Source organism: Coregonus clupeaformis, chromosome 25 (assembly GCF_020615455.1).
Source record: "Coregonus clupeaformis isolate EN_2021a chromosome 25, ASM2061545v1, whole genome shotgun sequence".
In the NCBI taxonomy this organism is placed as follows: domain Eukaryota; kingdom Metazoa; phylum Chordata; class Actinopteri; order Salmoniformes; family Salmonidae; genus Coregonus; species Coregonus clupeaformis.
In genome coordinates this window covers 9,432,620-9,576,798 of record NC_059216.1, presented here as the reverse complement: position 1 = coordinate 9,576,798, position 144,179 = coordinate 9,432,620, and the positions used below count along the sequence as shown (strand labels likewise).

General features: G+C 44.1%; 1 protein-coding gene and 1 long non-coding RNA gene across 3 annotated transcripts; one reads left to right on the top strand and one right to left on the bottom strand.

Annotated features, from left to right (window-relative positions):
• The first annotated feature begins 60,038 nt into the window (after nt 1–60,038).
• LOC121539254 (thrombospondin-1) lies at nt 60,039–69,522 on the top strand. Its single transcript, XM_041847606.2, has 22 exons — nt 60,039–60,213; nt 60,362–60,442; nt 60,601–61,160; nt 61,429–61,504; nt 61,725–61,817; nt 61,929–62,038; nt 62,360–62,485; nt 63,104–63,200; nt 63,495–63,668; nt 63,774–63,950; nt 64,044–64,217; nt 64,320–64,600; nt 64,722–64,940; nt 65,043–65,150; nt 65,321–65,480; nt 65,594–65,712; nt 66,204–66,438; nt 66,610–66,837; nt 66,957–67,228; nt 67,340–67,437; nt 67,552–67,691; nt 67,813–69,522. Exons 2-22 carry the CDS (start codon nt 60,379–60,381, stop codon nt 67,818–67,820), a joined length of 3,519 nt encoding a protein of 1,172 aa, XP_041703540.1. The 5' UTR covers nt 60,039–60,213; nt 60,362–60,378; the 3' UTR covers nt 67,821–69,522.
• Nucleotides 69,523–73,307: 3,785 nt separating this feature from the next.
• Nucleotides 73,308–110,242, bottom strand: LOC121539255. Of its 2 annotated transcripts, XR_005995335.1 has the most exons (4): nt 110,058–110,242; nt 109,908–109,977; nt 105,232–105,318; nt 73,308–74,092 (listed from the first exon to the last, which is right to left on the bottom strand). It is a non-coding gene; the product is annotated as an uncharacterized LOC121539255 (long non-coding RNA). The 2 variants fall into 2 exon arrangements; XR_005995334.1 differs by lacking the exon at nt 109,908–109,977.
• Between the last annotated feature and the right edge of the window lie 33,937 nt (nt 110,243–144,179).

Sequence of the window (144,179 nt, the reverse complement as noted above, 5' to 3'; positions counted from 1 at the left end):
TGGCAAATCTTTTCAGCCTCCGGAGGGGGAAGATACGTTTTTGTGCCCTCTTCACAGCTGTGTTGGTGTGTGTGGACCTTGATAGATCCTTAGTGATGTGAATAACTTGAAGCTCTCAACCCGCTCCACAACAGCACCGTCGATGTGAATGGGAGCATGCTCGGCCCTCCGTTTCCTGTAGTCCATGATCAGCTCCTTTGTCTTGCTGACGTTGAGGGAGAGGTTGTTGTTCTGGCACCATCCTGCCAGGTCTCTGACCTCCTCCCTATAGGCTGTCTCATTGTCGTCGGTGATCAGGCATACCACCGTTGTGTCGTCGGCAAACATAATGATGGTGTTGGAGTCGTGCGCGGCCAAGCAGTTGTGGGTGAACAGGGAGTACAGGAGGGGACTAAGCATGCACCCCTGAGGGGCCCCGTGTTGAGGGTCAGCATGGTGGAAATGTTGTTGCCTACCCTCACCACCTGGGGGCGGCCCATCAGGAAGTCCAGGATCCAGTTGCAAAGGGAGGTGTTCAGTCCCAGGGTCCTTAGCTTAGTGGTAAGCTTGGAGGGCACTATGGTGTTGAACGCTGAGCTGTAGTCAATGAACAGCATTCTCATGTAGGTGTTCCTTTTGTCCAGGTGGGAAAGGGCAGTGTGGACTGCAATAGAGATTTCATCATCTGTGGATCTGTTGGGGCGTTATGCAAATTAGAGTGGGTCTAGCGTTTCTGGGATGATGCTGTTTGTGTGAGCCATGACCAGCCTTTCAAAGTATTTCACGGCTACAGGTGTGAGTGTTACGGGGCGATAGTCATTTAGACAGGTTACCTTGGCGTTCTTGGGCACAGGGACTATGATGGTCTGCTTGAAACATGTAGGTATTACAGACTGGGTCAGGGAGAGGTTGAAAATGTCAGTGAAGACACTTGCCAACTGATCAGCGCATGCTCTGAGTGTGCGTCCTGGTAATCCGCCTGGCCCTGCGGCCTTGTGAATGTTAATCTGTTTAAAGGTCTTACTCACATCAGGTTTCCCTTTGTAATCCATGATAGTTTGCAAGCCCTGCCACATCCGACGAGCTTCAGAGCCAGTGTAGTATGATTCGATCTTAGTCCTGTAATGACGCTTTGCCTGTTTGATGGTTCGTCGGAGGGCGTAGTGGGATTTCTTATAAGCATCTGGATTAGTGGCCCGCTCCTTGAAAATGGCAGCTCTAGCCTTTAGCTCAGTATGGATGTTTCCTGTCAATCCATAGATGCACTTATTAATGAAGCCAGTGACTGATGTGGTAAACTCCTTAATGCTAAATATAGTAAATATAGTAAACAGTATAGTTTTATCATGAGGTATTCTAACTCAGGCGAGCAGAACCTTGATACTTCCTTAATATTAGAGATCGCGCACCAGCTGTTGTTAACAAAGAGACACACACCTCCCCCCTTAGCTTACCCAATGCTGCCGTTCTGACCTGCCAATGCATAGAAAAACCAGATAGATGTACTGTATATTATCCATGTCCTTGTTCAGCCACCACTCCTTGAAACATAGGATAATACAGTTGTTCAAGTTCCATTGATAGGATAGTCTCGAACGGAGATCGTCCAGTTTGTTCTCCAGTGATTGTATGTTTGCCAATAGAAAGGAGGGTAAAGGCGGTTTATGTACTCGCCGACGTGGTTTTGACAGGGTGCCTGTACGTCGGCTTCTCTTATGCCGCCCTTTTTCTTTTCCGACTCTTGGGGACTAGGGCCTGGTCCAGGGAGAGCAGTATGTCTTGCGCCTCTGACTCGTTGAATTAGAAATGCCAAGAGTGTGCAAAGCTGTCATCAAGACAAAGGGTGGCTATTTGAAGAATCTCAAATGTAAAATATATTTTGATTTGTTTAACACTTTTTTTGGTTACTACATGATTCCATATGTGTTATTTCATAGTTTTGATGTCTTCACTATTATTCTACCATGTAGAAAATAGTTAAAATAAAGAAAAACCCTGGAATGAGTAGGTGTGTCCAACCTTTTGATTGGTACTGTATGTATATTTATTTAATTAACCATGTTAAATTATAATTGTAATTGCGCACACATTGATGTCAGACATCCACCTACCCCAGTGTTCTGTTGCTGATGACTGGGATGAATGCAGGAGCAGATTTCAGGAGCAGGACAAGACATCCTCTTTTTGACTGATGACTGATATAAGGGCATGTACGTGATAGGCCTATCTGGCTTATATGATTATGATGGTTATAATGCTTCTTGACAGTGTCATAAAGTGTATTTTCTTAGTCCAAGTAAAGTGACACAGTATGGTCATAATACTTCATGACAGTGTCATAAAGTGTATTTTCTACAAGTTATTTAAAATATGATGAAAAAAACATGACTAAAGAATTCATTACAACAAAAACAAAGGATTTAAGAGAAACTTTTAAACAAAAGAAAACTTATTTGCAGGGATTAAACTGATTTTAATAAATGTGTATTTTTACTCTCTTATGTAGGTGTCATAACCAGCCATAAAATAACGCAATATATGTCACAACAGGTGTAAATATATGGGTCATGACAGTGTTATGACCATGTTATGACACTGGGTGTCAAGTACAGTGTTACCTTAATATACTGTACCTAGAAAAAGTATTTGACCAAATCTCTGGTGTCCCAGGTGATTAAGAAATTAAGTTAAACAGCTGGCAAGTAAATATGGGTCTCTACCCATTGTAATGACTTCACTACTCTTGCATTTGATTTGTATTTCTCATTCTCAAGATTACAGGCGATGTCTTGACAGGGAACAAGACTGGATGACACAGTTCTCACAATCTATTTACTCATCCCTTTTAAATCTGTAATGGTTCTGCCCACTAATGGCAGGCTGATGGTAAAAATTGGGGAATTTACCGCGAACACCAATAGAATCAAGTGTTTGAAAAATGGGGACCACATTTCTGTTTTACGGACACCAAATTTAGTTAGCCATCTTGTTTGGATAAACGGGACATCCTCTGTCTATTCATCTTCTCTACTTGACATCCGAGGGTAGTAGATTGTAAGCAGACCACCACTTCCATTAATGGAGTCCACTAGGTTTGTATGTCAAATCATTGAGTCTGCTATACAGAGGATACCATACTCTTGAAGAAAAACTTCTGAGACTCATCATGTACAATAATAGATAACTTGAGTTGAAACATCATCAGTGAACTGTGTAATGACATATTTCAGATAAACCTCTGAACATCTGGAAATGAGCTTGGAAGATTTTATAGCCATGCCGTGCCATCAATTCTAATGAGAGGTCGCTGAGCTAATGAGAACCCTGTCTGGAAGGTGAAAATGAATGTCACTTGAACTAATATTTTGTTGCTGATTTAGGAACACACTGCATACTGAAACCAACTTAACCCTCCCGTTGTCCTAGGGTCAAAATGACCCGCCACTGTGTTGAACCAACTTTATTTAATTTTTTAATTTTTTGGATCATTTGTGAGAAGGAGGCAGTGATACTTTCTTTAAAGTCTCACTGCCTCCTTCTCACAAATGATCCAAAAAAGATAAAAATTAAATAAAGTTGGTTCAACACAGTGGCGGGTCATTTTGACCCTAGGACAACGGAAGGGTTAACATGGACAAAATAACTCATCCATCATTTCTATCTCCTTATACACATGCATTTCACAGACTGTTGCTCATCTGTCGGGATAGACCAGATTCCTTTGAGATTAGTAAAACATGAAAATGTTCCGTAATGAACAGAACATTAACTATTTCTTTAGATGTTTTTATACCACTTTCATTGAAACAATGTGTGTTAATGTTAATAGTCCCCATACACGACTCAGTGGTCTGTACTTATGTCCAATTTCCTGCAGGTCCCCTTAACCCTTTTCACAGGTTCTCTTGGCTATCCATGTCTCTGGGCTCTGGTAGAGTCTGGATAATAGATATCCCAGCGAGGGGTTCCAGTAGATGTTGTTGTTCATTGCTGTGGCTCAGCAGGTTACACACCCCTGTATTATGCCTCCCAATGGGATCACCACCGGAAAGTGTCAGTCACGAGACTCAGCCATCAGCAGCAACCTAGAAGACCAAAACAATCTGTGTCTGTTTCTCCACTTTCGCTGACACAGCACATCTCAGAGGGCACATATCCACTGCATGGGACCTCCAGTGTAGATGCAGTACATTCTGTGAGTGTGCATGAAGCAGTAGCTAACCCTGTGGGACGAGGAAACTAATGGTAGGTCATTATGTGACTGGGTCTCTCAGTGGAAATGTTGTGTTGTCATGTCATATTGAACGGCTCATCCATCAGTAAAGCTGGCGTTCAACACTTCCCCTTTCAGCAGATGACAAAATAGCCTTCCAAGGACAAGACTTACAGGTCCAGCTATCTGTAAACAAACCATGAGCACCAGTCACTGTACAACACTGTCAGTTACATCGCCTTTCTGATCACAGGGTTGGTTAAATCCCCACACTGGAGCCTGTAACGTTGAACCTCACGTAACCTCCTGAGCAGTGTAATGGGAAATGCATTGTGTTATCAGTTTTGGGGAAATCTCATGAATAACTTATTTGGCCGTTTCAGATATTCCATGGCACATTCTGAGTGCAATCATTGTATACATGCAGAATGTTGTCTGCATAAATTACTATGGAAAAAAGAGAAGGAGAGTAACCGTGCACAGAGACACAGTATCATTGACTGATTCACCAGTTTGTCTTCATCAGGAATGTTCATGAAACTTCATGAAAGAGGTTTCAAACTTGCACACAGCTGATTTCAAACATTAGTCATCCTGATTTCTCTACAGCCACGAATCATCCCATCTAAGACCCTTTGTGATATATTGGTCCAAGAGGATGTACCACTGACCTGAATTACAGAATCAAGCTTCCTGAATAAATTAATCCCCATCGAAAGACAGTTAGTGGCCACATCACTGAGTAGGAAAATGTAATGTTGGCCCATCTGATGATCGCATGATCTAGGTCATGTAACTAAAAGAAACTGGATGGAAGTTGTTAACAGAAATGTTCTTTACGTAGTTCTTTCTTCAGCGTACGGTTGAAATACTTTTGTTGAAAGAGCAAGAGGTGTGTATTGTAGCACTATGAGCAAGTTGGCCTATAAGAGCAAGTTAAGTTGTAGAAACACTACAGTTGAGGATTACAACCAGTCATTATGCCCAACATGAAAACACGAGGCAGATGCAACTGATCTAAAAACCCTAACAGATGTTTGTGTTTCTCCGCACTGTGACATTTTACTTTGTTTTTGGACGAATGAAAAGAGACTAGGATCAAATGAATTCATTACCACCCCATGGTCCTGATTTAATGTTTAAAAAACTTCAAAGCAGATTTGAAGTAAATAAATAATCATGACCGAAGTCTCTAATGAGTGATACATGTAGTGTTTGAGTTTGAGTACACATGATTCATGTCCATATTGTACACAGCTGCCCCAGCTACCAACTGGAAAAATTGCATGAATCTGTCTGGTGACTGACTGTGTGCCATAAAAGTCACAGACATCGATTGGACTGTTATCATTTTGCTCTTGGCTCGTTATCGAGCAACACAATGGAGCATTGCCTCCCATTTGAATGTTTAGCAATATATCTATTTTTCTTGGATATATTGCTAATCTACTTTGGTAAACATGTACAACTTTAGTACAAACTCACGTGTCTCTGTAAGTACCCCCAAACAGCAGTATGAAGATACAGGAAATCTCCCTGAGCAACGTATGATGTACTATCGCTACGGAACTGACTACCCAAAATCTACTTTTACACCATATTCGCAAAGTCTAGGGTCTCTAGGCTTGCCTAGTTGTCCGGTAACCTGACTACGTGTGTGCATTGACGTGAAAGTATGAATGTGAGGTCAGTGTTGGATGTGGGTGTACCTGGGGACAGCGAGTTCGCTTACCGGGGATTCAGGTGGACAGCTCCGGCGTGACTCCGTGGTCGGGCCAGCGCAAGGTAGTCGTTGATGTTAAGTTGGTGACAAACAATAAATAATCATATGAAAAACTCCAAAAAGATACAAACTCTAAATCCCAGCAGGTCGGGAGATCACACTGATTAGCTCGGTAATCCCACCCAGCTGTGCACACCACCGACTTCTTATGCAGACCGGAGCTTCCTTACCTGGCCCCCCAGCTGCCACTGGCCCCTAGGGGTAGGATGTGTATCATGATAGTGTATTGAATAACTGTAGCCTACCCTTTTTACCTACCTACTACATAACACTATGCAAACACTGTGTGTGATAGGGCACTGCGGTAGCACTATGGAGAGACCCCCCTGTTCTCTCCCCCTCATCTGGGTTATGGTTAGACCGCCCAGACTGCCTCCCACCACCGCTCTCCCTCCAAAACATCTGGAGAAAGACACAGTGAGTCAAAACACTGGGGTGCTCAGATGGTCCCATGAGAGCCAGCTGTTGCATACTTCAGCTTTACCGTAAATGCGGTGACATGGAAACATGAGTTATACAGTTTCAGATGGAGGGAGCTGCTCTCTGTGGGGACAGACAGGGGCAGGCCTCAGACAGGAACAAGAAAAGGATTCCCGGTAATCAGGGTGACAAAGTCGACCAATATTTCACTCAATTTTCGGAGAAAGACCATTTTTTGTCAGGTATGAAGAGAGGCGCCAAATGGAGCATTCCTTCGACTCCTGCTTGTTCCAGTAAATCTAGTGGGTAAGCATATGTCATCGACTGCAGGTTTGAGTTTCATCTGTTATCCTTAGGGATCCTCGTTGGGATGCTGCTTACTTTTTACAACATGCTGGAACCTTCTCTGTTTGTTTCCTTCACAATCTGTGCGGCAAAATCTGCTGAAATGATTGATTAAAATAGTGGCCATAAAATATATAATACTTGTAACATGTGCGGAACACATGATTTGTGTCTTGTTTCCAGCCCTAGCTTATGAGTCTTTAGACTTAGTCACTGCTAAATACACTGTGTACAAAACATTAAGAACACCTTACTGATATTGAGTTGTGCACCGCTCTTTTGCCCTCAAAACATCCTCAATTCGTCAGAGCATGGACTATACAAGGTGTCTAAAGCATTCCACAGGGATGCTGGCCCAAGTTGACTCCAATGCTTCCCACAGTTGTCAAGTTGGCTGGATGTGCTTTGGGTGGTGGACCATTCTTGATGCACACAGGAAACTGTTGAGCATGAAAAACCCAGCAGGGTTGCAGTTTTTGACACAAACCGGTGCACCTGGCACTTTTCTTTCTTTTTTTTTCTTCTTACCAGGTAAGTTGACTGAGAACACATTCTCATTTACAGCAACAACCTGGGGAATAGTTACAGGGAGAGGATTGAGACAACTGGAAGCTGGGGGTGATTAAGTGGCCATGATGGTATGAGGGCCAGATTGGGAACTTAACCAGGACACCGGGGTTAACACCCCTACTCTTACAATAAGTGCAATGCGATCTTTAGTGGCCACAGAGCGTCAGGACACCCATTTTAACATCCCAGCGAAAGACAGCATCGTACACAGGGCAATGTCCCCAATCACTGCACTGGGGCATTGGGATATGTTTTGGGGGACCAGAGGAAAGAGTGCCTCCTACTTGCCCTCCAACACTACTTCCAGCAGCATCTGGTCTCCCATCCAAGGACAAACCAGGACCAACTCTGCTTAGCTTCAGAGGCAAGCCAGCAGTGGTATGCTGCTGGCACCTACAACCATACCCAGTTCAAAGGCACATAAATATTTTGTCTTCACCCTCTGAATGGCACACATACACAATCCATGTCTCAATTGTCTCAAGGCTTAAAAATCTTAATTCAAGTGGATTGTCACGATCGTCTAATGAGGAGGACCAAGGCGCAGCGTTGAAAGTGAACATAGTATTTATTAGACTGATCACACGATCAAAATAACTGACGAAAACGTGATGTCTCTGGTTACATACACAAACCAAAATGAGAACAAGAAACCACAAATAATGAATGCCAAAAGGCTACCTAAGTATGACTCCCAATCAGAGACAACGAGCTACAGCCGTCTCCGATTGGGAGCCACCCTGGCCAACATAGAATTACAACAACTAGAACATAAACAAATGAAAACTCACACCCTGGCTCAACATACTAGAGTCCCCAGAGCCAGGGCGTGACAGTACCCCCCCTCTAAAGGCGCGGACTCCGACCGCGCCAACCAAATCCAACAGGGGAGGGACCGGGTGGGCACTCCGCCTCGGCGGCGGATCCGGCTCCGGACATGACCCAGGCACGGGTTGTGCTGGACTGACGACACGCACCCCTGGCTTGGTGCGTGGAGGAGGAACGGGCCTTACCAGGCTGACGACGCACACCGTAGGCTTGGTGCGTGGAGCAGGGACAGGCCGGACTGGGCTGACGAAGCACACCACTGACTTGGTGCCGGGAGCAGGAATGGGCCGGACCGGGCTGACGACGCGCACCACTGACTTGGTGCGGGGAGCAGGAATGGGCCGGACCGGGCTGAAGACGCGCACCACTGACTTGGTGCGGGGAGCAGGAATGGGCCGGACCGGGCTGACGACGCGCACCACTGACTTGGTGCGGGGAGCAGGAATGGGCAGGACCGGGCTGACGACGCGCACCACTGACTTGGTGCGGGAGCAGGAATGGGCCGGACCGGGCTGACGACGCGCACCACTGACTTGGTGCGGGGAGCAGGAATGGGCCGGACTGGGCTGACGACGCGCACCACTGACTTGGTGCGGGGAGCAGGAACGGGCCGCGCCGGGCTGGGACGAAACGCACCACTGACTTGGTGGGAGTAGCAGGAACAGGCCGGACCGTACTGGGAACACACACCACTGGCCCTACGTGGGGATCAGGAACAGGCCGGACCGGACTGGCAACACACGCCAGTACCTCTCGCCGTGCCTCTACATCCTCCTTCCCCCTGGTGACCAGTGACTCCCGTAACCTGGCAGCCTCCTGCTGCCCCGTCGTCCACGGCGTTAGCCCCCCCCTAAAAAATGTATGGGCTTCACGCCTACCCGTGCCCAATGCCTCCATCCCTCTCGCCAGACTCTCACCCCACTGCTCCAAAGTCCAACCTCTCTCCTCTTCGCTTGGCTTGGCCCAGTCGAGACTCCTACTCCACTGCTCCCAAGTCCATCCTCTCTCTTCTTCACGCTGCTTGGTCCTGTTATGGTGGTTTCTTCTGTCACGATCGTCTAATGAGGAGGACCAAGGCGCAGCGTTGAAAGTGAACATAGTATTTATTAGACTGATCACACGATCAAAATAACTGACGAAAACGTGATGTCTCTGGTTACATACACAAACCAAAATGAGAACAAGAAACCACAAATAATGAATGCCAAAAGGCTACCTAAGTATGACTCCCAATCAGAGACAACGAGCTACAGCCGTCTCCGATTGGGAGCCACCCTGGCCAACATAGAATTACAACAACTAGAACATAAACAAATGAAAACTCACACCCTGGCTCAACATACTAGAGTCCCCAGAGCCAGGGCGTGACATGGATTTAACAATTGACAACAGTAAGGGATCATAGCTTTCACATGGATTCACCTGGTCAGTCTATGTCATGGAAAGAGCAGGTGTTCATAATGTGTTGAACACTCAATGTATGTACAAATACCTAATACCTAGACAGATTATTTACCCAGACCAAATATGTATTTAATCGCACACAAAAAAGTGTATAATAGTTGTGATTCTTTTTTAATGGTGACTAACAACACATACTGTAATCTAACAGCCAAATTGGGAGAGACAAGGGAGTTTGCACAGACATGAACACATAGCAGGCACATGTGTCACTATATCTTGTAGATAACCTTCTCTGTTAACTGTCTCTTAATTAGTCTCGAAGGGGGGAAATATGTAGTATCTAAACAGTTTATGACTTTGCTGACGTTTGCAAATGGTGTGTTAGAGGACGTTGTGTCACGATCGTCGTAGAGAGTAGACCAATGCGCAGCGTTGGTTGTGAACATACTTAACTTTATTATCTTAAGTGATAATATAACAACAAAACAATAAACGAAACGTGCAGTCCTACGGTTAACACAGAAACTAACCAAACGGAAACAAGATCCCACAAACACTAAGGGAAACAGACTGTTTAAATATGGCTCCTAATCAGAGACAACCAGCAACAGATGACACTCGTTGCCTCTGATTGGGAGCCACTCTGGCCAACATAGAAAATCAACAACTAGAACTCCCACACAGAACATAAACACATAGAATCTACACACCCTGGCTCAACATATAGAGTCCCCAGAGCCAGGGTGTGACACGTTGACTCAGCATGCGGAAGCATCTGGAAAGCATTACTATAGGGGCCCCCTAAAACAGAGGAAGTCTGTTAGGTGAAGGCCAGGGATTGGTCTGTAGGAGAACCACCCATCTTATGTTACATATTATAAATACCATGGTTGAAACAAAGGACGGGGAGAATATAACATATTAGAGATTGGGTCAGTTGTTCTCCAGATGTCTGCAGGAGTCTGTAAATTGATGCTGAAATCTTTGATGTAATAAACCATTATAATCAAGGACAGTGTCAGCGGATTTCTTGTCATCACAGCATAATTAGCATCGTTATTTCGATACCACAGAATGGTGACGAGGACCTTTGGGACGTGTTGCGTCTCTCCAGCGTTCCATTCATGAGCTACGAAGTGACTCCCGCTCAAGACGCCAGCACATAAGGTGAGATTTCTCACAATTTTGGGCACTGGGCGGTTCGTGTGCTTGTGTGGGTGTGTGCGCTGAGGAGATGTACCGTTTAAAGACTTATGTGTGCACTTTGCTGTTATTTGCTGTGGGATAAGAATCCGTTCTAAATTTCTAAATTTGTTTGCGTTGAAAACAACGCAAACAGGGGGGAGTGTCTATAGAAATTGATAACACTGGGCACAGGGATATTTGGCTTGAATAAAATTGAAAAATAATAGAATGAAGGAATAAGGCCAGGAACTAAGGAAAAAGTTATACTAATTAGGACGTCGTTGATCTACGGAAGCCCTCAAACGAGGCGATCATTAGGATGGGCCGAAAATCCTGAAAACTCACTAGGTTGATTTTTAAGGTCAGTTCTGGGAACTGGAGTTTGTGGTAGATACATTCATTTGCATGTTACCCCTCGACATATAGTTGACGAGGTATATGTTCGAAGTAACCTCTCATTGAATATCTGCAAACTCAAGGTAGCAGAAATTTAGGAAGGAACTATGAGAAATAAGGAACGACGGTAGCATGCTTTAGAGGACCGTAGGAATGGATGCATTCCTCTTGAAAATTGTGTGTGTGCGAAAAATAAAAAATAAAAATAAAGACGTCTCTGTTGTGTTTAAGCTGTGTGTCGACTCATGTTATGATAAGATTTATGTTAGAGATATATACATATATATGTTTTGGTTGAGAACAGGGGTTTTAGTTTTTTGTAAGGAAATATGTTAGTTAAGGTTAAAATCTTATGAGTCTCCATTAGCGAGAACGTTAATAATTGTTAAAAAACTATGAGCCCCCTGGGAGGAAGTTAAGGTTAAAATCTTATGCGTCTCTATAAAAAGAGAACATTTAATAACTGTTAAAAGACTATGAGCCTACAGGGAGGATTTTAAGAGTGTATAGAGATGTTTTGTAATGGATAAGAAAATAACTATACATCTGCAGATTAGGATAAGTGAAGTTAAGAAACTTCAAAGTAGGATTTGTGTTCTATGTTCTGTGTTGGATTGGAAGTTTTGTTAAGTGTTACTGTTTGTCTGTGTTGGAAATAACGGAGGGACAGCTGGTCTGTCTACTTTCTGTTGTTTAGCTTGAAGAGAGCTGCTTGGGAGCTCTTCTCACTCTGAAATCGCACTGGTGAATGAACTGCGCATGCGTGGGGTTTTATGAGTTTAGAGTTACGTAGAGCAAATATGCCACTCCCCTGCCTGCACTGAGCTGCTGTGACATGCAGAAAGAGAAGGAGGGGGAGACTTACACACAAATAAAGTATTCTGTTTGTTAAATCGGCTGTTGCTTAACGATGAAACTATTTGATTGAGATCTATTGAATTTATAAATGAGAGATATGTTGACGGATTAAAAATAAAAATAAATAAATAAATAAAATAAAATGTTATTGCGCTATTTATAATATTCCTGAGTTAAGCTGTTTGCTTATTTCTTAGCGCGAGTGTGAACATAGGTATGTCTAAAAGGGTATTGTATGGTTGAAATAACCCAGTGAGTGCATAAAAGATTAAATTATTGTCTGTTCCTTTGTTCTTCTGTCATGTGAGAGACGAGAAGGAGGAGACAGAGAGAGAGAGAAGGTGCTGACCAGTGCGTCACGCGACAGTGTGTGCTGTCCCGAATCCAGTTCAATCAAGGCCAGTACTGTTCTGTTCACAAAACTTACCTTCCCATACAGGATATTGTGTGTGCCTAGCATATTTCATGTTGTGACAATTTGACAGGGACTTGGCAACAGACTGATCAATTGATGTAATTAAGAATTGCACATTGGAGTTTTTTGTGCATGACTTGGTTTGATTAGAGTTGTGTTGGAAATCCAGCACTGACATTATTCTGTAAAATTAAGGTAATTGTATTAGGCTTGGTGGGGGACTCAGGTGCAGAGACGGACACACGGACAACAGAGGGTGAATTAGGATGTCGTTTATTCAGCGTGAATTGGCAGAGAGAAACAGTTCAGGGTGGAATAGCTTCAGACCGGGGTAGGAGCTGAGTGGGGGGGAGAGCCAGTAGTCCGGAGAGCTGGATGACGAGGATATCAGACAACAGATGAGCAGGTTGCGGCGTGGGAATGGCAGGTAGGCAGGCAGCAGGAACAGACGGGATCTGGTCGAAGGAGAGACAGGTTACAAAACGTGGCAGAAACAACTATAATGCTGAGATAGTAACAACTAGACTGAGATTGCTGTACGGGGCCAAGTTACCACAGGTAGTGTAGGAACGAACTGGCGCTGGAGAGGTGTCCAGCCCGGGTAGATAACTGCTGGTTGATTGATGACAATGAGCCGCAGCTGGAAGTAACGGAGCATAGAGAGAGAATGGCCACGCCCCTGACCTAGATCCTCTGACTGGGCTGCACAGCAGGGGGAGACAGACACAGACAACACACACACACAGGGGAAAAAGGAAAAGGGAAACAAGCGGGAACCGGACCAACAGTGCCGAACCGTAACAGTACCCCCCTCAACGGGCGCCACCCGGCGACCCACCCGGCTTGTCAGGGTGGTCCCTATGGAAGTCAGCCACCAGCTGCGGATCCAGTATAAATCGTCGGGGAATCCAGGACCTCTCCTCGGGACCGTATCCCTCCCAGTCCACCAGGTACTGAAGCCCTCTACCACGCCTCCGGACGTCCAGCAGTCTCCGCACCGTGTAGGCTGGATGGTCGTCACAATACGCGGTGGCGGAGGGGGATCCACAGGCGGACACAAAGGGCTGGAGGAGACCAGCTTCAGCTGGGACACGTGAAATGTAGGATGGACTCTCATGGCCTGGGGAAGCTTCAACCGAACAGCCGAAGGGTTGATGATGGAGTCGATCTCGAAAGGACCCAAATACCGGGGCGACAGCTTACGGGAGTCAGTGCGCAGGGGGATGTTGCTGGAGGAGAGCCAGACTCGCTGACCAGGCTGGAACTGGGGAGCGACTACCCTGTGCCTGTCCGCCACCCTCTTGTTACGCTCTGCTGTCCGTAGAAGGGCCTCACGGGTGTCCACCCACACCTTGCGGCAGCGACGAAGGTTATCCTGAACTGACGGGGACGGCTAACTCCTTTTCTTGAGACGGGAACAATGGCGGTTTGTACCCCAAAGCCGCCTCAAAAGGTGAGAGGCCGGTGGCAGATGAGGTGAGGGAATTGTGGGCATATTCGACCCACGGGAGATGTTTGGCCCAGGTGGACGGGTTCTGGGATGTCACACAGCGTAGAGCAGCCTCCAGGTCCTGATTGGTCCTCTCAGTCTGGCCATTGGACTGGGGATGGAAACCTGATGAGAGACTGACAGAGGCACCCAGAGCCGAACAAAACTCCTTCCATACCCGAGAAATGAACTGTGGACCTCTATCGGACACTATGTCCACAGGTATTCCATGGGGGACGGAATACATGTAGGACAAAGAGGTCGGCTGTCTCACTGGCAGACGGTAATTTTGGTAATGCAACAAAATGGGCAGATTTAGAGAATCTGTCCACGATGGTGAGTATGGTGTCATTACCCTCAGACATAGGAAGTCCAGTGACGAAGTCCAAGGCCACGTGAGACCAAGGGACGACTCGGGACTGGGAGAGGCCGCAGCAGGCCCGAAGGAGCCCTGTGGGAAGCCTTATTTTGGGCACAGATGGAACAGGCCGCCACGTACTCCCGGACGTCAGCCTCGGCGGATGGCCACCAAAAGTGCCTCTTAGCAGCGACAGTGTACGGTTCATACCAGGGTGGCAGGAGAATCGTGAGGTGTGGATCCAGTTGAGCACTTGCGGCCGCACGGCTGCGGGAACATAGAGAAGGTCGGGGGGCCATCGGCCGGTCCAGGTTCCAACTCTTGTGCCGATCGGACGAGGGACTCGATTTCCCAGTGAACAGCCGCCACCAAACAGGAAGCGGGCAGAACAGGTTCAGGATTGCTGAAGTCTTCATTGTCTGTAAACTGGCGAGAGAGAGCATCAGGCTTGACATTACGTGTGCCAGGACGATATGTTAAAATAAACTTGAACCTGCTGAAGAACAGAGCCCATCTGGCCTGACGGGAGTTCAGCCTCTTGGATGACTGGATGTAAGCCAGGTTCTTGTGGTCTGTCCAGACTATGAAGGGTTGCTCTGCTCCGTCTAGCCAGTGCCTCCACTCCTCCAACGCCAACTTGACAGCAAGCAACTCCCGGTTACCCACGTCGTAGTTCTTCTCAGCAGGGGTCAATCTCCTGGAGAAAAAGGCCACAGGATGGAGCTTCTGGTCCGTGGGGGAACGTTGTGACAGGACTGCCCCCACCCCGAATCAGAGGCGTCCACTTCCACAATAAACTGCAAACTAGTGTCTGGATGAATAAGAACAGGTGAGGTGGTGAACAGTTCCTTCAATGTACTCACAGCTGACTCGGCCTCAGGCGTCCACAGGAATGGCACCTTAGGGGAGGTGAGCTTGGTCAGGGGGCAACCACTCGGCTGAAACCCCTGATGAAGCGGCGGCAGAAGTTGGCGAAGCCCAGGAAGCGTTGTAGCTGCTTCCGAGACGTGGGTGTGGGCCACTCCACAACCGCTCTGATCTTGTCAGGGTCTGGTGACACTTGTCCCCGCTCGATAATAAAGCCCAAAAAGGGGACGGACTGCCGGTGGAACTCACATTTTTCTGCTTTCACATACAGTTTATTTTCCATGAGGCGTTGGAGAACCAGACGGACGTGGGAGACGTGTTCATCCTGTGACTTAGAGAATATTAGAATGTCATCCAAATAGACAAACACAAAACGGTGTAGAAAATCCCTCAACACATCGTTAACCATGGCCTGAAACACTGCTGGGGGCGTTAGTGAGACCGAATGGCATGACTAGGTATTCAAAGTGTCCGAGAGGGGGTATTGAACCCAGTCTTCCATTCGTCTCCCGGCCTGATCCTAACGAGGTGGTAAAGGCGTTACGTAGGTCGAGTTTGGTAAACACGGTGGCACCATGAAGGGGTTCAAATGCTGAGTTGATGAGAGGCAGGGGTACGTATTTCTGACTGTGATGTTATTAAGTCCTCTGTAGTCAATGCAGGGGCGTAATGTTTTGTCCTTCTTCTCTACAAAAAAGAACCCAGCACCAACAGCGGAAGATGAGGGACGAATGATGCCAGAGGCTAGGGAGTCGCCTATGTAGGTTTCCATAGCTTCTCTCTCAGGACGGGACAGATTGAAAAGCCGACTGGACGGCAAAGGGGCTCCAGGCAGTAACTCAATAGCGCAATCGTATGGCCTATGAGGTGGTAATGAAAGTGCCTTGGACTTACTGAATACCTCGGCCAGGTCCAGGTACTCCTCAGGGACTGAAGAGAGGTCTGGGGTTTTGACAGGGGAAGCAGGGGGAACCTACCGAGGGCGGAATAGCCGACACAAGGCAAACAGAATGGCAGTGAGTGCTCCAACTGTGTATTTTGTGGTTTTGCCAGTCAATATGGGGGGTTGTGAATGCTAAGCCAAGGGAAACCGAGGATAAGGGGGGAGGCCGAGGAGGAGACTACTTTAAACTGGATGGTTTCTTTGTGATTGCCGGACAGCATGAGAGAAACGGGGACAGTTTGATGGGTGATGTTGGCAAACTGATGGCCGTCAATAGCGGTTACTGTTATAGGCTTAGGCAGGGGGCTTAACAGGGATCTCAGCCTGAGTGACCAGGTTAACGTCAAGGAAACTATCCTCAGCACCAGAGTCGATGAGAGCAGCTAGTGGGAGAGATAGATTCCTGAACTGGACTGTAGCTGGGATAACTAGACGGGGTGCTGTGGGCATTGAGTCAGGTGTAGCACTCGCAAGTATGCCCACTTTTACCTGCGAGCTTGGTCTTTTGGGCGAACCGGACAGTTAACCAGGAAATGAGTGCGGTCCCCACAGTACATGCACTCACCAGCCCGCATGCGCCGTTCCTTTCGGCAGGGGACAGACGAGCACGGCCCAGCTGCATGGGCTCGTCTAGTTCCGTGGAGGGATCCGCTGCGGTGTGTGGGCGGTGTCCGAGTGGTGGTGTAGCTCGGGCTGCAGAAAGCGAGGGGGCCCCGCCTGCGGTGTGGACCCGACCGCCCCTCTCCTGTCTCCTCTCCCGTAGCCTGTTGTCTATTCGTGTAGCAAGGGAAACGAGAACATGAAGGTTAGCAGGCTCATCACGAACAGCTAGTTCATTCTTAATCGTGTCACTTAGACCGTTAACAAACGCTCCCTGAAGAGCTTCGTCATTCCACTTGGAATCGGCTGCCAAGGTCCAAAAATCAATGGCGTATTCAGCCACGCTACCCGTGCCCTGTCGTAGCTTCAATAGTCTCTTTGTGGCGGTCCCGGCATGGTCCGGGTGATCAAACACAACTTTCAATTGAGAGGAAAAATCGTCAAACGACAGGCTGGCAATCTGCTGAGTAGAACAAGCCGCTTCTGCCCAAATCAAAGCTTTGCCCCTCATTAACCCCAGTGCGTAATGTACCTTTGAGGATTCCGTGGAGAAAGACAGGGGCTTCTGTTGGAACACCAAGCGGCACTGAAGCAGGAAACCACGGCATTTGTTCAGGTCCCCGGTGAAAGGTTCGGGTGAGGTTGTAGGGGGTTCCCGAAGGGCAGGAGCGGAAGCCGAGCCTGGAGCCACTGTAGGAGGAACAGGCGGAGGAGAAGCAGAGGGAGGAAGGGTAGTGAGTGTTACCAGGTTAGCTACCTGAGAGGTGAGATGAGATACTTGATCCAACAACTGCTGGTTGTTATCCACAAGAGTCCGGATGAGTTGGTCGTGTTGTCCCAATAACATTCCCTGTGAATGGAGGGCGCGTTAGTACGCCATCACCCGTTGTTTCATGTGGCATCTCTGCTGAGTCCATGTTTGGCCAGTTCGTTCTATTAGGCTTGGTGGGGGACTCAGGTGCAGAGACGGACACACGGACAACAGAGGGTGAATTAGGATGTCGTTTATTCAGCGTGAATTGGCAGAGAGAAACAGTTCAGGGTGGAATAGCTTCAGACCGGGGTAGGAGCTGAGTGGGGGGAGAGCCAGTAGTCCGGAGAGCTGGATGACGAGGATATCAGACAACAGATGAGCAGGTTGCGGCGTGGGAATGGCAGGTAGGCAGGCAGCAGGAACAGACGGGATCTAGTCGAAGGAGAGACAGGTTACAAAAACGTGGCAGAAACAACTATAATGCTGAGATAGTAACAACTAGACTGAGATTGCTGTACGGGGCCAAGTTACCACAGGTAGTGTAGGAACGAACTGGCGCTGGAGAGGTGTCCAGCCCGGGTAGATAACTGCTGGTTGATTGATGACAATGAGCCGCAGCTGGAAGTAACGGAGCATGAGAGAGAGAATGGCCACGCCCCCTGACCTAGATCCTCTGACTGGGCTGCACAGCAGGGGGAGACAGACACAGACAACACACACACACAGGGGAAAAAGGAAAAGGGAAACAAGCGGGAACCGGACCAACAGTGCCGAACCGTAACAAATTGGGTGCTTATTAAGCAATTGGTTTGTGAGTGCTGTAGTGTCTTTCTTTTTTGGATTGCTCTGAAGTTGACTACTTTCCTTTACTTTTCCTGATCGGATGTGGTAAGATTGCCACTAATCAATAATTTGGTAAAATAAAATGAAATAAAAATACATTAATAAATTAATAAATTTAAAAAAAATTAAAAAAAATTAAAAGGGAGAGAAACATAAGCTACATAGTCTAAAGTATTTTTTGGTTTACAAATTAATTTGTTTAAAATAATAATAATAATAAAATAATTCACAATAAAGGAATATAAAAGAGTTGTTACAATGGGGAAAAAGGACATCAAAACTATGAAAGTAATTACTCCTGTTGATGTAGTAGAAAATAGTAATCCTCTAGTTAATGGTATTGCAAGGTTATCTGGAAAATGGAATAAACGTTGGCCTGACATTGAACAACCATGGCCAGTGGAAGGGACTCTTAACCCTGACATCATCAACATAATGAAAGTGCTTGTGTCGATTTATAAGGCAGATCAAAAGAAGGGAAAAAAAGGGAACAACGTAAAGAAAAGAGACAAAGAGAGCTGGGTGTTCTTAAGCTGTTTGAAAATGAAGGACAAAAACTGATAAAAGATACCAAAGATAAAAGAAACAGAGGTATAGAGAAAATGGCAAAAGAGATGAAGGTGACAGAAAAACTAATAGCAGAAGTCAATACAACTTTCTCACATACGGATTCAGCAAAAAGACCCCCACCTTACGAGGAAGAAGTAGAGTTTAAGGACGTCTATCCTCAGCTTCCAGTGATCATTCAGGAGGGTGATTATTGCATCAGAGATGAAGATGAATGAACAATAGAGAGAGGACAAGCAGAAACGACCATAAAGATGAATCCAAACTCCAAAAGTAAGAAGAAAACGAGATGTCTGGAAACTAAGCGTGGAGTGAGGTTCAGGAGGATGGAACTTGAAGATGATGATGATGATGATCAGAGTGATTCAGAAGAGATCATGGGTGGATATGACCCTGTGATCAGACGGAGGTTGGCCAGAGCGGAAAGAAGGGGTGATGGAAGTTGAAAGAAGAAGGATACAAGAGATCTGATCTCTGATGAAAGTGAAGATGGAGACAGCGATGAAGATTTGAAGATTAAAGGTGCTTCATATTCAAGAGGATTTTATCCTACAATGATTAGCACAGAAGAAATAGAAAGAGATATAGACCGATGCGTATCATGCCTGGATAAGGCGAATAATTTAGAAGAAGTAAGAGAACTGGAAGAACAACTCAAGAAGCTGAAGATACAGAAGAAAAAACTGCTGAGAAAAGGATCCCAAGAATTGGAGAAGAGGTATACATTGAGGCCAAGGAAAGAGAGCACAAGTAAGAAGATGATGCCAGTGTTAATTCGAGGACAGAACCTGGAGTATAAGCCTTTGCAGAATACCGATATGTCAGATATACTTGAGAAGCTGCCTACTCTTCAAGATGGAGCATATCCTTGGATTTCAAAATTGGAAGAAATTACGGTGGGAACACAGTCTGCCATAGGAGACATTAAGAGACTTTTGGCTAATCTCCTTGGGATTCCAGATATGGAAGACATTTTTCAGAGAGCTGGACTTCATCGCTATGTGGGGACTGCGGTGAATTATCCTGAATTGTTGGCTGCAAGTAGAAATCGGCTGTGGAGAGCACTGAAAGATAAGTTTCCAACAAATGTGCATCCTGACAACATTCTGATTGACCCACTAGGACAACAAGAAAATCCGAGAGCCTATGAGTCAAGAGTTCATCAAGTGTGGAGAAATATTACTGGAAATGATCCAGATGTGAGTCAAATTGAGCAGTCAATTGTGAGAGCTAAACTGCAGATGGGACTGCCCTCACCAGTAAGGAGCAAACTGGCAGAGGTGGTTGGACTTGGAAGCATGACAAAAGGTGTCTATACAGATCATATAGCCCATCAAGTGGATCTGTACAGGAAAAAGGAACACAACCAGAAAGAACAGGACCAAGAAACTCTCAGAAAACTCAATCAAATACAACTGGTGGAGAATAAGAAGGAGAAGAAACAAGCTTTGGTTATGCAGAATCAGTGTGCATCAAGTCAACAATCACTGCCACAGCTTCAACCGGACCAGTTCCAACCGCAATTTTACCAGCCACCAATAGCGGTACCAGTTGTTCATCATTCATTGGAGAGGAAGAGAACGAGAAGGCTTATGAAGAGGAAGAGGAGGAAGATTTAAGCCATACGTCCAGCAATCTTCAGAAGTGTGTTATAATTGTGGACAGGTTGGTCACTTTGCCCGTGAGTGTAATGGGCCAGGAAGAAACACCAGAGGGAATTTCAGAGGAAGATACAGGGGCCAGTCAAGATCATCTGGAGGACCGGTGAACCCTTATAGGGGCCCGGAGCAAGGATTCTAGGGGTGCCCAGAAGATCCGAAAGTGGGGTGTCAGCTGGTAGCATCAGGACCGGAAAAAGATCCAACAATTGAGGGGAAAGTAAACAACCGACCATTGGAAGTGATGGCGGATAGCGGAGCTGCTTTTACCTGTGTTCGGCCTGAAGATGCTACACATCTCCCTATGTCCAATCAACTAATTAGGACAATCGGATTTGAGGGAGTGAAACAGCTGATTCCTCTTACGGAACCAATTGAGCTCTGCTATAAAAATCAGAAAATTACAATACCCATACTGGTATCAGAACATACACCTATTGCATTGTTGGGAAGAGATGCATTGTGTAAGTTGAACTGTACAATAAAATGTACACCAGACGGCTGTCTGGTAGAAGTGCCAAAGGAAAAGGTTTACCAATTGTTGATGATGACAGAGATGGATTCTTCTTCAGTATTCTGGATTGGAAATCTCAGTGAAGATTTTTTGAAGCAGGCTAAGATATGGGAGAAATTCATTGGGAAAAATATGCCAGATGCGAGGCTTCCGGAATATCCATTTCATTGTAAGCTCAAGTATTTCAAGAATGCTGCCCAATCGAACTCAGAGGAATGGTTGAGTCATCAACTAAAGAAAGTTCAACTCAGCTCATGTTGCATAATTTTAGGACCACAAGGAGCAGCTATGAAGATAAACGCAGACGATTATTTGGATGAAGAATTTTAGATTGAGAAGAGTGTGCCACATGTGACCTTGTTGGTTTCTGAAGGCTATGAGCAGAAGCAAATAGGAGAAATTATGACAGAAGCAGAGAAAGCTGTTTTTGTACCGATGAAAGAGAATCTGGGGATTTGGAGGATTGAAGATCAACAATTTCTCAAAATCATGATTTCGGCTCAAGGACAAGGAGCTGTACGGATGACACATGAATCTATTTGCAGTGTGAAGATGGATTCAGACCCTATGAAAGAGGAGATGTTGCAACAAGTTCCAGAATGTTTGTGGTCTCAACACAGTACCGATATTAGACTTGTGAAATCAGCCCAATTAAGGTGAAAGTTGAACTTCGACCAGGAGCCAGACCTCCTTGGAAGAATCAGTATCCATTGAAAGATGAAGCAATCCAAGGGATTGAACCACAAATTGAGTAACAATCCTTTGTTGTCTTTGGAGAAACTATGAGGGGTTGATAGTAGCGCCTCTAGACCTATTAGGTCTGATGATTCAGGAAGCACATGGGTTAGCTCATGTTGCTAGGGGGGAGGTTGACTATGTCATAGGCAGGTGCACAAGCTGTCTGAAAAATAATGTTCACAGGGGTGTGACTGTTTTTCTTGGTTACATTCCTACACCAAGAGGTCATAATATGTCCAACTAAGCGAAAATATGCTCAATCGGTTGCCAAGTTCTTGTGTAAAGAAGTCATAAGCAGGTGGGGACTTCCCGATCTAAATATCCTCAAATTAGTGGGAAAGAGTTTTGTGGATAAATCAGTGAAATGGTTTTTGAAAAAATTGGGGTAAAAAGTCAGACAAAAAAGTTATGGAAACTAGGGTTGAAATAACTCTAGGAAATGTTGAATATCTGATTGAGAGATTATTTTTCACGTCTTTACATATTATTGTGATATTTTTGTCTTTTCTTATGAATCAAAGGGGGAAATGGAATGTGATTCATTTTATATATCATTTTTATATTATTGTTGATATTAATGTTTTAATTTGCATGTGTTGTTTTGCAAAAGATACTGGTTGGTGTTTTCTTTTCTTCCAGAAGCACATGGGTGTCACGCCCTGGCTCTGGGGACTCTTATATGTTGAGCCAGGGTGTGGATTTTCTATGTTTTGTTTTCTATGTTTTTGTTTCTAGATCGTGTTGATCTATGTTGGCCAGGGTGGTTCCCAATCAGACACAGCTGTAGCTCGTTGTCTCTGATTGGGGACCATACTTAGGCAGCCTGTTGGCACCAGTTTATTTGTGGGATCTTGTTCTGTTTGGTTTGTTGTGTATAACCTAGGACTTCACGTATCGTTTGTTTGTTGTTTTGTTCGTGTAAGTACAATTAAAGTATGTACGCTTATCACGCTGCGCCTTGGTCCGTGTCTTCAGTCGACGATCGTGACAATGGGGGAATGTGTAGAGGGGATTCAAATACTCAAACATGGACAATATGAATGGACTGGAGGAAGTGGAACAAGGAAGGTGTGGAAATGTTCAGATTCCATCATCGACGTTGCATTGAAAGTCGACACTGCTGAGGAGATGCAGTGTAGTGGGCTACATTCCAGTGTCTGCAATGATATATAGACATATTTGCATGTGTAATACATAATTTGTGTCATATTCTTTCTGTATTAATTTTTGAAGAATTATGTTTTCTGTTGTTGGGTACATGTGGGGACCTCAGATGTTTTTGTTTTTTCATGGATGCTTAGGGATATTGGGTCTAGGCAGGGACAGAGAGAATCCACAGGAGGGTCCGATGGGTCGACCAGCCTGAATGTGGACATTTTTGATTGTATTTTGTTTTCTGAGGCTTTCATGTGTATTCAATTGCATCATAGTTTAAAATGCATTGATAAAGATTTATGAATTGATCTGGAGTACTTAGGTGGTCGCCTGGGGCAGAGGGGTTGTGAGAGAATTTTACTGTCTTGATTGATTGATGGATATTTGGAAAGAAAGTTGCCAGACAGGTTTTTCGCTCTCACACTCCATAAAGATTTGTTCATATTTCATAGAAATGTATTTACACTCCATAGAAAAATGTGTTTACTCTCCATAAGTTTTGGTTTATTGCTAAAGTTACTCAATAAGAAAAAAATGTATTTGTCATAATCCTATTCTTTTTGTTTTCCAGACTTAATTAGTCTCGAAGGGGGGAAATATGTAGTATCTAAACAGTTTATGACTTTGCTGACGTTTGCAAATGGTGTGTTAGAGGAAGTTGACTCAGCTTGCGGAAGCATCTGGAAAGCATTACTATAGGGGCCCCCTAAAACAGAGGAAGTCTGTTATGTGAAGGCCAGGGATTGGTCTGTAGGAGAACCACCCATCTTATGTTACATATTATAAATACCATGGTTGAAACAAAGGACGGGGAGAATATAACATATTAGAGATTGGGTCAGTTGTTCTCCAGATGTCTGCAGGAGTCTGTAAATTGACGCTGAAATCTTTGATGTAATAAACCATTATAATCAAGGACAGTGTCAGCGGATTTCTTGTCATCACAGCAAAATTAGCATCGTTATTTCGATACCACACTACCATTTTAAATACCTGTGTATTTACTGTAAATGGTAGGTTAGAGAGAAAATGGCTTACCTTGACCTTGTTAGTCTGTGTCTGTGGATAGTTTTCTGCTCCCGATCATCCAACCTGGTCTCAGAGCATTTCATATTATTCTGTACATAAATCACTTATTTAGTGTGATATGTTAGGTTTCATATGGTATGTATTCATTTGTGGATGTACATCACCCATTTCGTATGATATGTTACAATTTACAATTAATATTCTATGTCCCAAATTTGCTAATACGTATGATAAGTTACGAATTCTAGCTAGGTGGCTAGCTGGCTAATGTTAGCTAGGCTAGGGGTTAGGGTTAGGGGTTAGGGTTATGGTTAAGTTTAGGAGTTAGGTTAAAGGGTTAAGTTAGGGGCAGTGTTAGCAAAAAGGGGAAGGGGAAGGCTTAGTTAAAAGGGTTAAGGTTAGGGTTAGGGTTAGCTAACATGCTAAGTAGTTGCAAAGTAGCTAAAAAGTAGTAAGTAGTTGAAAACTTGCTAAAATGCTAAAGTTGTCCATGATGAGACTTGAACTTGCAACCTTTGGGATGCTAGACATTTGTATTATCCAACCCAACCAACCATCCTACTTTCATTTTTGCCTTAAGTAACCATCTCTCTTATGTTGCCATACCAACATAGGATATCATACTACACTGAAAGAATATATAAAAACAACATGTAAAGTGTTTGTCCCATGTTTCATGAGATGAAATAAAAGATCCCAGACATTTTCCACACACACAAAAAGCTTACAGTGGCTTGCGAAAGCATTCACCCCCCCTTGGCATTTTTCCTATTTTGTTGCCTTACAACCTGGAATTAAAATGAATTTTTGGGGGGTTGGTATCATTTGATTTACACAACATGCCTACCACTTTGTAGATGCAAAATATTTTGTATTGTGCAACAAACAGGAAATAATACAATAAAACAGAAAACTAAAGCGTGCATAACTATTCACCCCACCCAAAGTCAGTACTTTGTAGAGCCACTTTCATTCAATTCAGCCGCAAGTCTCTTGGGGTATGTCTCTATAAGCTTGGCACATCTAGCCACTGGGATTTTTGCCCATTCTTCAAGGCAAAACTGCTCCAGCTCCTTCAAGTTGGATGGGTTCCGCTGGTGTACAGCAATCTTTAAGTCATACCACAGATTCTCAATTGGATTGAGGTCTGGGCTTTGACTAGGCCATTCCAATACATTTAAATGTTTCCCCTTAAACCACTCGAGTGTTGTTTTAGCAGTATGCTTAGGGTCATTGTCCTGCTGGAAGGTGAACCTCCGTCCCAGTCTCAAATCTCTGGAAGACTGAAATAGGTTTCCATCAAGAATTTCCCTGTATTTAGCGCCATCCATCATTCCTTCAATTCTGACCAGTTTCCCAGTCCCTGCCGATGAAAAACATCCCCACAGCATGATGCTGCCACCACCATGCTGGACGGTGTTCTCGGGGTGATGAGAGGTGTTGGGTTTGCGCCAGACATAGCGTTTTCCTTGATGGCCAAAAAGCTCAATTTTGACCAGAGTACCTTCTTCCATATGTTTGGGGAGTCTCCCACATGCCTTTTGGCGAACACCAAACGTGTTTGCTTATTTTTTTCTTTAAGCAATGGCTTTTTTCTGGCCACTCCATAAAGCCCAGCTCTGTGGAGTGTACAGCTTAAAGTGGTCCTATGGACAGATACTCCAATCTCCACTGTGGAGCTTTGCAGCTCCTTCAGGGTTATCCTTGGTGTCAATGTTGCCTCTCTGATTAATGCCCTCCTTGCCTCGTCTTTGAGTTTTGGTGGGCGGCCCTCTCTTGGCAGGTTTGTTGCGGTGCCATATTCTTTCCAATTTTTAATAATGGATTTAATGGTGCTTTGTGGGATATTTTTTTATAACCCAACCCTGATCTGTACTTCTCCACAACTTTATCCCTGACCTGTTTGGAGAGCTCCTTTGTCTTCAGGGTGTCGCTTGCTTGGTGGTGCCCCTTGCTTAGTGGTGTTGCAGACTCTGTGGCCTTTCAGAACAGGTGTATACATACTGAGATCATGTGATAGATCATGTGACACTTAGATTGCACACAGGTGCCAAGATAATCCATCCACCTGACAGGTGTGGCATATCAAGAAGCTGACTAAATAGCATGGTCATTACAAAGGTGCACCTTGTGCTGGGAACAATAAAAGGCCACTCTAAAATGTGCAGTTTTGTCACACAACACAATGCCGCAGATGTCTAAAGTTTTGAGGGAGCATGCAATTGGCATGCTGACTGCAAGAATGTTCATCAAAGCTGTTGCCAGAGAACTGAATGTTAATTTCTCTACCATAATCCGTCTCCAACGTTGTTTTAGAGAATTTTGCAGTACGTCCAACCGGCCTTACAACTGCAGACCACGTATATGGCGTTGTGTGTGCAAGTGGTTTGCTGATGTCAACTTTATGAACAGAGTGCCCCATGGTGGAGGTGGGGTTATGGTATGGGCAGGCATAAGCTACAGACAACAAACACAATTTCATTTTATCGATGGCAAGTTGAATGCTCAGAGATACCGTGATGAGATCCTGAGGCCCCATTGTCATACCATTCATCCGCCGCTATCGCCTCATGTTTCAGTATAATAATGCACGGCCCCATGTCGCAAGGATCTGGAAATCCTGGAAGCTGAAAATGTCCCAGTTCTTCCATGGCCTGCATACTCACCAGACATATCACCCATTGATGTTTAGGATGCTCTGGATCAACATTTACGACAGCGTGTTCCAGTTCCCGCCAATATCCAGCAACTTTGCACAGCCATTGAAGAGGAGTGGGACAACATTCCACAGGCCACAATCAACAGCCTGATCAACTCTATGTGAAGGAGATGTGTCGCGCTGCATGAGGCAAATGGTGGTCACACCAGATACTGACTGGTTTTCAGATCAACGATCCCTACCTTTTTTTTAAAGGTATTTGTGACCAACAGATGCATATTTGTATTCCCAGTCATGTGAAATCCATAGATTAGGGCCCAATTTCAACTGACTGATTTCCTTATATGAACTGTAACTCAGTAAAATCTTTGCAATTGTTGCATGTTGCGTTTATATCTTTGTTCAGTATAATTTTGAGCATCCCGGATATACATTTACTATGTTAGTCTATGAGACCAGGCTGGATTTTTACGAAAGGATGAAGTTCATTCATCTGCTAATGTGTTCAAACATACAGCAAAAACAAATCACTGCTGGAAGTTTTTCCTCATTAGACCAGAGTTTACAATGTATCCAATTTTGGTTGTGTGGTTGTTGGTTTAGCTTTGTAGCAAGTACAGTCTGCATGTCCCGATATCTTTTCCAACTGTCCCGTAATCTTGTTTTAATACCCATTCTTCTAGAATGCCCTTCTAGCCAATTACAAACGAGTATTCAACAATGCTGTGGTATAATAGCAACATAATATTCAGTGCTGTCTAATTTTTGTATAATGAAGCCTTTCTCTGTGATGTTTTCTGTCCTCAGATGGAAAGCCGTGAAAGCCTGTTTGCAGATGAAGAGAGGTCCCAATGAATTTCCTAAGAGACTAAGGGTATATCCAATATGTCATGGGTGTAGGCCTACAGTTGAAGTCGGAAGTTTACATACACTTAGGTTGGAGTCATTAAAACTTGTTTTACAACCACTCCACAAATTTCTTGAAACAGACTATCGTTTTGGCAAGTCGGTTAGGACACCTACTTAGTGCATGACACAAGTAATTTTTCCAACAATTGTTTACACACAGATTATTTCACTTATAATTCACTGTATCACAATTCCAGTGGGTCAGAAGTTTACATAAAATAAGTTTACTGTGCCTTAAACAGCTTGGAAAATTCCAGAAAATAATGTTATGGCTTTAGAAGCTTCTGATAGGCAAATTGACAATATTTGAGTCAATTCGATGTGTACCTGTGGATGTATTTCAAGGCCTACCTTCAAACTCAGTGCCTCTTTGCTTGACATCATGGGAAAAACAAAAGAAATCAGCCAAGATCTCAGAAAACAAATGTTAGAGCTCCACAAGTCTAGTTCATCCTTGGGAGCAATTTCCAAATGCCTGAAAGTACCACGTTCATCTATACAAACAATAGTACGCAAGTATAAACACTATGGGACCACACAGCCGTCATTCCGCTCAGGAAGGAGACGCGTTCTGTCTCCTAGAGATGAACGTACCTTGGTGCGAAAAGTGCAAATCAATCCCAGAACAACAGCAAAGGACCTTGTGAAGATGCTGGAGGAAACAGGTACAAAAGTATCTATATCCACAGTAAAACTAGTCCTATACCGACATAACCTGAAAGGCCGCTCAGCAAGGAAGAAGCCACTGCTCCAAAACCGCCATAAAAAAGCCAGACTACGGTTTGCAACTGAACATGGAGACAAAGATTGTACTTTTTGGAGAAATGTCCTCTGGTCTGATTAAACAAAAATATAACTGTTTGGCCATAATGTTTGGAGGAAAAAGGGGGGTGCTTGAAAGCTGAAGAACACCATCCCAACCGTGAAGCACGGAGGTGGCAGAATCATGCTGTGGGGGTGGTGCACTTCACAAAATAGAAGGCATTATGAGGAAGGAATATTATATGGATGTATTGAAGCAACATCTCAAGACCTCAGTCAGGAAGTTAAAGCTTGGTCGCAAATGGGTCTTCCAAATGGACAATGACCCCAAGCATACTTCCAAAGTTGTGGCAAAATGGCTTAAGGACAACAAAGTCAAGGTATTGGAGTGTCCATCACAAAGCCCTGACCTCAATCCTATAGAAAAGTTGTGGGCAGAACTGAAAAAGCGTGTGTGAGCAAGGAGGCCTACAAACCTGACTCAGTTACACCAGCTCTGTCAGGAGGAATGGGCCAAAATTCACCCAACTTATTGTGGGAAGCTTGTGGAAGGCTACCCGAAACGTTTGACCCAAGTTAAACAATTTAAAGGCAATGCGATGAAATACTAATTGAGTGTATGTAAACTTCTGACCCACTGGGAATGTGATGAAAGAAATAAAAGCTGAAAGAAATAATTCTCTCTACTATTATTCTGACATTTCACATTCCTAAAATAAAGTGGTGATCCTAACTGACCTAAAACAGGGAATTTTCACTATGATTAAATGTCAGGAATTGTGAAAAAACAGAGTTTAAATGTATTTGGCTAAGGTGGCTTGAGAAAGTATTCACCCCCATGGCATTTTTCCTATTTTGTTGCCTTACAACCTGGAATTAAAATGGATTTTGGGGGGGTTTGTTTCATTTGATTTACACAACATGCCTACCACTTTCAAGATACAAAACATTTTTTATAAGAACTTGAGCGTGCATAACTATTCATCCCCCCAAAGTCAATACTTTGTAGAGCCACCTTTTGCAGCAATTACAGCTGCAAATCTCTTGGGGTATGTCTCTATAAGCTTGGCACATCTAGCCACTGGGATTTTTGCACATTCTTAAAGGCAAAACTGCTTCAGCTCCTTCAAGTTGGATGGGTTCCGCTGGTGTACAGCAATCTTTAAGTCATACCACATATTCTTAATTGGATTGAGGTCTGAGCTTTGACTAGGCCATTTCAAGACATTTAAATGTTTCCCCTTAAACCACTTGAGTGTTGCTTTAGCAATGTGCTTAGGGTCATTGTCCTGCTGGAAGGTGAACCTCCATCTCAGTCTCAAATCTCTGGAAGACTGAAACTTGTTTCCCTCAAGAATTTTCCTGTATTTAGCGCCATCCATCATTCCTTCAATTCTGACCAGTTTCCCAGTCCCTGCCGATGGAAAAACATCCCCACAGCTGCCACCACCATGCTTCACTGTGGGGATGGTGTTCTCGGGGTGATGAGAGGTGTTGAGTTTTCGCCAGACAGAGCGTTTCCTTGATAGCCAAAAAGCTCAATTTTAGTCCCATCTGACCAGAGTACCTTCTTCCATATGTTTGGGGAGTCTCCCACATGCCATACGTGTTTGCTTATTTTTTTCTTGAAGCAATGGCTTTTTTTCTGGCCAATCTTCCGTAAAGCCCAGCTTTGTGGAGTGTACGGCCTAAAGTGGTCCTATGGACAGGTACTCCAATCTCCGCTGTGGAGCTTTGCAGCTCCTTCAGGGTTATCTTTGGTCTCTTTTTTGCCTCTGATTAATGCCCTCCTTGCTTGGTCCATGAGTTTTGGTGGGCGGCCCTCTCTTGGCAGGTTTGTTGTGGTGCCATTTTCTTTCAATTTTTCTATAATGGATTTAATGCTGCTCCATGGGATGTTCAAAGTTTCAGATATTTTTTATAACCCAACCCTGATCTGTACTTCCCTGACCTGTTTGGAGAGTTCCTTGGTCTTCATGGTGCCGCTTGCTTGGTGGTGCCCCTTGCTTAGTGGTGTTGCAGACTCTGGGGCCTTTCAGAAGAGGTGTATATATACTTATTTAGGGGCTTCATAGCAAAGGGGGTGAATACATATGCACGCACCACTTTTCCGTTATTTATTCTTTAGAATTTTTTTAAACAAGTTATTTTTTTCATTTCACTTCACCAATTTGGACTATTTTGTGTATGTCCATTACATGAAATAAAAATAAAAATCCATTTAAATTACAGGTTGTAATGCAACAAAATAGGAAAAACGCCAAGGGGGATGAATACTTTTGCAAGGCACTGTATGTAAACTTCTGACTGTTCCTATGTTAGCAAATGTTATATACAATAATACAGTAAAACATCACACACAATGTATAAACCTATTACAGGTAAGGCCAACCCTACTGGAGGTCTTCTGGGTGTGCAGGGTTCTGTGTCAGCCCAGCAATAATACACCTGGTTCAACTTAGAAGTCGTTGATAATCAAGTGTGCTATTGCTGGGCTGGAATAGAAGCCTGCTCACCCAGTAGATCAGGGATCAGTGGAGCGAAGTTGTTTTAGTAATAATAGCCTACTTGTTACTACTCAATTATCTATTGTTGTTTAGACTAAGATGTCTAATCTTTACATACGAGTTAGCTTATTTGTACATTTTGAAGTGATTAAGTGTTTATTCTTTGAAGTTAAGTGTTTAAACGTGTTGTAATTGTTAAACTATTATTCAAAATGAACTAGTGTCAATGTGGATTAATCACATATCACAATCCTGCAATAAAGAGGTGTTCTGTCTGTAATGTCTGTTTCTGTGTTGCATTCTCAAATGAACATTTCCTTTTTGTCTAGTTCTCCAATCTGTTTTATTTGATTGCTACTCTCTCTCCGTATATCAGCTATTTGAATCCATTTTGCAGCTTATCACATGGCATGCATCGCCAATGCATCCATAGGCCAACAGTATGATGGCATTACTGGCCTTATGGGCATCTGTCATCTGAAGCAGAGAATAGCTAAACTCACACATTGTATACATGTTGAGATGTATGTTCTCAATTTAAAATGATACCAGTAGGCAATGTACAGTGGGGGAAAAAAGTATTTAGTCAGCCACCAATTGTGCAAGTTCTCCCACTTAAAAAGATGAGAGAGGCTTGTAATTTTCATCATAAGTACACATCAACCATGACAGACAAATTGAGAAGAAAAAAATCCAGAAAATCACATTGTAGGATTTTTATGAATTTATTTGCTAATTATGGTGGAAAATAAGTATTTGGTCACCTACAAACTTCTTTAAGAGGCTCCTCTGTCCTCCACTCGTTACCTGTCTTAATGGCACCTGTTTGAACTTGTTATCAGTATAAAAGACACCTGTCCACAACATCAAACAGTCACACTCCAAACTCCACTATGGCCAAGACCGAAGAGCTGTCAAAGGACACCAGAAACAAAACTGTAGACCTGCACCAGGCTGGGAAGACTGAATCTGCAATAGGTAAGCAGCTTGGTTTGAAGAAATCAACTGTGGGAGCAATTATTAGGAAATGGAAGACATACAAGACCACTGATAATCTCCCTCGATCTGGGGCTCCACGCAAGATCTCACCCTGTGGGGTCAAAATGATCACAAGAACGGTGAGCAAAAATCCCAGAACCACACGGGGGGACCTAGTGAATGACCTGCAGAGAGCTGGGACCAATGTAACAAAGCCTACCATCAGTAACACACTACGCCGCCGGGGACTCAAATCCTGCAGTGCGAGACGTGTCCCCCTGCTTAAGCCAGTACATGTCCAGGCCCGTCTGAAGTTTGCTAGAGTGCATTTGGATGATCCAGAAGAGGATTGGGAGAATGTGATATGGTCAGATGAAACCAAAATAGAACTTTTTGGTAAAAACTCAACTCGTCGTGTTGGGAGGACAAAGAATGCTGAGTTGCATCCAAAGAACACCATACCTACTGTGAAGCATGGGGGTGGAAACATCATGCTTTGGGGCTGTTTTTCTGTAAAGGGACCAGGACGACTGATCCGTGTAAAGGATGTAAAGGGCCATGTATCGTGAGATTTTGAGTGAAAACCTCCTTCCATCAGCAAGGGCATTGAAGATGAAACGTGGCTGAGTCTTTCAGCATGACAATGATCCCAAACACAACGCCTGGGCAACGAAGGAGTGGCTTCGTAAGAAGCATTTCAAGGTCCTGGAGTGGCCTAGCCAGTCTCCAGATCTCAACCCCATAGAAAATCTTTGGAGGGAGTTGAAAGTCTGTGTTGCCCAGCGACAGCCCCAAAACATCACTGCTCTAGAGGAGATCTGCATGGAGGAATGGGCCAAAATACCAGCAACAGTGTGTGAAAATCTTGTGAAGACTTACAGAAAACGTTTGACCAGTGTCATTGCCAACAAAGGGTATTTAACAAAGTATTGAGAAACTTTTGTTATTGACCAAATACTTATTTTCCACCATAATTTGCAAATAAATTCATAAAAGATCCAACAATGTGATTTTCTGGATTTTTTTTTCTCATTTTGTCTGTCATAGTTGACGTGTACCTATGATGAAAATTACAGGCCTCTCTCATATTTTTAAGTGGGAGAACTTGCACAATTGGTGGCTGACTAAATACTTTTTTCCCCCACTGTATATGTGGCAAACCATAAACCAGATTCTGTACATGCCTTTTAAGTGCTGACATAATTTTTTTTTGTCAAATCCAACCCTTGTAATTTAGGTACAGTATAAAAATAAGGAGATGAGCATTAGGCTACAGGAGATGAGCACTACAGGTAACATTTTATGAGGTTTACTATTTGATGTAATTCATTTTAGAAAGTTGCTTGCAAAATGATTGCAGTTGATCCTATAGATAGACAGTACATGATTGCTCTATGTATCACTGACCCTGGATAAGCTAGGGACTGGGCTAAAACAGCTAACCTTTTAGGTCAATAATAAGCTGTTTTTATTAATATTTTGTTTATAATTGTGAGATACATTTAACTAGCCAGTAGCTCGCTAGTTAGTTACACCGAAGTACACTCTTTAAAAAGAAAGGTGCTATCTAGAATCTAAAAGGGTTCTTCGGCTGTCCCCATAGGAGAACCCTTTGAATAACCCTTTTTGGTTCCATGTAAAACCCTTTCCACAGAGGGTTCTACCTGGAACCCATAAGGGTTGTACCTGGAACCAAAAAGAGTTCTCCTATGGGGACAGCCAAAGGATCCTTTTGGAACCCTTTTTTCTAAGAGTGTAGCTTATAAGGTTAGCTGACTTTTCTCAAAACGAACCTCATGGTGGCTAACTACTTCTTGTCCCTCATGCTAGCCTTTACAGACAAATATCACTTCAGAAACATCAAAATAAAAAAATATTGATACGGCCAGCATTGTAGACCATTTCTCCCCTCTTGCTGCAGCTTTAGCTCATCTCGAAATAACATAGAAATGCTGTGAAAACAAGCGTGCTGCGAACGATCTAAAATGTTTTGTCACCAGCGCAAGTTTTGTTTAAATTTTTTGTCCTCACGCACTGTTGCTCCTACAGCACTAATCCGGTGAGCACCTTTGGAGCCCCACCCAAGCAAGGCATTTAATTGGTTTGATGTGTTGCAAGGCGTCACTGATTTACACTGGGTTCCAACCCCTCTTTAGCTGATTTCTGCCATGGAACTTCCCCAAGCTTCCCATTTTAGGGAAGCCTGGTTCGCAACGAGGCTAAGACCCATCCAGTGAACATCTGCTTCTACTTGGCTTTTCCCTGTAACAAATGACTGGAAATGATGCACAGTCAGTCTGGGAGAGTTCCATGCCGACCTCTGAGCTTTGGCATTAATCACTGTGGAGAGCCTGCATGTCCTCCAGTCTGATGCCAGGTCTCACTGAACTGTTAACTGGTGCATATTGGATGACGATGTTTCACACTAGTAATGGGCTTATTCTAGAACTTATGGTAGAATCCATCTATGTCAAGGTATGCCTGACCAGGACATTATTGTAGGTGAATCAACAACATGTTGTTGGTTATAGATAACAACCCCTGTTGTTTGTCCTCTCGAGTCCGGTGAAAACGAGAAGCTAAAAATAAATTTAGACAGCATCATTGTGGAAATTAAACAAGAATAGGTAATACATACATGATCCAACATCAGAAGGCAATTTAATTCATTCATCCCCTTCTTTGTGGTGCAGGGTTTCAATGAAAGCAACAGCGGCTGTGGTGCTAACATCTAAAAGTTATAATTTAGTTGTGTAATTCTTTGTATTTCTTAAGAAAACAATGCATTATTTCATGGCTACACCAGGCGTCTGTGCTTAGTATGGTGTTATTTTTAATGTGAGCGCTTGAGGACAGGTTTTGCTTCATTGATCATGAGTTTAAGGTAAATTTACTGTGACGACACCAAAAGGAAAATATTCAAATCTGAGCCTGTCTTCATTGTCCTCTTGGGTAACCATGTCAATAAGAGATGGACCCAAGTGTGCGCCCCAGACTGAAACAGTTGTACCTGTACGGCCTCCTGTAGCTCAGTTGGTAGAGCATGGTGCTTGCAACGCCAGGGTTGTGGGTTCGTTTCCCATGGGGGGCCAGTATGAAAAATGTATGCACTCACTAACTGTAAGTCGCTCTGGATAAGAGAGTCTGCTAAATGACTAAACATTTAAAATGTAAACAAAACAGAAGCCCTTTTTGGATGGGTGGTTACTTGCTGTTGATGACATCCAGTCAACTCAATCATGAATCAAGGATAATCAAACCTTTTTCCTACATTTCAAGCCTTATCCAAACAGACCATAGTATCATAGTACCTCATGGAATTCCATAATGTATTTCCCAGAAAAAGTTAAAAGAATGTATGATTATCAACAACCATTTCCATGCAAGACTGTTACTAGTACCCCAACTGCCAATCAAAACCATAGTACCAACTTTGCTTGTTTTCACAAGGCAATGTAATGGCAGACTATTTTTACTCTGCCTCCATTTTCACTGATATTTCCATCCATACAGATCCAGTATGTTTATTGAAGGATGGTTCAGCTTCACTTAATTTTCCGCATTTCCTCCACCACCTCCTGCAGCTTTACCAGAGGATGAGAAAAATAGAGAGCTAAGGTAAAAGCTCTAATAGATTTTCAAGATGGTAGAGCCATGAACAGTAGTCAGCACTTCCATTTAAGTACTCTCCAAGCCAGGGCCAGGACCAATCTTAGGCAAAGTTCCCAGGCACCAACAATGGCTTCCATGATTCCTCAATAGTGCAACAATGGCTTCCATGATTGTGGTTTGTCACAGCCACAGAACTAGAAACAGGGCAGAGAGAGAGCGAGATAGCTATAGTACACTCTTAGAAAAAAGGTTTCCAAAAGGGTTCTTCGACTGTCCCCATAGGAGAACCCTTTTTGGTTCCAAGTAGAAACCTTTTTGGTTCCATGTAGAACCCTCTGTGGAAAGGGTTCTACATGGAACTCAAAAGGGTTCTTCAAAGGATTCTCCTATGGGGACAGCCGAAGAACCCTTTTAGGTTCTAGATTGCACCTTTTTTTCCAAGAGTGTAGATGGGAATAAAGTGAGGATAAGTATGCACCATGAAATTCAGCTTGAAAGTGGGCTTGTTACGTAAGCTCTGTACATTCAAAGCTGGGGGTTTGCAGGTTTTAAAAGGCCATGTCTCAAAAACTCTAATCATGTCGAAGAGGTGGGCATACAAACCCCAAAGTAAATGTTTGGAAGCTTAACATAATCAAAGAATCCAGAACCAGATCTCAAATGCTTGCTGGCCAGCATCATGAAACTATTCGAATCAGTGACTTTTCTATACAAACAATATTATCTGACGCGTGACACACAGAACAAGGGGTATTTTTCTACTATAGTCTTTTAACAGTTGGTCAGTCATGTGCCACAAATCATGGTAGGAAAGCATGTACAGCAGATCTAACTTCCCAGAACACATAGGCTCTGCAAGGGGGGGACCTCCTAAATATTGACTTAGCCACTTCAGCATGCTTTTGTGGCCCAGTCAATGCCATGCAGGGCTACAGGCCAGAAGGTTGAGGGTTCGCAGACCACCACGGACAGCTCACTCTCCCTGCCTGTTTCATTACAGTATGATCAGCGGCGGCTGCAGACAATGATTAGCTAGGCGGAAATCAAATTTTCAACATTTTGATGCCATATTTATAATTATATAAAATGTATGCAACAAATTTTCCACCAACAGGTTTTTTTTGCCAAATGCACCACACAACCAATAAACAAAGTATACCGACTTCAAGCACTTCAATATCATAGTTTGTGTTTTCAGTCAGTTACGCTAAACCTAGGGTATGGCAAAGCATGATATTTTTAGGAGGCTGAAGCTCATTTATTGCATTTCTTAAAAACTCTAAAAGGCTATTTGGAAAACAGCAAAAACAAACAAACATGACCATAGGCATTAATTATCACAGCAATATTAGGTTTGAAGGTCTGTGGAACTGCGTCTAGGCTACAATGTCAAGCACTACTCAACCTCATCATAACTTCACTCATTTACTTGTGGAAAGGCACATATAGTGAACATGAAATAGATGCATAATACACCCTATCAAGTCACAACAAGGCCAACTGCAAATGCTGACATCAATGTGAAAGTAACCCGTGCATAAAACAGCTGACTGAGAATGCAGACTATGCCAGATAAATCCTACACATGCATTGAAACAAAAGGCATAGCCTACATCAAAGGACTTACTTAGACCTATAATCGACAAGGACGCACAGACAAAAACTGTTGGATTGAATAGCAAATGTGCCTAATCTGGTCTTGGCATGTGCACTCTAAATTAAATCAAATCAAATCGTATTGGTCACATACACATATTTAGCAGAAGTTATTGCGGGTGTAGCGAAATGCTTGAGTTCCTAGCTCCAACAGTGCAATAGTATCTAACAATTCACAACAATACACACAAATCTAAAAGTAAAATAATGGAATTAAGAAATATATAAATATTAGGATGAGCAATGTCGAAATGGCATTGATTAAAATACAGTACAATACAGTATATACAGTTGAAGTCTGAAGTTTACATACACCTTAGCCAAATTCATTTAAACTCAGTTTTTCACAATTCCTGACATTTAATCCTAGTAATAAATTATGTTTTAGGTCAGTTAGGATCAAGAATGTGAAATGTCAGAATAATAGTAGAGAGAATGATTTATTTCAGCTTTTATTTCTTTCATAATAATATGCCATTTAGCAGATGCTTTTATCCAAAGCGACTTACAGTCATGCGCGCATACATTTTTGTATATGGAACGAACCCACTACCTTGGAATTACAAGCGCCGTGCTCTACCAGCTGAGCTACAGAGGACTTCCCAGTGGGTCAGAAGTTTACATACACTCAATTAGTATTTGGTAGCATTGCCTTAAATTGTTTAACTTGGGTCAAACGTTTCGGGTAGCCTTCCACAAGCGTCCCACAATAAGTTTGGTGAATTTTGGCCCATTCCTCCTGACAGAGCTGGTGTAACTGAGTCAGGTTTGTAGGCCTCCTTGCTTGCACATGCTTTTTCAGTTCTGCCCACACATTTTCTATAGGATTGCGGTCAGGGCTTTGTGATGGACACTCCAATACCTTGACTTTAAGTATTTGATCCCCTGCTGATTTTGTACGTTTGCCCACTGACAAAGAAATGATCAGTCTATAATTTTAATGGTAGGTTTATTTAAACAGTGAGAGACAGAATAACAACAACAAAAAATCCAGAAAAACGCATGTCAATAATGTTATGAATTGATTTGCATTTTAATGAGGGAAATAAGTATTTGACCCCTCTGCAAAACATTACTTAGTACTTGGTGGCAAAACCCTTGTTGGCAATCACAGAGGTCAGATGTTTCTTGTACTTGGCCACCAGGTTTGCACACATCTCAGGAGGGATTTTGTCCCACTCCTCTTTGCAGATCTTCTCCAAGTCATTAAGGTTTCGAGGCTGATGTTTGTCAACTCGAACCTTCAGCTCCCTCCACAGATTTTCTATGGGATTAAGGTCTGGAGACTGGCTAGGCCACTCCAGGACCTTAATGTGCTTCTTCTTGAGCCACTCCTTTGTTGCCTTGGCCGTGTGTTTTGGGTCATTGTCATGCTGGAATACCCATCCACGACCCATTTTCAATGCCCTGGCTGAGGGAAGGAGGTTCTCACCCAAGATTTGACGGTACATGGCCCCGTCCATCGTCCCTTTGATGCGGTGAAGTTGTCCTGTCCCCTTAGCAGAAAAACACCCCCCAAAGCATAATGTTTCCACCTCCATGTTTGACGGTGGGATGGTGTTCTTGGGGTCATAGGCAGCATTCCTCCTCCTCCAAACACGGTGAGTTGAGTTGATGCCAAAGAGCTCAATTTTGGTCTCATCTGACCACAACACTTTCACCCAGTTCTCCTCTGAATCATTCAGATGTTCATTGGCAAACTTCAGACGGCCCTGTATATGTGCTTTCTTGAGCAGGGGGACCTTGCGGGCGCTGCAGGATTTCAGTCCTTCACGGCGTAGTGTGTTACCAATTGTTTTCTTGGTGACTATAGTCCCAGCCGCCTTGAGATCATTGACAAGATCCTCCCGTGTAGTTCTGGGCTGATTCCTCACCGTTCTCATGATCATTGCAACTCCATGAGGTGAGATCTTGCATGGAGCCCCAGGCCGAGGGAGATTGACCGTTCTTTTGTGTTTCTTCCATTTGCGAATAATCGCACCAACTGTTGTCACCTTCTCACCAAGCTGCTTGGCGATGGTCTTGTAGCCCATTCCACCCTTGTGTAGGTCTACAATCTTGTCCCTGACATCCTTGGAGAGCTCTTTGGTCTTGGCCATGGTGGAGAGTTTGGAATCTGATTGATTGCTTCTGTGGACACGTGTCTTTTATACAGGTAACAAGCTCCCTTTAAGAGTGTGCTCCTAATCTCAGCTCGTTACCTGTATAAAAGACACCTGGGAGCCAGAACTCTTTCTGATTGAGAGGGGGTCAAATACTTAGTTCCCTCATTAAAATGCAAATCAATGTATAACATTTTTTACATGCGTTTTTCTGGATTTTGTTGTTGTTATTCTGTCTCTCACTGTTCAAATAAACCTACCATTAAAATGATAGACTGATCATTTCTTTGTCAGTGGGCAAACGTACAAAATCAGCAGGGGAACAAATACTTTTTTTCCCTCACTGTACATCTTTCGAATGCCCCACAAGGGTGGAAGAGAATGAGGTGGCCAAAGTCAGGGCTGTCCAGAGCATTTCATATGCAGCAGCTGTTAAAAGGGTTGAAGGTTTGAATGGTGCTCCTGAAGAGTCCATGGTGATGGATAGGCCTTCACTGCAGGCCGCAGGGGTTGCCTTTCACCAGCAGGACCCTGACATTTTAAAGGTTAAGAAGGTGGATTTCGTGGCCTTTATAGCTATGGTGATTAATGGCACTGCCAAGGTGGAGAGAAGGTCCAGGAAGATAGATATCATTGTGGATGCAGCGGAGCGGTTCCTGGGACTGAAAGATTTTCTCGGCTGAGAGTTACATGGAATATTGCCACAAGCCGTACCACCTTCTCTGGCCCTAGAGCCTGAGAAGAGAGATATTGAGATTTGAAAGAAGGAAGAAGTGGGAGTTTTGTTTTGTTTTTGTCAATGCACTATTTTTATTTGGGTGGATTAAGTTAGTTTCCCATCACATGGATTTTCTTTTAACCTTGTTTTGGTTTTCAACCCGTCCAGTTGGTGGCGGCAATACACCTTTTTGGGTTGTAGTCTGCCATAAAACCCACAGAAGAAGAAGAAGGAGTCGTGATCTGATTTACCAATGGGAGGGCAGGGGAGGGACTTGTAGCCATCCTGGAAAGTGGAGTAACAATGGTCTAGAGTTTTTGATGCGCAGGTACTACAGGCAACAGCTCGCAGAAACCATGCAGTTGATGAGATTATTATGGATATTTTTGTTTGTCAAACAGAAGTCAAGAATCAATCATCATGTCACGAGAATAAGACCCTTGATATTTATTGGAAAGGAGCATCAAGTTCATCACCGTGCACTTTCACCACCCTGTGAAGTTCATCATATCTTATTTAATCTGTAGCCTAATAAACTATATGGTTTCCCGAGTGGTAGTGGGAGGACCACACACCATATCATCACGTGACTCCAAGTTTACTTGTATATGATGGGTATTATATCATTATTTGTGCATAAAGGCGTTTCCACCGCCATTTCTCACATAATTAATTTTACAGACACAAGAAAATCCCACCAGGTCTAACAAACAAATTATCTGTCATCATTTATACATATGTACCAAAACTTCCTTTTTCCATCACAGCTGTCCTGATTTTTTTTTATACAGTATGACTTTACTCGCATTAAAACTGTGGATGGAAACGTGGTTAATGTCAAGCCATTTTGAGAATGCTAATTACATTTTGGAGGAACGTGCACATGCCTACAGGAGACTTTTGTAGTAGCCTAATTAGAATAAAATATTGTGACTGGTTGTGATAATGCCACATATAAATACATTTTAAAAGTTACAGTTGAAGTCAGAAGTTTACATACACCTTAGGCAAATACATTTAAACTCAGTTTTTCACAATTCCTGACATTTAATCCTAGTAAAAATTCCCTGTCTTAGGTCAGTTAGGATCACCACTTTATTTTAAGAATGTGAAATGTCAGAATAATAGTAGAGAGAATTATTTATTTCAGCTTTTATTTATTTCATCACATTCCCAGTGGGTCAGAAGTTTATATACACTCAATTAGTATTTGGTAGCATTGCCTTTAAATTGTTTAACTTGGGTCAAACGTTTCGGGTAGCCTTCCACAAGCTTCCCACAATAAGTTGGGTGAATTCTGGCCCATTCCTCCTGACAGAGCTGGTGTAACTGAGTCAGGTTTGTAGGCCTCCTTGCTCGCACACGCGTTTTCATTTCTGCCCAAACGTTTTCTATAGGATTGCGGTAATGGCCACTCCAATACCTTGACTTTGTTGTCCTTAAGCCATTTTGCCACAACTTTGGAAGTATGCTTGGGGTCATTGTCCATTTGGAAGACCCATTTGCGACCAAGCTTTAACTTCCTGACTGATGTCTTGAGATGTTGCTTCAATATATCCACATAATATATCCATGATGCCATCTATTTTGTGAAGTGCACCAGTCCCTCCTGCAGCAAAGCACCCACACAGCATGATGCTGCCACCCCTGTGCTTCACGGTTGGGATGGTGTTCTTTGGCTTGCGAGCCCCCCCCCCTTTTTCCTCCAAACATAACGATGGTCATTATGGCCAAACAGTTCTATTTTTGTTTCATCAGACCAGAGGACATTTCTCCAAAAAGTGCGATCTTTGTCCCCATGTGCAGTTGCAAACCGTAGTCTGTCTTTTTTATGACTGTTTTGGAGCAGTGGCTTCTTCCTTGCTGAGCGGCCTTTCAGGTTATGTCAATATAGGACTCGTTTTACTGTGGATATAGATACTTTTGTACCTGTTTCCTCCAGAATCTTCACAAGGTCCTTTGCTGTTGTTCTGGGATTGATTTGCACTTTTCATACCAAAGTACGTTCAGCTCTAGGAGACAGAACGCGTCTCCTTCCTGAGCGGTATGACAGCTGCGCGGTCCCATGGTGTTTATACTTGCATACTATTGTTTGTAAAGATGAACGTGGTACCTTCAGGCGTTTGGAAATTGCTCCCAAGGATGAACCAGACTTATGGAGGACTACAATTATTTTTCTGAGGTCTTGGCTGATTTCTTTTCATTTTCCCATGATGTCAAGCAAAGAGGCACTGAGTTTGAAGGTAGGCCTTGAAATACATCCACAGGTACACATCCAATTGACTCATATGATGTCAATTAGCCTATCAGAAGCTTCTAAAGCCATGACATCATTTTCTGGAATTTCCCAAGCTGTTTAAAGGCACAGTAAACTTCTGACCCACTGGAATTGTGATACAGTGAATTATAAGTGAAGTCATCTGTCTGTAAACAATTGTTTGAAAAATGCCTTGTGTCATGCACAAAGTAGATGTCCTAACCGACTTGCCAAAACTATAGTTTGTTAACAAGAAATTTGTGGAGTGGTTTAAAAACGAGTTTTAATGACTCCAACCTAAGTGTATGTAAACTTCCGACTTCAACTGTAAATTATAAATATTTAGGCTATATTGAAGTGTTAGGTTCTAGGTGCGCGAGGAATAGCCGCTTGAATTGGAGAGGAGGTAGAGCAAGCGTTAAGCTTTCATGAATAACTGGGCCTACCATGAGCATATGTGGCCACATTATTATAGGACAACTTGGGAGAATGTTGACAGCACATCTCAGTATCAGACTGGCCTGCAAGTGTGCCTTTTTAGACCTTATAAACTGTTGAGAGTAGACTGATCCAAATGGAATGAAACATTCAAACAGTGGTGGAAAAAGTACCCCACTGTCATACTTAAATGAAAGTAAAGATACCATAATAGAAGTTGACTCAAGTAAAAGTCACCCAGTATTTACATTTTTAGTCATTTAGCAGACGCTCTTATCCAGAGCGACTTACATGAGCAATTAGGGTTAAGTGCCTTGCTCAAGGGCAAATCAAGAGATTTTTCACCTAGTCAGCTCGGGGATTAGAACCAGTGACCTTTTGGCACAATGCTCTTAACCACTAAGTTACCTGCCGCCGTAAAATACTACTTGAGTAAAAGTCTATAAGTATTTCGTTTTAAATATACTTAAGTATCAAAAGTAAATGTAATTGCTAAAATATACTTACATAAAGCAAACCAGACTGCACAATTTTCTTCTTTTTTTTTGCCAGGGGCACACTCCAATACTCAGACATCATTTACAAACGAAGCATGTGTGTTTAGTGAGTCTGCCAGATCAGAGGCAGTAGGGATGACCAGGGATGTTCTCTTGATACATGCAAGTGTGTGAATTGGACCATTTTCCTGTCCTGCTAAGCATTCAAAATGTAACGAGTACTTTTGGGTGTCAGGGAAAATGTATGGAGTAAAAAGCACATTATTTTCTTTTGGAATGTAGTGTAGTAAAATTAAAGTTGTCAAAAATATAAAGTAAAGTACAGATACCCCAAAACACTACTTAAGTAGTACTTTAAAGTATTTTTACTACTGCATTCAAATCACAGGACTTTTGCACCATTATTCAAATGACATTTTCACTGCAGCCTAGAGTAGGATTTTGTGCTTACTGGAAAACAATAATGCAATTATTGATTGCATTGTGGTGTTGTAGGCTAGTCTAGGTAGGATCATTGTATTGTCCCTAAACAAGATCAATAGGGTGTGTTTGGACCATGATAGTTTGTAGGTGATGTGGACATCAAGGAACTTGAAGCTCTCAACCTGCTCCACTACAGCCCTGTCGATGAGAATGGGGGCGTGCTCGGTCCTCCTTTTCCTGTAGTCCACAATTTTTTTTAAGTACTGTATGTCACTTAATGTTTCCATCACATTACTTTTATTTTACACTTTTGCTACTATGATGTGCCAGCGCACAGCGTTATATGATAAAGTGGTTTGCAACAAGAGCTGTTGATCCAAGAATCAAAGGCCAATGTTTTTACAATATAAAGCCATGTTCACACTGCAGGCCTTAATGCTCAAATTTGGTCTACTGACTGTCCAAACAGCAAGTTACAAGTGACCAAATTGGATTTGTGTTTGTTCAGAGAGCAGTCATTTGCTGACAAGGCTATGCTAGTTGTCATACGGGTGTGTGTGCAGTGGTGTACAGTAGGCTGATTGGTGGTGGTGCTTCTGCTTCCTATCACTTAGAAGTTATGTAGAAAGCTAAGGTGACAAGACATCCTGCCATGGACATCCCAATTGCTTTGACTGTTCAAAATCATAGGGTAAGAACACTTTTAAAGCCTCAAAGGAGAACGATCCAACTTTCAAAACAAGTCCTTTTTGGCTAGCCACAGCAGTCAACTAGCTAGCTACAGTAAGGGAAAAAAGTATTCATTCAAATCCTGCAGCGCCCGCAAGGTCCCCCTGCTCAAGAAAGCACATATACAGGGCCGTCTGAAGTTTGCCAATGAACATCTGAATGATTCAGAGGAGAACTGGGTGAAAGTGTTGTGGTCAGATGAGACCAAAATCGAGCTCTTTGGCATCAACTCAACTCGCCGTGTTTGGAGGAGGAGGAATGCTGCCTATGACACCAAGTACACCGTCCCCACCGTCAAACATGGATGTGGAAACATTATGCTTTGGGGGTGTTTTTCTGCTAAGGGGACAGGACAACTTCACCACATCAAAGGGACGATGGACGGGGCCATGTACCGTCAAATACTTTTTTTCCTTCACTGTAGGTAGCTGTTTTGCTTTCTAGCACATTCACTAATTTGTTTGTAAACAATTAACAAGCTAGTTAGCTGCCACATGTTCTTGTCAAACTGTCAACAGAGTATCTAGCAAGCAACAAGATATGCTGAATAACAGTCTAAAAACCACTTGAGGGAAAATAAATCAGATTTGACCGTTCAGACACAAGTCACATGGCCATGAATCAGATGTGTGTCTGACTTCAAAATGTGGCTTGAAATATTTGATTCCATGTGCTTTTTGGGCTGTTCAGACTGCAGGAAAAAGAACAGATTCCAATCAGATATGCAAATAAATTTGATTTGAGTCGCTTCAAATGTAAACAAGGCTTAAGTAAGTTACCCACAAGTGTGTAATGGAAATGTGGTTTTTGCATATCCCAACCCCTCTTGAGATATCTGCAGGGAGTGGGGTCATTGTACAGGGCCCGTGGAGCAATTAGGGTTAAGTGCCTTGATCAAGGGCACAGCGACAGATTTTTCAAATTTATTTTTCACCTTGTCTGATCCAGTATTCGAACCAGCAAACTTTTTGGTTACTGGCCCAATGCTCTTACCTCGAGGCTACCTGCCGAAGAAGCAACCACTTTCTCAATCAGTTCACGTGACAGACAGGACTTTATAGACACAGGTCAGGCATTACTAATCAATGAACATCCAATTCTCATCCTTAAATTCTCATATTTTATTTATCCAAAGCCTAGTTCATTAGGTTTTTGTTGGGTGCAACAAGTGCAAAGACTCTTTGTTGTACAGTATCGTTGATTTCCTAACTAACCCACAGACGGAACTAGCCCAATGCCTAAAGCAGATAAAAGGTCACCCTGTGAACTGTTTGCACACTTTTCATTTCCCTTAGAGCACTCTGGCCCTGTAAAGGGCCCAATAAAAAGCACAGGAAGTGTTTAAACACATACTGTAGGAGCATTGAGAGCTAGAACTCCCTGTGCAATCATATCCAGGTCCGTTAAGTGACTTTGACAGAACTAGAACCTCTACGTCAGCAGATTGCTATGATGTCATGGGAATGATGTATGCTGATGTGCTGTGGAGAGCTGTGGCCGACTGGGCGTTAATGGGTGCTCAGTGGCTGGGGAGTGGCACGAGAGAGGTTTGGCTTCAATTTGTTGCCATTATTCAAAGCAATTTCGATGCGTGGGTCTAAACAGAATCCAGCGCCTGAGCAGCTGAAATTGCACACCCATACTTTCAGATTGGACTTGTAAGGGGAGAAAGCCAACAAAAGCAGAGTAGCCACAGCAAATAAAACAGAAGTGTATGTGGGAGGATAACATGCCATTGTTGACCTTCGATTTATTCTGCAAACCCCAATGCACAAATCCCTCCCTGAAGTATTTACTTTCACACAAATCAGTATTGGCTGCTTCCTATTGTGGGATAGTGCAAGCAGGTGCGCAGAACCCATTAGGGTCGCAAAAAGACAATACAAACTCAAACTTGAATCGATGTTCGACAAGTCAGACTCGCAACGCACGTGGCAAGGACTACAGGCTATCATGGACTACAAAGGCAAATCCAGCTGTGTGGTGCCCACTGAAGCCTCCCTCCCAGGCGAGCTTAACACATTCCATGCTCGCCAGACAATACTGAGCCTTCCAGGAAGGCTCTCACTGGTGACTAGGTGCTTTCGCTCTCCAAGGCTGACGTGAGGAAAACTCTCAAAAGAGTGAATATTCACTAAGCCACCGGCCCAGATGGCATCCCTGGCCTCGTCTTCAGAGTGTGCGTTGACCAGCTGGTGGACCACTTCTCGGACATCTTGAACCTGTCCCTGTCCCAGGCTATAGTCCCCACATGCTTCAACCAGACCACCATTGTCCCAGTGCTCAACAAAACCAAGCTGACATATCGCCCCGTTGCACTCAACCCTGTCATCTTGAAGTGATTCGAGAGGCTGGTCATGGCCCACATCAAGGCCAGAATTCCAGGCACACTGGACCCACTCCAATTTGTCTACCACTCCAACATATCCACTGAAAATGCCATTTCCATCGCTATTCACAAGGCCCTAACACATCTGGACAAGAGGAACACCTATGTGAGAATGCTGTTCATTGACTACAGTTCAGCATTCAACACTATTGTTCCCTCCAAGCACGTCACCAAGCTCAGAGCCCTGGGTCTGGACACTACCCTCTGCAACTGGATCCTGGACTTCCTGACGGACAGACCACAGGCTGTGAGGATTGGCAACAACACCCCCTCCACACTGACTCTTAACACAGGGCTCCCCCAATGGTGTGTCCTCAGCCCTCTGCTGTACTCCCTGTTCACCTATAACTGTGTGGCTTTGCACGACACCAACTCCATCATCAAGTTTGCTAATGACACCACAGTTGTAGGCCTGCCACCCCGGCTCCTCTCCAAATACTACCGCTGCACCATCGAGAGTGTCCAGACCGGTTGCATCATGGCCTGGTACGGGTATTGCATCGTACATGACGGCAAGGCCTTTCAGCGAATGGTGAAGAAGACCCAGTACATCACTGGGACCGTGTCCCTAACCATCCAGGACATCCAAACGGTCCCTGAGGAAGTCTCACAGCATCATCAAGGACCCCACACCCCCTAGCCACGAGCTGTTCACTCCCTTACCGTCGGGCAGACGGTATCAGAGCATGAGGTCTGATACTAACAGGTTCAGAGACAGTTTCTAATTACAAGCCATCAGACTGCTGAACACTTGAACTGGACTGACCACCTGACTCACACTCACCCACACAGATATACACACATCCACAGACACACACATACACATTCATGCTACATACACATCACAACTGCTGCTACCAGACTCTTATTTACTATTGCAAATACTGCACAATTTAAACACTTTCCCTCCCAATCCTTCCATCCCTGATTCATGTGTAAATATTGTACTGTCAATTGTGCCTTCCTGTATTATACTTGTATTACACTTATACTAAAATACTGTATTTATTCTATTCTACTCAGCCATTTATTTTATGTTCATATATTTGATTATTTCTTATTGTTGTAGCATTGTCAAAAAGGAACCTGGAAGTAAGCATTTAGTTGGACGGTGTATACCATGTGTATCCTGTACATATGACTAATAAAACGGTTAACTTGTGGGAGAGGCAGGCTATGCTGATGTTCTGTACCATGAAAAGACTGCCCTACTGTGTGAGCATGTTTGTACACTGTGTGCACCACTCTACTAATGCACTCTTATCATCCACTCAGTTAAGACCTATGAACATTCAGATTACATTCATGCCATATATGATAGTTTGCCAATACTTCTAGGTGCTGTGCGCTGTCAATTAGATTTAAAATGACAATATTGGTGGTACATACCGAAAAAGCCAACAAACACAAGAAGACCCAAACATATGGCAGCAGATCCACAAGGTCTGCCATGAGAGGTGACTGTGTAGTTCCCCTAAGGAAAAGCACCTTTAGTAAATCCGCTTTTTCTGTGAGAGCTTCCCATGTCTGGAATACACTGCCATCAGACACACATAACTGCACCACATATCACACTTTCACAAAATGCTTGAAGACATGGCTAAAGGTCAATCAGATTTGTGAACATGGTCCCTAGCTGTGTGTTGCCGCTTTCCATGTCTGTTGTCTGTAACTTGTGAGGTGTGGAAACACTTTGTTGCTTTTATGAATTTTGTCTTGCTGCTTTTTGTTCTATATTGCTCTGTCTGTATGCTACGTCTTGCTTGTCCTATGTTGCTATGTCTGTATGCTATGTCTTGTTCTATGTTGTTATTGTCTATATTGTAATTGTTTTTAATAACCTGCCCAGGGACTGCGGTTGAAAATTAGCCGGCTGGCTAAAACCGGCACTTTTACTGAAACGTTGATTAATGTGCACTGTCCCTGTAAAAAATAAACTCAAACTCAAACTCAAGATAATCCCTACAGCTGCTTAGTTTTAGAACTGAAAAAAAGTTTGTACAATGTCCACTGGAAACTCCAGCAATGGAAAAGGAAACATTCCGCCCAAAACATGATGTATGATTATAGTGAAAAGAATCTTGGTGACTGCTTCGTACTAGTAATGTTCACATATTTGTCTGCTTTGGGTTTTTTGGGGCATTAATTTTCCATTTGAGGTCAACTTAATTCCATATTCCGTAGTAACAAGGATCATGGTATGTTCTTTTGTTTTTGCTATTGTCCAAAAATTTAGTTTTCATTAAGACTGAAAGGACGTCACCGAACAATATAATTAGTCATACATATCTGTTCCCTTTCCAATAACTCTTCGTCTGAACCTCATCAGTGTCGGTACGGGAAGTCTCAGAATCATTCCGTTCCATTGGTACCTGTCAGTCAACTGCAGCTTTTCAACCACTGGCGACAGTCTGAAGTACAGTCTGAATGTCCATGGCACTCAGACAATGTCATCATTATCCACGGTGTGTAGTCGCCAGAAGGACCACTAATGTGATGATACCCCTTGTTGCTCTGCATATCGTAATGCTTCACGATGGATTTACAAAAGACACACTGTGTGTCAGGGTTACTTTCAAAATGTTTTTTACATTCCTTGATTCAGTGACCTCTCTGGCTAGGAGTTTAGTGACTTGTGGTGTGTCAGCTCATTATTCATTAATACAGTTAACTTAGTACAGCATATGCACCAGGCAAAGCACAGTGGCAAATACCTTTACCTTGGAAGGCAGCTGATCGTCCATTATCACCAGATCTGAGCCAATTAGCTAGAATGTTCTGGGCTTGCATGTTTGGCGCGCAAGGAGCACTGCGGATGACTTGGTGTCTGTCTTTAAACAATGAGTGAAGACAAGGCCTTTGAAAGAAGTGCATCCAACCTAAACACACTATGACCTCACTTCCAGGAATGGAGCAGAGTCTCTGCCACCAATTCATCATCTTCTTCCAAGCATGGATCCAAGAGGACTCCGATGTTAGCTAACTCACTGCACTGGAAATGCTTTAGCTAAATTCCCTCAAAATATGTTGCCTTAGAGATATAAAACACATGCTGTATACATTATAGTGCATACGGATAGGCAATGATGGACTATATCTGATTCCAGATCAGTTTGCCAGGTTCTATGGCAGTGTTATGGTGAAAAGATTGAACAGGCGATGATCACGTTATTAAATATGACTTACGCAGATCGATCAAGATGACGGAACACAAGTATTGGGACGAAGTAGAGGAGCAATTCAGCGGGTCGGACACAAGGTATATGTGGCAGGGGAGCCTAACGATCACGGACTACAAAAAAGAAAGCCAGCCACATCACGGTCACCAACACCACCGTACCGGACGAGCTAAACACGTTTTTCTCAAGATTCGAGCACAATGACCCTGAGCTGCCGAAGAGAGCCCTCCATGACAACGTGGGCTACACACTCACAGTCTCCACTGAGGACATATGTAAGTCATTAAAACGTGTTAACCCTCGCAAGGCTGCCGGCCCAGACGGCATCCCTAGCCGTGCCCTCAGAGCATGTGCAGACCAGCTGGCTGTTATGTTCTCTGACATTTTCAATCTCTCCCTAGCTCGGGCCGCTATACCCACCTGCTTCAAGATGTCTACTATCATCCCCATGCCCAAGAAAGGGAAAGTAACAGAACTTAATGACTACCGACCAGTTGCACTCACTTCCGTCATCATGAAGTGCCTCGAGAGGCTAGTCAAAGACCATATCACCTCCTCCGTTTCCGATATACTCAACCCTCTCCAATTCACCTACCGCCCTGACAGATCCACAGACGACGCAATCGCCATTGTACTGCACACTGCCCTTACCCACCTGGACAAAGGAATGCATATGTGAGGATGCTGTTCATCGACTACAGCTCGGCCTTCAATACCATGTGCCCTATAAGTTCATTACAAAGTTCAAGGCCCTGGGTCTGAACTCCTCCTTATGCAACTGGGTCCAGGACTTCCTGACGGGCCGCCCCAAGTAGTGAAGGTAGGCAACATTACCTCCTCGACACTGATTCTCAACACGGGGGCCCCACAAGGGTGCATCCTCAGTCCCCTCCTGTATTCCCTTTATACCACGACTACGTGAACTCACACAGTTCCAACTCCATCATCAGGTTCGCTGACGAACACGACAGTTGTAGGCCTGATAACCAACAACGACGAAACAGCCTAGAGGGAGGATGTAGGCACTCTGACGGTGTGGTGCCAGGTAAACAACCTCTCCCTCAACGTTAGCAACACTTCAGGTGGAACCAAGCTGGACACGCCCCCATCCTCATCAACGGAGCCGCCGTGGAGACGGTCAATAACTTTAAATGCCTCAGCGTACACATCTCAGAGAAGCTGAAATGGTCTAACCACACGGACACCATAGTGAAGAAGGCACGACAGCGACTCTTCAACCTCAGGATGCTGAAGAAAAATCAGCCTGTCCCCGGGAGCCCTCACAATGTTCTACAGGAGCACCATCGAGAGCATTCCCTCCGGGCTGCATCACAGCCTGGTACGGCAACTCCACCACCAAGGCTCTTCAGAGGGTGATGCGTGCAGCCAAATGCCCCATTGGGTGCACACTGCCTGCCCTACAGGACACCTACAACACCAGGTGTCGCAGGAAGGCCAAGAAGATCATCAGGGACCCCAGCCACCCAAGCCTTGCCCTGTTCTCCCTGCTTCAATCACTCAGACGCGGGCAGTACAGGAACATCATGGCAAAAACTGAAAAGACTGGCCAATAGTTTCTACCCTCAGACCATCATGCTGCTGAATAGCTACCACTAGTCAGCTACCTGCAACCCCCAACGCTGCTCCTGCTACTCCCCCTATGGACCCCCCATGGACTTTTACACTGACCCCCCCCAACGACACTCATCACTGTTGCAGTTGTTAATATGTATATTATTACTTTTTTATTACAATTTGTATTGTTTTTATTGCTTGGTCCCCACACCCCCTCAATGGTCATGCTGCTCCCCCTATGGTAATTTCCCTCCACCCACTCAACCGTCTTTACTCTGCCTCCACCCCAATGGACATTTATTTATTCATCACTGCCACAGCTGTTATTTCTATTTCTATTGTTGTTTTTAATTACCATTTTCATTATTTTGTTTCACTTAGTCCTGCATTTTTACTGAACCCTGCAATCTCACACCTGCAACCCTGTACATATGACTACTAAACACTCTGAATCTCTAAATAGTACTTAATTTAGATCAAGCTGTGCCAGGCAGTTCTAAGGCCATGGTAAAAGCCATACTTCCCTTGTTAGCCTTTAGAGATGAAGCATGGATTACCATCAGTGATTTACCACGGTCAGCAGTTCAAATTCATTTCAGGACTTTGGCATGTTCCAGAGAACAAACAGCAGAACAAAAGAAACCTTTGGCCAAGTCTGGCAACAAAATTCCATCATGTTCACTGGCTTGGTTCTCATGTTCACTGGCTTGGTTCTCATGTTTAGATGGTTTTGTTCTCACACTTCCATGGAAGAATCTGGCTGTTTGATGGAAAAGTGTCTAGAGACTGTTTAAGGGGTATTATAAAGGAAATACTGTATGTTTTGCCTATAACCTTCATATCATCTCCCCAACTAGAGCACTGCCACGTGTTCCACTGCAATTCTTTATTGTGCTCAAGGAACTGGCCAGCAATGGTTCAACTTTTATCGTCTGACATTTGTAAAGTGCCGTTCAAGGCTGCTTGATCCTCCAGAACATGATCCGCTTGTGCTTTCACAAATATAAGCACTGGCACGAGTCTCAAAGTTTATTATAGTTCAAGGGGCAGGCAAAAGGTAAGTCAAGGCAGGCAAAGGGTCGTAATCCAAATCAGAGTCAGGCAGGTAAAGGACGGCGGGCAGGATCAGGATCAGGAGACAAAGGGCTGTGAGACATCCTAGACACATGAAAAGTGGGATGTATACGGAGTGTGCGGGGAAACAGAAGACGAACAGCAGAGGGGCTAAGGATCTTAGAGATGGGGAAAGGTCCGATAAACGGGGGGAAAGTTTGCGGGTTCCACCTGGATGGGCAGATCCCGAGTGGACAGCCATACCCTCTGCCCAAGACTGTAGCGGGGACCAGGGGTCCTTTGGCGGTCCGCCTGTCGTCGATACCTGGAGGTGGTCTTGAAAAGAGCGGCCCGGGCTCTCTTCCAGGTAAGGCGACAGCGACGGACGAACATCTGGACAGAAGGTATGCTGACCTCTTCCTCTTGCTCCGGGAAGAGCGGGGCTGACATCCCAGGGAACACTCAAAAGGCGAGAGACCCGTAGCAGAACAGGGAAGTGTGTGGCGGGCATATTCCAACCACACGAGTTACTGGCTCCAGGTTGTGGGATTGGTGGAGACGAGGTAGCGAAGAGTTGTCTCCAGGTCCTGATTGGCTAGGCTCCGACTGGTCGTTAGACTGGGGATGAAAACCAGAGGACAGGCTGGCCGACGACCCAATGAGGGTGCAGAACGCCTTCCAGAACCGGGACGAGAACTGAGGACCGCGATCGGAGACCCTGTCGACCAGCAGTCCATGGATCCGGAAGACGTGCTGCACCATGAGTTGGGCCGTCTCCTTAGCTGATGGCAACTTAGGAAGGGGAATAAAATTGGCGGCTTTGGAAAACCTGTCCACCACCGTAAGGATGGTGGTGTTGCCATCAGACGGGGGGAGGCCCGTGACAAAACCCAAGGATATATGGGACCAGGGACGGTGAGGGACAGGGAGTGGTTGAAGGAGGCCATCCGGATCTTGCCGCAGAGTCTTGTTCTACGCACACACAGTACAGGCAGCAACCAACGCAGAGACGTCAGGAACCATGGTGGGCCACCAAAAACGTTGTCGGACAAAAGCCAAGGTCCGTCGGGAGCCAGGATGACAGGTGAGTATCGAGGAATGTGCCCATTCCAGAACAGGAGCACGGACAGAGTCCAGGACAAACATCCGGTTAGCCGGACCAGACTCTTGATTCCCCAGATGATAGCAGACACTAGACAGGAAGTAGGGAGGATGGTCTAGGGGTCCGATGGTGTGGTAGCGGAGCTGTACAGACGTGAGAGTGTGTCAGGCTTCACATTCTTGGACCCCGGGCAGTAGGAGATAGTGAAATGGAAACTAGTGAATAACAGGGCCCATCTTGCCTGCCTGGAGTTGAGGAGCATGGCGGTGCAGAGATATTTCAGGTTCTTATGGTCCATCCACACCAAGAATGGCTGTTCCGCCCCTTCTAACCAGTGCGTCCACTCCTCCAATGCCATCTTGACAGCGAGTAATTCTCGATTTCCCACGTCATAGTTCCTCTCAGTGGGGTTAAGGCGATGGGAAAGGAAGGCGCAGGGATGCAGCTTCTGGTCCTGGGCAGAACGCTGGGACAGAACAGCTCCCACTCCGATGTCCGAGGTGTTGACCTCCACCACGAACTGACAGGACGGGTCCGGATGGATTAAAGATGGGGGCTGTAGTGAATCGCTGCTTGAGGTCTGAGAACGCCCGGTCAGCTGCTGTAGACCATATGAACGGAACCTTGGGAGAGATGAGTGCAGAGAGGGGGGAAGCAAGGGTGCTGTAACCCCGGACGAAACTAAGGTAGAAATTGGCAAACCCCAGGAAACGTTGCAGCTGCACTCTGGATGTGGGTTGAGGCCAATCCACCACCGCTCTCACCTTGTCAGGGTCCATCTGAATATTCCCTGCAGCGATGACGTATCCTAGGAAGGAGATGGTGGAGCGATGGAACTCACATTTCTCCGCCTTCACAAAAAACTGGTTCTCCCGGAGACGCTGGAGGACCTGTCGGACATGGAGGATGTGCTCTTGAGCTGATCGGGAATAGATGAGGATGTCGTCAAGGTAAACAAACACAAATTGGTTCAATATGTCTCGGAGCACATCATTGACCAGGGCCTGGAACACTGCGGGAGCGTTGGTCAGTCCAAACGGCATCACCAGGTACTCGTAGTGCCCTCTAGCCATGTTAAAGTCAGTCTTCCACTCATCTCCTTCCCGTATCCGAACCAGATGTTAGGCGTTCCGAAGGGCCAACTTGGAGAAGATGATCGCCCCCTGGAGAGGCTTGAAAGCTGAGGAGATGAGTGGTAGCAGGTAACGTTTTTTAACCGTAATGTCATTGAAACCCCGGTAGTCGATACACAGATGCAGGGCCTTGTCCTTCTTCTCCACAAAGAAGAACCCTGCGTCGGCGGGGGAGGAAGATGGACGCATAATCCCTGCAGCGAGAGAGTCCTCAATATACCCTTCCATCGCTTTGGTCTCCAGACCCGACAGGAATAAAGTCACCCCCGAGGCAGTGAGGTGCCCGGGAGAAGGTCGATAGCACAGCCGTAGTGCCGATGCGGTGGAAGAGATGTGGCTCGGCAGGGTATAAAACCTCCCGTAAATCCTGGTACTCTGTGGGAACGGCGTAGAGATCCAAAGTTTTCCCCAAGCCAGCAGGGAGACATCCCGACTTCAGACAATGACCGTGGCAAAATGGGCTCCAACCCATGATGGACCCCGTAGCCCAGTCGATAAGGGGATTGTGCCTCTGGAGCCATGAAAACCCCAAAACCATGGGTACAGGAGGAGAATCCAGGAGCAGAAACTGCATGGATTCACTGTGGTTACCTGATACTTGCAGGTGGATAGGAACCGTACTGTGGTTGACTCTGCCAATAGAGCACCCATCCAGCACTTTGAGTTGAGTGGAGATGCCCAGCTCCGACAGCAGGGTAGTGTCCATAAAGCTCTCGTCGGCCCCAGAGTCAATGAGCACCCGGATGGATTTAGACTGGTCTCCCCATAACAGGGTAGCAAAGAGGGGGTTACGAGAAGTAAAGGATTGGAAACTCCCCGTATGACTCACCAGTGTATTCAAACCTACTGATGAGCTTGTTCCTTTTAATGGGCAGGTAGATAAGAAATGTCCCGTAGCTGCACATTACAGACAGCTCTTGGTGTTTAGTCTGCGTAAGCGCTCAGCAGGAGACAATCTAGCCCTGCCCAGTTGCATGGGCTCCGGAGGAGGCGAGTCGGCAGCCCTAGGTGATTCCCAAGAGAACTCGGAAATGTAGACTTCGGGGATTTCCAGGATTCCTTGGAGGCGAGGTGGGAATCGAGGAACAGATTCCCTCTCCCACGTTCCAGCAGCCGCCCATCGATCCGGATGGTCAAGGCTATGAGGGAGTCGAGGTCCATGGGCAGCTCCCGGGCTGCGAGCTCATCTTTAATCACCTCTGATAATCCGTGAAGGAACATGTCGAACAATGCTTCCGGGTTCCAGGCACTCTCAGCCACCAACGTGCGAAAATCCACTGCGTAGTCTGCCACACTACGGGAGTCTTGATGTAGCTGGAGCATTTTACGAGCAGCCTCTCTCCCGGACAACAGAGAATCTAACATCTTATGTATCTCCGCCACAAACTCCTCCAGACTGAGGCAAACGGCGGACTGTTGCTCCCACACCGCCGTAGCCCAGGCGAGTGCCCTCCCGGACATCAGCGTTATGAGGTAGCACTGGGAGAGAAAGGCCTGGGATGTTCCAGAATCTTCAGCGTAGTGCTCCGTAGGAGGTAAGCGAGGTTCTCGGGTCACCGGGGTATGCTGGGAAGAAGTGCTACTGGTGGTGGAGTTGCTGAGAGTCTGGGGAATTACTGGTGTGGCTTGCTGCCTAGTAGGGAATCCGCAGAATTGCTCCAGCAATGTATCGAACTCATGGTCATGGCGTTCCGCCAGGGTATGGAGTCCCTCCATAAGGAATTGCAGTAACTCCTCGTGTCTTCCAATGGTGGCTCCTTGCTGGGAGACAGTGTTGTGGAGCTGGTCTGAGTCTGCTGGGTCAGTCAGGGCCAGTTTGTACTATCTCGGCTCAGGCTAAGACCCAGATGCAGACACAGGAGACAGATAGTACGAGTCTCAGAGTTTATTATAGTTCAAGGGGAAGGCAAAAGGTAAGTCAAGGCAGGCAAAGGGTCGTAATCCAAATCAGAGTCAGGGAGGTACAGGATGGCAGGCAATCGGTAGGTCAAGACAGGCAAAGGGTCGTAATCCAAATCAGAGTCAGGGAGGTACAGGATGGCAGGCAATCGGTAGGTCAAGACAGGCAAAGGGTCGTAATCCAAATCAGAGTCAGGGAGGTACAGGATGGCAGGCAATCGGTAGGTCAAGACAGGCAAAGGGTCGTAATCCAAATCAGAGTCAGGCAGGTACAGGATGGCGGGCAGGATCAGGACAGGCAGAAAGGTCAGAACTGGGAATAATAAGAAAAACAAACTAGAGCACAGGAAACACAGGAACACGCTGGTAGGACTTGACAGGACACGACGAACTGGAAACAGACAAACAGAAAACACAGGTATAAATACACAGGGGATAATGAGGGGAGATGGGAGACACCTGGTGGGGGGTGGGGACAAGCACAAAGACAGGTGAAACAGATCAGGGTGTGACAGAAGCATTCAGTCCTGAGCCAAAACACAGTTGCAAATACACCCACTCCTTCACGGCTCACTCCTTTCCGTAAGGACTTCTCATGGTTGCTGCAGTACAAAGCATGGCTGCAGGGCATGGAGTGGAAAATCGTCCAGGCTGGTGGTGGTGAGTGCTAATGTGCACTAACTGACTCATCATGAGTGGTTGTAGATTCCAGGCCTTAGGGCACATGGATGAGGTTCCTCATCTGAAAGTATGCTTACGCTATCCTGCTGGATCACGCACAGTCCAATAAAACACATACACTGCCATTGATCTGTCACAGGGATGGGTGCCCTGGAGCTGCAGGAAATTCTCATCACTCATCTGTATGGTGTCAGCATATGGATGGTTAAGAGTGAAACACAAATCCATGTGATCCACTAACATGTACTGTCTTGTTCAGAATCTCTGATACATCTGCTAGACATCGATTTTCAAACTGATGTATCATAATGACAGATAATAGTGAACCATTCCCCCCACAACTCATCAAAATGATTTTGCTCACACAATTGCATTTCTGAGAGTCAAATAAAGTTAAAACCATACAGCAATTGTCTTCCGAACCATGTCAGTCAGAAAACGTTATGTACCTGTATCTACTGTGGCCACAGCAGACCCCAGTCATGGCATCTTACTGAATCAATCGTACTCTATTGACCTCCACTTCAGAGATGCACTTGTTGATTTTGGATTCTGCATTTCCTTCAGGCAATTCACGAAGCAGTCTTGTCCAGCTCCTCTGACCCAGATGTTTCAAGGTAATAATTAATCAGCCTGCAGTCTGGTCAGTACCTAGAGACACTGTCATCATTGCTAAGCCAGCAAAGTTTTCAACACAACAAGATATTTGTAGACAGAGCATAGATCTTTAATGTTTAAGTACTCAACATATGTCTATTGCTATATCTAGCTACAGAGTTACTGGTAAGACATTACGGTCCAGGATGGGAAGGTATTCACAGCAATAGACAGGATTAATGAGTGATGTCATTGGTCATTGTTTCCTTTATTTAGATACTTAGGAATAAGACAGATGGTTGTAGGGTGAGACACTGAGTAGAAATTCTTAAGACTAAACACACAAACTCTCTACCTTCTACCCTGAAAATCATACGTCTCTACTACGTGGTGTGTGTGTGTGTGTGTGTGTGTGTGTGCGTGTGTGTGTGTGTGTGTGTGTGTGTGTGTATGTGTGTGTGTGTGTGTGTGTGTGTGCATGAGAGAGAGTAAACACTGCTATCTATGGTCTGTTTCCGCTGCAGTCTGAACTTGGCTTGCTGGGTGGTTAGATGGGTATTCATCAGGAACTGACATGTCCCCCCCCCAGACACACAAACGCTAACCCCGCCTCCCATGCTGAGGTCACAACCATACCCCATCTGACACGCCTGGTCACACCTGAATGTGTTCTCTGCATGCTCCCAACTTGTCTCTGAAATATGACACTCTATTCCAATCCATCCACTACACCCTCAAGGACATTTTCCATCAGAGCATATATTTATTTGACCCTTGAGCACTATTGCATTATCATTTCCTGATTCCCCAAACTGCTGGAACACTGATGTGAATAGCCTAAATATCGTAAATATTCCCAGTCATACCTCTTTCACATTCCAATGGTGTGTATATGCTGCTGGCGGTGGTTCAGGTGTCCAGATGTTGCCTGCACACAATCAGCCTCAGGGGTCCATCTATCTCATGTATTTATAGGACCCCCTCTATTTTAGGGTGTAAGTCATGATGCGTAGGCGGTGAGGTGAGTCTTCTGCTGTTTGTCCAGAGTATTTCCATCACTGTCACTGTCTCTTCCTCATCGCTGCTCCTCATCCACATCTGGAGGGAAAGTACTTTTCCAAGAATTAGCTAACATTGATTTGGGTTAAAATGCTTAATCTGAAAAAGTGAAATGTGGAACAAGTCTCAATCAGGAAGGGGTGGAACAAGTCTCAATCAGGAAGGGGTGGAACAAGTTTCAATCAGGAAGGGGTGGAACAAGTCTCAATCAGGAAGGGGGAAGCTGTCATTACATAGTAGGGGGCTACCGAAAGGGGCTTTAGAGAGTTTAGGAATGACTCATAGGCTACGCATGGCTCTACCTTTCACCTGATTGGTGATGTCATGTTTAGCAAAGAACCCAAGGGAGTGAAGAAATGATCAGATACATATGAAGATTTTTATTTCACTTTTGTTATAATTTCTAATACAAAATGTATACATGATTAATAAACATGAACGGTTTCAGTATCAGCTGAAGTGTAATAACGGAATAACATCCTAAATAACCAAATAAATTCCTAAATATAGCCTACGTTTCCTGAAGTTATACTTATAATTTCTTCACTCTTCTCTAGCCTATTCATGAACAGCAGTCTTCATTTGATAGTGGAAAGTCTGACCAACTCAAAGATGTAAACTCACACAACGGCTCCCAGTGGATGAACTGTGAATGGCAAGAGGAATAGATCAGCATTAGGCCTATGCATCCTCTCAAAAAGCTGAAATATTCACATTAATTTATATATACATTTGTCATTAGCCTACATCATATTAAAGTAAGCTTTTTCCATGTATATATGACTACCTCAATAACATATTCGCTAACAACTTCATCCTCATGTTTTTATGTTAAGGTGATCTACATGGTTTATTCTGTAAATCATGACTATTTTGTGTCCATTTTATATGAAATGATATTAAAAAGTGACAATGAAAATAAAGAGGGAAGCATATTTGCAAATAACGTACTTTTTACAGGAAACGACTGGTTGGCCCATGTCCTCTATAAAATATTTATCCGGTGATGGAAATTCGGCTCTGGAATGCTTTTTTTTCCCTATGAGTAGCCTACGTCTCGGATTTTACTCTCAGCGTCATGAGGTAAGAAGATAAGTTCATCCCTTTTTCCTTCTGCGATCTGATTGGAGGAGATGTTCTCTCAGGAATGTCATGAAACTATTGAAATAGCACTTATGTCCACAGTGTTAGTAGAATAGTCTGAGCATCAGAATAAAGACAGAACGAACTTGAAAGAAAGTTTTCAGCGAACACAATATTTCTAAGATTATTCAACAAAGGGAATAAACTCGGAGAATTTAAGAAGAAATAACGGGAGTCGAAACTGTGAAAATCAAGGACTTTCCTCAACTTATCCATCTGTGATTTATTTATTTTATTTTATTCAGGTTGGTAAATTCTAATAATGATGTTTTCTTCAAATAACATGTAGCCTATTATAATATATTTATTACGTTTTTATAATGGGACTGTAATTTTGAGACGTGCAAATGACAATACCTATTTAACTGTTTTTCTACCTTCTGGTTGAAACAGATTTCTGAGGTTTCAAGATGAAACTGACAGGAGTATTTCTCCTTTTGGTGCTTTGGAATTGTGAGGGCAGCAGGTTGGCAGGTGAGTTTTTCGGAAACTTGGGGAAACATTATTAAATATTTGACAATCAGCTTTTTAAAATCATCAATGGAATTCTTCTGTTAAAAGTTCCTGCAATGTTTTTTATCTGTGAACTTGAAGTTGCCAAGAGAGACTCACTACAGTTTCTCCCTTCACAGAGAGTGGAGATGATAACAGTGTATACGACCTATTCGAGCTTGTGAAAGTGAAAAAGAGGCACCAAGGAGTTACCTTGGTAAAAGGCGCAGATCCATACAGCCCAGCCTATAAGGTCCTGAACGCAGACCTGATCCCCCCGGTTCCCGAGATCTCCTTCAGGGACCTCATTGATTCAGTACAAGCTGAGAGGGGATTCCTTCTGCTTGTCAACTTCAAGCAGTTCAAGAAAACCAGGGGCAGTCTTTTGACTGTGGAGAAGAATGACGGATCAGGACCGATATTCGAAATAATTTCTAATGGCAAGGCGCAAACTCTGGATGTGGTATACTCTACCGGGAACAAGCAACAGGTAGTGTCCATAGAAGATGCAGATCTAGCGACCGGACATTGGAAGAATATCACGCTGTTCATTCAGGAGGATCGTGCCCAGCTGTTCGTGGGGTGTGAAGAGATCAATATATCAGAAATGGAAGTGCCCATCCAAAAGGTCCTGACGCATGAGGTTGCTGACATCGCCCGTCTGAGAATCGGAAAAGGAGCTGTGAAAGACAGATTTATGGTAAATATGACTTGATTCATGTGTTCATAAATACATAGCAAATAATGTTGTAATTATGTTTACAAATAAATGTTACACTGCTGAAGTTTATAGCCTAGTCTGAGTAGCCCCAACCTCGTGGGTCGCGCACAGCGCAGCGTTTGGCGTCCACAGAGATGTAATAATATTTTACATAAAAATGAAAATAGTATGATCCCTAAGGAAATGTATTGGAAAGATGCAAACGTGTGAATATGGAATAGCTCTAAATGGATGTGTATGTGTGCAGGGAGTGCTTCAGAACGTGCGCTTCGTTTTTGGAACCACTTTGGAGGCAATCATGCGCAATAAGGGATGCCAAAGCTGTAAGTGTGAATTACAAAATTATAAATGTTATTTTTGCATTTAAATGTTTGAATTACTGTATAAGTTGATGTTATTCATTGCTTGTTAGTTGTAAAAATCTAAATGCATTTCATTACCAAATAAAATGACTAGTACTGTAATTCTATATGGCCATTAAAGTCTCTTCAGGTGGATGTTATTATGCTGTTCATGGAAATTACTGTGTCTGTCCTCCTCCAGCTGCAACGTTGACTGATGTCATGACCCTGGACAACCCAGTCAATGGGACTAGCCCAGCAATAAGGACTGATTACACCGGCCACAAAACCAAAGGTGAGACCAGACTTCACTCTGCAGAGACAAGATCAGTTGCTCCTACTGGTCTGTAACAACTGTTAATGTAAAGGAGGGAGGTGACTAACTGATTGCTTTTCTCCTCTTTAGATATTCAGCAGGTCTGCGGTTATTCCTGTGAGGATATTGCCAGCATGTTCAATGAGCTCAAGGGACTCGGTGTGGTTGTTAAGCAGCTGTCAAACGAGCTTAACAGAGTGGTAAGCACAGAAAGCAGCTGGGTCTGTGCACTGTCATCCTCCCTCCCTCTCTAATCTATCTGTTCCCAGTTAAAACCTTTCCACTGCACAGCCACTTGCCCCTGGAATGGCACACCCTGCCAGATCATAATGACTGCCATATGAATACACAAATATGTTTGGCTGTCATTGAATTTGTATTTTCTTTAATTAAATCAAGCTATGTGTTAATCACAATGTTGGTTGGTATTTTATTTCTACTGGAACCTTGGCTATGTAAAAGTTCCCATCCTATTGTCTAAACACATGTCCCTCTCTCTCCCTCCCCTCCTCTGTTTGCAGAATAAGGAGAGCAATCTGCTCATGAACCAGATGAACATTCATAGTAGGGTCTGTCTTCACAACGGTATCGTTCACAAGGACACAGACGAGTGGACCGTGGACGGCTGCACAGAGTGTACATGCCAGGTAGGTGTCATCACACTTGGTGGAATACAGTTATTCAGTAACCCAGCCAGTAGTAAACTGTATGAAAACCAGGCAGTAGCTCCTAAACCCCGTAATGAGGTGTTAATAGGCTCTTGTGTTTAGGCTCTTGTGACCAGGCAGTGTCTGTCTGCTAGCCATCACCTCACCTCTAATGAGATGTTCGAGAGAATAGCAGTAGGGGGGTTCTGCCCTGTCAAACCCCTCTCTCTCTCACTTTCTCTCTCACTAAGGGTGTTATTGTAGTTATCTATTTGGCTAGGTATCAAGAATGTGTCTTTAATTAGGACATCTGTAGAGACCCTCTGTTCTGCCTTTCCCACTGTCACCGTCCTTCCCTCCAGACGCCCAGCACATTGCTTGTCCCGACTCCAGAGCAGGTGCACAGAACTAGGATGGTAGCACAGCGGGGATCCCCCTACCGCAGACAAAGATCATCCCAATGTCCCCAAACATAGAAATTAGTCCTGGCAAAGCAGCAGCCACCTTTGTGCAATGCAAAGTTAATGATCCAGATTATTTTCCCGGCCGTCCTTGCTGTAGCCGGACAGCCTGCTCTGGAGACAAACTATTTACTAATCCCAGCAATCCTCTCTACAGAACTCTGCAACTGTGTGTCGCAAAATCTCTTGCCCCCTGATGCCCTGTGCCAATGCCACCGTGCCCGATGGAGAGTGCTGCCCACGTTGTGGAACCCGTAAGTACTCTTCTACTGTTGAAACCAAGCCTGTAGCAATATTGTAGTACTTTTTTGTAAGGTGGATTTGAAGTTTTCTGACAACCTGCCTATCAGGTGTATTTTAATTTGCCAAAAGTCTTCCATTTAACATTTGTCAGTCCTTCACATTCCCTGAGTACACCTTAGATTGCCAGGTCTCAAATCTCCTGGGCTAAATTGATTTAAATAGAACCTGTTCTTTGAAAATCCTTTGCCCCCTCCTGGCTGAGCACTGCAATGTTAATAGCTCTCCCATTGTCTCTCCCCCCCTAGCGAGTGACTATGCTGAGGATGGCTGGTCCCCCTGGTCTGAATGGACTCATTGTTCTGTGTCATGTGGACGGGGCATCCAGCAGCGAGGTCGCTCATGCGACCGCATCAACAGCAACTGCGAGGGCACCTCTGTGCAGACCCGCGACTGCTACCCTCAGGAATGTGACAAGCGCTGTGAGTAAACCTACCATTTCTACTCAACAGTCTCTCTCAGTACCATCCATCTCATGTGTACTGTAATAGCACATGAACTAATAATTATGTGTCTGTCCTTTACAGTCAAACAGGATGGTGGCTGGAGCCACTGGTCTCCCTGGTCCTCCTGCTCTGTGACCTGTGGTGAAGGAGTCATCACCCGCATCCGCCTTTGTAACTCCCCAACTCCCCAGATGGGAGGCAGAGACTGCCAAGGACAGGGCAGAGAGACCGAGGTCTGTCAGAAATCCCCTTGTCCAAGTAAGTAGAAGAGCAGCATCTAAACACTTGTACCTATCTATCCATCTGTCTGGAGATACAGGTGTAACTCATCTCTCTCTCTCTGTACTTTAGTTGACGGAGTCTGGGGACCCTGGTCTTTATGGGACACCTGCTCTGTCACCTGTGGAGGTGGACTCCAGACTCGCCAGCGTCTTTGTAACAACCCCACCCCCATATACGGAGGGAAGGAATGTCAGGGTGACGCCAAAACATCCCAACTGTGTGGCAAAGAGGACTGCCCTATTGGTACGAATTTTATTAATAAATTATGGCATTTGTTATTTTTACCTAAAGTGTACAAATCCATTATTGTTCAGTATTTTAAAATCAATATGCTTCTGTCTACAGATGGCTGTCTGTCCAACCCCTGCTTTGCTGGCACTAAGTGTACCAGCTTTCACGATGGTTCCTGGAAGTGTGACGCATGCCCAGTGGGCTACACCGGAGATGGCATCAACTGCAAGGACATCGACGAGTGCAAGGAGGTACCTGACGCGTGCTTCACACTCAACGGAGTCCACCGCTGTGAGAACACTGAGCCTGGTTACAACTGCCTTGCCTGCCCCCCTCGCTACTCAGGACAACAGCCCTTCGGGAGAGGAGTGGAGCAGGCCACAGCCAAGAAACAGGTAAGACAAACTCTGACTACTGCAACAAAATACACAAATGTGAGGATTTCTGTTTATTCTGATACTAGGAGGTCAGAAGCACATCTTAACCCTACAGTACGTATCTCTCCCTTCCCCCTAGGTGTGCACACCCCGTAACCCATGCCAAGACGGCAGCCATGATTGCAACAAGAATGCCAACTGTATCTACCTGGGTCAGTTCAGCGACACCATGTTCCGTTGTGAGTGCAAACCTGGTTACGCTGGCAATGGCCACATCTGTGGAGATGACACTGACCTGGATGGATGGCCCAACAAAGACCTACTGTGTGTGGAGAACGCCACCTACCACTGCAAGAAGGTAGGAGGGATCCCACCCCCAGCACTGCACAAAGTCTATTCCTAGCATCTCCACTGTGTTATTGTGGTTATGGCTCTCTAACCAACCCTTTTGTTGTTGTAGGACAACTGTCCAAACCTTCCCAACTCTGGACAGGAGGACCACGACAAAGATGGGCTTGGTGACGCTTGTGATCACGATGATGACAACGATGGGATCCCTGATGATAGGGTGAGAGATCAAAACATCCTCTCTCCCAGGACTTGGTTATCCACAAAGAAACCAAACACAGCAATCAGTAGGCCTTTCTCCTCTGGGCTAGAGAAAGTGTAGGAGTCAGGGAGAAAGCCAGTAGCATATGAACAATGTAGTAATGGTGTTCATTTTTTGTAAATTATTAGGACAACTGCCCAATGGTCTACAACCCCGCTCAGTATGATGTGGACAGAGATGACGTTGGTGATCGATGTGATAACTGTGTGCATGAGAGCAACCCTGACCAAGTCGACACAGACAACAACGGAGAGGGGGATGCCTGTGCTATTGACATTGACGGTGATGGTAAGAGATCATCACTCCTCCAACATCAGACAATGAAATCTCTCAGTGCTGTCAGTCATTATCAGGCCTTAAAAGGTGTCATAGACTGATATATGTGTGTATTCACTTCGCAGGCATTCTAAATGAGAGGGACAACTGCCCTTACGTCTACAATGTGGACCAGAGAGACACTGACGGGGATGGAGTGGGAGACCATTGCGACAACTGCCCTCTTGAGCACAACCCAGACCAGGTAACTGCAGCTTTCATCTTCTACTACATAAGAACCCAATCTTATCAAATGTCTTGGAGGGTAGTAGAACTATAATTTAAAAAAACGCCTCTTAGGACAGTAGCCATAGATTGCACCTGTGCTCAGCTTTAATGAAAGACAGGAATGTGAAAATGTGAAAGCTGGGAGAAGAATGAGTGCAATTCTCCCCCTCTCCTTATTCAATCCCCCCTTCTGAATAGAAATGAACGTGTGTGTGTAGTCTTGGCAAGGTGCAAGGAAACAGGATTCTTGTTTGAAGGGAAATTGCTAGCATACCTGAAGACAAGGGGGTACATTTAAGGATGAGGGATAGAATAGCACCTCTCATATTGAGGGAGATGCCTGTTAAGTTGAGAGTGGTGAAATACATTCATTATGTCTGAGTGCATTGATGTAGAGCCACATTTATCTTATACAAGTGTGAAAGAATGTGTTTTTGTGAAGACTAAATTAATTGTGTTGTCCTCCAGATTGACTCTGACTCAGACCGTGTGGGAGACAAGTGCGACAACAACCAGGACATTGATGAGGACGGTCATCAAAACAACTTGGACAACTGTCCCTATATCCCCAACGCCAACCAGGCCGACCACGACAAAGACGGCAAGGGTGACGCCTGTGACCACGATGATGACAATGATGGTATCCCTGACGACAAGGACAACTGTAGGCTGGCCTTTAACCCTGACCAGCTGGACTCTGATGGTGAGTCACTCTCTCCAGTAGCTCTATCAAACATTGGCGCCATTCAACTGACCTATAGAACGATTCATCTAGAAAGACAAAGTACTCTCTACAGAAATGCAGAGTCACAGAGATTACTATAGCGTCAGCTTGTTGTCTCAATGCAGTGTTTTCTCTGTCTCCTCCTCTCAGGTGATGGTCGTGGAGATATTTGCAAAGATGACTTTGACCAAGACAACATACTTGATATCTACGATGTGTGCCCTGAGAACTTTGCCATCAGCGAGACGGACTTCCGCAGGTTCCAGATGGTACCACTGGACCCCAAGGGCACCTCCCAGATCGACCCCAACTGGGTGGTCCGCCACCAGGGCAAAGAGCTAGTGCAGACTGTCAATTGTGACCCTGGCATCGCTGTTGGTATGTACTGTAACATATATATAACACCTTAGGAACTAAGGAGAACAACTACAAAACTACCATTCGTAGATCATGGGTCCATTGAGAAAAGTCCTAACCAACTTCTTTGTTGTCTATAGGGTTCGATGAGTTCAACGCAGTGGACTTCAGTGGAACGTTCTTTATCAACACAGACAGGGACGATGACTATGCTGGATTTGTATTTGGCTACCAGTCCAGCTCTAGGTTCTACGTGGTGATGTGGAAGCAGATCACACAGACCTACTGGTCCCACACTCCGACCAGAGCTCAGGGTTACTCCGGAGTGTCCATCAAAGTGGTCAACTCCACCACAGGACCTGGGGAGCATCTGAGGAATGCCCTCTGGCACACCGGTGACACTGCTGGACAGGTACGGTCAGCTTCAGTCCACATTATGAGCCTAAAGCACATAAGAGCATTGAGAGAGAAAACCACTGGGTAGGAAACATTTCTCATGTCTTTTTGTTATTCCTCCTCTTAGTTGCGTACTCTGTGGCACGACCCCAAGAACATCGGCTGGAAAGACTACACCGCGTACAGATGGCACCTGATCCACAGGCCCAAGTCTGGACTCATCAGGTGAGCTCATATTAGCTTTAGCTCTGAACTCTTTAGCTCTTCTGCCTTTTCTGAAGCCACACAAACTCCTGCTTTCATGTGCTAATGATTTCATGTCATCTTCCTTCCTTTCAGAGTTGTGATGTATGAAGGCAAGAGAATCATGGCTGATTCCGGAAATATCTACGACAAGACTTATGCTGGTGGAAGACTTGGCATGTATGTCTTCTCTCAGGAGATGACATACTTCTCAGACCTCAAGTACGAATGCAGAGGTAAGATGCTTTCAGGAATGTTTTGGCAAACAACATTTTTTATTTGCTCACGCCTTTTGAGTCCAGATTTGTACAGGATTTTAACTGATTTTTTGATTTTTTTCTTCTCTTTTTCCTCCAGATTCTTAATCGAACCAAAGAGAGGCTCTTAGAATAATGTATTTACCTGCTCAAATATAAATGTAACGTATGACCTGGGACCATATCAATATTACTCTTTACTTTGCGACAAGCACATTGGTGGAATGGAGCGTGTGTGGCATTGAGGCCAGTCTGGACATAGGCCAACTGCCTGTCCTATGATGACTAGACCCCTGCACTAACAGCAGGTTGAGCATAGCTTTGCTCAGTGAAGAAATCAGATTTCTCTGCACTTCTGAATTAGTTGGTATCCCTCTCTGGATGGAGATCCAAAGGAAAGAGTATTTTCTTTATTTCCGAGCATTACTTCAGATCTGCTGTGGACTCAAAAGGACTTGATTTGTTTCCAAATGATGAAAGCAGTAGGAGATTTACTCCAGATGGACCAGAGATGCCCCTTGAAGGAACTATTGAGGGACCGTGGACAGTATGGATTGGCTGTTACTATCAAAGAAAGTGAATGTTTATTTGTGTGTATGTTACCCATGAAGAGCTTTGTGATAAAGACACCTAAGCCAATTGTAGTCAAGGCATTAGCCATTTCAAATTCGGTAGCTAAGTGGCTTCTAGTAGACCCATGCAGTTCAGCTCAGTATGAAGTATGTCTTCAGGGTTTGACCAGGCTTGCCAAGTGGATTCTCAGGAAAAAACACTAGATGATATATGGAAGGAGCACAGAAGCAGGACTAGCACCCAAAGCCAATATAGACTACTAGCGAACAACAACACAACTGCTATTTCGCCAGGATTCCAGGATGTATATTTTTTTTCATCTTAGCTCAGACATTAGTGGAGAGGGACAAAAACCATATGGGCCAGTCTAACCTGCCTTGAGAGGACTGTTGTTACCAAGGTTGTACATAATTTATTATTTATTTTGTTTGCTACCAGTTGAGAGTATTGACACATGATCCTAGAGTTAGGATATCTCTCATCTTTATTCATCTCTCTGTCTTATTGTCATAGAAACCCATTCTAAATAACTGGAATCTTGAAACAGGGATAAATCCCTCTAAAAAGTCCTCTCATAGCAGGGTGTAGTAGTATCTCTCACGCCAACCCTCCAAAATAGACAAATTAGGTGTCATTTAAATCCCATTGTTCTTCTGCACAGTCTGACTTGTGTGCTTGAGAATGTGTGTACATTTCTGATGGGAAAAACAAAGGAAAACCTTCATGTACAAATATTACCTCATTTTCTTTTTTATTGAAACCAACAAAACATGAGAGTACCTTTTTAGCAACAGAGTATACATTGGTTGGCTTCTTGTTTTTGTGTCACTGTAGTACAAACGAGACGTTTTTGTAGCAGAAAATTCCCCTAATGTTTTAATTTATCAAAAAAAACTTTTTCTGAAATATGTTGTGCTTTATGTATGTCCTGTGCATTTGAAATAGATACATGATTGTTATGTTTCTCTGTTCTATGTTAAGAGGTTATTTAATGTGTAGATATATGCTATTTAAATAATTTATCAAGAAACGTGACCCGTGTTTCTGATTGTATAAACTTGTTTGCACACTGACATGAGGATGTCTTTGGATATTGTTTTGTTTTGTATTTTTTACTTTATTATTAGTGACGCTTGTCTATAAACATTTTTACCATAGTTTTACCTCCCAAATGCTGTTTATACTACCAGTTATTTTGTCACGTCAACCGAACAATAAATACATCAGGAAAAAGATATTCTGATTGTTTGAACGTCCTTTGCTTGCTTATGGATGTATTCTCTGCTTTGATATGTACATGTACAGGACTATGAAGGTCCTTTTCTGTCATCTCTGATGGAATCTATCACTTGAGTCTGGGGAGTCCTCTTAGAAAGGGAGTATTCTTGAGAAGTCAACAGCATGGACATTTAGGATGAACTAAAGCCCACATTCAATAGGACTTTCACACTACAATCTCCCCTTGAAAACACGATCCCACACCTAAGGAAACAAGGAATTTAGCAACAAAGCCTTCAAAATTATTTGTTTATGTAAAAAACTCAAGTTGTCTGCCACCTTCAGAATACTATTACAAAAATTTAGAGCTATTGCACAATATAACCCACATAGCAATGTGTCTTGGAATTGCCCAGTGAATAAAACCTCAAATAGCTTACAGAGTCACACTTATCTGAGGCATTCCACATACTTACAGCCTTTGCTCTTTGGCTTTTGTAGAGGTGCTAAGAGACACTGAGCTTGTACACTGAGTGTACAAAACATTAGGAACACCTTCCCTTTTGCCCACAGAACAGCCTCAATTCGTCGGGGCATGGACTGTGTTGAAAGCGTTCCATAGGGATGTTGGCCCATGTTGACTTCCCACAGTTGTGTCAAGTTGGCAGGATGTCCTTTGGGTGGTGGACCAGTCTTGATACACACGGGAAACTGTTGAGCATGAAAAACCCAGCAGCGTTGCAGTTCTTGACACAAACTGGTGTGCCTGGCACCTACAACCATACCCCGTTCAAAGGCACTTACATATTTTGTCTTGCCCATTCACCCTTTGAATGGCACACATACACAATCCATGTCTCAATTGTCTCAAGGCATAAAAATATTTTTTTTTAAACCTGTCTCCTCCCCTTCATCTACCCTGATTGAAGTGGATTTAACAGGTGACATCAATAAGGGATCATAGCTTTCACCTGTTCCTAATGTTTTGTCCACTCAGCGTATATTGTGTACAAATATAATTAAAGAGCGTTGATTCAGTCATTTTACAGGGCACATTTCTGACAGTCAAAGGCAACACTGCAAATGCATCCCAAATCCAAGTCCAGACAGCCCCTGCTTGCTACTACTCTCTTTATCTCAGAGTTTACCTCATTGTTATGGAATGAAAGTTAGCAGAACATACCTAGAGGACGTCATTGGCTCCTCAAATCACTCTGATTAAACCATACTATTCTGTCAATACCTGCAATAATGATTTAAAAGATTGTGACATCTGTTTCCCTTCAGATACATAGACTGACTAAGTGAATTGATGTTAAACTGCTGTAGTGAAATAAAAATCATTAGATGGGGACTTACATTTGTCCTATTTCACACATGTGCATCCCACTCCCCCTGAGACACCCTCGGAGAGTGGGGTCACGGCCAGGGATCAGCCATTATTGGCCGCGACCCTGGAGCAATTAGGGTTAAGTGCCTTGCTCAAGGTCACATAGACAGATACGAACCAGCATCCTTTTGGTTACTGGCCCAACGCTCTAAAACCGCTTCCTGCCGTCCAAATCATCGGGCAGTTGCGTTCCTGGGGGTACTGCAGGCTTCACTGATAGCTGAGCGCAGATTTGGGTTGACTTTTGATGTTCACCTGGTGAATGTGTTTTCTGTTGACGGGAATGTGAGATAATTCCTGTAGCTTAGAATTAAGTCTGGGGTCAAGGTGTCTAAGGCAGTGAACAGGGGAGAGGAAAAAGAGGCCCTTTGTTCAAGGGTCAGACAGTTGCAGGATACTCCTGTCGCTGTGCGAACATGAACATACAGTGCCTTCGGAAAATATTCAGACCCCTTGATTTTTTCCATATTTTGTTATGTAAAAGCCTTATTCTAAAATGGATTAAATAAATAAAAATCCTCAGCAATCTTACACACAATATCCAATAATGACAAAGCGAAAACAGGTTTTTATAAATTTGTGTAAATAAAATACTGAAATACCTTATTTACATAAGTATTCAGACCTTTTGCTATGAGACTCGAAATTGAGCTCAGGTGCATCCTGTTTCCATTGATTGTCCTTGAGATGTTTCTACAACTTGATTGGAGTCCACCTGTGGTAAATTCAAAGATTGGACATGATTTGGAAAGGCAGACACCTGTCTATATAATGTCCCACAGTTGACAGTGCATGTCAGAGCAAAAATCAAGTCATGAGGTCAAAGGAATTGTTCGTAGAGCTCCGAGACAGGATTGTGTCGAGGCACAGATCTGGGGAAGGGTACCAAAACATTTCTGCAGCATTGAAGGTCTCCAAGAACACAATGGCCTCCATCATTCTTAAATGGAAGAAGTTTGGAACCACCAAGACTCTTCCTAGAGCTGGCTGCCTGTCCAAACTGAGTAATCGGGGGAGAAGGGCCTTGGTCAGGGAGGTGACCATGAACCCGATGGTCACTCTGACAGAGCTCTAGAGTTCCTCTGTGGAGACGGGAGAACCTTCCAGAAGGACAACCATCTCCGCAGCACTCCACCAATCAGGCCTTTATGGTAGAGTGGCCAGACGACAGCCACTCCTCAGTAAAAGGCACATGAGAGCCTGCTTGGAGTTTGCCAAAAGGCACGTAAAGACTCTCAGACCATGAGAAACATTCTCTGGTCTGATGAAACCAAGATTGAACTCTTTGGCCTGAATCCCAAGCGTCACGTCTGGAGGAAACCTGGCACCATTCCTACGGGGAAGCATGGTGGTGGCAGCATCATGCTGTGGGGATGTTTTTCAGCGGCAGGGACTGAGAGACTAGTCAGTATCGAGGGAAAGATTAACGGAGCAAAGTACAGAGAGATCCTTCATGAAAACCTGCTCCAGAGCACTCAGGACCTCAGACTGGGACTGGACCTCAGACAGGACAATGACCCTAAGCACACAGCCAAGACAACGCAGGAGTGGCTTCGGGACAAGTCTTTGAATGTCCTTGAGTGGCCCAGCCAGAGCCCAGACTTGAACCCGATCTAACATCTCTGGAGAGTCTTGAAAATAGCTGTGCAACAACGCTCCCCATCCAACTTGACAGAGCTTGAGAGGATCTGCAGAGAAGAATGGGAGAAACTCCCCAAATACAGGTGTGCCAAGCTTGTAGCGTCATACCCAAGAAGACTTGATACTGTAATCGCTGCCAAAGGTGCTTCAACAAAGTACTGAGTAAAGGGTCTGAATACTTATGTAAATGTGATATTTCAGTTTTATTATTTTTTTTATTAGCAAACATTTCTAAAAATCTGTTTTTGGTTTGACATTATGGGATATTGTGTGTAGATTGATGACGGGAAAACAACAATTCAATCAATCTTAGAATAAGGCTGTAACGTAACAAAATGTGGAAATGTGGATTTGAATACTTTCCGAAAGCACTGTATACCTGTAAGAAACACATCAACAGCTAATTCAGCCCAAAAACTTACTTTCAAAGCCGACAGCCAGGTATTTTCCAAGGAGAATACCAGATAAATCTGTAATTAGAGTAGAACTGGGGAGACACGCAGTTTGGTGGATGGGACAAAGGCCTTCTGCCCTTGAGTTACTCAACTGAGCTCTGCTTAGGACTCACCTATAGAGGCAGGAATGTATGGAATGGCCTCCCTATAAGGAGTGGGATTTGTAATGGGTTCCCATTGTCCCCGTCAGCAGCAGCAATGTCTGTCTGTTCACTCATTAGTACAGAAGGTATCCAACAGGGTTTGCCCAACATTGCCCCACACTCCTACTGCTCACAGCTAAAAGCCTATGCATTTAGTACATTCTGCAATCAAATATATAGGTTGTTAAGTTTAATGAGACCATAAATGGTCTGTTCTCTTCGAAATTAGCAGGGTTAATACAATGGGCTCTCCTACTGTTCTGACTCCTCATTTGGAGGTACCGGAAAGTGAAAATTAAATACTCAAGTGGAATACGCAGACCTAGGGGAGCACTCATTCTACAAAGGCACAATCGAGCAATTGACACTAGTAAAAATCAGTTACAGGTTTCATTCATTTAGATTTTTCTAACTGTATCACGCTTTTTAAGAAAGCTTGTACAAATACATTTTTATAAAGCCTAGACAAACATCAAAAGACTTGTATAATATGGTTATTTCTCTAGATTCTTATGATTATACACTACACAGTTTTACAAGACTCAGTGATTCGTACAGTCATTGTGTGTTTGTTGGTGTGGGAGAGTCTGTCTGGAAATCCATATTGCTGCCCTTCTGGTGACATGACTGCAGGTCTGGTTGTTAACACCATGTAACCATATAAATATACACATTTGTATATTTGTCACACCAAACAAATGTGTAAATACTCTATGATGAACACATAGTGGTCGCTTTGTCCAGATGGCTAAAACTGGTGGTGTTTGCATCTCCAAGCAGCTCTGACAGGATAGAGTCAGAGAGACGGGGGGTGCTGTCTGGCAGGATCTCTGTATAAGAGTTGTCCCTGGGCAATGTGTCACCTGTCCTCACACCCAGACTGTGTCCCCAGCTCTGAGATATCGCACACTCCTCCATCAGATTCCTCAGCTGCTCCTTCAGTAGTATTGGTGTGTCACACTGGAAAGAGAGAGGGCGAGAGAGAGAGCGATAGACAGAGACAGTGACAAAGACAGAGCGACAAACTACTGTAAAGGAAACAAGAAACACTGAGGATGTCTAACAACACTTCCCAGCAGTATTCCTACTGCACCTATTTTTCAGTGGGCTCATGACTTGGTTCCAATAAGCTCTAATGAAAATGCTCTACCAGTGATAGCAGTGGTATTCCAAGATGATAAATGAACCTGACACGGATTTCCCCTGTGCTTGGTTGGACTGCATCCCACAAAATGGTTGGACAATCCAGCTAAAAACTCTTCCAGTTGGACGGGAGGTTGTTTTTCTACAGATAAGTCAGACTTCGCAGAGCCTTTTGGGAATGCAGGGAGTTCAAGGAAATCCAATCCTCAGAAATGGGACTGGGTTATATGGACGACAGAATTCAAACGTCAATATTTGTTACTGTGAATGATATTGCAGACCAAATTATTTGGCAACTTCTGTAGTATAGATGCAGTAAAGAGGTCAATTGAGCGCAGACCGTGGGGGATAGAAGGAGGACGCCAGATTGGCACACATAGAACAAATCTGTATATTTGTCAAATCCGTTATGATTGATGTATTGTAGCAGGCCCACAATGTGGTTACTAAAGTCTGATTTGGATATATTTGGCTGTTTTCACTGCATAACATTTAGAAGTTGTTCCTTTTCAGGTTAAGAAGAAGTGAATGCTAAACGCTAACTTCCGTTCATATAAGCTGGTAGAAGAGCTAGCATACAGATATTGGTGGTGGTAGTCAAACACGTTTTTCAATTCAGTTGATTGGTGATGATGACATGAACATATATTGGGGTTGACATCCATACAAGCATTATACTCCGATTTTTACCTGAACATAGTGTGAAATACACATACAAACAATAGTCTAAATGTGACTGATTTCAGAAAATTAGGCTTAAGTCTCACGTCACTACTTCACAGGAGAGGCATTTGAACATAAACTATTTTTAATCAAAATGCGTTTTTTTGGTAGAAATGCCTTCTGAAACATGTGCACTTTCATGTGCCTTAATAACAAACTTGTATGCCATCTGTAAATACAAATAAAATTGTTAAATTATGAGCCTAGTTGGTTTAACCAAGGAAAAAGACAGGAACCTTCCTGCTAGCCATGATTGGCTGAGATAATGGATGGGCTGGAAATGCAGAGAGATGAGTTCGGATTGGTCTGCCATGTAGCACACTTCTGTCTATAACATGAGCTGGTCAGTATGTGTAGGTCATTCTTTTTTGAAAGATATCACGTAGTAGAACTGCAAAAGTGTTGCTCTTCACTTTCTGGAGGACCGAGTTTTGAAATCAGTGGAATGCCCGGTGGAATTAGAGTATGATAGCTAAGGAGATGGAGAAAATTCTGGCGTTTGAATGCAAATATGCAGAGGGAGATGAAAAGAGAACACACAGAAGGCTGTTGTATAAAACACCTGTCTCTGGATTACATCTTCAAACTAAGGGCAACCATGGCATCCGTGACAGAGAGGGAGAAGCATCCATCCATGTGTACGGGTAAGATAGTCTAGCTAGCAGCATTTTCAGATATTATAAGTTTCTAATGTTGTCAAAAAGTCATTTTCATTTAAAGTTAAAGCGTACTGTTAACTAGCTAGCTAACGTTACCTGGCTGGCTCGCTAGCTAACGTTACATGTATGATCTGTGTAGTAATATTATTCATATCACAGAGTAATTTGCATTGCTAGTTATAGCGTAATGTTAGCTAGCTAGCTAACATTGAACCTGGTTGGTTAGCTACCTGCAGATTGGGCTCCCGAGTGGCGCAACAGTCTAAGGCACTGCATCCCAGTGCTTGATGCGTCACTACAGACCCCCTGGTTCAATTCCAGGCTGTATCACAACCGGCTGTGATTGGGAGTCCCATAGGGCGGCGCACAATTGGCCCAGCGTTGTCCGGGTTTGGCCGGTGTAGGCCGTCGTTGTAAATAAGAATTTGTTCTTAACTGACTTGCCTAGTTAAATACATTTTAAATACATTTTAAAAAATCATGCAGGGAAGTAACGTTATGAGTTGGGATTATGGTTAATTGTTTAGCTACATGTCTAAATAAAATACTAAACTATGCAAGTAACCATTTCACTACACCTTCTGTATCCTGTGCATGTGACAAATAGACTTTGATTTTATTGTATGTGTTCTTTTCTGTAATTGGCTCGCCATTAACTTGTAAATAATGATCTTGTTGTGAGTTTATTTTCCTGTAATAATGAAGACAAATGAGCTAAAGTGAAGACGTTTTCAACTACAGGATATGGTCATTATTTGAACTGGCTAGCCTGCTAACTTAACATTGCTAGCTAGCTAACAAGCTAGAAATTAACCAAAACATTGTTTAGAAAGTTGCTTTTAGTTGCCTGGTTTGCTAGATTGACATATACTAAATTCATTTTTAAACGGGTGGGTTTATTGGTGTTAAAATACACTAGTTGTGCTATTTTGGACCACGAGGCTGCTGATGTAATGCAGCCTGTAGTTTTTCTGTTTATACTTTTTCATAACGACAACAACAAGTTTGAAGTTGGACGACAATAGAATGTTCATGATGTCACTGCGACAACTGTCGATAGATGTAGTATAAACCAGCCTTTAGTCTTGAAATCTTGGGTTGTTTAGTACATGGCCTCATGTGAATCCTTAAAGAGATGGGTGGGGCTAAGGCTTAAGAGGGTGTGAACGATGCTGAATGGGTGTACACAAAGAAGAGCTCTCCAGTAGGTTTACCAAAACATTCAAGGATCATTTTCTCAAAAGTGAGGTTACAAGTTTATCAACTTTCAAAGCAGAATTGCTTTCCCATTGTTCCTCAACTGTAGTGTATGATATACCATTTTCTAGCTCTGAGTCTCTACTTTTAACCAATGTATAAAACGGCATTTCAAATTTTGCTACATAAGACCGAATCGAGCCAATGTAGGGATATTGTAGGCATATTTTGCTGGGGGGCAATGAGGAGATTCGAGATCTTTCCCCCATGCGTTTCCATGGCATTTTCATTGTTTTGGTCGAGTTCCATTGACCTCTTTACCGCATCTATTAAGGCTCTTGTTCTTAAGTTAAACATTTATATAGGACTAGTTTTCAAAGCTAAAATACTACATTAATGAGTATTCAAAGAACCTTTCACCATAAGAGAACATTTAGCGAACTTTTTTTTAAATGATGGACTCATTGGTCAATTGGTCAGTCTCTCATTATCCCAATGTTCTCCTTTATCAGTTGACAGAATCCTTCCCTGACCTCCAATCGGTTCTTCCTAATGCTAGTTGTTTAAAGTAGAGAGCAAGTCAAAAGTGCATGCATACAGTTGTGTTTAGGGTTGCAAAGGGAGGGTATATTACTGGAAAATTTCGAAGTTTACCACTAAACTACCAGAATTTTGGTATCTTTCAAGGATTTTATGTAATCTATCACAAGACATCTAGTGGCCCTTTTGGGTACTTCAGATTATCACAGGTGTCTGTAATATTCTCTGGCCCTCTGAGTTGCAGAGTTAATTGAAAATAATGCCATTGTTGATTAGATGCTTTTTTCATTAACTTAGGCTATTTTCTCTTGAATTATATGGTCTATCTACTAGAAACTCATGAACGATATGGACACAGATATAATAAATTAATACTATATCTGATTTTTGTAAAAAGTTATTCAAGTATAAATTACCAAAATTACAATAGATTGCCATATATTTTCTGTTAATTACCAAAAGTACTGAAGATTCCAGTAACTTTGATAAATTACCAGTAGCTTTGCAACCCTAGTTGTGTTCATCAACCCCTACTTACAGCAGGATGACTGAAGAATAATCTGCATTCCTTTGTCTCGTTTAACTCCCAAAGCCTAATCGCTCATCAATGTCCCTTCTCTCACCAGCCCCTCACTACATACCGAGTAGCTGCTAGATGTCTCTCCCCCGGCTTACCTGTCGATGTTCAAAGGCCTCTAAAATGTAATGAATCCCTTTAGACCATTACAGGGTGGGCGGTGTTACTCATTTACGAACCCTGCAATTACCCACACAGCATATTGTATTTTCCCCGCTGACAGGGCCAGAGGTGTAGGCTCCACAGATACATTCCTTCCCTACCTCATGCATTCAGCACTCTATGCTTCGCTCATCTGTCATGGAGGGCCCTGCTCTGCCCCTTGCCTGTGGACTTGACCTTCACCCCTCCATGGCCAAGGGGCCTTAAATAAACCCCTGCCTTGAGGGGAGAGGATGCATGAGGCATGGCCCTTGGCTTAGGACCTCTTGGTGGTGTACTGAATATATATGCTGATAACACTTACCACTGAGATAAAATTAGACACACTTAACCTTTCTCTCAACCTGACTGCAATATAGTTCATTGACTGGTATGTTTTGGTCACACACTAAAAGATGAGGGCCATGAGGGCACGATGGTGACTAGACTGTAAATACATGTGCTGGACTGTAAATGAGCCATTACTGCAACTTCAAACCACTGTCATTAAAACACAATGCCATCGGTCAATTACAGGCATGTCAGCGTTTGAGTGCTCATGAATGAAGCAATAAATCATCACCCCATGGTCTGCCTGTAGTAACGGACACCTCTGGCTCTAGGCTAAGCAATACAATTCGTGTTGGACATGGGAAGCACACATGAGCTTCCCCTATGGAGAGAGAGTAGCTTTAATGGCTATGACAAAGTGCTCTGATCCCACAGAGCAGCTGACCCTAAATGTCCCCTTGCCAGAGAGGACCGGGGTGTTGCTGGGTGACTGATGTATGTTCCCTTGTCTGTCTCTGCCCAGTCTGTCTCTGCCCAGTCTGCTCTTCACAGCGCCCACTCGTTAAGACCTGCACTGCAGCCAGGGCTTCTGGGATGCCGTCCAGTAGCCTAGATACATTCCAGCAACCAGAGAAAGTGCTGCATTGACAGGAAAGTAAAGGAAACCTATCCAAATGAAATAAAAAGTGACTTGTTTTAATGAGGTGGCATGTTTTAGGACTGCACTCTCCCACAGGGTTATCAGAGAGCCAGGAGTGAGGAAGTCTGGCCTGGTTCCATTTGGGAAAAGGACAGCCTAAGAAACGCATGTCTTTGTCCGTTTATGACCAGCTCCGTGTCAGTCAGGAAGTGTGCGGCTGTGGACCCGTTGTGGTCAGCTTCCTCACAGTGATACAACCTCCTCACACTGAAATATAGGGCAGAGGTGCCAGATTCATACAGTAGATCTATTTTCTGACTGAAGCTGCCTATGGCACAATGAACAACAAAGCGTGAATTACAGCACTCTGCTCAAATTGTAAGAAACACTATGGAAAGCAAATTGCACAGTTTTGAAAAATGGTAATAGAGCATGTGCTATAAAAAGATAAACTATGAGAAGCACAAATACTTCTGTATAAATATTATATTGATTCTTGAGAGAATCGGCTATATTCTAGAGAAGGAACAACTTGGATGTCTGAAGAAGGAGAAAGATAGATCCATCCCAGAAGGCCATATGTCTGGAAGTTGTTACAGCAACCTAATGAGGCTGGGCCAGACAGACAGACATCTCTCCATGCTCCCTACGCTGCCTGGCTGCTCCACATGCACACGAGACAGACCCATATGGTTCATTTCAGACAGTCAAATATTCTAAACCTTTCAGAATTCATATAATAACAGCATTTCTCTGCTCACTAATGACAAGCCACTTGTTTAGTGAGATTATGATGGAGACACTTTAACCTGACTCAGATCAGTTTGTAGAAGTTTTACACTTACACAAAATCACCATAAACACTGTAGCCAAGTTATCGTTATTCATTGTGTATTTATTATTACTTTTATTTTTACGTGTTATTTATTTTCTATAATTATTTGCTTTAATTTTCTTTACTTAACACTTCTTTTCTTTTACTTTTTTCTTTAGAAAACTGCATTGTTGGTTAAGGGCTTGTAAGTAAACATTTCACTCTAATGTCTACACCTGTTGTATTTGGCGCATGTGGCAAATAACATTTGATTTGATTTTAATTTCTCTATTTTCTTTCTCTCTACATTGTTGGGAGGAGCCTTAAGTAAGCATTTTACTGTTATTCTACACCTGTTGTTTACGAAGCATGTGACAAATACTAATTTATTTTATTTTATTTAGAGCTGCAGTAGACTGTATTTTGGCTGTGAATACAAGGGTGAGTAAGCCTTATTCACTTTCTGGCAGGATAATCTTTATGGAAATATGTTTGATTTCTGCTAGATGGTAGTGTGCTCCATTAAATCTTTCATTCGATGTCTCACCCAGTGGCAGGCAGTGGCCACCTGACCAGAGCCCAAAACAAACCCAATCCGAGTCAGACAAAATCAGAGAGATTCAGAGAGAATCCTCCCCTTCCCCAGGGTGTGTAGCAGTGCAGTGCGCAGCAGCTTCCTGAGGCTTTATCAAAGCCCTCAGACCTGCCCCCGTCTGTCTGTCACATTCCTGTACTCTCCTCTCCTCTCCTCCCCAGACACAGATAAACAGGCCTTTCTGGACAGCTTGACCGCTCTTGTGTGGAAAACTGCTATGAAACCACCGGGTTGGCAGAACAAAGAGCCCATACTACACCACCTGAATACTGAGCATAAAAGGTTTCTGACAGCAGAGCCAGCCTACCGTCCACTACGACTAGACTGAGCGGCATGTGTCAGAGCCTCTAGTAGCACCCTTCCCTTCCCTCATATCTTCACATTCCACATACGACAGCCCACTAAGGATTTGACGTCAGGCAACGTCTTTTGGATGACTTTCTTTGATCCTCCGTCTTTTTTTGGTATTTTTTTTCTGGTCCGGACCAAATCTGAACCAATCATAGATGTCCAAAGATCTCCGGTCCTTCATTTAGCCCAAACATAGATGTATATATAGACATCTATGTTTCACAAGTTAGGACAGCACAGCACAGTAAATAAAAGTAGAGTATGATACAGTATAGTAAGGTACAGTACAATACAGTAGAGCACAGAGGAGTACAGTAAAGAAAAGTAAAGTATAGTGTCCTGTTCTCTACTTTACTCTATTGTACTCTACTGAACTAAACTGTACTGTACTCTATTGAATTAACCTATGCTGTACTCTACTGTACTCTACTGAATTAAACTTTACTGTACTGTCCTGTAAGGTACTGTACCGAATTAAACTATACTGTACTGTACTTAACTGTAATGAATTAAACTCTAATGTACTGTACTGTACCGTACTGTACTCTACTGAATAGAACTAATGTCCTGTACCGTACAGTATTGTACTGTACTCTTGTGCTCTACTGTGCTCTACTCTACTGTACTAAACTATGCCGTACTGTACTGTGATGTTCAAACTTGTGAAACATAGCCTAGACGTCTGTGATTTGTTCAGATTTGGATCTGGTCCGCACCGACCAAATTTGTACTTGTTTGGGGGCGGAGCTTGCTTTGCAAGTGTTTGTTTTTTAACATTTACATTTTGGTCATTCAGCAGACGCTCTTATCCAGAGTGACTTACAGTCAGTGCTTTCAACTAAGGTAGATAAACAACAACATATCACAGTCATAGCAAGAAGAAAAAAAGATGTAACCGTTACTCATAATGTTATTGTAGTTGAAGTGGTCTGTTGGTTAGTTCTGTTAGTTGGACTACTTTGAACATCACCACTGCCAGTTTTAAAGCCTTTGAAGAAGCTAACATAAGTGAATGTGATAGATGGGAGCAATAATGCATATTTTGTTGCAATCTTCAGTTGGCTCCTCTTTCCTATTAAGAGGCTTGAAAAATTATGATTGCGAATTAATGCTTATTGGTCATGAAATCAATAACCAAAAAATACGTATTTTCAATGTCTGTAAATGACATTTTTTCAATGTCCGGAAATGACGTATTTTTTATGTCGTGAAAATACACATTTTCAAAGTCCTGAAAATACTTATTTTTGAAATCCGTATAAGACGTCTTTTCAACATCCAGAAAATATGTTTTCTAACCTTTCATTCAGCACCTGAAATGCACGTGATGACAACGTCTTTTCAACGTCATTTTTCTTACTGTGTGGCTTATTTTCTAATCAGCACATCCTGTACTAGTTTGTCAGCAACTACTGTGTGAAAAAATTATCTATTACAACAATACTTCACAGAGCTCTAACAACAAGTGTGTGTGAAAACATGGCCTTTGGATTGTTATTTATAAAATCGGAGACAATGGCTAATGAGATGATTAATGATGTATTAGTGTTAAAATAAGGAGTGCCCTGTTGGATCCATCCTGTCTTACTGTAAATTCTGAGATTGTGCTTCCTCATACTGTTGATATTGAGGCAGAGCCAGAAGAGGGTGCGGAAGAACTCTGCAGCGGATGGTAATAACACCAATTTTAGATTAACCTGTTGCAGACTAAGCTAAAGAGTAGAGTTATCAGGTCTTTACAAGAAGCCTTTTTATGTTTTTTTGTAACTGGGAAACACAGGGGGATCATCACACAATGGAACAAATAGATGGTCATAACAAATAAATCAGACAACAATGTCTAGTTCATGTACACTCCCCTCCATATACTCCAGCATTTTGGATTTGAGATCAAATCGTTCATATGAGGCGACAGTACAGAATGTCACCTTTCATTTGAGGGTGTGTTCATTCATGATTATCCATAATGAATGTAAAAGTGTTCAGAAACAGCTGGTCACATAACCGGATATCTCGGGTCCGTTCAATGTACATGTGTAAATCTCGTACTGGACACAGGGCATGTAACCTCTGTTGCTCTTCAGAAGCAAAAGGAGGAGGCGAAAAGGGAATAGCTCAAAAGCTAAGGACCTGTAGGACATAGCCATGACTTTTGGGGCGAAGACCACATTTGGACGCAACGTCACCTTAGAGTCGCCCGGGGTGAACTGAGTACAGGAAGGGTGCACGGATAACGCGTGGAGGTCCCCAACATGTTTAGCCAAGGCCAAAGCCATGAGCAGGAAGGTTTTGTAGGAGAGGATACAGTGTATTCGGAAAGTATTCAGACCCCTTCACTTTTTCCACATTTTGTTACATTACAGCCTTATTCTAAAATGGATTAAATAAATAAAAATATCTTCAATCTACACACAATACCCCATAATGACAAAGCAAAAAAAGGTTTTTATGAATTTTTGCAATACCTTATTAACATAAGTATTCAGACCCTTTGCTATGAGACTCGAAATTGAGCTCAGGTGCATCCGGTTTCCATTGATCGTCCTTGAAATGTTTCTAAAACTTGATTGGAGTCCACCTGTTGTAATTTAAATTGATTGGACATGATTTGGAAAGGCACACACCTGTCTATATAAGGTCCCACAGTTGACAGTGCTTGTCAGAGCAATAACCAAGCCATGAGGTTGAATGAATTGTCCGTAGAGCTCCGAGACAGGATTGTATCGGGGCACAGATCTGGGGAAGGGTACCAAAAATGTTCTGCAGCATTGAAGGTCCCCAAGAACACACTGGCCTCCATCATTCTTAAATGGAAGAAGTTTGGAACCACCAAGACTCTTCCTCGAGCTGGCCGCCCAGCCAAACTGAGCAATTGGGGGAGAAGGGCCTTGGTCAGCGAGGTGACCAAGAACCTGATGGTCACTCTGATAGAGCTCCAGAGTTCCTCTGTGGAGATGGGAGAACCTTCCAGAAGGACAACCATCTCTGCAGCACTCCACCAATCAGGCCTTTATGGTAGATTGGCCAGACGGAAGCCACTCCTCAGTAAAAGGCACATGACACCCCGCTTGGATATTGCCAAAAGGCACCTAAAGACTCAGACCATGAGGAACAAGATTCTCTGGTCTGATGAAACCAAGATTGAGCTCTTTATCCTGAATGCCAAGCGTCACATCTGGAGGAAACCTGGCACTATCCCTATGGTGAAGCACGGTGGTGGCAGCATCATGCTGTGGGGATGTTATTCAGCGGCAGGGACTGGGAGACTAGTCAGGATCGAGGGAAAGATGAACGGAGCAAAGTACAGAGAGATCCTTGATGAAAACCTGCTCCAGAGCACTCAGGACCTCAGACTGGGGTGAAGGTTCACCTTCCAACAGGACAACGACCCTAAGCACACAGCCAAGACAATGCAGGAGTGGCTTCGGGACAAGTCTCTGAATGTCCTTGAGTGGCCCAGCCAGAGCCCAGACTTGAACCTGATCTAACATCTCTGGAGAGACCTGAAAATAGCTGTGCAGCGACGCTCCCCATCCAACCTGAACGAGCTTGAGAGGATCTGCAGAGAAGAATGGAAGAAACTCCCCAAATACAGGTGTGCCAAGCTTGTAGCGTCATACCAAAGAAGACTCAAGGCTGTAATCGCTGCCAAAGGTGCTTCAACAAAGTACTGAGTAAAGGGTCTGAATACTTATGTAAATGTGATATATTAGGGCATTTTTTCTTCACATTTGCAAAAATGTCTAAAAACCTGTTTTTGCTTCGTCATTATGGAGTATTGTGTGTAGATTGATGTGGGGGGAACAATTTGATCAATTTTAGAATAAGGCTGTAATGTAACAAAATGTGGAAAGGTCAAAGGGTCTGAATACTTTCCGAATGCACTGTATGTACAGTGGGGAGAATAAGTATTTGATACACTGCCGATTTTGCAGGTTTTCCTACTTACAAAGCATGTAGAGGTCTGTAATTTTATATAGGTACACTTCAACTGTGAGAGACGGAATCTAAAACAAAAATCCAGAAAATCACATTGTATGATTTTTAAGTAATTAATTTGCATTTTATTGCATGACATAAGAATTTGATCACCTACCAACCAGTAAGAATTCCGGCTCTCACAGATCTGTTAGTTTTTCTTTAAGAAGCCCTCCTGTTCTCCACTAATTACCTGTATTAACTGCACCTGTTTGAACTTGTTACCTGTATAAAAGACACCTGTCCACACACTCAATCAAACAGACTCCAACCTCTCCACAATGGCCAAGACCAGAGAGCTGTGTAAGGACATCAGGGATAAAATTGTAGACCTGCACAAGGCTGGGATGGGCTACAGGACAATAGGCAAGCAGCTTGGTGAGAAGGCAACAACTGTTGGCGCAATTATTAGAAAATGGAAGAAGTTCAAGATGACGGTCAATCACCCTCGGTCTGGGGCTCCATGCAAGATCTCACCTCGTGGGGCATCAATGATCATGAGGAAGGTGAGGGATCAGCCCAGAACTACATGGCAGGACCTGGTCAATGACCTGAAGAGAGCTGGGACCACAGTCTCAAAGAAAACCATTTGTAACACACTACGTCGTCATGGATTAAAATCCTGCAGCGCACGCAAGGTCCCCCTGCTCAAGCCAGCGCATGTCCAGGCCCGTCTGAAGTTTGCCAATGACCATCTGGATGATCCAGAGGAGGAATAGGAGAAGGTCATGTGGTCTGATGAGACAAAAATAGAGCTTTTTGGTCTAAACTCCACTCGCCGTGTTTGGAGGAAGAAGAAGGATGAGTACAACCCCAAGAACACCATCCCAACTGTGACGCATGGAGGTGGAAACATCATTCTTTGGGGATGCTTTTCTGCAAAGGGGACAGGATGACTGCACCGTATTGAGGGGAGGATGGATGGGGCCATGTATCGCGAGATCTTGGGCAACAACCTCCTTCCCTCAGTAAGATCATTGAAGATGGGTCGTGGCTGGGTTTTCCAGCATGACAACGACCCGAAACACACAGCCAGGGCAACTAAGGAGTGGCTCCGTAAGAAGCATCTCAAGGTCCTGGAGTGGCCTAGCCAGTCTCCAGACCTGAACCCAATAGAAAATCTTTGGAGGGAGCTGAAAGTCCGTATTGCCCAGCGACAGCCCCCGAAACCTGAAGGATCTGGAGAAGGTCTGTATGGAGGAGTGGGCCAAAATCCCTGCTGCAGTGTGTGCAAACCTGGTCAAGACCTACAGGAAACGTATGATCTCTGTAATTGCAAACAAAGGTTTCTGTACCAAATATTAAGTTCTGCTTTTCTGATGTATCAAATACTTATGTCATGCAATAAAATGCAAATGAATTACTTAAAAATCATACAATGTGATTTTCTGGATTTTTGTTTTAGATTCCGTCTCTCACAGTTAAAGTGTACCTATGATAAAAATTACAGACCTTTACATGCTTTGTAAGTAGGAAAACATGCAAAATCGGCAGTGTATCAAATTGTCACGCCCTGGCTCTGGGGACACTGTTATGTTGGTCCAGGGTGTGTAGATTTCTGTGTTGTAGGTCTAGTTGTTTCTTTTCTATGTTGCCAGTGTGGTTCTCAATCAGAGGCAACGAGTGTCAGCTGTGGCTGGTTGTCTCTGATTGGGAACCACATTTAAACAGGCTGTTTTCCCACAATAGTTGTGGGATCTTGTTCTAGTTGGTTTGTGTTAGACCGTTGACTGGCACGTTATCGTTTTGTTGTTTTGATCGTGTATCACCTATAATAAATATGTTCGCATTCAACGCTGCGCCTTGGTCCTCCTCTCTTACCGACGATCGTGACAGAAGATCCCACCAAGACTGGACCAAGCAGCAAGTCCAGGAGCCATTGCCTGGGAGATCTCTAGCGGATCTCCTTCGCCTCCTCGACTGGGTCAAGCCATGTGAGGAAGAGAGGGGCTTGACGTGGAAGCAGAAGGGCGAAAGGCTTGCAAAAAGTATGGAGACCTGGTCCACGGGTAGGAGTGAAGCCCATAAAATTTTTAAGGGGGGGCTAACGCCGTGGACGACGGGCCAGCAGGAGACCGCGACAGAGTGGCCCAGCGGGTTGGCAGAGGAGGCCGCCAGGTTACGGGGGCCACTGGTCGAAGTGGGGATGGAAGGTGTAGAGGCACGGCGAAGGGTACTGGGGTGTGTTACCAGTCCGGTCCGGCCCGTTCCAGATCCCTGCGTAGGGCCAGTGGTGTGTGTCCCCAGTACGGTCCGGCCTGTTCCTGCTCCCCGCACCAGGCCAATGGTGCGAGTCTCCAGCCCGGTCCGGCCCGCTCCTGTTCCCCACACCAAGCCAGTGGTGCGCATCGCCAGCCCGGTCCGGCCCGCTCCTGCTCCCCACACCAAGCCAGTGGTGTGCGTCGTCAGCCCGGCACGGCCCGTGCCTGTTCCCCACACCAAGCCAGTGGTGCGCATCGCCAGCCCGGTCAGGCCCGCTCCTGCCCCCCACACCAAGCCAGTGGTGTGCGTCGTCAGCCCGGCACGGCCCGTGCCTGTTCCCCACACCAAGCCAGTGGTGTGCGTCGTCAACCCGGCACGGCCCGTGCCTGTTCCCCACACCAAGCCAGTGGTGCGCATCGCCAGCCCGGTCCGGCCCGCTCCTGCTCCCCACACCAAGCCAGTGGTGTGCGTCGTCAGTCCGGCACGTCCCGTGCCTGTTCCACCGGTGCCTGGTCCGGCACCGGTCAGATGATTCATGCCGGAGCTAGAGCAATCCGCTCCACCAATGTGCAGTCCAGCTCCGGCCAGCGGGGCCAGACCGGACCAGGGGTACTTTGGGGGGTTGGAGAGGGAGCGGGGCTCAGGCCCGGAGCCGGATCCACCGCCTAGGCGGAGTGCCCACCCGGTCCCTCCCCTGTGGTATTTGGTTGGCGCGGTCGGAGTCCGCGCCTTTAGGGGGGGGTACTGTCACGCCCTGGCTCTGGGGACACTGTTATGTTGAGCCAGGGTGTGTAGATTTCTGTGTTGTAGGTCTAGTTGTTTCTTTTCTATGTTGCCAGTGTGGTTCTCAATCAGAGGCAACGAGTGTCAGCTGTGGCTGGTTGTCTCTGATTGGGAACCACATTTAAACAGGCTGTTTTCCCACAATAGTTGTGGGATCTTGTTCTAGTTGGTTTGTGTTAGACCGTTGACTGTCACGTTATCGTTTTGTTGTTTTGATCTTGTATCACCTATAATAAATATGTTCGCATTCAACGCTGCGCCTTGGTCCTCCTCTCTTACCGACGATCGTGACACAAATACTTGTTCTCCCCACTGTATATGACAGTTAAAAATAACACACACAAAAAATAAACTACAAAGTTGGCTAAGAGCTGGAAACAGGGCGACCGTGTCTGTCGGCGCCATCTTGTTGATTCCATCGTTGTCTCGATCGCTTTCTTAGCTATCTTACTCATTGCACTAACAAATTGAAGAATAACTCATTGTTTGTGATTAGGAAACTTATGAGAACAAGTACAAACTTCAGCACACAACCTCCAGGGGTTGAGCACGCTCTACCACTATGGGACAGTTTAGTTGGCGCAACGCAAGACAGTCTCGTTTTCCAATTGTTTGTTTTAGTAGTGTGATTCCTTCCTGTTCACACCGAGGTGAAGAGCGGAATAATTTAAGGAATGAAGCCGAGCCTCACGCTTCTCTCCTGTGGAAGGCAGGCTTCAAGCGAGGCATGGATTTCATTGGCCTTGTCAGGCGATTGTAGATCCTCAACCGAAGTCGCGAGAGTGCGACTCCCCATACTATGTTGCACAGAAGTTGACTGACTAAAAGGGAGCCTATAATCCAAAACCCAACTAAAACAAACCCCAAATGCATCCAAACAAGTTTTTACATTTACATTTTAGTCATTTAGCAGACGCTGTTATCCAGAGCGACTTACAGTTAGTGAGTGCATACATTTTTAGAGTCACAAGCTTGATGAAGTCATTGTGTGCTAGGAATATGGGACCAAATGCTAAACTATTGACTACTTCAATACACTAATGAATTCTTCAAATGGGGGGACTAGATAAATAAAGTAATTTCGAAACGGTAAAACAGATACAGTGGGGAAAAAAAGTATTTAGTCAGCCACCAATTGTGCAAGTTATCCCACTTAAAAAGATGAGAGAGGCCTGTAATTTTCATCATAGGTACACGTCAACTATGACAGACAAAATGAGATTTTTTTTCCCAGAAAATCACATTGTAGGATTTTTGATGAATTTATTTGCAAATTATGGTGGAAAATAAGTATTTGATCACCTACAAACAAGCAAGATTTCTGGCTATCACAGACCTGTAACTTCTTCTTTAAGAGGCTCCTCTGTCCTCCACTCGTTACCTTTATTAATGGCACCTGTTTGAACTTGTTATCAGTATAAAAGACACCTGTCCACAACCTCAAACAGTCACACTCCAAACTCCACTATGGCCAAGACCAAAGAGCTGTCAAAGGACACCAGAAACAAAATTGTAGACCTGCACCAGGCTGGGAAGACTGAATCTGCAATAGGTAAGCAGCTTGGTTTGAAGAAATCAACTGTGGGAGCAATTATTAGGAAATGGAAGACATACAAGACCACTGATAATCTCCCTCGATCTGGGGCTCCATGCAAGATCTCACCCCGTGGGGTCAAAATGATCACAAGAACGGTGAGCAAAAATCCCAGAACCACACGGGGGGGCCTAGTGAATGACCTGCAGAGAGCTGGGACCAAAGTAACAAAGCCTACCATCAGTAACACACTACGCCGCCAGGGACTCAAATCCTGCAGTGCCAGACGTGTCTCCCTGCTTAAGCCAGTACATGTCCAGGCCCGTCTGAAGTGTGCTAGAGTGCAAGTAAACTGCCGCTCCCATCAATCCTATTAGCCAATCTTCAATCATTGGAGAACAAATTGCATGACCTAAGATTACGGTTATCCTACCAACGGGACATTAAAAACTGTAATATATTATGTTTCACCGAGTCGTGGCTGAACGACGACATGGATAACATACAGCTAGCGGGCTATACGCTACATCGGCAGGATAGAACGGCTGACTCCGGTAAGACAAGGGGTGGCGGTCTGTGTATATTTGTAAACAACAGCTGGTGCACAAAATCAAATACTAAGGAAGTCTCGAGGTTTTGCTCGCCTGAGGTAGAGTATCTTATGATAAGCTGTAGACCACACTATTTACCAAGAGAGTTTTCATCTATATTTTTCATAGCTGTCTATTTACCACCACAAACCAATGCTGGCATTAAGATTGCACTGAATGAGCTGTATAAGGCCATAAATCAACAGGAAAACGCTCATCCAGATGCAGCGCTCCTAGTGGCCGGGGACTTTAATGCAGGGAAACTTAAATCTGTTCTACCTAATTTCTAATAGCATGTTAAATGTGCAACCAGAGGAAAAAGAACTCTAGACCACCTTTACTCCACACACAGAGACGCATACAAAGCTCTCCCTCGCCCTCCATTTGGCAAACCTGACCATAACTCTATCCTCCTGATTCCTGCTTATAAGCAAAAACTAAAGCAGGAAGCACCAGTGACTCGGTTAATAAAAAAGTGGTCAGATTACACAGATGCTAAGCTACAGGACTGTTTTGCTAGCACAGACTGGAACATGTTCCGGGATTCTTCAGATAGCATTGAGGAATACACCACATCAGTCACTGGCTTCATCAATAGGTGCATCGATGATGTCGTCCCCACAGTGACCGTACGTACATACCCCAACCAGAAGCCATGGATTACAGGAAACATCCGCACTGAGCTAAAGGGTAGAGCTGCCGCTTTCAAGGAGCGGGACTCTAACCCGGATGCTTATAAGAAATCCCGCTATGCCCTCCGACGAACCATCAAACAGGCAAAGAGTCAATACAGGACTAAGATTGAATCGTACTACACTGGCTCTGACGCTCGTCGGATGTGGCAGGGCTTGAAAACTATTACAGACTACAAAGGGAAGCACAGCCGCGAGCTGCCCAGTGACACAAGACTTCCAGACGAGCTAAACCACTTCTATGCTCGCTTCGAGGCAAGCAACACTGAAGCTTGCATGAGAGCACCAGCTGTTCCGGATGACTATGTGATCACGCTCTCCATAGCCGATGTGAGTAAGACTTTTAAGCAGGTCAACATTCACAAGGCCGCAGGGCCAGACGGATTACCAGGACGTGTACTCCGAGCATGTGCTGACCAACTGGCAAGTGTCTTCACTGACATTTTCAACATGTCCCTGACTGAGTCTGTAATACCAACATGTTTCAAGCAGACCACCATAGTCCCTGTGCCCAAGGACTCTAAGATAACCTGCCTAAATGACTACCGACCCGTAGCACTGACGTCTGTAGCCATGAAGTGCTTTGAAAGGCTGGTCATGGCTCACATCAACAGCATTATCCCAGAAACCCTAGACCCACTCCAATTTGCATACCGCCCCAACAGATCCACAGATGATGCAATCTCTATTGCACTCCACACTGCCCTTTCCCACCTGGACAAGAGGAACACCTACGTGAGAATGCTATTCATTGACTACAGCTCAGCATTCAACACCATAGTGCCCTCAAAGCTCATCACTAAGCTAAGGATCCTGGGACTAAACACCTCCCTCTGCAACTGGATCCTGGACTTCCTGACGGGCGGCCCCCAAGTGGTAAGGGTAGGTAACAACACATCTGCCACACTGATCCTCAACACGGGGGCCCCTCAGGGGTGCGTGCTCAATCCCCTCCTGTACTCCCTGTTCACCCATGACTGCATGGCCAGGCACGACTCCAACACCATCATTAAGTTTGCCGACGACACAACAGTGGTAGGCCTGATCACGACAACGATGAGACAGCCTATAGGAAGGAGGTCAGAGACCTGGCCGTGTGGTGCCAGGACAACAACCTCTCCCTCAACGTGACCAAGACAAAGGAGATGATTGTGGACTACAGGAAAAAAAAAAGAGGACTGAGCACGCCCCCATTCTCACCGACGGGGCTGTAGTGGAACAGGTTGAGAGCTTCAAGTTCCTTGGTGTCCACATCACCAACGAACTATCATGGTCCAAACACACCAAGACAGTCGTGAAGAGGGCACGACAAAGCCTATTCCCCCTCAGGAGACTGAAAAGATTTGGCATGGGTCCTCAGATCCTCAAAAATTATACAGCTGCACCATCGAGAGCATCCTGACTGGTTGCATCACCGCCTGGTATGGCAACTGCTTGGCCTCCGACCGCAAGGCACTACAGAGGGTAGTGCGTACGGCCCAGTACATCACTGGGGCCAAGCTTCCTGCCATCCAGGACCTCTATACCAGGCGGTGTCAGAGGAAAGCCCTCAAAATTGTCAAAGACTCCAGCCACCCTAGTCATAGACTGTTCTCTCTGCTACCGCACGGCAAGCGGTACCGGAGTGCCAAGTCTAGGTCCAAAAGACTTCTCAACAGCTTCTACCCCCAAGCCATAAGACTCATGGCTACCCAGACTATTTGCACTGCCCCCCCACCCCATCCTTTTACGCTGCTGCTACTCTGTTAATTATTTATGCATAGTCACTTTATCTCTGCCCACATGTACATATTACTTCAACTACCTCAACTAGCCGGTGCCCCCGCACATTGACTCTGCACCGGTACCCCCCTGTATATATAGCCTCCCTACTGTTATTTTATTTTACTTCTGCTCTTTTTTTCTCAACACTTTTTGTTGTTGTTGTTTTATTTTTAATTTTTTTGTTTAAAATAAATGCACTGTTGGTTAAGGGCTGTAAGTAAGCATTTCACTGTAATGTCTGCACCTGTTGTATTCGGTGCATGTGGCCAATAACATTTGATTTGATTTGATTTGATTTGATTTGACTAAATACTTTTTTCCCCCACTGTATGTAGGGAAATATCCTCAAATAAAGGCTGACAGTCCGGTCGCCTTATATGAAACATTCTATCTCAAACCTAAAATGCTGCAGTATAGAGCCAAATAAAAAATTGTAGCTTCACTTTCCAAATACATAAGAAGGGGAGTATATATCAACATGATACAGAGGCATTCCAGCAAGATGGGGAACAAGAGGTGGGAGAAACATCACTGACAGATATGGATTTTGGATGAGAGAAGAGTGGAGGGTCAAGAGAATTTGGAACAGGGAAGCTTCATTAAAGCTAGCCTCAGATCTGATTCCAGAAATATTCAGGGAAGAAAATATTAAGAACCCCTTCCTAATATTGAGTTTGGGTGGTGGATCATTTTTGATACACACAGGAAATTGTTGAGCATGAAAAACCCAGCAGCGTTGCAGTTCTTGACACAAACTGGTGGGCCTGGCACCTACTACTATACCCCGTTCATAGGCACTTAAATATTTTGTCTTGCCCATTCACCCTCTGAATGGCACACATACACAATCCATGTCTCAATTGTCTCAAGGCTTAGAAATCCTTCTTTAACCTGTCTCCTCCCCTTCATCTACACTGATTGAAGTGGATTTGACAAGTGACATCAATAAGGGATCATAGCTTTCACCTGGATTCACCTGGTCAGTATGTCATGGAAAGAGCAGGCGTTCATAATGTTTTGTACACTCAGTGTAGCACTACAGTGGGGAAAAACGGGTGAATGTGTGTTTCCATGATCCATACAGATCGGACTGAATCACCAGAACTCACTGTAGCCTAAACCACAATGAAATCAATCAAATGTGACGGGCCACAGGAGGTCATTGGTCATTAATCTGTGACTTACATCAACAGTTCAGTTCACCAAACCTTTTAAAATGTTCCTCCTCTCTAAAGAAGTGGTGAATTCCAGAGACTCAGACTAAACAACATCTGAGCATACCTCTCTTCCTCTACAAAGCCTTTGGAGAGAAATCCCTACTGCTATTTGGATTTGTTGATGTGAAAGGGAGATATTTTCCAGTTCATTGCAGCATAGGCAGAATTATTTATTTTATTTTATTCCAGTATTAAGATAATCCCTAGTCCCCCAGATTAAGCTTGTGTCAACTCCCTTACAGGCTTGTTCCTGGCATATTAACCTACAGGGCAATAACAATTGACACGTTCGTTGAAGGACTGGTCGACCCAAGGCGCAGCGTGATATGCATACATGTTTATTTGAACCGAATAAACAACAAACTAAACGAAACGTGAAGTCCAAGGTACACAAACAACATACCTCACACGGAACAAGATCTCAATAGTGCCAATAGGCTGCCTAAGTATGGTCCCCAATCAGAGACAACGAGCGACAGCTGCCTCTGATTGGGAACCACACCGGCCCACATAGAAATACCCATACTAGATAGAAAACATAGAACTACACAACATAGAATATACACACCCTGACTCAACATATAAGCGTCCCCTGAGTCAGGGCGTGACAACTATGCAGAATGGACGGCAAAATAATAGTCCAGTACCAAAAAGGCTGTAACCAGGCTGCAGGAACATCACGCAGTCAGAAGGAACAACAATCATGAAGCAGTCAGCTGAGTTTGGGCCAAGCAAACTCACCAAGTCAATGATGTGAACCTAGAGTCTCCCTATACACTTGCTTCTATTTCTGACCAATACTATCAAACCCTAGAACCCTACTCTTACAACACCTAAATGAGTGGGTTCTGATTAGAGTATAGGGCTAAATTTAAAGAGGTAGCACACATAAATGTAGTCTGGCAACAGAGTCATGTCGTTGTTTAGGTGGTGGTTTTCATAATGAGGGTATCCTCCAGACGATTTGGTCTTAATTAGCTAACAAAAAATACAATTTGTTTCTGACTAATGAGGCTAACAACAGATTTTGCGCCTCATAATAGAGTCAATTTCCCTTGAAGTTAGAGTGTGGTTAATGTAACTGTTTTGCGTAATAGTGGCTACTGATACTTTAATTAAACGTGCATAAGTTGAGTTGTGGTTCACCATGGCAAAGTCTACAACCAGTTGGTAAAGTGGTAGGCCAAAATGGGATCCAGGCATATTTCATAGACTCTGAAAGCGACACCTATTGTGTAAAAATCCATACTACCAGATGGGGATGAGGCAGGTACCCCAGAAAGCCATTGTTTGGGGTTGTAAAGAGCCACACCTTTGAACAATAATATAATGACATGGCAAAATCACTGAATCCACAGCTGATGCTCTCTTTTGATAAAAACTAAATTAAAGTCACAAATGTCCGTGGATGGAGAAAACAAATCCATCACCCTTTGTCCTAGGTAAATTCCTTTGTTAACGCATTTTTTTCCCTTAGAAACCAGAGCTTTTGCAATGTGCAGCAGTTGTATGGTTGAAACTCTACACAGAGTCCCAGAAAGAAACCATGCTCAATTGTTTCCAGGGGACATTGGGGAAATAGAATTTGAGGGAACCATTGCAGTGAGCCATGAAACACTAAAAAGGAACTTTGGCCACAGACAATCAATGAAATTAACGAGTTCCCAAATGAAGAGTAAAATGTTTTCAGGATTCTAAAATAAGACAGTTAAATACCTTCAAAGTGATATAGCATTCAGAAATAAAGTCATTGTTTACATTGTCTTTGGAGTTAATTCTAGGCAGAGTACAACAACAAAAAAAGGCTCTTTTCAATTTCCGTACAGACATTATGCATTGTGTCAGTGTGTGTGTGTGCGTGTGTGTGCCTGAGCATGCAATTTCCACTGTGGAGTCTACGTCCACTTTGAGTGAACGTATCAATGACTGTATATGCATGTGTGTGGTATGTGTGTGTATGTACAGTACCAGTCAAAGGTTTTTGACACACCTACTCATTCCAGGGTTTTTCTTTATTTTTACTATTTTTTACATTGTATAATAATAGTGAAGACATCAAAACTTTGAAATAACACATATGGAATCATGTAGTAACCAAAAAAGTGTTAAACAAGTACCCACCCTTCAAAGTACCCACCCTTTGCCTTGATGACAGCTTTGCACACTCTTGGCATTCTCTCAACCAGCTTCATGAGGTAGTCACCTGGAATGCATTTCAATTAACAGGTGTGCCTTGTTAAAAGTTAATTTGTGGAATTTCTTTTCTTCTTAATGCGTTTGAGCCTATCAGTTATGTTGTGACAAGGTAGGGGGGGTATACAGAAGATAGCCCTATTTGGTAAAAGACCAAGTCCATATTATGGCAAGAACAGCTCAAATAAGCAAAGAGAAACGACAGTCCATCATTACTTTAAGACATGAAGGTCAGTCAATTCGGAAAATGTCAAGAACTTTAAAAGTATCATCAAGTGCAGTCGCAAAAACCATCAAGCGCTATGATGAAACTGGCTATCCTGAGGACCGCCACAGGAAAGGAAGACCCAGAGTCACCTCTGCTGCAGAGGATAAGTTCATTAGAGTTACCAGCCTCAGATTGCACCCCAAATAAATGCTTCACAGAGTTCAAGAAACAGACACATCTCAACATCAACTGTTCAGAGGAGACTGTGTGAATCAGGCCTTCATGGTCGAATTGCTGCAAAGAAACCACAACTAAAGGACACCATTAAGAAAAAGAGACTTGCTTGGGCCAAGAAACACGAGCAATGGACATAAAACCAGTGGAAATCTGTCCTTTGGTCTGGTGAGTCTTAATTTGAGATTTTTGGTTCCAACCGCCGTGTCTTTGTGAGACGCAGAGTAGGCGAACGGATGATCTCCTCATGTGTGGTTCCCACCATGAAGCATGGAGGAGGTGGTGTAATGGTGTGGGGGTGCTTTGCTGGTGACACGGTCAGAGATTTATTTAGAATTCAAGGCACACTTAACCAGCATGGCTACCACAGCATTCTGCAGTGATATGCCATCCCATCTGGTTTGTGCTTAGTGGGACTATCATTTGTTTTTCAACAGGACAATGACCCAAAACACACCTCCAGGCTGTGTAAGGGCTATTTCACCAAGAAGGAGCGTGATGGAGTGCTGCATCAGATGACCTGTCCTCCACAATCACCCGACCTCAACCCAATTGAGATGGTTTGGTATGAGTTGGACCGCAGAGTGAAGGAAAAGCAGCCAACAAGTGCTCATCATTTGTGGGAACTCCTTCAAGACTGTTGGAAAAGCTTTCCTCATGAAGCTGGTTGAGAGAATGCCAAGAGTGTGCAAAGCTGTCATCAAGGCAAAGGGTAGCTACTTTGAAGAATCTAAAATCTAAAATATGTTTTGATTTGTTTAACACTTTCTTGGTTACTACATGATTCCATATGTATTATTTCATATTTTTGATGTCTTTACTATTATTCTACAATGTAGAAAATAGTAAAAAATAAAGAAAAACCCTTGAAAGAGTAGTTGTGTCCAAAATGTTGACTGGTATTGTATGTGTATGTATGGGGAGAACAAGTATTTGATACACTGCCGATTTTGCAGGTTTTCCTACTTACAAAGCATGTAGAGGACTGTAATTTTTATCATAGGTACACTTCAACTGTGAGAGACGGAATCTAAAACAAAAATCCAGAAAATCACATTGTATGATTTTTAAGTAATAATTTGCATTTTATTGCATGACATAAGTATTTGATCACCTACCAACCAATAAGAATTCCGGCTCTCACAGACCTGTTAGTTTTTGTGGTCCTCTGTAGCTCAGCTGGTAGAGCACGGCGCTTGTAACGCCAAGGTAGTGGGTTCGATCCCCGGGACCACCCATACACAAAAAAAATGTATGCACGCATGACTGTAAGTCGCTTTGGATAAAAGCGTCTGCTAAATGGCATATTATTATTATTATATTTTTCTTTAAGAAGCCCTCCTGTTCTCCACTCATTACCTGTATTAACTGCACCTGTTTGAACTCGTTACCTGTATAAAAGACACCTGTCCACACACTCAATCAAACAGACTCCAACCTCTCCACAATGGCCAAGACCAGAGAGCTGTGTAAGGACATCAGGGATAAAATTGTAGACCTGCACAAGGCTGGGATGGGCTACAGGACAATAGGCAAGCAGCTTGGTGAGAAGGCAACAACTGTTGGCGCAATTATTAGAAAATGGAAGAAGTTCAAGATGACGGTCAATCACCCTCGGTCTGGGGCTCCATGCAAGATCTCACCTCATGGGGCATCAATGATCATGAGGAAGGTGAGGGATCAGCCCAGAACTACACGGCAGGACCTGGTCAATGACCTGAAGAGAGCTGGGACCACAGTCTCAAAGAAAACCATTAGTAACACACTACGCCGTCATGGATTAAAATCCTGCAGCGCACGCAAGGTCCCCCTGCTCAAGCCAGCGCATGTCCAGGCCCGTCAGAAGTTTGCCAATGACCATCTGGATGATCCAGAGGAGGAATGGGAGAAGGTCATGTGGTCTGATGAGACAAAAATAGAGCTTTTTGGTCTAAACTCCACTCGCCGTGTTTGGAGGAAGAAGAAGGATGAGTACAACCCCAAGAACACCATCCCAACCGTGAAGTGTTGAGGTGGAAACATCATTCTTTGGGGATGCTTTTCTGCAAAGGGGACAGGACGACTGCACCGTATTGAGGGGAGGATGGATGGGGCCATGTATCGCGAGATCTTGGCCAACAACCTCCTTCCCTCAGTAAGAGCGTTGAAGATGGGTCGTGGCTGGGTCTTCCAGCATGACAACGACCCGAAACACACAGCCAGGGCAACTAAGGAGTGGCTCCGTAAGAAGCATCTCATGGTCCTGGAGTGGCCTAGCCAGTCTCCAGACCTGAACCCAATAGAAAATCTTTGGAGGGAGCTGAAAGTCCGTATTGCCCAGCGACAGCCCCAAAACCTGAAGGATCTGGAGAAGGTCTGTATGGAGGAGTGGGCCAAAATCCCTGCTGCAGTGTGTGCAAACCTGGTCAAGACCTACAGGAAACGTATGATCTCTGTAATTGCAAACAAAGGTTTTTGTACCAAATATTAAGTTCTGCTTTTCTGATGTATCAAATACTTATGTCATGCAATAAACTGCAAATTAATTAATTAAAAATCATACAATGTGATTTTCTGGATTTTTGTTTTAGATACCGTCTCTCACAGTTGAAGTGTACCTATGATAAAAAATTACAGACCTCTACATGCTTTGTAATTAGGAAAACCTGCAAAATCGGCAGTGTATCAAATACTTGTTCTCCCCACTGTATGTGTGTGTGTGTGTGTGTGTGTGTGTGTGCAGCTGCTTTGAACTCAGTCATCTCTGGGCCCTGGCCCAGCAACTCCAGCTGCAGCTGGATGACTTGGAGGCGCCTCTCCTGCCCTCTCTTCTCATTATTATCCTGCAAGACCTTCTCTCCTGGCAGCATGTCCCTTCGCTGTCCCAGCCAGCCACCCTGATAGACACACAACAGACACCACATGTTCTCATGGGGAACACACCACTCACTCATCACACATGTGGAAGGGGACATTTGCTTGACCATAAAAGCAGAAGGGACTCCCATGAGGCAGAATCTGTCACACAGGAAACATCCATCAAATACTTCCACTTCTTCAACAAATAACTACATTGTGTAAAAATGCCTTCATCCTCCTAAAGTCGAATTAGTCTGTCTGTTGAATTTCACTGTAATGATGCACTGTAATTAATACAATACAATGCAATGAAACCCAATGGCAGATTTCTGTACTACTTTTTATAGTTATGGCAAAAAAAACGGAGACCCATAGGAGAATTGAAACCAAACTGTTGTCAAAAGAGCTGAGAAAACTGAATAACCCCACTCCACTCCTCATGGGATCCAACACTTGTAAGCTGGGGACACATACAGTGCAGTATGCTGCATCCAAAGCAAACGTTGAAAATGGGTCAGGAGGAAATGGGTGAATCATGCCTGGAGGACTATCCAGGGCTGATAAATGAGAAGGCCTCAAGAGCATTGTCATCATGACCATGGGATCTGTTTCATGGGTAGACCATAGGTCTGGGTTACAGAGGAGAGAAACTCTGAACAGGAACCATGATGTGGTCAAGACTCCATGCAAACACATATGTCTATCCACGATATCTATAGGTCACATATGTTTATCATATAGTTTACACTATAGACACTTACTGTAAATGGTCATTAAGGTGATTCACAGCATTGGTTCACACTGACATGTCTTGCCAAATATTTCAGAAAAGACACTTGTACTTAGGTTCCAAATGGCGTCATGGAGTGGTCTTTCTTTCTTGCTTGCTTTGAGTGACCAATATATTACCTGTGATAAGGTCACCATCCAACCCCTAAAAATATATGAGGGCACATTTAAGCAGTGGTGGAAAAAGTACCCTATTGTCATACTTGTTTTTTTATTATTTTGCCCAATTCCGTCGTATCCAATTGGTAGTAGTTACAGTCTTGTCCCATCGCTGCAACTCCCGTACGGACTCCGGAGAGGCGAGGGTCGAGAGTCGTGCGTCCTCCGAAACACAACCCAGCCGAGCCGCTTCTTGACACAATGCCTTCCGGGTTAAGCGGTCATTGTGTCAAAAAGCAGTATGGGTGTCGACCTTCACCTCTCCCGAGGAGTTGCTAGTGCGCGATAGGTGTGCCGCACAATGGGTCTCCCGGTCGCGACAGAGCCTGGACTCGAACCAGAATCTCTAGTAGCACAGCTAGCACTACGATGCAGCGCCTTAGACCACTGCGCCACTCGGGAGGCTCAATTGTCATACTTGAGTAAAAGTAAAGATACCTTAATAGAAAATGACTCAAGTAACAGTAACCCAGTAAAATACAACTTGAGTAAAAGTCTAAAAGTATTTGGTTTTAAACAGTGGCGGCTCCTGAAAAAATTCTCAGGAGGGGCAATTTTTCTGATGATTTAGGTGACCTACACACATTTTTAAAAAGATATGTCCAGCAACAACATGAAGACAGGGGCAGCATATAAGTCAATACCAGAAGCATTTATTGACTGATCTCAAAAGTGTTGGCTTACAAAAGCAAAATAAGTTATCACAGTAAAAATAATCAAGGGTGTTCTTTCACATTCCTCAACACTGCATAAACAATATGTATGGCTTTGTAAAAATGAACAACCATATTCTGGCCAATTGTATAGATTTGTAAATATGAACAACCATATTCTGGCCAATTGTATAGATTTGTAAAAATGAACATGAACAGATTTTTTTGAATGGCAGTACCTTTCAAACATGTCTGCTTGCAGTAAGGTAGCACTCACAAGGTGGCCAGAGAAAGAGAACCTTTCTTTGGTGTGATCCAGGATGGTGTTGCAGACCTCTTCAGACAGCCTCTGCTTCTCCTCTTCTCTCAAAGCTGTTCTGGATCTTTTGGCTCCTGTTGCTTCTTGCAGCTGCTGTTGAGAGGAGTCCCTGAAGGCAAACAGACCAATGTGTTTGTTGGCTTTGTACAGTATTGTTGTCTATGTGATGCACAGGTATATGCAATGTATCCATGTATAGTACAAATACTTCAGTTCCACTTAAAATGGGCAGGGATGCATAAAGTCTTTAGTGTTTAAGTTAGCCTTTGTGTCTCACATAGCCTGGATGTTCAGCACAGTATACAGTGGTGCTCATAAGCTTATGATCCCATGCTAAAGTTGACTAAAAAGAGGAATAAAAAAGAAAAGAAAATTGGTGTCCTTAAAGGTTGGATTTTCCAACTTTTTTTAATTAAGTCATTAAGATCAATTTCCAAAAGATGATTTTTTTATTTTTTATTCCTCTTTTAGTCAGCTTTAGAATGTGTTCATACACTTATGAGCACCACTGTACAGTACACATAGTATATAAAATAAGATAGATTACACCACTGGCCATATATAATGACAATAATGTAATTTCAAACACAAATGCAGTCTCCTTTCATGCATACATTTTCAAATAAAGCTCTGCTTTGAGAAAGATCGAATGATATTGTTTAATCTTTATCTTACCTTATGGCCTGCACACTGCTTACGAAGCTGTCGAGGGCACGTTTGATAAAGACAGCATCGATGTCCTTATTCTGTAGCTTCTGGTACGGTGGGCTGGTCAAATGAACCCAATGAACCCGTCCGGATGGCTTCAAAACATTCTATGAGGTCGTCTCGATTCTCGTAGACAGTGTTCACGACTCTGCTGTTGCTAACCTCATCGTTGTGGCGGCGGACAGCTAGCCTGTATCCCTCATCCAGTTGAGTGGCAATATTCACTCTCACCAAAGCAGACAATCTCAAACAGCTATCAATGTGGGTCTTTGACAGCTCATTTTTCTTAATCTTTTCTGAAAGATGGTGCATGTCGGTTACACCAGTCGCTGTCCAAGCGTTGCTGTCTGCCGTTCATGGTTACGTTACGTTACGTATGACGAAAGCGCGTAAGTGCAAGCCCTCAGACACCCATAGAGAATGTATTGAAAGCTCAGAAATTAGAAAAAAAATATTTTACATTAGAGGCTATGAGAGACTTCTGGGCGATTTTCAACCTGACTGAAATCGCCCCAAAACGGGCGGGGACATTTGAAGCACGACTTTAGCCTGATTGGACATTTAGTGGCTGGCAGATCAGACGTGAACACTGAACTACTGTTGCCATGATATAATTGATTAGAAAAAAAAATCCCTTCCTTTTCCCGTTTGGCAGTGCGTCGCCCATATCGCCCTATTGAACACACCGCCCATGGTTTTAAATATACTTAAGTATCAAAAGTAAACGTAATTCCTAAAATATACTTAAGTATCAAAAGTAAAAGTAAAAGTATGAATCATTTCATATTCTTTCTATTAAGCAAACCAGAGGGCACAACTTTCTTGTGTTTTTAATTAATGGATAGCCATGGCCACACTCCAACACTCAGACATCATTTACAAACAAAGCGTGTGTGTTTAGTGAGTTCGCCAGATAATAGGCAGTAGGGATGACCAGGTATGTTCTCTTGACAAGTGCGTGAATTTGACAACTTTCTGTTCTGCTAAGCATAAAAAATGTAACGAGTACTTTTGGGTGTCAGGGAAAATGTACGTAGTAAAAAGTACATTATTTTCTTTAGGAATGTAGTGAAGTAAAAGTAAAAGTTGTCAAAAATATAAATAGTAAAGTAAAGTACAGCTACCCAAAAAAACTACTTAAATAGTACTTTAAATTATTTTTACTTAAGTACTTTACACCACTGCATTTAAGATATAGGCCTAGCTAAGTACAATAATTGTTGGTTCTAAGAGCCACATGGTTGATTTAGTGTGTCTAACCAGTGCTATGTGGTTAAAGTCTCCATCTCCTCTAGTCAGGTTGAATGACATGTAAGACTATGTATGATCTAATAATGTCAAATTGAGGGCTTTCATATAAAATAGACATGTTAAGTGAGATTCGCTCTTTGGGATATAGTAGGTTATGAGAGAAGTCTGTTCCAAGAAAACTGAATACATAATTAAATAAACGTGTTATGACATATTTATGATTTCATATGAGTTGAGGTCAAGATGAGGAAGGCTCAGTAATGAAGCATCACATAAATTCAGTGAATGCAAGTCTGTTATAAGGCCTTGTATTTACTTCCATAAGTAGTAAAGGGAACACAATAAGTGTCAATTACAACTCTATTGATATCTAAGTTTGTCAACAAATCATCAAGCACTATGAGATTATTCTATTCATTTTAGAATTAACCAACAAAAAGCCCTGTCTTAACACATGGCATGGGGAGAGTCTGTGCAGCTTCACCTATAAATGCCCTGTAGTTTCCCTGAGCCTGAGGGAAACGATGACAACCTCCATGTGACGTCTCTTTTAAGTGGTTGTTATTAGAGCCCTTCAGACTCACTCACATGGACCACAAAATCCTGGACCACAGTGGGATCAGGTTGCTCTCGTGCACTTAAGTGAGAAACACGCCGACCCAACAAGGCAAAATATACATTTAAGTCTAGTTTTACTACCTTACTCACACCGCTAACTACATGTTTCTAAAAAAAAGCAAAAATCATTGGGAAACGACAGCCCATTTCATTTGGAAAAGACAGCTTATTCTGGCCTACTTTCAAGAAATCACAAAAATCGTCAGCAGACTAGATGAGACAGACATTTAGGTTTGAAATACCATTGACTTATTTTCGATATAATTGAGTAGGTCTTATTTTGTATAAATTGTATCACTTATAATAGCTACAGAGGCTACAACGATATCCTGTGCTATTTCTATTGAATGTACTGTAATTAAGGTTAGAGCTATCAACACACTGCTGTAGTCCAGTTGAGTAGTCCACATCTTAAAGAAAAATGCATACTTTACCCACCCATAATTATAGCAGAGGGAGATGGAGACTCCACATTGCACATTATCATTAGTATCCCATCATAGTACCAATTTGAGGACCCTGTGCACCAGAGGGCTAATTCTAACAACCCATCTGACAGTAATAAAAGACTCCATCTATATTATTAGTACATCTATAGAAAAGACCACAGCTATGTGACAGTCTATAAACATTTTACATTGGGACAAGTCATTGTTGTGACTGAGAGTACATTTGGTGACTAATGTCCAAGATTTTGTAGGATAATACCATTACTTTGTTGAACACAGGACAATGAGAAGCTGATACACTTTGACATGGCATTGATATGCAGTCTTTTTCAGAACACGATAACATCTCACTCTTGTGTTAATACATTTATTAGAGGACAAATAAATCATGTTCATTGACCTTAATAGACTGCAGCTATTGTTTTTACATTATAGTCTGCCTGTTTATTAGTATCTGACTGTAATCGTTTTGGAATGTGAGACAGCTGTAACCTAAAAATAATGTGTTCCGAATCAATCACTTTCATCACAGCGCTGGAGGCCCTGGTTAAGGTTATCTGAACATCAGCCAAATGCTGGTAATTGGCTTTCCACTGTGCACCCACTTGACATGCTGTTGAAGATCTACAATCATCACAACAACCTATCTGTGTCAGATATAGGGGGCCAATATAATCTTGCCTTTGTTTTCTTTAATAAAAAAAAGATGTCAAACACGATTAGGATTTAGATGTAAAGAATCCCAGGTTAATATAGTATCAAAAAGAGAACCTTGATATGACAATGGTGGAACGAGCTTCCCCCTAACGTCAGGGCAGCGGAGTCCCTGCCCATCTTCCGAAAACGTCTGAAACCCTACCTCTTAATGGAGTATCTTAAATAAATCCCCCAGCCACCCCCCCTCTGTGATGTGGTTGTCTCACCTAGCTATTTTAAGATTAACACACTAATTGTAAGTCACTCTGCTAAATTACTAAATTACAAAAATATTATGTAAAAATATATCTCATTAAACGTGACACAAACTCAGACCTAGATTTTGTTTGCAAAGATTATATCCATTCAATAGCATATCAGGAAAGACAATGGAAAGACACATTGGCATTTGGCTGATTTAGATATACCTAACCTAACCAAGAGATTCCATTCGTTTATGAAATCAAATACATGTATATGATTAATTACAATTTTAATTCAAATGAAAATGTCAATGATCAGTTTAAGTATTTTCAGTTCCAGCATAACTTACTTTAAGGGGATGTTGACTGATTCTGTCCAAAAGCATTTTATTCTGTCCCTTTTCTTTATTTAGGATTGCAGCAATAGGCCTAGATGTCTGTTGACGAAAAACAAGTAAAGGGGATTATCTAGGTCAAATACTGTCGCAAGACAAAATTGAAATCAAATCAAATCAAATCAAATTTTATTGGTCACATGCGCCGAATACAACAGGTGCAGACATTACAGTGAAATGCTTACTTACAGCCCTTAACCAACAGTGCATTTATTTTAAACAAAAAAGTAAGAATAAAACAACAACAAAAAAGTGTTGAGAAAAAAAAAAGAGCAGAAGTAAAAATAAAGTGACAGTAGGGAGGCTATATATACAATAGAATAAAGTGACAGTAGGGAGGCTATATATACAGGGGGGTACCGTTGCATAGTCAATGTGCGGGGGCACCGGCTAGTTGAGGTAGTTGAGGTAATATGTACATGTGGGTAGAGTTAAAGTGACTATGCATAAATACTTAACAGAGTAGCAGCAGCGTAAAAAGTATGGGGTGGGGGGGCAGTGCAAATAGTCCGGGTAGCCATGATTAGCTGTTCAGGAGTCTTATGGCTTGGGGGTAGAAGCTGTTGAGAAGTCTTTTGGACCTAGACTTGGCACTCCGGTACCGCTTGCCGTGCGGTAGCAGAGAGAACAGTCTATGACTAGGGTGACTGGAGTCTTTGACAATTTTGAGGGCCTTCCTCTGACACCGCCTGGTATAGAGGTCCTGGATGGCAGGGAGCTTTGCCCCTGTGATGTACTGGGCCGTAAGCACTACCCTCTGTAGTGCCTTGCGGTCAGAGGCCAAGCAGTTGCCATACCAGGCGGTGATGCAACCAGTCAGGATGCTCTCGATGGTGCAGCTGTAGAATTTTTTGAGGATCTGAGGACCCATGCCAAATCTTTTTAGTCTCCTGAGGGGGAATAGGCTTTGTCGTGCACTCTTCACGACTGTCTTGGTGTGTTTGGACCATGATAGTTCGTTGGTGATGTGGACACCAAGGAACTTGAAGCTCTCAACCTGTTCCACTACAGCCCCGTCGATGAGAATGGGGGCGTGCTCAGTCCTCTTTTTTTTCCTGTAGTCCACAATCATCTCCTTTGTCTTGGTCACGTTGAGGGAGAGGTTGTTGTCCTGGCACCACACGGCCAGATCTCTGACCTCCTCCCTATAGGCTGTCTCATCGTTGTCGGTGATCAGGCCTACCACTGTTGTGTCGTCGGCAAACTTAATGATGGTGTTGGAGTCGTGCCTGGCCATGCAGTCATGGGTGAACAGAGAGTACAGGAGGGGACTGAGCACGCACCCCTGAGGGGCCCCCGTGTTGAGGATCAGTGTGGCAGATGTGTTGTTACCTACCCTTACCACCTGGGGGCAGCCCGTCAGGAAGTCCAGGATCCAGTTGCAGAGGGAGGTGTTTAGTCCCAGGATCCTTAGCTTAGTGATGAGCTTTGAGGGCACTATGGTGTTGAATGCTGAGCTGTAGTCAATGAATAGCATTCTCACGTAGGTGTTCCTCTTGTCCAGGTGGAAAAGGGCAGTGTGGAGTGCGATAGAGATTGCATCATCTGTGGATCTGTTGGGGCGGTATGCAAATTGGAGTGGGTCTAGGGTTTCTGGGATTATGCTGTTGATGTGAGCCATGACCAGTCTTTCAAAGCACTTCATGGCTACAGACGTCAGTGCCACGGGTCGGTAGTCATTTAGGCAGGTTATCTTAGAGTTCTTGGGCACGGGGACTATGGTGGTCTGCTTGAAACATGTTGATATTACAGACTCAGTCAGGGACATGTTGAAAATGTCAGTGAAGACACTTGCCAGTTGGTCAGCACATGCTCAGAGTACACGTCCTGGTAATCCGTCTGGCCCTGCGGCCTTGTGAATGTTGACCTGCTTAAAAGTCTTACTCACATCGGCTACGGAGAGCGTGATCACATAGTCGTCCGGAACAGCTGGTGCTCTCATGCATGCTTCAGTGTTGCTTGCCTCGAAGCGAGCATAGAAGTGGTTTAGCTCGTCTGGTAGGCTTGTGTCACTGGGCAGCTTCGCGGCTGTGCTTCCCTTTGTAGTCTGTAATAGTTTTCAAGCCCTGCCACATCCGACGACGTCAGAGCCAGTGTAGTATGATTCAATCTTAGACCTGTATTGACTCTTTGCCTGTTTGATGGTTCGTCGGAGGTCATAGCGGGATTTCTTATAAGCGTCCGGGTTAGAGTCCCGTTCCTTGAAAGCGGCAGCTCTACCCTTTAGCTCAGTGCGGATGTTTCCTGTAATCCATGGCTTCTGGTTGGGGTATGTACGTACGGTCACTGTGGGGGACGACATCATCGATGCACTTATTGATGAAGCCAGTGACTGATGTGGTGTACTCCTCAATGCTGTCTGAAGAATCCCGGAACATGTTCCAGTCTGTGCTAGCAAAACAGTCCTGTAGCTTAGCATCTGCGTCATCTGACCACTTTTTTATTAGCCGAATCACTGGTGCTTCCTGCTTCAGTTTTTGCTTATAAGCAGGAATCAGGAGGATAGAGTTATGGTCAGATTTGCCAAATGGAGGGCGAGGGAGAGCTTTGTATGCGTCTCTGTGTGTGGAGTAAAGGTGGTCTAGAGTTTTTTCCCCTCTGGTTGCACATTTAACATGCTGGTAGAAATTAGGTAGAACGGATTTAAGTTTCCCTGCATTAAAGTCCCCTGCTACTAGGAGCGCTGCATCTGGATGAGCGTTTTCCTGTTGATTAATGGCCTTGTACAACTAATTCAGTGCAATCTTAATGCCAGCATTGGTTTGTGGTGGTAAATAGACAGCTATGAAAAATATAGATGAAAACTCTCTTGGTAAATAGTGTGGTCTGCAGCTTATCATAAGATACTCTACCTCAGGCGAGCAAAACCTTGAGACTTCCTTAGTATTTGATTTTGTGCACCAGCTGTTGTTTACAAATATACAGAGACCGCCACCCCTCGTCTTACCCGAGTCTGCCGTTCTGTCCTGCCGATGTAGCGTATAGCCTGCTAGCTGAATGTTATCATTGTCGTCGTTCAGCCACGACTCCGTGAAGCATAAGATATTACAGTTTTTAATGTCCCGTTGGTAGGATAACCGTAATCTTAAATCGTCCATTTTATTCTCCAAAGCTTGAACGTTGGCTAATAGGATTGATGGGAGAGGCAGTTTACTCGTTCGCCGTCGGATCCTTACAAGGCACCCGGATCTGCGTCCACGATATCTCCGTCTCTTCCTCACGCGAATGACGGGGATCTGGGCCTTGTCGGGAGTCTGTAGAATATCCTTCGCGAACGCCTCGTTGAAGAAAAAGTGTTCGTCCAACGCTAGGTGAGTAAACGCTGTCCTGATATCCAGAAGCTCTCTTTGGTTATAAGAGACGATGGCAGAAACATTATGTACAAAATAAATTACAAATAACGCGGAAAAACACACATAATAGTACAATTGGTTAGAGGGCTGTAAAACGGCAGCCATCTTCTTCCGGCGCTGTCATGTTTAGCGTAATGTAATCAATCATCGAAGTGGTAAGAGTCGCAAAAGTGAAGTGCCAAAACAAACGTGTGAATCTCACAAAAACTGATATTGGCTTTGGAAATATCCGAGCTGTGGGCATTTTTAATTTTGAAAGTATTTTTTGATCCGGCACCTAAACCAGTGACACGTCATCATGCATATCTTTTATTTTTCAGGAGTGAAGAGCTGAGACTGATACTGGTACTGAGACTGATACTAACCACTGACCACTGAGACTGACCACTGAGACTGATACTGACCACTGACCACTGACCACTGAGACTGACCACTGAGACTGATACTGACCACTGACCACTGAGACTGATACTGACCACTGAGACTGATACTGACCACTGACCACTGAGACTGATACTGACCACTGAGACTGATACTGACCACTGAGACTGATACTGACCACTGAGACTGATACTGACTACTGAGACTGATACTGACCACTGACCACTGATACTGACCACTGAGACTGACCACTGACCACTGAGACTGATACTGACCACTGAGACTGATACTGACCACTGACCACTGAGACTGATACTGACCACTGAGACTGATACTGACCACTGAGACTGATACTGACTACTGAGACTGATACTGACCACTGACCACTGATACTGACCACTGAGACTGACCACTGACCACTGAGACTGATACTGATCACTGAGACTGATACTGACCACTGACCACTGAGACTGATACTGACCACTGAGACTGATACTGACCACTGAGACTGATACTGACCACTGAGACTGACCACTGACCACTGAGACTGATACTGACCACTGAGACTGATACTGACCACTGACCACTGAGACTGATACTGACCACTGAGACTGATACTGACCACTGAGACTGACCACTGAGACTGATACTGACCACTGAGACTGATACTGACCACTGAGACTGATACTGACCACTGAGACTGATACTGACCACTGACCACTGATACTGATACTGACCACTGAGACTGATACTGACCACTGAGACTGATACTGACCACTGAGACTGATACTGACCACTGAGACTGATACTGACCACTGAGACTGATACTGACCACTGACCACTGAGACTGACCACTGACCACTGAGACTGATACTGACCACTGAGACTGATACTGACCACTGAGAAGCGTCTGCTCCAATGTGGGTCTCGTCTGTCCTGCTGCTCACCAAGATCAACAGCTGGATCCCTATTGATACAGACACCACTGCAAATATAGCCCATCAACTGCAACAAATGGAAAACGAATTAGGTCACATTTGCACTTACCATCTGTCAGCATGGTGTGTATGCTCATAGGAGTCATATATTTATCCTGACGCATTCGGTACATGGCAGCAGCTTGCAAGCATATTGATGTTAGATTTATTCTTGACTACAGGAATCTAGATTCAGGTAACATGAGCCAAAGGAATTGCATCATTCCCTGGTCAACAGCCTGAAGAGGAGCCAAACAGGGCATTCTGGTCACAGATTTTGCTAAAGCCAATACACCTTAAAAACACATTGGCATAGGACTGATGCTCTTGCAGGGGCTTAAACTCTCATCCAAGTGCTAACCATGCTTGACTCGGTCTAGCTTGGAAAAGGTTATTCATTGTTTTGCATATCTAATAAATTAACTAAACCATGTGGATTTTGCAGTCTTGCAGGTGACCTTCCGACAGGGCTCTTCACTGTGACCAGTGGAAGCTGAATGTACTAATGAAAACAGGAGCTAGCCTGTGTCTGACTCACTCAGAGCGGGTGTTTTTGAGAACAGCATGCTCCCCTCTCAGGCTGGGCTACAGCAGAGCTTTGTATTTGAGTTGTGCCACGTGGACTCTGGCTATCTGCCAAGGCCTTTCCCAATGCCTTGCCTCAAGCGCTGCACTGCAGGAGCTCTGGGGTCCGCCGTGCCGTGCGGACGCACCGGCTGAGAGCCTCTCAGTTAGAATGACGCTTCACCCAGCCACGCATGACCAGTAATCCTTCTCCCCGCCTCGCAGACAGATGTGTGAAATGCAGCTGTGGCCCTGTCAGAGCATCACCTGCATAGTGAACCCTGGACATGGAGGTCACCCAAACAGCAAAAAACCCTTAACCCCACACTAATCAACCTACAAAGACATACACTACAACCCACACTGATCTCGCTCCCTCTCCCTCTACTTACCAGAGACCTGGCTGACAGAGAAAAACATATACACCTAATGACAGGAGGACATTGTCGGATTATATATGAACATCTTGAACTTGTGTCAAAGCTTACCCTTTTCCTTCCATGTCTTTTACAACAGCGTGCTGGATCATCTGCAGATGACACACTGATTGCTGGACATTCCTGAGGTATTAGAAGATGTACTTGTGGGTCATCTGGACTTTATAGTTCCTTCTTAGGATCTGAGGGTGGTCTGGAGCAATCAATGTTGCGCAGATCAAAACCGCATGGTTTATCTACTACCCAAAAAGAACACTGACTACAATATTTCACAAATATTATGTCTCAAATAACAGGCATGAAATACAATTAGACCATATGTTAAGCTTGGAGGAATGCATCTGTATAATTTTCTAAACATTTCTCGGGAAAGCAGGAACTACACTAACATCAGGGGTAATATATTGCCTCTGTGATCATGCTATTTTCTCACCAACTAAAACACATCACCACCCAACACTTCTGCTAAAGGTTAGAGAGACTCTGGACACCACTAACCAATGACATCCCCCCTTTTACACCCCTCAACAATATGAAGTAGAGATAACTTTAGCCAAAAATGACTCAGTAATAAGTTGAGATACATGCTCTATTCTTTAATACTACTCCAAAGCATCTGGAGCAAGACCTACTGACCCAAGTTTTTTATTTATTTCCCCCAAAAAATTGTAATTGACACAAATGTTGTTGAGCGCAATATTTGACCTACATTTTCAGCTGTTAACAATCTCTTATGCAATAACGTTTATTGATTGGAGAACAGGGAGCAGTATCTGTGGTTAATGTATAGCTGGCCAGGGCCATACATTCAGACAAGTAGTGACTACAGGGGGGTGTGATCATTTTTTGTCCTACTGCTGAACGAACAGCTGAAGTGCCTTCAGAAAGTACTCATACCCCTTGACTTATTAAACACTTTGTTGTGTTACATCCTGAATTCAAAATGGATGAAATTCATTTTTTTACCCATCTACACACAATACCCCATTATGACAAAGTGAAAACATGTTTTTAGAAATGTTAGCACATTTATTGAAAATGAAATACAGAAATACAGTGCATTCGGAAAGTATTCAGACCTATGACTTTTTCCACATTTTGTTACGTTACAGCCTTATTCTAAAATTGATTAAATAAATACAAATTCTCATCAATCCACACACAATACCCCATAATGACAAAGCAAAAACAGGTTTTTAGAAATGTTTGCAAATGTATTACAAATAAAAAACGGAAATATCACATTTACATAAGTATTCAGACCCTTTACTCAGTACTTTGTTGAAGCACCTTTGGCAGCGATTACAGCCTCAAGTCTTCTTGGGTATGACGCTACAAGCTTGGCACAACTGTATTGGAGTTTCTCCCATTCTTCCCTGAAGATCCTCTCAAGCTCTGTCAGGTTGGATGGGGAGCGTCGCTGCACAGCTATTTTCAGGTCTCTCCAGAGATGTTAGATCGGGTTCAAGTCCGGGCTCTGGCTGGGCCACTCAGGAACATTCAGAGACTTGTCCCGAAGCCATTCCTGTATTGTTTTGGCTGTGTGCTTAGGGTCGTTGTCCTGTTTGAAAGTGAACCTTTGCCCCAGTCTGAGGTCCTGAGCACTCTGGAGCAGGTTTTCATGAAGGACCTCTCTGTACTTTGCTCCATTCATCTTTTCCTCGATCCTGACTAGTCTCCCAGTTCTTGCCGCTGAAAAACATCTCCACAGCATGATGCTGTCACCACCATGCTTCACCGTAGGAATGGTGCCAGGTTCCCTCCAGACGTGACGCTTGGCATTCAGGCCAAAGGGTTCAATCTTGGTTTCATCAGACCAGAGAATCTTGTCATGGTCTGAGAGTCCTTTAGGTGCCTTTTGGCAAACTCCAAGCGGGCTTTCATGTGCCTTTTACTGAGGAGTGGCTTCTGTCTGGCCACTCTACCAAAAAGGCGGAGTGGAGTGCTGCAGAGATGGTTGTCCTTCTGGTAGGTTCTCCCATCTCCACAGAGGAACTCTGGAGCTCTGTCAGAGTGACCATCGGGTTCTTGGTCACCTCCCTGACCAAGGCCCTTCTCCCCCAATTGCTCAGTTTGGCCGGGCGGCCAGCTCTAGGAAGAGTCTTGGTGGTTCCAAACTTCTTCCATTTAAGAATGATGGAGGCCAGTGTGTTCTTGGGGACCTTCAATGCTGCAGAAATGTTTTGGTGCCCTTACCCAGATCTGTGCCTAGACACAATCCTGTCTCGGAGCTCTACAGACAATTCCTTCGACCTCATGGCTTGGTTTTTGCTCTGACATGCACTGTCAACTGTGGGACCTTATATAGACAGGTGTGTGCCTTTCCAAATCATGTCCAATCAATTTAATTTACCACAGGTGGACTCTAATCAAGTTGAAGAAACATCTCAAGGATGATCAATGGAAACAGGATTCAAATGAGCTCAATTTCGAGTCTCATAGCAAAGGGTCTGAATACTTATGTAAATAAGGTATTTCAGTTTTTTATTTGTAATACATTTGCAAACATTTCTAAAAACCTGTTTTTTCTTAGTCATTATGGGGTATTTTAGAATAAGGCTGTAACGTAACAAAATGTGGAAAAAGTCAAGGGGTCTGAATACTTTCCATTTACATAAGTACATGTTAGAATCACCTTTTGCAGCGATTACAGCTGTCTTTCTGGGTAAATCTCTAAGAGCTTTGAACACCTGGATTGTACAATATTTGCACATTATAATGTAAAAAAATATTCAAGCTCTGTCAAGTTGGTTGTTGATCATTGCTAGACAGCCAAGTCTTGCCATATATTTTCAAGCCCACTTAAGATAAAACTATAATTATGCCACTCAGGAACATTTAACGTTGTCTTGGTAAGCAACACCAGTGTATATTTGGCCTTGTGTTTTAGGTTTTGCTTCTGCTGAAAGGTGAGTTCATCTCCCAGTGTCTGGTGGAAAGCAGACTGAACCAGGTTTTTATCTACGATTTTGCCTGTGCTTAGCTCCATTCCATTTATTTTTTATAATGAAAAACTCCCCAGTCCTTAACGATTACAAGCATACCCATAACATGATGCAGCCACCACTATGCTTAAAAATATAGAGAGTGGTACTCAGTAATGTGTTGTTTTGGATTTACCTCAAACATAACACTTGGTATTCCGGACAAAAAGTGAATCGCTTTGCCACATTTTTTGCAATATTACTTTAGTGCCTTGTTTTGAACAAGATGCATGTTTTGGAATATTTTTATTCTGTACAAGTTTCCTTCTTTTCACTCTATCAATTAGGTTAGTATTGTGGCGTAACTACAATGTTGTTGATCCATCCTCAGTTTTCTCCTATCACAGCCATTAAACTCGGTAACTGTTTTAAAGTCACCATTGGCCACATTGTGAAATTCCTGAGCGGTTTCCTCTCTCTCCGGCAACTGAGTTAGGAAGGAAGCCTGTATGCTTGTAGTGACTGGGTATATTGATACACAATCCAAAGTGTAATTAATAACTTCACCATGCTCGAAGAGATATTACATTTCTGCTTATTACTATTTTGATCCATCTACCAAAACAGTAGGTGGCCTTCTTTGCGAGGCATTGGAAAACTTCCCTGGTCTTTGTGGTTGAATCTGTGTTTGAAATTCACTGCTCGACTGAGGGACCTTACAGATAATTGTATGTGTGGGGTACAGAGATGAGGTGGTCATTCAAAAATCATGTTAAACATTATTATTGCACACAGAGTAAGTCCATGCAATTTATTGTGACTTGTTCAAAGGGGATGAATACTTAACGACTCAAGACATTTCAGCTTTTCATTTTTTATTTTGAAAAATTCTAAAAACATTATTTCATTTTGACATTATGGGGTATTGTGTGTAGGCCAGTGACACAAAATCTCAATTTAATCAATTTAAAATTCAGGCTGTAACACAACAAAATGTGGAAAAAGTCAAAGGGTGTGAATACTTTCTGACGGCACTGTATATACAGTATATATAATATTATTAGAACTGTGTCAGGCAAAGCAAGTAACTAGGGAATTCCCATAAAAGATAGCCTAAAGCATGCAATTAGAACGCATAGTGTAAATGGCTTGCTGTGCATTTGTTTCTTAAATCCATTTATCATTGTGTCGCTAGTCTAGGCCCAGGCCTATATTAAACTCTTAACATCTGAATGGATAAAGAAAAAAAATGTTTACCAAATAAATAAACACCAGTGCTCCTGTGGATAGCACCAATGGTAAAATTGCTTATAAAGAGCCTTTAAACCTGATCCATGGGAATTACAGGCTAGGGAAGGGAAGGGAGTGGAGTCGAGTCTCTTTACCCAGGTAAGAAACATTAAAGGGGCAATCAAATCAAATCAAATCAAATGTTATTGGCCACATGCGCCGAATACAACAGGTGTAGACATTACAGTGAAATGCTTACTTACAGCCCTTAACCAACAATGCATTTATTTTTTAATAATAAAGTAAAATAAAACAACAACAAAAAAGTGTTGAGAAAAAAAGAGCAGAAGTAAAATAAAATAACAGTAGGGTACCGGTGCAGAGTCAATGTGCGGGGGCACCGGCTAGTTGAGGTAGTTGAGGTAATATGTACATGTGGGTAGAGTTAAAGTGACTATGCATAAATAATTAACAGAGTAGCAGCAGCGTAAAAAGATGGGGTGGGGGTGGGGGGGCAGTGGAAATAGTTCGGGTAGCCATGATTAGCTGTTCAGGAGTCTTATGGCTTGGGGATAGAAGCTGTTGAGAAGTCTTTTGGACCTAGACTTGGCACTCCGGTACCGCTTGCCGTGCGGTAGCAGAGAAAACAGTCTATGACTAGGGTGGCTGGAGTCTTTGACAATTTTGAGGGCCTTCCTTTGACACCGCCTGGTATAGAGGTCCTGGATGGCAGGAAGCTTGGCCCCAGTGATGTACTGGGCCGTACGCACTACCCTCTGTAGTGTCTTGCGGTTGGAGGCCGAGCAGTTGCCATACCAGGCGGTGATGCAACCAGTCAGGATGCTCTCGATGGTGCAGCTGTATAATTTTTTGAGGACCCATGCCAAATCTTTTCAGTCTCCTGAGGGGGAATAGGCTTTGTCGTGCCCTCTTCACAACTGTCTTGGTGTGTTTGGACCATGATAGTTCGTTGGTGATGTGGACACCAAGGAACTTGAAGCTCTCAACCTGTTCCACTACAGCCCTGTCAATGAGAATGGGGGCATGCTCAGTCCTCTTTTTTTCCTGTAGTCCACAATCATCTCCTTTGTCTTGGTCACGTTGAGGGAGAGGTTGTTATCCTGGCACCACACGGCCAGGTCTCTGACCTCCTCCTTATAGGCTGTCTCATCGTTGTTGGTGATCAGGCCTACCACTGTTGTGTCATCGGCAAACTTAATGATGGTGTTGGAGTCATGCATGGCCATGCAGTCATGGGTGAACAGGGAGTACAGGAGGGGACTGAGCACGCACCCCTGAGGGGCCCCCGTGTTGAGGATCAGTGTGGCAGATGTGTTGTTACCTACCCTTACCACCTGGGGGCGGCCCGTCAGGAAGTCCAGGATCCAGTTGCAGAGGGAGGTGTTTAGTCCCAGGATCCTTAGCTTAGTGAGCTTTGAGGACAATATGGTGTTGAATGCTGAGCTGTAGTCAATGAATAGCATTCTCACGTAGGTGTTCCTCTTGTCCAGGTGGGAAAGGGAAGTGTGGAGTGCAATAGAGATTGCATCATCTGTGGATCTGTTGGGGCGGTATGCAAATTGGAGTGGGTCTAGGGTTTCTGGGATAATGGTGTTGATGCCAGCCATGACCAGCCTTTCAAAACACTTCATAGCTACAGACGTCAGTGCTACGGGTCGGTAGTCATTTAGGCAGGTTATCTTAGTGTCCTTGGGCATGTGGACTATGGTGGTCTGCTTGAAACATGTTGATATTACAGACTCAGTCAGGGACATGTTGAAAATGTCAGTGAAGACACTTGCCAGTTGGTCAGCACATGCTCGGAGTACACGTCCTGGTAATCCGTCTGGCCCTGCGGCCTTGTGAATGTTGACCTGCTTAAAAGTCTTACTCACATTGGCTACGGAGAGCGTGATCACATAGTCATCCGGAACAGCTGGTGCTCTCATGCATGCTTCAGTGTTGCTTGCCTCGACGCGAGCATAGAAGTGGTTTAGCTCGTCTGGAAGTATTGTGTCACTGGGCAGCTCGCGGCTGTGCTTCCCTTTGTAGTCTGTATTAGTTTTCAAGCTCTGCCACATCCGACGAGCGTCAGAGCCGGTGTAGTACTATTCAATCTTAGTCCTGTACTGACTCTTTGCCTGTTTGATGGTTCGTCGGAGGGCATAGCAGGATTTCTTATAAGCGTCCGGGTTAGAGTCCCGCTCCTTGAAAGCGGCAGCTCTACCCTTTAGCTCAGTGCGGATGTTGCCTGTAATCCATGGCTTCTGGTTTGGGTATGTACGTACGGTCACTGTGGGGACGACGTCATCAATGCATTTATTGATGAAGCCAGTGACTGATGTTGTGTACTCCTCAATGCTATCTGAAGAATCCTGGAACATGTTTCAGTCTGTGCTAGCAAAACAGTCCTGTAGCTTAGCATCTGCATCATCTGACCACTTTCTTATTAACCGATTCACTGGTGCTTCCTGCTTTAGTTTTTGCTTATAAGCAGGAATCAGGAGGATAGAGTTATGGTCAGATTTGCCAAATGGAGGGCGAGGGAGAGCTTTGTATGCGTCTCTGTGTGTGGAGTAAAGGTGGTTTAGAATTTTTTTTTCCTCTGGTTGCACATTTAACATGCTGGTAGAAATTAGGTAGAACTGATTTAAGTTTCCCTGCATTAAAGCCCCCGGCCACTAGGAGCGCTGCCTCTGGATGAGCGTTTTCCTGTTCACTTATGGCCTTATACAGCTCATTCAGTGCAATCTTAATGCCAGCATTGGTTTGTGGTGGTATATAGACAGCTATGAAAAATATAGATGAAAACTCTCTTGGTAAATAGTGTGGTCTACAGCTTATCATAAGATACTCTACCTCAGGCGAGCAAAACCTTGAGACTTCCTTAGTATTTGATTTTGTGCACCAGCTGTTGTTTACAAATATACACAGACCACCACCTCTTGTCTTACCGGAGTCAGCCGTTCTATCCTACCGATGTAGCGTATAGCCCGCTAGCTGTATGTTGTCCATGTCGTCGTTCAGCCACGACTCGGTGAAACATAATATATTACAGTTTTTAATGTCCCGTTGGTAGGATAACCATAATCTTAGGTCATCTAATTTATTATCAAATGATTGAACATTGGCTAATAGGATTGATGGAAGAGTTAGTTTACTCGCTCGCAGTCGGATCCTTACGAGGCACCCCGACCTACGTCCACAATATCTCTGTCTCTTTCTCATGCGAATGACAGGGATTTGGGCCTTGTCGGGTGTCTGTAGGATATCCTTCACGACCGACTTGTTGAAGAAAAAATCTTCGTCCAATACGAGGTTAGTAATCGCTGTCCTGATATCCAGAAGCTCTTTTTTGTTATAAGAGACGATGGCAGAAACATTATGTACAGAATAAATTACAAATAACATGGAAAAACACACATAATAGTACAATTAGTTAGAGGGCTGTAAAACGGCAGCCATCTTCTCCGGCGCCATTCTTTATTTATCAGTAGTTGCTACATCAATTTTTGGACTTATAAATTAATTATATGTGCCCATTGATTCTTGAAGAATATAACTTATAAATGCCTCATGTGTTACGACTTCCGCCGAAGTTGGTGCCTCTCCTTATTCGGGCGGCGTTCGGCGGTCGTCGTCACCGGTTTTCTAGCTGCCACCGATCTACGTTTCTTTTTCCATTAGTTTTGTCTTGATTGTACACACCTGGTTCCCATTACATTATAATATTTCTCTATTTAACCCTCTGGTTCCCACATGGTTTTGTGCGTGTTTGTTCTTTGTTTTGTGTCTAAGACTTATGTGAGCTGGTGTGTTTTCCCTGCGTGGAAATTAGTGATGTTTATTTTTTTGAGTAAAGTACGTCGTTTACTCAGTTCTGTGTCCTGTGCCTGACTCCGTCCTACCGCTGCACATTGACACATGACAGAAACACGCACCCCATATGGAGTCAGCAGGTACATCCAGTCCTCCGGTACCAGTGGAGGAGCGCGTCCAGCAGCACGCGACAATGCTCCAGAATCTTGGCACAGCCATGGATCGCGTGTTGCAGACCATGGAGCGATGGGAGAGAGGGGTTTTTCCCACAACCCCATCAACTTCAGATCAACCCACACCGATGTCCACCTCTCCGTCACCTGGACCCAGTGGGATTCGGCTCTCGCTCCCGAGGGCATATGATGGGACGGCTGCCGGGTGCCAGGGGTTCCTGCTCCAGGTGGAGCTCTACCTGGCGATCATCCAACCGACTCCCTCGGGAAACAAGGGCATGTCCATCCTCATCTCCTGTCTGTCGGGGAGAGCGCTTGAGTAGGCTAATGCCGAATGGGGAGGAATAGATGCAGTGTTGGTTCGCTATGAGGATTTCACCTGCCGCTTCCGGGCGGTCTTCGATCATCCACCTGAGGGGAGAGCAGCGGGGGAACGCTTGTTCCACCTCAGACAGGGGAAGAGGAGCACACAGGACTTCGCACTGGACTTCAGGACCTTGGCTGCCAGTGCAGGATGGAATGAGAGGGCCCTGATCGACCATTACCGGTGTAGTCTACGTGAGGACGTTCGTCGGGAGCTGGCATGCAGGGACACCACCCGTACCCTCGACCAGCTGGTGGATTTATCTATACGGCTGGATAATCTGTTGGCCATCCGCAGACATCCGGGTCAGGGTCCGTCCATTCCATCCCCCAGCACCTCCGACCCTACCCCTATGGAGCTCGGAGGTGCTGCTCGAAGGGTGACCGGAGGGGGGGCCGTTTCCTACACCAACTGTGGCCGCAGAGGGCACACTGCTGGTCGGTGCTGGAGAGGTTCCCCAGGGAGTCGAGGCAGCAGGCAGGGCACTGGTGGATCATCCCAGGTGAGTAGGCACCCGACTCACCCAGAGCTCCCTGTTGCGCACATGTGGTTATGCATAGAATTTCCTGAGTTTTCCCCGCATTCCCAGCATAATGCGCTAATAGATTCAGGCACAGCTGGGAACTTTATTGACCGTTCATTTGCACGTAGATTAGGGATCCCTATTGTTTCTGTTGATGTGCCCTTCCCTGTATATGCCTTAGATAGTCGTCCTTTAGGGTCGGGCCTGATTAGGGAAATCACAGCTCCACTATGTATGAAAACGCAGGAGGGTCATGAGGAGAGAATTAGTCTCTTACTGATCGATTCTCCTGCGTTTCCTGTAGTTTTGGGGCTTCCCTGGTTGGCCTCTCATGACCCCACTATTTCGTGGCAACAGAGGGCTCTCAAGGGATGGTCACGTCAGTGCTCAGGGAGGTGTGTAGGTGTTTCCATAGGTGCAACTATGGTGGAGAGTCCAAACCAGGTCTCCACTATGCACATTCCCCCCGAATATGCCGATTTGGCTCTCGCCTTCCGTAAAAAGAAGGCGACTCAACTACCACCCCATCGACAGGGGGATTGTGCGATAAATCTCCAGGTAGGCGCAGCACTTCCCAGGAGTCACATGTATCCTCTGTCTCAGGAGGAGACGGCGGCTATGGAAACATATGTCTCCGAATCTCTGGGAAAGGGATACATTCGGCTTTCCACTTCACCTGCCTCCTCGAGTTTCTTTTTTGTGAAGAAAAGTGCCATGTATAGACATACTATACATGGCACTTTAACTCAAATATACTCTCAAATATACTCTCACCGGACAGTTTATTAGGTATACCCATCTAGTACCGGGTCGGACCCCCTTTGCCTCCAGAACAGCCTGAATTCTTCGGCTCGTTTGGTATCAAGGGACCTAACGTGTGCCAGGAAACATTCCACACACCAGTACACCACTGCCACCAGCCTGTACCGTTGACACCAGGCAGGATGGGTCAATGGACTTTCGCCAAATCCTGAATCTGCCATCAGCATGACACAACAGGAACTGGGATTTGTCGGACCTGGTGATGTTGTTCCACTCCTCAATTGTCAAGTGTTGGTGATGATGATGATGCCCACTGGAGCTGCATCTTCTTGTTTTTAAAGCTCCAGTGGTCCTCTGTAGCTCAGCTGGTAGAGCACGGCGCTTGTAACGCCAAGGTAGTGGGTTCGATCCCCGGGACCACCCATACACAAAAATGTATGCACGCATGACTGTAAGTCGCTTTGGATAAAAGCGTCTGCTAAATGGCATATTATATATTATTATATTATTATATTATATTATATTATAAGAAGGAGGATGGAGGTTTACGCCCGTGCATTGACTATCGAGGTCTAAATCAGATCACTGTGAAGTACAGTTAACCACTGCCTCTCATAGTCAGTGTGACAGAGTCATTGCATGGGGCGCGCTTCTTCACCAAATTGGATCTCAGGAGCGCTTACATCCTGGTGCGTATCTGGGAGGGGGATGAGTGGAAGACGCATTTAGTACCACCTCTGGGCACTATGAGTACCTCGTCATGCCGTACGGGTTGATGAATGCTCCATCAGTCTTCCAATCCTTCGTAGACGAGATTTTCAGGGACCTACACGGGCAGGGTGTAGTGGTGTATATAGATTCCATTCTAATATACTCCGCTACATGTGCCGAGCATGTGTCTCTGGTGCGCAAGGTGCTTGGTCGACTGTTGGAGCATGACCTGTACGGCTGAGAAATGTTTGTTCTTCCAACAGTCCATCTCCTTCCTAAGGTACCGCCTGTCCACGTCAGGGGTGGAGATGGAGAATGACCACATTTCAGCCGTGCGTAATTGGCTGACTCCAACCACGGTAAAAGGAGGCGCAGCGGTTGTTAGGGTTTGCCAACTACTACCGGAGGTTTATCTGGGGCTTTGGTCAGGTTGCGGCTCCCATTACCTCCTTGCTGAAGCTGGGGTGGACAGGGCTTTTGGTCACCTGAAGGCTCTGTTTACCTCGGCTCCCGTGCTGGCTCATCCTGATCCCTCCTTGGCATTTATAGTGGAGGTGGACGCGTCCGAGGCTGGGAAAGGAGCTGTGCTGTCTCAGCGCTCGGGTACGCCATCAAAGCTCCGCCCCTGTGCTTTCTTTTCGAAGAAGCTCAGCCCGGTGGAGCGAAACTATGATGTGGGGGATCGGGAGCTGTTAGCTGTTGTCAGGGCTCTGAAGGCGTGGAAGCATTGGCTTGAGGGGGCTAAACACCCTTTCCTCATTTGGACTGACCACCGCAATCTGGAGTACATCCGGATGGCGAGGAGACTGAACCCTCGCCAGGCAAGGTGGGCCTTGTTTTTCACCTGTTTTGTTTTCACCCTATCCTACAGACCAGGTTCCCAGAACGCTAAGGCAGACGCACTGTCCCGGATGTATGACACAGAGGAGCGGTCCACGGATCCCACTCCCATACTTCCGGCTTCTTGCCTGGTGGCACCGGTGGTATGGTAGGTTGACACGGACATCGAGCGGGCGTTACGCACGAAGCCCACTCCCACCCAGTGTCCACTTTGGGGTCTGTATGTTCCGTCTGATGTCCACGATCGATTGATCTGTTGGGCCCACACGTCACCCTCCTCTGGTCATCCTGGCATCGGTCGGACAGTGCGCTGTCTTAGTGGGAAGTACTGGTGGCCCACTTTAGCTAAGGACGTGAGGGTTTATGTTTCCTCCTGCTCGGTGTGCGCCCAGTGCAAGGCACCTAGACACCTGCCCAGAGAGAAATTACAACCCCTACCCGTTCCACAATGGCCGAGGTCACACCTATCGGTGGACTTCGTGACGGATCTTCCTCCGTCACAAGGTAACACCACGATCCTGGTCGTTGTGGATCGGTTTTCTAAGTCCTGCCGTCTCCTTCCTTTGCCCGGTCTCCCTATGGCCCTACAGACGGCAGAGGCCCTGTTTACCCACGTCTTCCGGCACTACGGGGTGCCTGAAGATATAGTGTCTGATCAGGGTCCCCAGTTCACATCGAGGGTCTGGAGGGCATTCATGGAATGTCTGGGGGTCTCGGTCAGCCTGACCTCAAGTTTTCACCCCGAGAGTAATGGGCAGGTGGAGAGAGTTAACCAGGATGTGGGTAGGTTTCTGCGGTCCTATTGCCAGGACCGGCCGGGGGAGTGGGCGGCTTTCATCCCCTGGGCAGAGATGGCCCAAAACTCCCTCCGCCACTCCTCGACTAACATGTCTCTGTTTCAGTGTGTACTAGATTATCAGCCGGTCCTGGCACCGTGGCATCAGAGCCAGATCGAGGCACCTGCGGTGGATGAATGGTTTCGGCGCTCGGAGGAGACATGGGACGCTGCCCATGTGCGCCTGCAACGGGCCATCAGGCGACAGAAGGCGAGAGCCTACCGCCACCGCAGTGAGGCCCCGGTGTATGCACCGGGGGACCGGGTCTGGCTCTCGACCCGAAACCTGCCCCTTCACCTGCCCTGCCGGAAGCTGGGTCCGCGGTTTGTGGGGCCATTTAAAGTCCTGAGGAGACTGAATGAGGTATGCTATAGGTTTCAGCTCCCCCCTGATTACCGTATTAACCCCTCGTTCCATGTGTCTCTCCTCAGGCCGGTGGTGGCAGGTCCGCTCCAGCAGTCTGAGGTGCGGGAGGTTCCTCCGCCCCCTCTGGACATCGAGGGGGTCCCGGCGTATACTGTACGAGCCATCATGGACTCAAGGCGTCGGGCGAGGGGCCTTCAGTACCTCGCGGAGTGGGAGGGGTACGATCCGGAGGAGAGATACTGGGTGCCGGTGGAGGACATCCTGGACCCTTCCTTACTGCAGGAATTTCATCGTCTCCACCCGGATCGTCCTGCGCCTCATCCTCCGGGTTGTCCCCGAGGCTGGTGTCGGCACACTGCTGGAGTCGCACGTCAAGTTGGTGCCTCTCCTTGTTTGGGCGGCGTTCGGCGGTCGTTGTCACCGGTTTTCTAGCTGCCACCGATCTACGTTTCTTTTTCCATTTGTTTTGTCTTGATTGTACACACCTGGTTCCAATTACATGATAATATTTCCCTATTTAACCCTCTGGTTCCCACATGGTTTTGTGCGTGTTTGTTCTTTGTTTTGTGTCTAAGACTTATGTGAGCTGGTGTGTTTTCCCTGCGTGGAGATTAGTGTTGTTTATTTTTCGAGTAAAGTACGTCGTTTACTCTTTTCTGTGTCCTGCGCCTGACTCCGTCCTACCGCTGCACATTGACACATGACATCATGAGCTCAGTTGAACTGTCGTACCACATCAGAACCCAAAATATAAGCTGGTTTTACTCCAATGTTTGTAAACAAAGTAAATGTAAACAAACACTATAAAGCCTCAAAACATGGTTAAAACTATAATTTGTATATCATGGACGGTCAGTCCAGGTTGCATCCATAGCTGTTTATGAATTTTAGTATGGTTACATTTCTCCAGCCCCATCTCTCAGCTTTTTACCGAAACAGTGGCAGGGATTACACTTTATTATTGTTTGAACTTCTGATTGACCCTTTAAAGTGCCACCAGATGACATCTCACTGCTCCCAAGGCTCTCTTTACCACCCTGTTTTATACTTTATCCTCAATTTAAGGTTGATATCAGACTTTTTAGAGTCCCTGACAGACCATAGAAGTTGACCACCTTGTCAACTCCGGCCTTGGTCGTGCTAATCTAAATGGCTTGGTGCTCAACTGCGTCCGATCAAGTTAACAATGTGCAATTTACTACAAGTTGCCCAGAAACAGAACATGCCTTTTGTATTGTTGCTGGGTTTTTAATATATGAAAGAAGGGACATTTTCTTCTAATTTTAGGCAAATAATTATACGCTTATCATCCTATTGGCAAAGGATTAGAGGAACTGATATTGTTCTGCTTTAAATTACACTGGCCCTTTTTTGTCATGTCAATTACTCTAGTCCTATTGAGGCCAAGGCACACATTGGTTCTTGGGAAGGAAAATCAAACAATAGTGCTCAAAACGTGGAACCATATGCCTTATCACAATGATTTAGGTCATTTTAGGACAGAGGAGTATTTGTGATTGTTTGAGAGATTGCTTGAGTGATGACACTAGCTCCAAAGTCTCAATGTGATTTGTAACTACTGGAGCGATGGGATGGGAAGATATACAAGTTCCCACATCTGCTAAGAGTATCACATGAGCTGAGTTTGCACAGTACAGTAGACACTGCTCATGTGGTGGTCAGCAGGGCGTTTCTGTGTTGGTCACTGACTCACCATTCAGTGCAGTGAAACCATGGGTTTCATCAGAGCCCACAGTGACCTCATAGCCTCACACATCAGAAATAGCCAGCCAGCAGACAACAATAACAACGCTGGCGTTACTAGGCAAATGTAAACAAGGTCTTGATATTCTTGTGGGAAGGATCAGATGTGATCACAACCGTCACTGAGAATTCTGGTCCCTAGTCAAATCCCATTGCATCTGCTGCCATGTTGACCATCCCTTTTGACCACTATATTTTCTCCCAGCCACCTCCTGCAGAAATAGCATGTGTAATAAGAATCTGTAAAAGCTGCACCACCCAACAGCTGACCCTTATAACAGTCCCCACCTCTGGATTTAACATGCATTACCACACAAATACACTGTAAGGAGTTGGTACATGTACAGTAATGATAAACGCCAACAGTTTATATTAACCAGAAACTCTCAGTCTTAGAAAACTAGACAACCATGTCCACAACATTTTGGTACCCCATCCTAGTCGCAACAAGGTGAGGTTAACCATATGTTTATAGCACAGAGCACAAAGTTAGGTTCACTTCCCAAAACAAATCATTGAAGGGGAAAGATTTCAGAGCCTTTCTTACATACTGTAAGCCCTCCACCTGAGACAGGAGACACCCTCGCCGTGAAATGGCCATTTGACGATTGATTATTAAAATCAGCAAATACCAGACTTATTCTGGTTTATAAGCCATTTAACGACATCAATCTTTGAAGAATCCATGCAGCTTTCATTTAATCAGTACAATATCCACCAAGCCCTGCATGCCAGTGTTTTACATTAGAGTGGTGGAGGTATAAAAGAGAACTTCAAAGTCAAATGTCTGCCTCAACTAACTCAACCTGGGCTAGGCCCACCACTAAATCAAAGGCTGCATGTCTGACTACCAACCAGGAAGTAGACAAGACCACCCATCAACTAAGATATTTCAGTCTGGTAGAAAGTCTCATGAACAAAAATAGGCATTTAAATGTATTTTTTTGCCTTGGTCTGAGACACCTGACTCCAAAATAGTCAAAAAGATCAACGCGGTATGTTTAGATTAAGAATAAGATTAAGGAGACACTGCATGTAGTATACTGTAACTGTATGCCCTGATGCCGCCAATTAAAGGGATAAGGTTGTGTCATTTGTGGAGCAGCCTTGCTGTCATTAGGCTCTGGGCATGATGGGGGGTTAACTCTCTGTTGCTGCAGCAGACAGGACACCAGAGTGAACCTACCCAGCCAACCAACATCCTGCTAAGACAAATGACCAGGAATTCTGGGGTTGCTGAAGTTGGAGGCTTTTATTTCCTCTGAAAATGCAACCCTTAGGTTTGGCTGCACATGAGATGGAAGAAGAATTAAACCAATCTCAAGTCCCAGATTTAAGCAACGATCCCCTGTGACTGATCAGCTTTTCATTGGGAAGGAAATTAAACAGTTACCTCTTCCATGTAAAATGTAACAGGTCATCGATCTGAAATAAGATTGTTCCAACAATTATTTGAAGGTTAACATGTGTTATTCAAAGACACATTCTGCTTCATTTTGGTACAGTGTGAGCAAGACATAACTTTACAAAAAAACAACTTTTTCCAGTAACTTGGTGGTATGTATACGGCAGGAAAGCAGGTTACTGCAGTGCATCCAAACTGTTTCAATTAGGAGTCAGACTGGTGCAAGCTACTGCCGAGAAGAAAGGCAACCACAAAACAAAATAGTATTTACTTTACGACCACCCTTGGATTTACCGCCACTGAGGTAGAATGAACAATTGGCTTAGATAGTGATTTATTGACACTGTAGTCCAGCTTTAATATGTATGCCATAACTGTGAAACATGATTAAAAGTGCAATGCAGCCATTTTTATCTCAATATCAAATAATTTCTGGGTAACAATTAGGAAACTTTACTTTGATTGTTTTCAATTAAAATTGTCAAAAAGAAACAAAAATAGCTTCTTAGCAAAGAGCAATTTCTCAAGCATGATTTTTGCTAGGACTGTCTGGGGGTGGTCTGAGTGGGGAGGGGAAAACTGAAAACTAGCTGTTATTGGCAGAAAGGTTTGGAACTCTTTCTTATTGGTCTATTAACTAATTTACCGCCTGGTGATGTCAACAGGCAGGCCAAAACTCCATCCCACCAAAACAGGCTGACATATCAGGCGGCTTTTCAAACAGCTCTTAAACTAAAAGGGCAATATCATCCTACCAGTAAAAAGTTTGGACACACCTACTCAATCAAGGGTTTTTCTTTATTTTTACTATTTTTTACATTGTAGAATAATAGTGAAGACATCAAAACTATTAAATAACACATATGAAATCATTTGGTCTAATGAGTCCTAATTTGAGATTTTTGGTTCCAACCACCGTGTCTTTGTGAGGCAGAGTAGGTGAACGGATGATCTCCCCATGTGTGGTTCCCACCGTGAAGCATGGAGGAGGAGGTGTTATGGTGTGGGGGTGCTTTGCTGGTGACACGGTCAGTGAGTTATTTGGAATTCAAGGCACACTTAACCAGCATGGCTACCACAGCATTCTGCAGCGATACACCATCCCATCTGGTTTGGGCTTAGTGGGACTATCATTTGTTTTTCAACAGGACAATGACCCAACACACCTCCAGGCTGTGTAAGGATTATTTTACCAAGAATAATGGAGTGTAATGGAGTGTTGCATCAGATGACCTGGCCTCCACAATCCCCCGACCTCAACCCAATTGAGATGGTTTAGTATGAGTCGGACCGCAGAGTGAAGGAAAAGCAACAAGTGCTCAGCATATGTGGGAACTCCTTCAAGACATTTGGAAAAGCATTCCAGGTGAAGCTGGTTGAGAGAATGCCAAGAGTGTGCAAAGCTGTCAAGGCAAAGGTTGGCTATTTGAAGTATCTCAAATATAAAATAAATTTTGATTTGTTTAACACTTATTTGGTTATTACATTATTCCATATGTGTTATTTCATAGTTTTGATGTCTTCACTATTATTCTACAATGTAGAAAATAGTAAAAATAAAGAAAAAAACCCTTGATAGAGTAGGTGTGTCCAAACCTTTGACTGGTACTGTATTTATAAAACACAGGGAAATTATGTTTTTTACTGCACTGGGCCTTTAAGCAAGGGCAAGGAAAATACATTTCTTTCTGATAGAAGTGCAGCACGACATGGGCATATTGTTGACCTTTTTGACCATACCTTCAATCCCTGCCCCCTCAGACATGGCAATCAAACTGCTAAAACCTCCTTTATGGGCACACCCACTTGCAACATAGCACCGCATATATAATTTTTACCTCTGAATGGTCTCCAGTGTCACAATCTGTGACTAATATTCTTTGAATGGTTGAGAAAATATAGGCCTTTGGTGGGAATATGAGAAAAAAAAGTCAAATCGGACAGGCAAAGATTCTACTCCTCTCCAACACAATAAATACTCAGGACGTAACGAAATACAACATGAACTTGCCATTGAGAAGCTGGGATTCCATGGCCATTCTTTTTCCAAGCTGTGATCCAATGAGTGACAAAATTAAATGATACCCTAGATGCTCGAATTTCATCCCAAAACGTTTTATGACTTCAAAAACATCTTCCCCAGCTACATAGCCTCTACAGATGACACAACTGATGAGCATGCCATCTGTCCTAGTAAATTTAGCGATAAGGTTCTGAGATAATTCTGAGTGATCTCATGTCTCAGAGCAGTCATTCAAGTGAGGACAAAAGTTAATCTGGTTCCAATTCAATTAACTTAAATGTCCTCAAAAATTTTCTTTACCGAAGGGGTATCAATATTGATTTTGACCATTACTGTCTTTTGTTGTCTTGATTCCTCTTCTGTAAAAATCCAGTAAATGACCAGAGCCACAGGAGTCAGATATTCCTTGCCAAGTCTTAGCTAGGCTCCTCAACAAGCTCTCAGTCTCATCTGCCTTAGATGTACGTAACCTGAAGAAAAGTGGTAGCACTTTACTTTACGGTGCTGAAATAACAGGGTAACGTCAGGATAGTAACAGTAAACAACAGGGAAAGAAGACCGCAACGTCTGCTTTCCTAGTGTAGAAGCTGAATAAATTAGCCTTATTCTCTCATTGAAATTAAAATTTAAGATAAATGAGATAGTCAGTGTTGAAATGGTGAACAAACAGTTAGGAGTTGACTTCCAAGTACCACATATGGTTTTAATGAGCAGAAAAGTGATCATGCAACCCCAGAACATTACGTTCAAACAGCACACAAGGAGATGCTGGAATCCTCATGTGAATCAATGGACACAATGTTCCTGTTTCATTGTGGTAGTTTTATTACATGAAATCGTGGCCATTGTCCTTAGCCTCAAACACAGATTTTTAAAATATTTTCAATATACAGTAGGGGAAAAAAGTATTTAGTCAGCCACCAATTGTGCAAGTTCTCCCACTTAAAAAGATGAGAGAGGCCTGTAATTTTCATCATAGGTACACGTCAACTATGACAGACAGAATGAGATTTTAGAAAATCACATTGTAGGATTTTTAATGAATTTATTTGCAAATTATGGTGGAAAATAAGTATTTGGTCAATAACAAAAGTTTCTCAATACTTTGTTATATACCCTTTGTTGGCAATGACACAGGTCAAACGTTTTCTGTAAGTCTTCACAAGGTTTTCACACACTGTTGCTGGTATTTTGGCCCATTCCTCCATGCAGATCTCCTCTAGAGCAGTGATGTTTTGGGGCTGTCGCTGGGCAACACGGACTTTCAACTCCCTCCAAAGATTTCCTATGGGGTTGAGATCTGGAGACTGGCTAGGCCACTCCAGGACCTTGAAATGCTTCTTACGAAGCCACTCCTTCGTTGCCCGGGCGGTGTGTTTGGGATCATTGTCATGCTGAAAGACCCAGCCACGTTTCATCTTCAATGCCCTTGCTGATGGAAGGAGGTTTTCACTCAAAATCTCACGATACATGGCCCCATTCATTCTTTCCTTTACACGGATCAGTCGTCCTGGTCCCTTTGCAGAAAAACAGCCCCCAAAGCATAATGTTTCCACCCCCATGCTTCACAGTAGGTATGGTGTTCTTTGGATGCAACTCAGCATTCTTTGTCCTCCAAACACGACGAGTTGAGTTTTTACCAAAAAGTTCTATTTTGGTTTCATCTGACCATATGACATTCTCCCAATCCTCTTCTGGATCATCCAAATGCACTCTAGCAAACGTCAGACGGGCCTGGACATGTACTGGCTTAAGCAGGGGGACACGTCTGGCACTGCAGGATTTGAGTCCCTGGCGGCGTAGTGTGTTACTGATGGTAGGCTTTGTTACTTTGGTCCCAGCTCTCTGCAGGTCATTCACTAGGTCCCCCGTGTGGTTCTGGGATTTTTGCTCACCGTTCTTGTGATCATTTTGACCCCACGGGGTGAGATCTTCCGTGGAGCCCCAGATCGAGGGAGATTATCAGTGGTCTTGTATGTCTTCCATTTCCTAATAATTGCTCCCACAGTTGATTTCTTCAAACCAAGCTGCTTACCTATTGCAGATTCAGTCTTCCCAGCCTGGTGCAGGTCTACAATTTTGTTTCTGGTGTCCTTTGACAGCTCTTTGGTCTTGGCCATAGTGGAGTTTGGAGTGTGACTGTTTGAGGTTGTGGACAGGTGTATTTTATACTGATAACAAGTTCAAACAGGTGCCATTAATACAGGTAACGAGTGGAGGACAGAGGAGCCTCTTAAAGAAGAAGTTACAGGTCTGTGAGAGCCAGAAATCTTGCTTGTTTGTAGGTGACCAAATACTTATTTTCCACCATAATTTGCAAATAAATTCATAAAAAATCCTACAATGTGATTTTCTGGAGAAAAAAAATCTCAATTTGTCTGTCATAGTTGACGTGTACCTATGATGAAAATTACAGGCCTCTCTCATCTTTTTAAGTGGGAGAACTTGCACAATTGGTGGCTGACTAAATACTTTTTTTCCCCACTGTACTTTGTTGTACTGCATTAGCAATGGTTAACAGTCAGAGGCATTTGTGCATGCAACATCTGAAAAGTGAACAAATATTTATTGGGCATTTCTCGAGCTCAGTCTAGCAGCAACTTAAACTAGCCCACAACTTGCTGATGCTCAGACAAATATGATTATTTTGTATTTATAGGACAATTTAAACGCAATTATGTTGCATTTATCGTGGTGGGTGTTGTGGAAAATATGACTTAACATAAGAGTTCTAAAGTTAGGGTGCAAACTACCAACACAAAATCCAAATTTTCCCCATTTAAGGAAAGTGGGTCTCCCTGAGGTTCAACGAACAGAGATTTTACAAAAGTTTGTAGTTGATGCCCCACTCTGTTGACCTTGTTATGAGTCTTAATGACCTTGACTCTTGCAGGCGTAGATGGTGTTTTGAGTTGTTAATGGGGCCTTTGTGAACCCAGACCTATTAGATAGTAGACAGTTGGGCTGTACAGTACCTGGGTCTGGGGAAGGCTGTGCTCAGGGTAGGGCCTTCGCACAGACAGGAAGTCTTTAACAGGAAGGAGCAGCTGCAGCCTGGTGTCAATGTGAATTAGCTGGTCTTGTTCTGCTGGTTCAGGGGAGTAAACCGTCACCCGCTGGTACTGGAATGGCCAATATGTCTCCCTAGGAAGAAAACTACATATAAAGGCTGAAGTATAAGACAAGCAGTCCCTCCCTCCAAGTAGCAAAGGAACAATAATTTCCCCAAATAACAACAAAAGAAAAAGGTTGAGCCCAAGAAACATGCTCTCAACTAAGATTTCTGTCAGAAATACTTAACAGAAAAATGGCAGAGCCTATATCTTCAAAACGTGACTTAAGCCATGTCCAAGTTAAATCTACCCTCAGGTTATTATTTAAAAATAAAATACTCTTTACGAAAGGTACTCTAAATCCAACTCTTTCTTGTACCCGGAATCTGCTCCATGAGTCTTGCAAAGAAATCTCCAAAATGCCAAATATTTTGCAATTGCCTCTGCCTCACAATGAGTGACTGTCCCTTAAGGCTTACAATATATCATATGAAACAGCGTGTGGGTGGCCCCAGTAGGCCGGGTGGGTGGGTGGGGGTGGGTGGGCCCAGTAGACCGGGTGGGTGGGCCCAGTAGACGGGTGGGTGGCGGGCCCATTAGGCCGGGTGGGCCCAGTAGGCCGGCCGGGTGGGTGGGCCCAGTAGGCCGGGTGGGTGAGCCCAGTTGGCCCAGTAGCGAGCTAAGACTTGTCCAGGAGCCCTAGTGTTAAGCTCAGAGATCTCAGTAGTGCCTCCACAGAGGGGGCCAAATCCTTTTACACTATGATCTCAGTGCATGAACATGAGTGAGGATGAGAAAATGTCATCAGCAAACAGTAGAGCCATAATGCTTCCACTACCAACTACAGCACAAACCAAGGACTTGAAAATGACCCATCTGAATAATTTTTTTGACTATTAGTTATATGCCCAGTTACCATTTTTTGTGTGTGATTATTTAGTGAAAAAAATATGTATTAATACAGTCGACCGATTTAATATGAATGCAGTAGAATGATAGAATGTGAATGTAAAAACAGGAAAGTCTAATTGCTAGGAGCACAAACAGATAAATCAGTCAGGTACCAGATGTGCAGGAGCACAACATAATTGATCTAGGATGACCAACGACGAAACAGAGCTATCCAGGGTCCTGAAATGCACTATATATATATATATATATATATATATATATATATATATATATATACAGTGGGGAGAACAAGTATTTGATACACTGCCGATTTTGCAGGTTTTCCTACTTACAAAGCATGTAGAGGTCTGTAATTTTTATCATAGGTACACTTCAACTGTGAGTGGCACACATACACAATCCATGTCTCAATTGTTTCAAGGCTTACACATCCTTCTTTAACCTGTCTCCTCCCCTTCATCTACACTGAAGTGGATTTAACAAGTGACATCAATAAGGGATCATAGCTTTCACCTGGTCAGTCTGTTTTGTACACTCAGTGTGTTTTTGCTGTTTTAAGAACATTCCGAATTTCTATTCGACGATGGAATCTTGTTCTATTGTGTGATATTCAATTTTAGACTTAATACTCAATATTTTGGTCTGCCCTGTAATTTAATTTACTGTAGAATCAAAGCTGAGGTTTTTGGCTTGTCACACCATAGATTGTGCAGAGATACAGTGGGGAGAACAAGTATTTGATACACTGCCGATTTTGCAGCTTTTCCTACTTACAAAGCATGTAGAGGTCTGTAATTTTTATCATAGGTACACTTCAACTGTGAGTGGCACACATACACAATCCATGTCTCAATTGTTTCAAGGCTTACACATCCTTCTTTAACCTGTCTCCTCCCCTTCATCTACACTGAAGTGGATTTAACAAGTGACATCAATAAGGGATCATAGCTTTCACCTGGTCAGTCTGTTTTGTACACTCAGTGTGTTTTTTGCTGTTTTAAGAACATTCCGAATTTCTATTCGACGATGGAATCTTGTTCTATTGTGTGATATTCAATTTTAGACTTAATACTCAATATTTTGGTCTGCCCTGTAATTTAATTTACTGTAGAATCAAAGCTGAGGTTTTTGGCTTGTCACACCATAGATTGTGCAGAGATACAGTGGGGAGAACAAGTATTTGATACACTGCCGATTTTGCAGCTTTTCCTACTTACAAAGCATGTAGAGGTCTGTAACTTTTATCATAGGTACACACGGAATCTAAAACAAAAATCCAGAAAATCACATTGTATGATTTTTAAGTAATTAATTTGCATTTTATTGCATGACATAAGTATTTGATCACCTACCAACCAGTAAGAATTCCGGCTCTCACAGACCTGTTAGTTTTTCTTTAAGAAGCCCTCCTGTTCTCCACTCATTACCTGTATTAACTGCACCTGTTTGAACTCGTTACCTGTATAAAAGACACCTGTCCACACACTCAATCAAACAGACTCCAACCTCTCCACAATGGCCAAGACCAGAGAGCTTTGTAAGGACATCAGGGATAAAATTGTAGACCTGTACAAGGCTGGGATGGGCTACAGGACAATAGGCAAGCAGCTTGGTGAGAAGGCAACAACTGTTGGCGCAATTATTAGAAAATGGAAGAAGTTCAAGATGACGGTCAATCACCCTCAGTCTGGGGCTCCATGCAAGATCTCACCTCGTGGGGCATCAATGATCATGAGGAAGGTGAGGGATCAGCCCAGAACTACACGTCAGGACCTGGTCAATGACCTGAAGAGAGCTGGGACCACAGTCTCATCGAAAACCATTAGTAACACACTACGCCGTCATGGATTAAAATTCTGCAGCGCACGCAAGGTCCCCCTGCTCAAGCCAGCGCATGTCCAGGCCCGTCTGAAGTTTGCCAATGACCATCTGGATGATCCAGAGGAGGAATGGGAGAAGGTCATGTGGTCTGATGAGACAAAAATAGAGCTTTTTGGTCTAAACTCCACTCGCCGTGTTTGGAGGAAGAAGAAGGATGAGTACAACCCCAAGAACACCATCCCAACCGTGAAGCATGGAAGTGGAAACATCATTCTTTGGGGATGCTTTTCTGCAAAGGGGACAGGACGACTGCACCGTATTGAGGGGAGGATGGATGGGGCCATGTATCGCGAGATCTTGGCCAACAACCTCCTTCCCTCAGTAAGAGCATTGAAGATGGGTCGTGGCTGGGTCTTCCAGCATGACAACGACCTGAAACACACAGCCAGGGCAACTAAGGAGTGGCTCCGTAGAAGCATCTCAAGGTCCTGGAGTGGCCTAGCCAGTCTCCAGACCTGAACCCAATAGAAAATCTTTGGAGGGAGCTGAAAGTCCGTATTGCCCAGCGACAGCCCCGAAACCTGAAGGATCTGGAGAAGGTCTGTATGGAGGAGTGGGCCAAAATCCCTGCTGCAGTGTGTGCAAACCTGGTCAAGACCTACAGGAAACGTATGATCTCTGTAATTGCAAACAAAGGTTTCTGTACCAAATATTAAGTTCTGCTTTTCTGATGTATCAAATACTTATGTCATGCAATAAAATGCAAATGAATTACTTAAAAATCTTACAATGTGATTTTCTGGATTTTTGTTTTAGATTCCGTCTCTCACAGTTGAAGTGTACCTATGATAAAAATTACAGACCTCTACATGCTTTGGAAGTAGGAAAACCTGCAAAATCGGCAGTGTATCAAATACTTGTTCTCCCCACTGTATATATATATATATATATATATATATATATATATATATATATATATATATACAGTACCAGTCAAAAGTTTGGACACACCTACTCATTCAAGGGTTTTTCTTTATTTGTACTATTTTCTACATGTAGAATAATAGTGAAGACATCAAAACTATGAAATAACACATATGGAATCATGTAATAACCAAAAACATGTTAAACAAATAAACATATATTTTATATTTGAGATTCTTCAAAGTAGCCACCCTTTGCCTTGATGACAGCTTTGCACACTCTTGGCATTCTCTCAACTAGCTTCATGAGGAATGATTTTCCAACTGTCTTGAAGGAGTTCCCACATATGCTGAGCACTTGTTGGCTGCTTTTCCTTCACTCTCTGGTTCGACTCATCCCCAAACCATCTCAATTGGGTTGAGGTCGGGGATTGTGGAGGCCAGGTCATCTGATGCAGCACTCCATCACTCTCCTTGGTCAAATAGCCCTTACACAGCCTGGAGGTGTGTTTTGGGTCATTTTCCTGTTGAAAAACAAATGATAGTCCCACTAAGTGCAAACCAGATGGGATGGCGTATCGCTGCAGAATGCTGTGGTAGCCATGCTGGTTAAGTGTGCCTTGAATTCTAAATAAATCTCTGACCGTGTCACCAGCAAAGCACCCCCACAACATCACACCTCCTCCTCCATGCTTCACGGTGGGAACCACACATGCGGAGATCATCCGTTCACCTACTCTGTGTCTCACAAAGACACGGAGGTTGGAACCAAAAATCTCAAATTAGGACTCATCAGACCAAAGGACAGATTTCCACCGGTCTAATGTCCATTACTCGTGTTTCTTGGCCCAAGCAAGTCTCTTCTTATTATTGGTGTCCTTTAGTAGTGGTTCCTTTGCAGCAATCCGACCATGAAGGCCTGATTCACACAGTCTCCTCTGAACAGTTGATGTTGAGATGTGTCTGTTACTTGAACTTTGTGAAGCATTTATGGTTTTTGCGACTGCACTTGAAGAAACTTTTAAAGTTCTTGAAATATCCCGTATTGACTGACCTTCATGTCTTAAAGTAATGATGGACTGTCGTTTCTCTTTGCTTATTTGAGCTGTTCTTGCCATAATATGGACTTGGTATTTTACCAAATAGGGCTATCTTCTGTATACCCCCACACACACACACACACCTTGTCACAACACAACTGATTGGCTCAAACGCATTAAGAATGAAAGAAATTCAACAAATTAACTTTTAAGAAGGCACACCTGTTAACTGAAATGCATTCCAGGTGACTACCTCATGAAGCTGGTTGAGAGAACGCCAAGAGTGTGCAAAGCTGTCATCAAGGCAAAGGGTGGCTATTTGAAGAATGGCACGTTGTGTTTGCTAATCCAAGTTCATATACCCTGATGAAGACAGCTTGTCTGTCGAAACGTTGGTTATTAAGATATTAAATTATTGCATCTGAGCTCCTAGAGTGTGCGGCTTTCCTTTTCTTTTTGAAGTGTTTTACGCCGTCAGCCAGCACCTCGCCTAAATAGGTGTGCGTTTCTTTCGCTTTTATGCTAATCCAAGTTTATCATTTTAAAAGGCTAATTGATCATTAGAAAACCCTTTTACAATAATGTTAGCACAGCTGAAAACTGTTGTGCTGATTAAAGAAGCAATAAAACTGGCCTTCTTGAGACTAGTTGAGTATCTGGAGCATCATCAATTGTGGGTCGATTACAGGATCAAAATGGCCAGAAACAAATAACTTTCTTCTGAAACTCGTCAGTCTACTCTTGTTCTGAGAATTGATGGCTATTCCATGCGAGAAATTGCCAAGAAACTGTAGATCTCGTACAACGCTGTGTACTACTCCCTTCACAGATCAGCGCAAACTGGCTCTAACCAGAATAGAAAGAGGAGTGGGAGACCCCGGTGCACAACTGAGCAAGAGGACAAATACATTAGAGTGTCTAGTTTGAGAAACAGACGCCTCACACGTCCTCAACTGGCAGCTTCATTAAATGGTACCCGCAAAACACCAGTCTCAACGTCAACAGTGAAGAGGCGACTCCGGGATGCTGACCTTCTAGGCAGAGTTGTAAAGAAAAAGCCATATCTCAGACTGGCCAATAAAAATAAAAGATTAAGATGGGCAGTCTGAGATATGGCTTTTTCTTTGCAACTCTGCCTAGAAGGTCAGCATCCCATGTCACAAGGATCTGTACACAATTCCTGGAAGCTGAACATTTCCCAGTTCTTCCATGGCCTGCATACTCACCAGACATGTCACCCATTGAGCATGTTTGGGATGTTGTGGATCGTTGTGTACGAGAGTGTGTTCCGATTCCCGCCAATATCCAGCAACTTTGCACAGCCATTGAAGAGGAGTGGGACAATATTCTACAGCCCACAATCAACAGCCTGATCAACTCTATGCGAAAGAGATGTGTCGTACTGCCTGAGGCAAATTGTGGTCACACCGATACTGACTGGTTTTCTGATCCACGCACCTACTTTTTTTTAAAGATATCTGTGACCAACTGATGCATATCTGTATTCCCAGTCATGTGAAATCCATAGATTTGGGCCTAATTTATTTATTTCAATTGACTGATTTCCTTATATGAACTGTAACTCAGTAAAATCGTTGAAATTGTTGCATGTTGCGTTTTATATTTTTGTTCAGTATAGTATCAGAAAGAGATTGAGGTTTCCAAAACACTTACCTTTGCCAAATAACAAAAAAATTATTAAGAGATTAGCTCTATTTCGAAATATCACTTTTTCCAAGAATAACCAGTGTTCCTTTGTGCTCCCCACGTGAGCATGCAGCAGCAGACCGCCTACAGTAACATAAACTAATGAAACTGCTAGTGTTATTTGAAATACTTAATTTTTTCGCATTCTAATGTTACCCAATACTTTCATAAACACAACCAAATTATTATTTTTCTGATAGCATATAATTATTAGACTTTTAGAATGTTGCAGTCAAAATGGCTGCTCATTGGAGTACTAAGGGGGTTAGCGAGGCCCAGCAGTTTAAGAGTACTCTGTGTACTCATGAGCAATGGCCTAAGCATCAATCATAACAGATACAGTGAGGGAAAAAAGTGTTTGATCCCCTGCTGATTTTGTACGTTTGCCCACTGACAAAGAAATGATCAGTCTATAATTTTAATGGTAGGTTTATTAGAACAGTGAGAGACAGAATAACAACAAAAAAATCCAGAAAAAACGCATTTCAAAAACGTTATAAATTGATTTGCATTTTAATGAGGGAAATAAGTATTTGACCCCCTCTCAATCAGAAAGATTTCTGGCTCCCAGGTGTCTTTTATACAGGTAACGAGCTGAGATTAGGAGCACACTCTTAAAGGGAGTGCTCCTAATCTCAGTTTGTTACCTGTATAAAAGACACCTGTCCACAGAAGCAATCAATCAATCAGATTCCAAACTCTCCACCATGGCCAAGACCAAAGAGCTCTCCAAGGATGTCAGGGACAAGATTGTAGACCTACACAAGGCTGGAATGGGCTACAAGACCATCGCCAAGCAGCTTGGTGAGAAGGTGACAACAGTTGGTGCGATTATTCGCAAATGGAAGAAACACAAAAGAACTGTCAATCTCCCTCGGCCTGGGGCTCCATGCAAGATCTCACCTCGTGGAGTTGCAATGATCATGAGAACGGTGAGGAATCAGCCCAGAACTACACGGGAGGATCTTGTCAATGATCTCAAGGCAGCTGGGACCATAGTCACCAAGAAAACAATTGGTAACACACTATGCCGTGAAGGACTGAAATCCTGCAGCGCCCGCAAGGTCCCCCTGCTCAAGAAAGCACATATACAGGGCCGTCTGAAGTTTGCCAATGAACATCTGAATGATTCAGAGGAGAACTGGGTGAAAGTGTTGTGGTCCATAATCGAGCTCTTTGGCATCATCTCAACTCGCCGTGTTTGGAGGAGGAGGAATGCTGCCTATGACCCCTGTGACGACCCTCCCACTCTGTCTGCCGTATTCTCTCTTTGCTCTTGTTTCCTTATTAGGATGCCGGTGGGCGGAGTTGGGGGGGTCGTCAGTTACATGGGAAACACCTGGGCCGGGTGTGTCCCAGGATAAATGGACCTCTTCCACATTCATTGGAGAGACTCTCTCCAGGCAGATACTTTGATTTTGGTTGGGATATTTTTGTGGCCTTTTTTGGGTTGTTTGCTTTGGCACTTATCAACACTTTTCTATATTACATTTATGCAAGCAAACACTCACTTACACTACTGATTACTGATTACACACCCCATTGTTATTTCAGTTAGTTACTTTAATTAATAAATATATACTTTGAGTACTCCTTGTCTCCACGTGTCTCCCTTTTGTTACGAACTTGAGCCGGTTCGTGACAAGTGGGGGGCTGTCTGGGATCTTGAACTGGTGGTGTTTGGGAGAACGTGGAGTTAATGTCCAATTCTGTAGGGTTTTTCTTTGTAAATTTTGTTAGTTTGTTTGAGGTTGATAGGCCAGTATTGGTTGCCTTTGGGTTTTGTACTGCGTTGGAGAGAGTACATTGGTTAGTTTCCAGTCCCTGCCCAGCCTGGAAACTCTTGCTCTACTCGCTGTTGGGACATCGGTCTGAGGTGAGTACAATCGGCTGTGTACCTCAGTGGGAGATTGGGTAGGGTAGTGACATTTGCTACCCGGAGCTATAGCTTTTTCCCCTGATAGGCTTAGTGACGTGTTTTGTTTTGGGATACGTGGGCATGGTTAAATGTTTGTTATTTTTGTGTGGTGTCAGTGGACTGAGCAGTTGTCTCGGGGGCACATCCGTGGCTTGGGGAAATCTACCAGCGTGCTGGGGGGTTTAATTCCTTGCCAGCGGGCTACAGTGCGTAATTACCCACCGCAAACCTGCACGAAGACTAGGGTTGAGTTATTGTAGGTTTTGGGGAAGCTCCATATCCCAGCTCTTTTCTGTGGTGCTCGGTGTGATTGTATTTCTCTTGTGTCTGGTGTGCTCAGCAGAGGGGTTGAACAAGATTATTATGATCTATATATATTTAATTTTTTTTTCCCTGATTATGGCGTCTAATGTAGATGAGTTCATTCGCTTTCCATCAGAAGAACTGTTAGAATTATGTACTAAAGAACAGCTGTTGAAGGTTGCTGAACACTACAAGGTTGAAATTAGTGATAAACGCCTAAAAAATTCTATTAGGTTAATATTGAAGGCCAATTTGATGGAGAGTGGTATTCTGGATGTTACCACTGGGGCAGCCTCTGCTGAGGACACGTTGTCTCCCCGATATGTTACAATGATCGCTCCATCGGTTAGTCATAGTAGTCTTCTTTTGAACAGCAGAAAGAACTGCTTCTGTTACAGCTAGAGCATGGACAAAGAGCTAAAATGGAGTATGAACAAGCTAAAATGGAGCATGAACGAAATGGACAGAGAGCTAAAATGGAGCATGATCGTGTAAAATATGAAAGGGAATTGGAATTTAAACAGGATATGGAGCGTGCTAAAATCAAGCTGCAACAAGAGCGACTAGAGTTGGTTAGGGAAGGAAAGCTCTCAGGGGAGAGTTTGCTCTGGGAAGGTGACCCAGAGTTACCTAGGGGTCGTTCCTCTTTTGGTCGTAATCCAGACACATTTGATATTGTTGGGAATTTACGGTTGTTGCCCCAGTTTAATGAAAAGGACCCGGAGACATTCTTTTCATTGTTTGAGCGTGTTGCTGACGCTAGGAGTTGGCCTGATTCTGATCGCACTTTGATGTTGCAGTGTGTGCTGACTGGTAAAGCGCAAGAAGCATATTCAGCTCTTAGCGTAGCAGACAGTGTTAGTTATGAGAAGGTTAAAACGGCTGTGTTACAGAGTTACGAATTGGTCCCTGAGGCTTACCGCCAACGATTTAGAACTTTAAAAGGGATGATCAGCAGACTCATGTTGAGTTTGCGCGAATATTATCTTCACAGTTCAATCGCTGGTGTTCTGCCTCTGCAGTTATGACTTTCCAAGGGCTGTGTGATCTGATTATGTTAGAACAATTTAAGGACACAATCCCTGATCGTATAGCGACGTACATTAACGAACGAAAAATAAAGACTGTTGCTGAAGCTGCGGTTTTGGCAGATGAATATGTGTTGACTCACAAAAATGTTTTTGCCGAACCCCGTATTCGGAGTGAGTGGGGGGGCGTTCGCAGAGATTTGGGCCTCGCCGCCGAGATACTTCGGTTCCCGGGCAGAGTTTCATTCAAATAGGGTTGAGCCTGATACCCGTGGTAAAACTGACGTTGGTCAAGAGTGTCACTACTGTCAAGAATTAGGTCATTGGAAAAATGAATGTCCGATTCTTAGGTCTAGGGGTAAATTCAGTACAGGTGCTTATGGTAAATCGAGGCCTGCAGCGTTAGCCGCGCCTGTTCCACATCAGTTCACTCATGACGCATTGTCTCCTGCCCGGAGCCAGGTGAAGGGTTATATTGATCCCGACTATTTACCTTTCGTTACGGAGGGTTTTGTGTCTATGGTAGGAAGTAAGAACCTAGTGCCAGTAAAGATCCTAAGAGACACAGGTGCCTCTGAATCATTTGTGTTGGAGTCTGTGTTACCCTTCTCTGCGGAGACTGATTCGGGGAATAGTGTTCTAATTAGGGGAATAGGTTTGAACACTCTGTCAGTTCCATTGCATAAACTGATGTTGGATTGTGGATTGGTGAAAGGTGAGGTTGTTGTGGGGGTGCGTCCTTCATTGCCTATTGAGGGTATTGACGTGATCCTTGGAAATAACTTGGCTGGGGAGCGTGTGTGGCCTATCGTGTCTCCATCTTTAGTGGTTTCCACTAAGCCGTCAATTGTAGGGATTCCTGATGAGAGTGCGCAGAATTTCCCAGAGGTGTTTTCTGCATGTGCAGTGACGCGTTCTATGATCCATGACGACCTGGTCACGGAGCTGGCTAACGAGAATACCATAAAGAAGTCTGTTACTGTTTTCCCTGTTATCCCGTTATCTGTATCCCGCTCCGGATTTAATCGAGGCGCAACGGACTGACCCTACATTAGAAGAGTTGCGGGGACCAAATTGTGTCTGTGGAACAGTTGGGAGATGTCGTACAGGGCTATTTTCTCCAAGAGGAGGTCCTGATGAGAAAGTGGATGTCTCATGGTAGTTGTTTTCTGGGGGAGGCGATTAGTCAGGTTGTGGTACCAGTTAAGCTTCGTGAGTTGGTGCTGACAACTTCTCACAACGACGTTGCTGGGCATATGGGTGTGAGAAAAAACCTACAATCGCATATTACAAAATTTTTTTTTGGCCAAGATTAAAGAGGGATGTTTCTGATTTCATCAAAACTTGTCACACCTGTCAATTAACTGGTAAACCTAATCAAGCTATTAAGCCGGTACCACTGTTCCCTATTCCTGTACTCAGTAACCCTTTTGAGTATCTGATTATTGACTGTGTTGGTCCTCTGCCTCGTTCCAGAAAGGGTAGTAATTATTTGTTGACTGTGATGTGTCAGACCACTAGGTTTCCTGCTGCCTATCCTCTCAGGTCTATCACGACTAAGTCTGTGTTAAAAGCTTTGACTCAGTTTTTCTCACTGTTTGGAATCCCTAAGGTCATTCAAAGTGATCAAGGATCTAATTTCACCTCTAATCTCTTTGGACAGGTTCTCCAACAACTCCATATTAAACACAACTTGGCTAGCGCTTATCATGCCCAAAGTCAAGGAGCACTGGAACGTTTCCATCAAACGCTTAAGTCTTTGTTGAGATCTTATTGTACTGAGATGGATAAGGATTGGGAGGAGGGGTTTCCTTGGTTACTGTTAGCTGCTAGGGAGGTTTCACAGGAGAGCACAGGTTTTAGCCCAAATGACCTAGTGTTTGGACATAAGGTGCGTGGGCTTTTATCTGTTCTCCAGGATGACTGGAAGTCTCCCCGAGCCTCCTCAGTCCCTGTTATCATATGTGTGTGATTTTCGGCGACGCTTTGTATGCCGCTGGTGAAATGGCTAAAGAGAAGCTATCATCTTCACAGGACAGGATGAAGAGCATATATGATCGGCGAGCTGAGCCTCGTCACTTTAGTCCAGGTGATCAGGTTCTGGCTCTGCTGCCAATTGTTGGTTCTCCTTTTCAAGCCAAGTTTCAAGGTCCATATACAGTGGTGCGCCAGGACACTGAGCAAAATTATCTAGTTGCCACTCCAGAACGGAGGAAAGCACATCAACTGTGCCATATAAATTTGTTAAAAACCCTATTATGCACGTTCCTCTGAGACTGAACAGGGGGAGTCTACAGAGGACGGTAAGGCTGTTCTTTTGGCTGATACTGTTTATTCCCTGGATTCTGGTCATGCTAGGTCTGTGCAGGAGCAGGAAGATGTTTCTGGTCCCGACGATTGCATACTGCAGGGTAGATTGAAGAATTCAGAGACACTGGAGATTTTAGATAGTCTTCTTACTCATCTACCTGTTGATGAGCGGAAAGAGATGGTGGGTCTGATTCGGAGATTTCCAGGGTTGTTTTCTGATACACCAACACGTACAAACTTAATAGAACATGATATTGACATTGGAGATGCTGACCCCATTCGTCAACGGTTCTATAGAGTTTCTTCAGAGAAACTGCGTTGTCTGGATGCTGAGGTCAGGTACATGCTGGAGAGTAAAATAGCAGAGCCTTCTTTCTCCAGTTGGGCTTCTCCCTGTATCTTGGTCAGTAAATCGGATGGAACAAACAGATTTTGT

What these genes read in the sequence shown, in the direction of transcription:
- LOC121539254 (XM_041847606.2), top strand. Translation starts at nt 60,379, where the DNA reads ATGAAACTGACAGGAGTATTTCTCCTTTTGGTGCTTTGGAATTGTGAG. An exon ending in CTGTGAAAGACAGATTTATG is followed by an intron (nt 61,161 to 61,428) that starts GTAAATATGACT and finishes GTATGTGTGCAG; the next exon opens with GGAGTGCTTCAGAACGTGCG. An exon ending in TTGAGCACAACCCAGACCAG is followed by an intron (nt 65,713 to 66,203) that starts GTAACTGCAGCT and finishes GTTGTCCTCCAG; the next exon opens with ATTGACTCTGACTCAGACCG.